Source organism: Microcaecilia unicolor, unplaced genomic scaffold (assembly GCF_901765095.1).
Source record: "Microcaecilia unicolor unplaced genomic scaffold, aMicUni1.1, whole genome shotgun sequence".
In the NCBI taxonomy this organism is placed as follows: domain Eukaryota; kingdom Metazoa; phylum Chordata; class Amphibia; order Gymnophiona; family Siphonopidae; genus Microcaecilia; species Microcaecilia unicolor.
Window position 1 is genome coordinate 14,264 of NW_021963013.1, and position 144,179 is coordinate 158,442.

Genomic DNA, 144,179 nt, shown 5'->3' on the forward strand with positions numbered 1-144,179 from the left:
GGGGCGCCCAAGTTTTCCTGAGGATGTCCTCGCAGGACGTCCCTGCGAAGGGGCAGGGAAACCTGTATTATCGAAAGAAGATGGACGTCCATCTTTCATTTCGATAATACGGTCGGGGATGCCCAAATCTCAACATTTAGGTTGACATTAGAGATGGTCATCCTTAGAAATGGTCGTCCCCGGTTTTCGGCGATAATGGAAACCGAGAACGCCCATCTCAGAAACAACCAAAGCCAAGCTATTTGGTCATGGAACGATCCAGCATTCATAGTGCACTGGTCCCCCTCACATTACAGGACACCAACCGGGCACCCTAGGGGGAACTGCAGTGGACTTCATAAATTGCTCTCAGGTTCATAGCTCCCTTACGTTGGGTGCTGAGCCCCCCAAAACCCACTCCCCACAGTTGTACAACACTACCATAGCCCTAAAGGGTGAAGGGGGCACCTACTTGTACATGTGGGTACAGTGGGTTTCTGATGGGTTTTGAAGGGCTCACATTTACCACCACAAGTGTAACAGGTAGGGGGGGTGGACTGGGTCCGCCTGCCTGAAGTGCACTGCACCCACTAAAACTGCTCTAGGGACCTGCATACTGCTATCATGGAGCTGGGTATGACATTTGAGGATGGCATAGACTGGCAAAAAATATTTTTAAAGTTTTTTTTTAGGGTGGGAGGGACTTAGTGACCACTGGGGGAGTAAGGGGAGGTCATCCCTGATTCCCTCCGGTGGTCATCTGGTCAGTTCGGGCACCTTTTTGAGGCTTGGTCGCAAGAAAAAACGGACCAAGTAAAGTCGGCCAAGTGCTCGTCAGGGACGCCCTTCTTTTTTCCATTATCGGCCGAGGATGCCCATGTGTTAAGCACGCCCCAGTCCCACCTTCGCTATGCTTCCGACACGCCCCCGTGAACCTTGGTCGTCCCCGCAACGGAAAGCAATTGAGGACGCCCAAAATCGACTTTTGATTATGCCGATTTGGGCAACCCTAGGAGAAGGATGACCATCTTCCAATTTGTGTCGAAAGATGGGCGCCCTTCTCTTTCGAAATACTGTGCCAAATTGTCAAGTTAAATAGTAAATCATCTGGACTGGATGGTATATACCCCAGGGTTCTGAAATAACTCAAAAATAAAATTTCTGATCTGCTGTTAGTGATCTGTAGTCTGTCATTCAAACTGTCCGTGGTACCTGAAGATTGGAGAGTGGCCAATTTAACGCTGATTTTTAAAAAGGGTTCTAGGGGTGCTCTGGGAAATTACAGACCAGTAAGTCTGACATCAGTGTTGGATAAAATAGTGGAAACTATCATAATGAATAAGACAAACATGGTTTAATGGGACATAGCAAACATGGATTCAGCCAAGGGAAGTCTTGCCTCACCCATTTGCTTCATTTCTTTGAAGGCATGAATAAACGTGGATAAAGGTGAGCCGGTTGATGTAGCATATCTAGATTTTTAGAAAGCTTTTGACAAAGTTCCTCATGAGAGACTCCTGATAAAATTAAAAAGCCATTGGATATAAAGCTATGTTCTCTTCAGGATTAGGAACTGGTTAATGGATAAAAAACAGAGGGTAGGGTTAAATGGCCATTTTTCTCAGTAGAGGAGTGTGAATAGTGGAGTGCCCCAGGGATCTGTCCTGGGACCAGTACTATTTAACATATTTATAAATGATCTAGAAATGGGAATGATGAGTGATGTTATTAAATTTGCAGATGACACAAAATTATTCAACGTTTTTAAAATTCATGCAGACTGTGAAAAATTGCAGGAGGAACATAGGAAGTTGGAAAACTGGGCATCCATATGGCAGATGAAATTTAATGTGGACAAATGCAAAGTGATGCACATTGGGAAAAATAATTCAAATCATAGTTACCTGATGTTAGTTCTACCTTAGGAATCAGTACTGAAGAAAAAGATCTAGGCATAGGAGCCAACTTTTCAAAATTATTGGGGGTGCTAAGCCCAATGGAAATAACCCCTCCCTGGATACATACAAGGAATTTTCTCAATATTGGGGGTGCTCAAGCACCCACAGCACCCACAGAGTCGGCTCCATTGGATCTAGGTATCATCATAGACAATACACTGAAATCTTCTGCCCAGTGTGCGATGGCAGCCAAAAAAAGCAAACAGAATTCTAGGAATTATTAGGAAAGGATAGAAAATAAGATAAAGAATATTATAAAGCTTTTGAATCACTCCATGGTGTAACCTCACCATGAATATTGTGTGCAATTCTGGTACCTCAAAAAGATGTAGCAGAATTAGAAAAGATTCAAAGAAGGGTGAACAAAATTATTAAGGTGATGGAACTCCTCTTTTAATATGAGGAAAGGAGGAAGAGGTTAGGGTTCTTCAGCTCAGAGAAGAGACAGCTGAGGGGGGCATATTTTAGAGGTCTACAAAATCCTGAGTGGTGTAGAACAGTAAACCTGAATCAATATTTTTACTCTTTCAAAAAGTACAAAGTCTAGGGGACACACAATGAAATTAAATGAATAGTAGGAAATATCTTTTCACTCAGCAATTAGCTAAGCTCTGGTACTCATTGCTGGAGGATGTGGTAACAGCAGTTAGTGTATTTAAAAAAGGTTTGGATAAGTTCCTGGAGGAAAAGTCCATACTCTGCTATTGAGATAGACATGAGGAAGTCACTACTTGCCCTGGGATTGGTAGTATGGAATCTTCCTAATAGTTGGGATTCTGCCAGGTACCTATGACCTGTATTGGCCACTGTTGAAAGGATTCTGGGCTAGATGGATCATCGGTCTGATCCAGTATGACTATGGCTATTCTTATGTTCTTATGTAAGATTCTTAGGGCGGGGCTTCCCTACGTAGAGTGTATGACGCGATCAGGTTTAAATTTCCTGTTGGCGTCTTTCCACCGGCGCCATCTTGCCAGTGCATGCATTAAAGTTTCGTGGACTGTTTTATGATGTTGAGAAGTCCGTGCTAAGATTTATTTGAGTGCCCTTCCTGAAGCAGCCTGTAGAGTGGCGAAACAAGGTGCATTTGTTGAAGGGAGACAAGGGATGGTGTTAATTTTTCCGGATTAAAACAGACTACAATGGAGGAATCCAACTACACGATCTTCAACCCTGATATACATCATTACTAACCCAGTTGGAAGGACTATAAGAGAAGATAAGTGACTGTTAGTTGTTTGAAAGACATTTGTTTGAAAGACTCTCACTTCAAAATGGGGGTTAGTTTTCAATAGGATTGATTTAGGCTTGAATGTGAAGTGTTAGTTTGGGATTTCTTAAGATATACCGGGTTTATTACCGGTTTTTGGGTTTTGAGAAGAGGTGTTTCATTTTGTTAATTTCTAAAAATAGAGGGAGAGAAGAGCAAGGAGAGTTTTTGTACCATTCGTTTTTCTCATGTATATAAGAGTTCTTGCGATTGAAGTTTTTCTCTCTTTTTTCTCTTCTCTTTATTGGAACAAGTGATAGTATTCTACTCCTGAAGAAAATAGTGGAAGGTGCAATTTTTTTGCTGAGTATTCCCTATTAGGAGGTTTGAGGTTCCTAGTTGATTTATTCAAAATGATTATGGTTATGTAACCTTGGAAATTACAAGGTGAGACACCCATAAAACCTATATTTCAAACTTTTTAGAGATTTAGAATTTGAATTGAGATAGTTTGAAATTCCCAGGTTTAAATCTAGAGTGTTTTCTTATGTAAAATATGCAAGTAGATACTTTGGGGTTTATTTTTATAAAGTATTTTTCACATGTATTTATAACATTACAAATATGTGCAGTGTTAGGAGATCACGCACTTGTGTGTAGCTTGGGTGTACACGTGTTTGGAGATGTAGTTTGGGCAGAACATGGGAAGAGATACAATTGATACATGGTGTTTATAAAATACTTGTATGCATGTACATTTACACCAGCCCCCAAGCTGATATAAATGTACATGGTTTTATCACAGCTGCGCTTTCTGCAACATTTCTATAGCAAATTTATAAAATAGGCTAAAATGGGAGCCTGTTTGATGTCCCAGCCTAAAAGAGTAATTTTATAAGGAGTCACCTAGAGGACAATTCTATAAAAGACACTAAAAGTTAGGCCCAAAAATCTGTGTGCTAAAATAGTATTCTATAATGACTTGTGGTCACTCAGATTCTTTTATAGCTTAGTGTGTAAGTCAGCATCTGCTCAACAACATTTCAGAGTCCTTTTATTAAGCCGCGCTAAAAAAATGGCTTGTGGTAGTTGTAGCGCGTGGTTTTCCTGCACGCTGAGGCCACTTTTAGTGAGGCAGTAAAATGGCCGACTTTTTTCCCCTTACCGGCCATTCGATAATTTCCTAATTAGCACGACAGCCCTTTTCCGCCATCTGTTTTGTAGGTGCTAAGGGCTCCGAAGCTAATCCGGTATTAATCATTTGGTGCACGGCAATGCCCCCATGCTAAGCGATTGGTGAGTGTCGATTGGTGAACTACCACAGGATGCCTCAGTGCGTCCCACAGCAGTGTTTTTTGGTGTATGTTAGGCACACGCTAGTGTCTACCGCCGCTTAGTAAAAGGGTCCCTAAACACTATCACTTACCTCTTGTAAAAGGCAGGTGTAAATATTAGTGCCTACATGCTGGCACTTATATGCACAACTTACAGTATTATGTAAGCATTGCATGTTAATGTGAAACCCACCCATACCCCGCCCACATGGACGTCCCCTTGAAGTTATGCGCTAAAGCACTTAGGCGCTAACTTATAGAATAGAGCGAAAGTGCAGTTATGCACCTAACTGCCGTTTACCCCCCGTTTTGGTGCTTAACTTCCAATTGATTGGCAAAAGTTACATGCCGAATTGGAACCTATCTTGTGGTACACTACATACAATTAGGAGGCTAGACTATATGAAACAGGTGAAAATGTGAGCTTAGGTATTTGCAGGCTATTGGGCTATTTAGGAGCAGGTAGAAATGTCAGCTTTGCTATTTGCAGGCTATTGGGTTAGTTTGGAACAGGTACAAATGTCAGCTTAGGTATTTGCAGGATATTGGGGCTAGTTCTGCTGTCTATTGTATAAAGGCACAGAGCATCTATGGTGTCTTTATACATAGGTGAAAAATAGGCACCCTTGTGGACTTCCCAAACAGGAAATTCAGACCTGAATGAGTAACATGAGAAACTAAACCCAATGCGCAAGAAAATCTTTAGAGGATGCAGCCTCTAGTTCTTGGCACATGCTATGTTTATTTTGTAAAGCAGAAGTACTTTTGCATAATTATAGTGATAAGCAGTCATCCTCTGAGGTAATGCAAGCTACTATAATGGTTCATACAGCCTCACTCTAATTTGCTAGACGTAGCCAAGCCAAAAAGTGCAAGAATCATATTTTAAAAACGAACTGATGGTTATCTGTTAAGACTCTGATTAACTCTCTGATCAGTGCTTAAATGTAATTTTTCTGGTGTCTTTTTCTTAAACAGACATCTTTTTATGTCTCTACTGCTGCACTGAGTTAGTGCCACCTCATGCGTATCCCATCCTGAAGCTTCCATCTTCTTCTCAATGTTGAATCTGGCTTGAGTAGTGAGCCGTAGACAGTACTGATGTGTTTATCAGTCTGTTTACTCAAGGTAAATCTCCTTGAGCTAATCTTTCTTCTGGAAAACGATAAAAGCCAAAATAAATGTAATAAAACAAATGTAACATGACTGGGGATCACTGCAGAGTAATAGCAAAATCAGAGAATATATAAATTGTATTTAAGTAAATGTCAAAAGCAAGTAAATGTCAGGAAAAGGCAAATATTGCAGTGACAATTATTTTTCAAGAAAAGAGGAGAGGGATAGAAAAAGAAATAGATCTGGCTAGTGCAGATAAAATTTATGATTCACAATTGGTGCTATAAGAACTTAGGTCTGTACCGAATATTTTGATTCGATTCGATTCCATCCTGAATAGTGCCCTAAATACATTATTCATATTCGGCCGATAGTGATTTAAATTTGAATACAAGTAATCCTGGACTCTACTGTGCTAAATCCTACTGAAATAAACACTTGATCTCTGATTTCACATTGCTTCTTTTATTTGTTATAAGAACATAAGCATTGCCATACTGGGACCAACTGAAGGTCCATCAAGCCTAGTATCCTATTTCCACAGTGTCCAGTCCAGGTCACAAGTACCTGGCAAGATCCCAGAACAGTAAAAACAGACTTTATGCTGCTTATCCTAGAAATAAGCAGTGGATTTTCCCAAGTCCATCTTAATAATAGTTTATGGACTTTTCTTTTAGGGAACTAGCTAAACCTTTTTTAAACCCTGCTAAGCTAACTATTTTTACCACATTCTGTGGCAACAAATTCTAGAGTTTAATTATATGTTGTGTGAAGAAATATTTTTTCTGGTTTGTTTTAAATTTGCTATTTAGTAGCTTCATTGTATGCCACCTAGTTCTAGTATGTTTGGAAAGAATAAACAAGCGATTCACATCTACCCATTCCACTCCACTCAGTATTCAAGTTTCAAGTAAGTTTATTTAAAGATTTGCTATTTCGCCCATCAAACAGGTACCTGAGCAGCTTATAGAGAGAACAGAGAAGTGAAAGAAAGATGGACAACGACAGAGAAGAAGCGGGTAGGGGAGAACTACAATAATAATAGAAAATGAAGGGTGAAAACATACAAGGAGAGCTGTGTAATCCAGGTCCAATGTGTGGGGACCCCGCTAAGGATAAGCATCAGTGAACAGATGGGTTTTAAGATCTGTTTTAAAGAGTTGAAGGGAGAAGTGGAACCTGAAACGACTGGGTAGTGCTTTCCAAAGTTCAGGGCCCTGAATGGAGAAGATAGCATGCCTGGCAGTCTCATGAACTATGTCACGGAATGAAGGAACAAAGAGTTGGTTCTGTTGAAGGGAACACAATGATTGGGTATTTTATAGACCTCTTTGATATCTCCCTTCAGCCATGTGTTTTCAAAACTGAGGATCCCTAGCCACTTTAGCCTTTCCTCATGGGGAAGTCATCCCATCCATTTTATCATTTTTGTCACCCTTCTACCTTTTCTAATTCCGCTCTATCTTGTAAGAGATGCGGTGACCAGAATTGCACACAGTATTTGAGGTGCAGTCGCAACATACAGCAATACAATGGCCTTAACTTTCTCATTTTTGTTTTCCATTCCTTTCCTAATAATTCCTAACCTATTTGATTTTTTTACCCACCACTGCACACTGAGCAGAGGGTTTCAAAGTATTATGAACAATGACACCTAGATCCTTTTTCTGGGCGGTGGCTCCTAATGTGGAACCTTGCATTGCATCGCTGTAGATAAAGCTGACTACCCATTATTCATGTTCGGTATTTGTATTCAGCCAAATAATATTTTTCATTATTCGTATTCGGCCAAATAGTAAAATATGCTATTTGGTACAGCTCTAATAAGAACATAAGATAAGCCAGGCTGAGTCAGACCAAAATCCATTGAGCACAGCATCCAACCTGGACAGTGGCCAGTTTGAGTCAGAAGGTACTTCGTAGATCCTCCAAATAGATTTATTTTTTTCACAGCTTTCTTTAGTCCACCTGGTTAATAATTTTTTATGGACTTTTCCTCCAGGAACTTGTTCAAACCACTTTTGAATACTGCTATGTTCTATTCACATCATTTATATTCCGCCTTTAACCACAGCTGCAAAGCGGATTACACTGAGTCACTTCTAATATAAAGTTCAATCAGCATATTATAAATGTGAAAAAACATTCAAAACTCAATACAAAGAAAACAAATGGGTTTTTAAAGCTTTGCGAAACTGTAAATATGGAGTGATCTGTCTAATATGATTGGAACACTTTTCCAAATTTTAGCACTTTGGTACACAAAAGAGCATTCCCGAACGGATTTTAACTTAATATTTTTCATTGAAGGAAAATCCAAAGTTAATTTAGAACTACTTCTCAAAGATAATCATGCAGGTGGAATAGATAGAAGCTGAGTCGCATTCTTCAATCCCAAACATGCTACCTTAAAATGCACACACTACTGCATTTTCAACCAGTGTAGCTTAAATTACAATGGAGAAGCCTCCTGAAATTCATCCAACTTAAAAATCAGTTTAGCAGCTGTATTTTATAAAAACTGCATTTTTAAAAACTGCATTTTTTCCTTTGCATTCACATTAATAGCGCAATACAAGATATTACAATAAAGATAGGGTGTTAAAACTGCCTGCGCAATAACCCGAAAATTTCCAGGACTCAGGAATGATTTTATAGCTCTTAATTTACATAAATTAAAAAAGAATTTCATACTAATTTATTGATAAGTTCAAAAGACAGTCCAGAATCTAAAATCACCGCTAAAGCTTTAGATCTGTCCTCAAACTGAAGAATTTCCCCAGACAACGTGGAGGGGCGTAATCGAACGGGGTGCCCAAGTTTTCCTGAGGACGTCCTCGCAGGACTTCCCGGCGAAGGGGCGGGGAAACCCGTATTATCGAAACAAGATGGGCGTCCATCATTTTTCGTTTCGATAATACGGTCAGGGTCGCCCAAATCTCCACATTTAGGTCGACCTTAGATATGGTCGTCCTCGGTTTTCAGCAATAATGGAAACCGAGGACGCCCATCTCAGAAACGACCAAAATCAAGCCCTTTGGTCGTGGGAGGAGCCAGCATTCATAGTGCGCTGGTCCCCCTCACTTGCCAGGACACCAACCAGGCACCCTAGGGGGCACTGCAGTGGACTTCAGAAATTGCTCAGGTGCATAGCTCCCTTACCTTGTGTGATGTTAACTGAAGCAAACTTCTGTATGTCCCCAAACCAAAGTAATTTAGTTTTCTGCTTATTTAATTTAAGGAAATTAGACCTTGTCCAATTCTCCACTATATCTCCAAGAAGAGTCTCATATAGAGTTTTATGTTCAGGACATAACACAAATATGTCATCTACATAGGTAAGTGAAAAAATATCCAAACCAGCCAAATATTTACTCAGAGGACTCATGAAAACATTAAAAAGTTGTGGAAACAGGAGAGAACCCTGTTAAACCCCACAAAATGATAACCAACTCTTTGATTCTTCTCCATTTTTAATTACGCTATACATAAAATTTTTCAAAAAGGCAGTCAATAGAAATAGAATAAAATAAAACATAGAAAAGAAAATAAGATGATACCTTTTTTATTGGACTAACTTAATACATTTTTTGATTAGCTTTCGAAGGTAGCCTTCTTCGTCAGATCAGAAATAAGCAAATTTTGATAAGTAACAGCATATATAAGTGAAACATCAAAGTATTTCAGTGACAGTCTGAAAGGATGAGGGAGGGGTGGACTACGTGAGAAACAGAAAGGGCTGAGAGGATGATGGACAGGGAGATATGCATGGTGATCAGAGGGTGACAAGCAGTGAAATTTCATGGTTTATAATGGGCTAGAAAACCCAGATCTTTGTTAAGTCCTGTCTGGTGGGTGTCAAAATATTTAATCATTTTGACTTCAAAGGTCTTGCGTTCCTGTATTGTTTTATATATTCCCATCCCCACCAGTGCTGGCCTTCTGACAGCCACCCAATTTAAAACACAAGCTAGTGAGAAGCAAACTCTCAACTAAGACCCATAAAGAAGAGAATGGCACACATCCTTGCAATATATCCAGCTGCAAACTATGCCAAAACATTTCACAAGACCCCACAGTCATTCACAAAGGAAAAAATAGTCAACATAAAGGAATCCTTCACATGTTCATCTTCCAATGTAGTATATGTCATCCAGTGTAAAAAATGTGATGAAGGGTGCTATATTGCAGAAGCAAGCCAGATGCTGAAGAAAAGATTTAGATGCAGATTCACTAACTCCACGGAAAGAGCCCTTCCCTTACCGATCCCTTAGCGACTCGGTAAAAAACGGGCATGCATGAAGGAAATCGCATACAAATGAGCTGCTCACTGTTAGCTCATTTGCACGCGATTTCCTTCCTAAGGAGGGGAAGCCGGTTGGCCAGCTGAGCATGCGCAGAGCAGCCAAGCGTTATGCTGGCTGCTCTGCGCATGCCAAAGATGGCTTCATACATGCAGACAAGCTGCATGTATAATAGCTGTCAATAAATTGCTGGGCATTTTGTGCAGCAGAGGGAGAAAGCGGGAGAGAGAATCGGGGATTGGGACATGCGAGGATGCCCAAATCAAAACTATTTGGATGTCCCTTTCGATCAACAAAAAAGGACGTCCCTGACGAGCACTTGGATGTTTTTTCTTCAGATTTTGTGATGGGCGTCCTTCTCTTGGATGCGTTTTTCTTACGACTAAGGTGCCCGAAATGACCACTGCCAGAGAGAATTAGGAAACGGGACGTGCGAGGACGTCCAACTCAAAACTATTTGGATGTCCCTTTCGATTCTGCCCCTTCAGGTCTCTCGTCCAAATAGTTTTGATTTGGACATCCTCGCATGACCTGATCCCTGAGTCTCTCCAGCGGTGGTCATTTCAGGCACCTTAGTCGTATGAAAAATGCGTCCAAATGAAGGACGCCCATCACAAAATCTGAAGAAAAAAACGTCTAAGTGCTCGTCAGGGATGTCCTTTTTTTTTGAGTGAAGGACGTCCAAGTGTTAGGCACTTGAAAGGACGTCCCTGACGAGCACTTGGACGTTTTTGTTTCTTCCGATTTTTGCGATGGGCGTCCTTCTCTGCATGGGTCCCGCTCACAGCAGCCCCAACGAGAGGTGCAGACCTCCCGTTAGATTTTCCACAGTGCATGGGGTCGGAAAACGGCTGTGCATGTGCCTTGCATGCACATTATAATACTAATTAGCTCATTTGCATTCCGTTTTCGTTAGCTGCTACTGTGACAGGAAAATGGCTCGGAGAACCCTTTTGTGCATGTCTTGTTTTAGTACTTGTTTGCTAGAATGGCTAGAACTGGTTTAAAAGTTGCTGGCTCGTTAAGTTTAGTGCATCCGGCCCTTAATTTACATAGACATCACATGAAAAATGCCAGTTCCAACCAGGATGTTACCTCTGTGGGACAGCACTTTACAAAACCAGAACACTGTACTAATGATTTTATGGTGAGAATACTTAAGGGAAACTTTAAAACAATACAGGAATGCAAGACCTTTGAAGTCAAAATGATTAAATATTTTGACACCCACCAGGCAGGACTTAACAAAGATCTGGATTTTCTAGCCCATTATAAACCATGCAATTTCACTGCTTTGTCACCCTCTGATCACCATGCATACCTCCCTGTCCCTTATCCTCTCAGCCCTCTCTGTTTCTCACCTAGTCCACCCCTCCTTCATCCTTTCAGACTGTCACTGAAATACTTTGATGTTTCACTTATATATGCTGTTACTTATCAAAATTTGCTTATTTCTGATCTGACGAAGAAGGGCCACCTTCGAAAGCTAATCAAAAAAATGTATTGTTAGTCCAATAAAAAAGGTATCATCTTATTTTCTTTTCTCTGTTTTATTTTATTCTATTTCTATTGACTGCTTTTAGAAGTGGACTAACACGGCTACCACATCTCTCTACTCAAAAAGGCAGCAAACCAGTCAAATAACCTGCCTGCAATACCCATCTCACTCAACCGATAAAGCAGCACAGAATGATCGACGGTGTCAAAGGCCACTGAAATATCAAACTGTAATAAAATAACAATCTTTCTTGCCGCTAATAGTTTCCTTACCTCTGTTCTACAGGATGGTTGAAACCCATGTTGAAACCAAGTAGATGACTGAAGATAATCAGAAAATTGTGAATTAACCATATACTCCAAAAGTTTAACAACCAGGGGATGCCAGCTACTGGCCTGTAATTATCTTCTATTGTTAAGTTCCATTCTTTGGAAATGGAGTCAATGCAATTTTAGCTATTTCTGTTGGATAAGATCCTTCTTCTAATATATTTATTTATTTATTAGGATTTATTTACCGCCTTTTTGAAGGAATTCACTCAAGGCGGTGTACAGTAAGAATAGATCAAACATGAGCAATAGGCACAGCAGTAAAAATATTCAAGTTACAATACAAAATATGGCATTGTATACTACTACTTGCAATGACAACACAATACGTAATAGAACATTATAATTTGTAGTGAAGGGTAAGGCAAAGTTGTAACATATAGATGAGTAAGAAAGTAGGAAGAATTAGAAAGTAAAGTGACTGATTTGAAGAAAGTTGCACATAAGGTCAGAGAGATGGTTAGATATCTTCTCAGCTAGGGTAGAAGTGGATAAACATGTCCCGCTGCAGTATGTGCAGCCCGAGTCAATCCTTGTGTGTGTGAGTGAGACTAACAAGTTAGTTACTTCTTACAGCATTACTTATATAGCTATACTTATATAGTTACTTATATAGCATTAACAAAGGCAGTAAGTCAACAAATGATTTCAAATGGTATTTCCTTGAGGTAAAATGAAGAACAGACATCCCAAACCAACCCTTTTGTGCCAAATTTTAAGCACTTGTGACACTAACCCCCCCCCCCCCCCCCCATTTACTAATCTGCTCACTAATGCCGACACAGCCCATTCACTTTGAATAAACTGTCGGCATTGCCAAGCAGCTTAGTAATCATGGGGGTAAGTCTTTAGATACAGAAGAAAAATGTTCACATAATCTATCAGCCTGCATATAATCAGGGTGAATTACACATTGCAACCTAATATAATCTTCTGACATCAAATTAAATGAGCTTCTAATCTTATTCACTTTAGATTGAAAAAATAAAGCTAATTTGTCCGCTGAAGGTTGTAACAGAGTTGGTAAAACCAAAATCTTATCTGTCTCAGTTAATGTCCAATAAATTTTAACAACAATCTAGTGGAGTTCTCTGCATTGCAAACTTGCTGATCATAATAATGCAATTTTGCTTCTCTAATAGCCAAGTTATATTATCTAAGCTGTTCTTTCCAGACCAAGTAAGAGCCATTATCCTTATGTTTCCTCCAATATCTTTCCAGGGATCTACAGGAGCATTTTAATAACATTAAAGATTCTGTAAACTGTGGATTATGTATCCGCATCTGTTTCTTTGTTTATAGAGGTGCCAAACATGGTAAAACAGAAGAATTCCATACCCGTATCATTGGTTGAGGACTAAAGTTATCAAACTCTAATTTAGACAGAACTTCTTGCCAGAAAATATTGGCAGGTGGATACTTGCAGCACATACATTCCTGTATAGATGGCTGATGATTAACATATGCCTTTGGGACCTTCAAATAAAAAATCAGTAACAAATGGTCAGACCAAATAATGGGTTCCCATGAAGTATTATCTACAAATGGTTCTTGATCATTTTCAGAGGAATAGGCAATAAAATCCAGCATATGACCTCGTTATGGGTTGGGCAAATTGGACCAGGTATTACATCTAAAGAAGACAATTGCAAAAATTGAACAGTAGATGTATTTGATGCATCATCTAACTGTAAGTTTAGATCTCCTAAAATGACACAATCACTAAACTTCATGCTATACTGACCAATTCACAGATCTTGGACTGGACCAAATTCCAAATACTAGGGGGTTGGTATAGCAAAAGAAAGCCTAGAGAGCCCTTATAATGATTATCTATTACACTCTAAATTCTCCTCCACAGATTTTTCCACTAATTTAAAATGATAAAAGTCCTTATATATCATAGCCCCCACTCCTTTTATCCTGTCTATGTGAATATATAGCTTTATATCCTGATGGATATATATATTTAATAGAAGTAGGGAGGCTGAATCAGAAATCCGAGTTTTGGTTATAAATACCAGGCCCACCTTAGAATCTCTTTTTTTTTATTTATCATTTTACTTAATTACATTCACATTTATCACATAAATGTAAGGAAATACAGAAATTAATATAAAAAGGAAAACATTTTCTCTCAACAATATATATTTACATAATTGTCCACAATTGGAAGATCCAAGATCAGGAAAACAATCTTAAAGAAAATAAGAAAAACTCAAAATGGTTAATCTTACACTTCACATTTTCTGAGGGAGGAAGGTTAATCGGTTATTGCAGTGGTAACTGAAGGAAGTTGCTGCAGAGCATTCTTCATCTGTTTCCACAAACTCTTATAATTTCTTAGGTTCAAACAAATAAGTAATAAGGAAATAAACCACTTACAAGGGAATTGCGCTAGGAAGGTCCCACCTAGGGCAATGATTCCTGGCTTAAAAGCCAAGACTTCACATCTCCCAGTCTGCGATTCCCTTGATATGTCAAGAAATATATGCATCTTTGAACCCAAAAAACTATCAACCATGTATCGGAAATACAATTTCAAAACATTGTTCCTATCTAAATCAAAGATGAAAGTCACTAATAATATAACTCTATTTATAACTTCTGAATTTTCCAAAATGTCGGTTAAACTTGCATCTCTTTTCTCTGATAAAGAAGATTCATATCAGGATTTCTACCTGTTGCCCTGGATGTCTAAGTTTCAGAAAGCTTTATTTTGTGCACTGCTCCATTGGAGAGATTAGAAGTTGCGCCCTTGATCCCCAGTGATTGCTGTATTCTTGAATTGGAAACTGGCAATTGGACTCTGTAAGAGCTTAGGTGCAATAAATGTTTCTGGGTTGATATTCAAAGCCAGTTAACTGGGCAAGAGAGCCTTTGGCCCAGTTATTTATTTATTTATTTATTAGGCTTTATTTACCGCCATTTTGAAGGAATTCACTCAAGGCGGTGTACAGTAAGTATGGCATAGTATACTACTTACTGTACAATGTCAACACAATACGTAATAGAACCTTTCAATTGATAGTGAAGGGTAACGGAAAGGTGGAACATATAGATGGGTAAGAAAGTAGGAAGAATTAGAAAGTAAGAGTTAGAAATGCCAGTTAACTAGCATTGAAGGGGCCCTGAAGCAATATTCAGAGGCACCTATCCAGATAGTGCCATTGAATATCCCCTCTAATCATTAAAACCAAAACTTGCTATTGTGTGAGTGGACTGGGACAGAGTTGGGGCAAAGTTGGTACTTAACTGGACAAGTGCCAATATTAATTAAATTAACGTCCAAATAGGACGACATAAATAGCAGTCTATCTTTTGGCCTGTTTAATTTAACCAGTTATGGGCTGAATATTGGCATTTATCTGGTAGACTGACAGCTGTCCACACATACCTGGATATTTAATGTTGGTACCTGGACATGGCCTGGCATTGAATATCTGGACATAATTTCAGCAGCGTCAGTCAGAGTTTAAAAAACCGCTAATCACCACTGGCTGAATAATGGATAAAATAAATGTTCAGAACATTAATGTTTATGGGTCTTTTGTAGACCATTTATATTTTAGACATTTATGTTCTAAAATGGATGCTTCTGCCACACATAACCAGCACATACAAGTGTATTTCACCATGGACATTGGCAGATCCTATTCTAAAATACTTGCAGAACTTTACGCATCTCAACCTGATGTCTTAATTCCAATTTGTATGTCTTTTCTAAAATGCTGTTCCACATCAACAGGCTCACCATTATTCATTTTGGGGAGGGGGAGGGGAATTCATCAAGGTGCGGTAAAAGTTTGCTTTTTACTGCACCTTGATGTCCTGCAGAATTCAGCAACTTGCGGGATCCTGGTACTACAGGTTGCTGAATCCCACCTTAAAAAGCACAATAAAAGCACAATAAAATAACCCTAGCTCCCAGGCCTTCAGGGTCCCCATAGAAATCTGACCCCTAGTGGTAATTGTGCAATTCTGAGAGCAATGCTGGATGGGGCAGGAGTGATTGGGCACGGCTCCTGCCTGAACACCCCTTGGATCCCCCTGGACAACCACTCCAAAGACCCCCCAGACCCCTCCAATGGACCACCAATGCTGTGCAATATAGCCCCTGTGGAGCATAGAGACAGGGGGGTCTTGTTCAGGGGGGGGTCCGTTGCCAGAGGGGAGGGTCTTTATTGGGAAGGGGGTTTGCTGGAAGGGAGGAGGGACCCAGTCCTGTAGGCTTAATGCTCACAGTCAGTAAAATAATCCCATCAAAAACTGGGGTTATTTACTATGCTTTTTAGCATATTTAGCATCTCATTACTCCCTAACCCGCAGCCACCTAAATTTGACCGCGGTATTTTAAGTCAAGCAGCATTGGGGACAAATAATTCATGTAAAGAGCAAAATAACATAAGTTATTGCCCTAATGCTGCTTGACGAATCCCCGCCCCTAATTTGTTTACACCTTCAAAAGAAAAAAAAATCTATTAAATTACTAAGTCAAGACCTACTTTTGCTTTAAGTGGTACAGTGGGGGAAATAAGTATTTGATCCCTTGCTGATTTTGTAAGTTTGCCCACTGACAAAGACATGAGCAGCCCATAATTGAAGGGTAGGTTATTGGTAACAGTGAGAGATAGCACATCACAAATTAAATCCGGAAAATCACATTGTGGAAAGTATATGAATTTATTTGCATTCTGCAGAGGGAAATAAGTATTTGATCCCCCACCAACCAGTAAGAGATCTGGCCCCTACAGACCAGGTAGATGCTCCAAATCAACTCGTTACCTGCATGACAGACAGCTGTCGGCAATGGTCACCTGTATGAAAGACACCTGTCCACAGACTCAGTGAATCAGTCAGACTCTAACCTCTACAAAATGGCCAAGAGCAAGGAGCTGTCTAAGGATGTCAGGGACAAGATCATACACCTGCACAAGGCTGGAATGGGCTACAAAACCATCAGTAAGACGCTGGGCGAGAAGGAGACAACTGTTGGTGCCATAGTAAGAAAATGGAAGAAGTACAAAATGACTGTCAATCGACAAAGATCTGGGGCTCCACGCAAAATCTCACCTCGTGGGGTATCCTTGATCATGAGGAAGGTTAGAAATCAGCCTACAACTACAAGGGGGGAACTTGTCAATGATCTCAAGGCAGCTGGGACCACTGTCACCACGAAAACCATTGGTAACACATTACGACATAATGGATTGCAATCCTGCAGTGCCCGCAAGGTCCCCCTGCTCCGGAAGGCACATGTGACGGCCCGTCTGAAGTTTGCCAGTGAACACCTGGATGATGCCGAGAGTGATTGGGAGAAGGTGCTGTGGTCAGATGAGACAAAAATTGAGCTCTTTGGCATGAACTCAACTCGCCGTGTTTGGAGGAAGAGAAATGCTGCCTATGACCCAAAGAACACCGTCCCCACTGTCAAGCATGGAGGTGGAAATGTTATGTTTTGGGGGTGTTTCTCTGCTAAGGGCACAGGACTACTTCACCGCATCAATGGGAGAATGGATGGGGCCATGTACCGTACAATTCTGAGTGACAACCTCCTTCCCTCCGCCAGGGCCTTAAAAATGGGTCATGGCTGGGTCTTCCAGCACGACAATGACCCAAAACATACAGCCAAGGCAACAAAGGAGTGGCTCAGGAAGAAGCACATTAGGGTCATGGAGTGGCCTAGCCAGTCACCAGACCTTAATCCCATTGAAAACTTATGGAGGGAGCTGAAGCTGCGAGTTGCCAAGCGACAGCCCAGAACTCTTAATGATTTAGAGATGATCTGCAAAGAGGAGTGGACCAAAATTCCTCCTGACATGTGTGCAAACCTCATCATCAACTACAGAAGACGTCTGACCGCTGTGCTTGCCAACAAGGGTTTTGCCACCAAGTATTAGGTCTTGTTTGCCAGAGGGATCAAATACTTATTTCCCTCTGCAGAATGCAAATAAATTCATATACTTTCCACAATGTGATTTTCCGGATTTAATTTGTGATGTGCTATCTCTCACTGTTACCAATAACCTACCCTTCAATTATGGGCTGCTCATGTCTTTGTCAGTGGGCAAACTTACAAAATCAGCAAGGGATCAAATACTTATTTCCCCCACTGTATGTATTTATACGGCCAGTAGTGTTGATTTTTAATATAGTGTCAACCATTTTGCCTGGTACTGACATTAAGCTTACCAGTCTATAGATCTGGAATCACTCCTGCAGCCCTTTTTAAAAAAATAGTGCTACATTGACTACCATCCAATCCACAGGTATTGTGCTGATTTTGAATGGCAGGTTACAGATTTCTAATAACAGGTTACAATTTAATGTCTGAGCTCTTTCAGGAGTCTGGCGTGAACACCATCCAGTCGTTATAATGTGTTACTCTTTAGTTTGTCATTTTGATCTATTATACCTTATAGACTTACAGTGACGTGCTTTAGTTGCTCTGAATCATCACCATCAAAGGATGTTTCTGGTGTGAGTATGACCCCAGCATTATACTTAGTAAAGAAAGAGGCAAATAAATCATGTATTTTTACTCCTTGGGTGCTCCTTTTAGCCCTTGGCCATCCTGCGATCCAGCTGACATCCTCATGTTTTTTGCTTTGGATGTACCTGCCTATACAGCAAGCTTCATTTCAAAGTCTCTCTTGGCCTGCCTTGCTACTTTCTTGCATCTAACTTGCCATCCCTGTCTTCTTAATTAAGATCTGCTTTCCATTTTCTGAAAGATGCCTTTTAGGCTTTCACCGCCTCCTCCACCTTACCATTAAATTATGTTGGCAGTTTTTGGGCCTTCTTTCAACCTTTTTTAATGCATGCAATATTATTTTATCTTGGATTCTAGAATGGAACATGCTTTAGGCAATTTCTTGACCCTGGCAACTGTTCAGTTTAGATTTTTTTCTGATTAATTTCCTCATTTTTCATAGTCTCCTTTCTTGCTACAACTGTATTATTTTTAGTGCCTTCCAGTGATGACAGATTTGATTGCATTATGTCTACTATTGCCTGACAGCCTCACTCATCATTTTGCACTATGGCCTGTGTACCAGTAAGGACTTCATCTAAAGTAGTTTCCCCTCTGACCAGTTCCTGAACCAGCTGCTTCATGAAGCAGTCATTCATGGCATCTAGAAAAGTTTACCTCCCTAGTATGCCTTGATGAGATATTTACTCAATTAGGAGTCCTTTTACAAAGGTGTGGGAGGGCCTATGCATACAGCACACGTCAAATCAGCACTACCACCCGGCTAGCATGTGAGCCGGGTGGTAATTCTGAATTTGGGACGTGGCAAATCCTGCAGTAGAAGATAATTTTCTATTTTCTATGGCCTCTTACCTGGTGGTAAACAGCAGTTGGCATACGCTGTATGTTTACCATGCAGGTAGCGCATGAGATTGAGATCTTACCACTTGGTCAGTGGGTGGCAGTAAGGTCTCAGACAGAATATGGACACACACTGGTTTCAATTTTAGCGCACGTCCTATTAGGATATTCCTACATCTGAATTTTTTCAGTATTTCTTGACCATACCTTACTGAGTAAATGAGTTTCCTGAGTAACTCTTGGCTTTCCCCTGGGTTATAATTTTAAAGCTGCTCTGTTTCCTTTTTACATATTGATGCCAGCAGCTTGGCTCCACCCTAATTAAGGTGAAGTCCTCAATTCCCTCCACTTCTTCCGAAGTTCTTCTGCATCTCAATTCACTTTGTAGTAGATCCCTACCCAGAGTTTTTGCTTGGTATGTGCACTGACTTTCTGGCCTGCAGGGCCAAACAGGGTCCTCTTTTGTTTGAGGATCTCCTTCATCATTATATTCACCTCAGCAGGTGAGAAATTGGATTTTGTCAGCAGGCTTTTTTCCTGGAAGCCATTATGCAGATGTTAGGGCAGCATAGACTTGTGGGCTTCTAAAATGGAGTGCTACATGTAAAAATAGATCTTTTACAGATGTGGAAAAGGAAGCTCATTGGACGCCAGCTTTTTATAGTTATTCTCTTATAAAATTGATGTTGGTTTTGCACATTTAGCTGATTTAAATGTGGATCAGCCTATTTTAATACCCCAAAACAAAAAACAATAGCAATCACCCATGGTCAAACTCAAAATACAATAACAATGAGAATGAGAAAATGCTGCTATGCAACAAGTGCAAAAAGTGGAGAAAAAAGAGAAACCTCAGCAGAAACGTGAGTTGAAACCAACCACACGTCAAAAAAACCCATCATAGGACCCTCTAAAAAAACTCCACCCAAAACACATCATTACTGCAAAAAAAAAAAAAAGTGGCATATTAATGGAAAACCAAAAAAGCGTATTGCAACATTCTCAACATCCCAAATTAGAAGAACAATTCCATAGCAGTGCCTCTCACAAAAAATATTTGTACTTATTCAATCAGGGGCGCAGTAGTCTATCTTCTCAAATATGAAGGCATTCCAGAATGCACCCCTCTTCAAATACAAATGCGACCAACCATCAGGCTTATTTTCGAAAGGGATCGCCGCGATCTTCCGACACAAATCTCCTGATCCCGGCCAAATCAGTATTATCGAAAGCCGATTTTGGCCGGCTTCAACTGCTGTTTCGTCGCGGCGCCGGCCAACCTTCAAGGGGGCGTGTTGGTAGGGTAGCGAAGGCGGGACAGGGGGCGGGGCGGGGGTGTGGGTACAAGATGGCCGGCTTCACCTTATAATGGAAAAAAAGAGGCCGGCTCGAATTTCGCTGGCCAGACTTGGTCCATTTATTTTTAGGACCAAGTTTGGAAAAAGTGCCCCAACTGAACAGATGACCACCGGAGGGAAGCGGGGATCACCTCCCCTTACTCCACCAGTGGTCACCAACCCCCTTCCACCCAAAAAAAAATAAATTAAACTTTTTTTGCCAGCCTGTATGCCAGCCTGAAATGTCATACCCAGCTCCTTGACAGCAGTATGCAGGTCCCTGTAGCAGTTTTTAGTGGGTGCAGTGCACTTCAGGCAGGTGGACCCAGGCCCATCCCCTCCTACCTGTTCCACTTATGAGGTTAATGTAGAGCCCTCCAAAACCCCCCCAAACCCACTGTACCCACATGTAGGTGCCCCCCTTCACCCCTTAGGGCTATGGTAATGGTGTAGAGTTGTGGCGAGTGGGTTTTGGGGGGGATTTGGGGGGCTCAGCACACAAGGTAAGGGTGCTATGCACCTGGAAGCTATTTTTAAAAAATGTTTTTAAGTGCCCCCTAGGGTGCCCGGTTGGTGTCCTGGCATGTGAGGGGGACAGTGCACTACAAATGCTGGCTCCTCCCACGGCCAAATGCCTTGCATTTCGCCGGGTTTGAGATGGCTGGGCCCGGTTTCCATTATGGCTGAAAAACGAAGCCGGCCCTCTCATATAAACCCGACGATCCTTCTCTAAACCTGGCGAGTGATTTGGCTGGCGCCAAGCGTATTTCGAAAATATGCTTGGCTCCGCCCGCTTATGGCGCCGGCCCCGAAGATGGCCGGCCATCGATTTGGCCGGCGCCGTTCGATTATGCCCCTCCATGCATCCCAACAGGTGTTCCCTGTTTCACAAATTGCTGCTTCAGGGGGAGATGCTCTCCACTGTGGCTTAAAAATTTAAAGGTGGCGCTGGGTCAGTGAAAAACGCCAAGGATTAATACTCATGCAATTCTGTAACGCCACCCATTGGAGGAAACCCACCAATAGGGGAAATCTAAAATAATACCGACTATTCTATCTTAGCTTTCAAACCAGCTGGCTCTACTGTGTTAAAGGCGTAAATCCACCATTGTTCTTCTTGGATTAGCATTCTCTTAAAATTGCCCCAACAATCTAAATGTTGGACTTAATTTAATACCATACATTTTAAATCAGAAAAAGAGTGGCCTTTAGATATGCAATGTAGAACCAAAGGTGCCGACATCTTGTGAGTAGCTAAACAGGATCTATATCTGAGCAGATTGCTACAGCTATAAATCCACGTTTGGTCTACTTAAATCCTATTCTTGCTTTGCTTCTACAGATATTTTGTTCTCTTTTGCTTGGAATAAGAACCTTGGTGATCGCTTAAGTTGTAGTGATGTATGGTATACTAAATATTGTTTACCCTGTGATTTAGACAACGGGGTCCATTGTAAGTGCGGTCATTGTTTATTGTGTTTTGTTATGATGGAAACGACATTTGTTTGAGGATCTTTGTTCTGGTAAACAGCGCTGCCCTATATAGCAAACTACATGTCAATCTACAGGAGTCATCAGATGCCCTTGTCAGCTACTCTATATAGGTCAGACATCACGATCATTGTCTGTTCGGCTTGTGGAACAGAGTAGAATAGGTAGTTATAAAACACAAAATATCAGATCACTGCTTATTGTTCTTGCATGCCAATCGAGCTTCCCTAGGATTATAAAATGCTTACTTGGTCGCCTATTTAATGATGGGTGCAGGATAACCTCTCTCTCAATAAACTTAAATTGTAAAGATTCTGCTTTGCTTCTAGTTTTAATTAATTGATGATAATGCTATGTTGTAATTCCTGGTTTGTCTAGTCTCTTTGTATGTAACCCTCATAGAACTGTGTGTATTTTGGGCTATAAAAATAAAATGTTAGGCTATGTTATTCTTCATTGCTTCTGCAAATATGTCTATATCGCAAAAACTGGGCATAAGGGATACCCATTTTCATATCTTCCTATATGTTGGTAGCCTTTATTGGGTGCCACATCTTCAACTAATCTGTCAGCTTCCAGGCTTCACTGGGGATTATGCCAACGTCACACTCAGTTCCAGTAAAGTTGCTTATCTTTAAATGTTTCAGTATGCAGATGGAAGCCATAAGAACTTGGTTGAGGGTTGGAGAGCTGCTATATGAAAGTGAAACTCAAATTGCTCTATCCAGGAAAGATGAAAGTCAACTTTGGACAATAAGAGCAATACCTTTGAGAATCCTGGAGGACTACAAGGATGCATTGATTTTTCTTTCAGAAATCAAAAATGGAGATGCAGCAACTCATATGTGCTATAGGATACCAACAGGGAGTACAGGGAGTAATTGTAGCTAGGAGATAACATAATATTGATTTTTGATTTGCCCTGTTATTATAATCAGGAACAAGAGTTTGGATTTAAGTGAGATTCTTGATTAGAAGTGAACTAACTGCAGAAAATCTTTGAGCAGCTGGGAGACTTAGAAAGAATTAGCAAGACAATTTACAAAGGTTGTATAATTTGAGAGATTCAGGTCTCTAGGCAGATTTGTTATTGAGGGCTGTGAAATGTGAAATCTGACTCTGCACAAGAGTACTATGAACAGGACCGCCGAGAGCCAGAGCCGGGCCCGGGACAAGGCCGCCCCTGCCCCCCCCCCCCACCCGAGGTCATCGTCGCCACCGGGCCCCCCCACCCGAGGTCGCTGGGCCCCCCCTCCACCCGCTACCAGGCCCTGAACTAACCTTAAACGCCTCCTTCCTATCCTTTCACCACCTTCGCGGCAAGCAGCAGCAGGGCAGACTTCTCCTTCCTTCCGGACACGGAAGGAAGGAGTGGCCTGCCCTGCTGCTGCTTGCCGCGAAGGTGGTGAAAGGAAAGGAAGGAGGCGTTTAAGGTTAGTTAGTTCGGGAGCGACGGAGGGCGGGCCTGACTGCGGTGGCTCTGAGCCCCCTCCGGAGGCCCGGGCCCAGGGACTTTTGTCCCCCCTGTCCCCCCCTCTCGGCGGCCCTGACTATGAAAACAAAAGGGAATCTTTTAGTGCCTTGGTAGAGTGAAAGCTCTTCCACAGAGTTCCTGTGAAATGTAAAGGGCATTTATGTCTATCCCTTAAATGTTTAATTTTAGTGACCAAAAAGGGAACTGTTGTAGAGGCTAGTTTTTGGAGGTGGAGGAAATTTACAGGTTGGGGGACAATTGTAAGGAGGTAGTTTTTGTGATGGGGCAGTTTGCAGTATAGAGGGCAGGGAGGAGTAGTTTTGGGAGTGAAGCAGTTTGCAATGTGATGGGCAGTTATGGGAAGGTATTTTTTGGGCGTGGGACAGTTAGTGGGATGGTGGGCAGCTGCTACGGGTAGATTTTAGAGATGGGGCAGTTTGTGGGATGATGCAGCATTGGTGGCGGTATTTTACTTGGGTGGGTGTTGCTTCATAGAGGTAAAGTTGCAAGGAATAGTTTGTAGGGCTTTGGTCAAGTTTCAGGGGTAGTTTTTAGGGGTGGGGCAGTTTGCAAGGTGATATGGCAGTTGCAGAGGGATATTTTTTGGGGGGTCGGACAGCTTGTAGGGCGCTGGGGCAGTTGGAATGGGTGATGCTTTGGGATAAAGCAATTTGCAAGGGGTGGGTAAAACTGTGTGGAGGTAATTTAGGGAAGAAGGGCAGTTAATGTGGTAGGTTTGGAGGGAGGGCAGTTTTTGGCATGAAGCAGTTTGTAGGGGTGGCACAGTAGTTGTGGGGTGGTAGTTTTTAGGGGTGGGGTAGTTTGTAAGGTGGCCGGCAATTGTGGAGGACAGTTTTAGGGTGTGGGAAAAGTTTGAGCACAGAGTATTTTGGGGGTTGTGGATAGTTTGGGAGGTTGGGAGAGTAGAGAATAGGGAGAAGCAGTTTGAAAGGATGAATTCCCTAACTCAATGGTTCCCTGGTCCTGGAGGCACCCTAGCCAGTCAGATTTTAAGGACAATGAATATTCATGAGAGAAATTTGCATGCAGTGGAGGCACTGGCAGTACATGCAAATTTCTCTCATGGGTATTCATTGTGAATATCCTGAAAATCTGGGTTTGGGAACCACTGCCTAACTGCTGTGTTTCACCCTAGTTTCTAAGGGGACAAGTTATTAAGCTGTGTTAGGGCTTTAAGTCATGTTATTTGCCCCTTAATGCGTTTATAGGGCCCAAACACAGCCTGCCAAAATTTGCCATGGTGATATTTAAGTTACATAGTAATGAGATGCAAAATATGCAAATATGCCATTTTGTGGAAGGTTAGCACAGAGTGGAAGGAAGACGTTGTAAGAACTGCCGGAAGTTCAATGTCTTCAAAAAATATATTTTATTCTGCAAGGTCTTTCTTGCATCAAAATACCAAGCAAAGAACCTAATAATGCCTCCACGCCATAGCCCTTGTAAAATATTTGATGCTGTGAATCAAAGATGCCATGAATGTCCACAAAGTCCTGTAATTGGGGAAAGCACAACACATTCCAACAAGTGAGTAAATTGTTGGAATGTGTTGTTCTTAGGACCCTGTGGACTTTCATGGCTTCTTGATATTGATATGGGAGGATAGAAACTCAGATCGGACATATCCAAAGTGGATTTCTTTAGAACTGGACAAATGCTGGCTCTTTTTATTGGTCTTGTAACTATACCAGTGCTAAACAACATTTGAACAGTATGTTGTTAACTTGATTCACTTTGTGTTGGCAGCATTTTCAATCAACTTGTTGGACACGGATCCAACACTGATGTAGCAGTATGCAATTTATGAACAAATTGTACAGATACTGTTACTAGCGATCTCATCAAAGAATTGGAGTGTCTATACTACCCTCAGGTACTATTTTTTGGGAACAAATCAGTGACTTATGCATGTTTTAAATTTTGTTCTCAAATAATGTACTAATACGTCAGATTCTAAAATACAAATACTCTTCAATTCTATTGGATCAGTTGTTAATTGATGAATATCCTACATTGGGCGTGGGAGCAAGCTCCGGCCATTAACAGCTGACGCGGGATGCTGTGGGACACATAAATCGCTACACCTAGCAACTAACATCTGACTGTGTGGCTTCTCTACATACTTTTCTGCAGTGCCAATATCATCTGCTTCAGTAGTCATAAGTTTCCCAGTTAATCTGCATCTTGAGCATGGGGGCACTTTACACCCTTTGCTATCCTGCATTGGGCTTGGGATAAAGCTCCACCCATTAACAGCTGACGCAGGATACTGTGGGACATTCAGATCACTGCACCTAGTGGTGCACTGCCGCACAGTGCTGCATCTAAGGAACGAGCCAAAGATGCGCACCTTAGCATGCACCTTTGTGTAGCGATGGAAGTTGTTGTAAGATCTTGCTAAGTTGGTAGAAAGTACAGTTTGTATAATTGAAATGAAAATACTTTTATTGTTGGGTGGTATCAATGATAACGTGGATTTTGGGGGTTGGGGTTTACCTGTATCGTATTTCAAGCTGTATCTACCCAAAACTGAAAATAGACAGTCAGCTGGTTTTCTTTTAGATTGTTCATTGCATATGCCAAAGTCTATAGAAGTCTTGATTAGAAATATAAAACAGCATTTGTATAGACAGAGATCAGACCACTCTAGTAGAGGAGGGTATAGAAGGTGTTAAGAAGGTTCCCTTGCAGCACATGTAAAGCTCTGAACCTGTTCCCATAACTGTCCTCTATGTGAATTCTTGTTTCCTGAGCAACAAAGCTGAATTAATTAAAGATTGGATAGTCGAGGCTCAACCTGGATTTGTCTGTTTCACTGAAAAATGGTTACTCCTAGATAATGATCCTGTTTGAATGATTTATGCCCTGTGGGATATAAGTATTTATCTTTAACTCAGCAGGGGAGAAGAGGAGGTGGGATTAGTAGATTTCTTTAATATTAATTTGGAAGAAACTTTTATTTCTTCATCTCTAGAGATCTTATGTTACATGCCAGAGATGGTTGTTATGATTTTGTAGGAAAACATGTTTTAAACTCACCCTGTAATCTATTATTGGGGATGTTAACTTACATTTAGAGTTATTGAATAATATAAATGTTATTGAATTGAGGATATTTTTAGATACTTTGGATTTTAAATTACCTATGCCTCAATCTACCCATGAGAAAGGGCAGCATTTAGACCTAATGGGCTAGTCTTATGTTTCTTTTGGCAAAATTATTTTTTCCACACCAAGCTGGAATCAGATAATTTGGTTGGATCACTTTCTAGCTTAATTTACTGTCACTTGGTCACTATCTCCACAGAGAAATAAGAATAACTCTGGGTCTAGCCCTGCAAAAAGATCATATAGGCAAAAGATTGATCAGACCTAATGTTGGAAAGCCATTGCGTCTCAAATCCCAATATCAGAGAGAGAACAGCTTGCTTAGATGAAAGATTGGATCAATTACTGTTTAGCAGTGTTAGGTAAAATAGCTCCAGTTTATGAAAAGAAAATACAGCAGCCAGATAATAAATGGTACACAGCAGATTTAATAAAATTAAAACATAGCTGTAGGTTGCTAGAATGAAAATTGAGGAGAGATAAATCAAATTTAAATAAGCTTAATTGGAGGGAGGTAATAAACATCTAAAAAAAGCCATTGTTTATGCTAAGAAGGAGTACTATTCTATGATTATAGCCAGAAATATCTCCAATGTGAGTAAATTGTTTCAAACAGTAGATAGGCTGATTGATATTTCACATGCTTGTAAGACATCTAGATAATTGCTACCTAAAGCTAACCAGTTAGCTTGCTATTTTCAAACAAAAAATTAAGATTCTTTTTGAGTCATTACATGTCCAAAATGAGAAGATTAACAGATCTCAGTATGTTTATCTGATGGACGAGGGTTGGCTGTCACAGTCAGGATTTCATATGGATCATAGTACTGAGATTATTTCTGGTTACTCTTTTAAACTACATTAGACATCTTTTGAGCACAGACCAAAAAGCCTTGGTTATGCAACTAAATCTTTCTAGTGTATTTGATCTGGTTGATCATGAGGTTTTGCTTGAAATTCTTCACCGGTAAAGTTCTTTCATGGTTTAAGGGATTTTTAGCCTTTAGATCCTATCGAGTTAAGATGCAGGGAGTTTTATCTGAAATTTGGTCTGTACCTTCAGGTGTACCTAAGGGCTTCCCTTTATCACCAGTGTTATTTAATGTACTTATGACCTCTCTGGGTAAACATCTAGAAAAAGAAGTCTACACTAGTTATATATATGTGGATTACATAACTATAGTTTTTCCTGTCCTTTCTGATCTAAAAGATACGTATGATACTATTTCTCACAGTTTTTAAACTGTTGCAAATTGGATGGCCTCTCATTATCTTAAATTAAATAGAGAAAAAACAAAATTTTTGTTTTTGGGGGCAAGACAGAATCGAATCATAGATTTTAATCTTATGATTGATGGAGAATTATATTTATTAGATCGTTCTATCAAAGTTTTTGGAATTATACTGGATGATAAACTATCCATGGACCATCAAGTTAACTTAGTTGTGAAGAATTACTTTTACATCATGAGAAAGTTAAGAAGTATTCAGAAATATCTCCTAGAAGATCTATTTGGATTGGTGGTTCAATCATTAAATCTTAGCAGATTAGATTATTGTAATATTATGTAATTGGGTTCACCAAAATGTATATTGACAAAAATTCAAACTATCCAAAATGTGGCTATGTGTCTGACTTTTTCTCTCAAAAAATCAGACTGAAGTACACCCTATTTTATTAAGTTACACTGGCTTCCTATTGAAGCCAGAGTGTTTTTTTAAATTAGGTTGCTTATTATTCAAGATTATATGGTTTGATACCCCAATACATGATCTTTCTCATTTGCTATTCAAAATTTCAACTATTTTGCAGTAATCACAATTTATCTTTGTTTTCTTTTCCTAGTCCTCGTGAGATTTTATCAAAGAAATTGTTTACTGGTTTATTTGCATACCATGCAAATGGTTGGTGGAATTCTACTGTTTTAAAATAAGGCACATTTTTAGCTATGACACTTTTAAGAAAGAATTAAAAACATTTTTGATTAGGAAATATGTGATTGCAAACTAATACTTTGCAGAATTTTATTAATAATTTTGTTTATACCTATTTTATTATTGTTACATCCTAGATCCATTTTGATCTAGTATTCTTTGTTGAAATCCGCTATGATCTATTTGATTGGTATTAGTGTGCTATAAATGAACTAACTGTAACTATATGGCTGACTCAAAGAACTATGCAACCTTTGAGCAAAATATTGTCTTTTACTTTTTTCTAATAACAACTAACAAACAGCGAGTGTTGAATGACAATTGTGAAACAAATTCCTACTCAATGAGAAACAGAGGAGGAGAGGACCTCAGACCAGCGCCACCTTTTTAATCAATAGAATGATATTCATGTGGCCATAATCATATAATCACTGGCCCTCTACCAACCTCCGCCCTCAATATTAATTTGTATGCTGCTACTCTATGACGGTGCTGCCTATCGCCCCCGTCTTAACATATATTAACCACCACAGCTACTTAGCTCATAGCTGCTCCAACCAGGGGCTCCCCGACGGTCCCGTTTCGCCACTAGGGCTTTGTCAAGGGAAAAGCTCCTTGCAGCATCAAACTGTGGTAAGTATCTAGAAAGCAAACATACAACAAACATTCAATATCTTACATGTCTCACAAAAATCTACAAACACCTTAAGGATTGAATCAGCCACTCAAATAATATTTACCGGACAAGCTAGTGAAGCCGCCGAAAAGGTATGTGCCAAAATTACCCACAAACCCCTGGGCATTTAAACCCTACTGGGGGGGGGGGGGAACAGCTGATTAGACGTGATTAGACGTCACGTCCGGCACATACCGATCTTTTTTTTAAAAACTGGTGGAAAATCTGGCATGCCGGAAATTGCTATGCTACTTTAATCATCTATATTTCAAACGAGACAGCAATTCTGTGAAAGCCCAACAGAAAATAAAGTGGTAGAAAAGTATGTAAAACCACAATCACATTCGCATATGCTCATACAATAAACAGTTCAACCAACCACGCATCCTCGCAGATTGAATGTTAACCCCACAGCTACCAATTGGTAAAGGGGAATAAAAAACTAACCCTTCCCTCCCAACTATATAAGGACAGAGACTACACAGGCATAATGTTGTGCTCAAAAAGTATATATCCCTGTCTCAAAAAATACATACCAATCGATCTTGGCATTTAAACCAACAGGTTCTACTGCATGTAACTGAAAGATCCATTTTTGTTCCAACTGTAACAGTCGTCTATCAATATCCCCCCTTCGAATTTTAGGGGCAACTCGATCGATCACTTGCACCAAAAATTCTTCAAAGGTGTGTGAAGCTGATAAACAATGAGAGACCAAAGGAGCGCCAGGGTGGGAATGGATTACGCTATGTCTGTGTTCGTTCATCCTAATGTTGACAGGTCTGATGGTTTTGCCCACATATATTTTAGCACAGGGGCATTGTAAGACATATACGACATGAGTAGATCTACAATCAGTATGGCTCTTAAGATGGTATTTCTTGTGGTTCACCGGGTTAATGAACTCATTCCCCTCCACAGTGATCTTACATGTCCTACACCGGCCACATTTGTAATGGCCGGCATTCTCTAAAAAGGATGGATCCGCACTGATCAAAGGTAGTTCAGATGGACTAAGTAGTTCTCTAATATTACGTCCTCTAGAAAAAGCAATGAGTAGTTCTTGTTCTTGAAACAAACGATGCGAACGCAACACATCCCAGTGGGAATGCAGGGTGCGTGCTAAATGTTCACTGCCAACCGTGTGTCTCATCACACAAACTGTCTTGTTGGCATCTGATGTTTTGTTTCTGGGCACAAAGAGGAGATCTCGGTTGATGTATCTTGCTCTCCTGTAGGCTGATTTCAACACCCGCAGGGGATATCCTCTTTCTAACAACTCATCAAAGAGAACTTTAGAATGTTCTTTAAAGTCATCAATAGACGAGCAAATGCGGTGGAACCTCAAAAATTGAGAATAAGGTAGGCTACGCCGTAAAGCTGCGGGATGACAACTGGTATATTTACTTTTTTCTACCATTCTATGAGACATGTGCATTACAGATCGATACCCTTCTTTGTCTGTCACCATCAATGTATTTTGCCATTTCCTTTCTGCCCTATGAAGGGCTGTCTTCTGCTATTGTAACTCCTTGGAATATCAAAGTATAGAATGAACCCTTTGATAAGATTACACAGGGGCCTGTCCTCAGGCGCCTCCCATCTCTGCAGTAAACAGGAAGTTGCATTAGAGTAGGCAGAACGCGCCTGAGAAAAGGCTCAGATGCTGGCAGAAGGCTGACTATGTGAATCTCCGGTACCGGAGGGAGAATGCTACAGGGCAGTGAAAATGACCACGCGGATGGGAAATAGCGGGCGAAAGATGTAAGACTTGGGGGGGGGGGGTAAAGAAGGGAGAAAGGTTCACTTCCACTCCCATCTATTAAACCTCCTTGGGCAGCTCTATCTAGTCCATTGTAAACAAGGAATCCACTTTGGTTAATCTGTTTCCACTCCCCCGCGCAGCTGTTATTGCCTTCACTCAGAACAAAGCAAGCAAACTTATGAGCTGCTGCATCCACGTTGTCATTTTTTATTGTTGGTCTATCTGTAACAAGCCTAAAGCTGTTTCAGTTGCATAGGCAGTGCCTTAAAAGCTGGAGGAGAAAAGAAATATCACTAAAATAGCTTCACAAATTATTGTAGCCGGTAGAAACCGAAATTATAAACTCTGTTGGTTGTGCACATTTTTCTTCACTGTTTTATACAGTACAGATGTTCAGATTTCAGTGAGAATATCCTATTTCCTGATGGTTTCATCTTAACTGTTGTTGTAATCTGCCTTGGGAAGCCTGGTGTTATAAAGGTGATAGAATATATTGAAATTAAATGGAAGTAGAATTACACTCTCCTTTCATTGGGGCACATGGAATCACATCTTCACCTGTTTTGTAGAAGTTTACCTTTTAGATACACAAATGGATTATTCTATTTTTGAACACGTTTCTGCTGCTGGACAAATTATAGCTGCAAGACGCAGTTGTCTGAAGCCAGCCAAAGTGGACAAAATGATTTTTCTTAATAAAAACTGGAAGATGTAAAACTTGACCAGACTTCACTTTTCATATGATGTAACACAGCATGGTGTGCTCATATTAAAGTTTGCCTTTGTTCAATTGCTGCTGCCTGTTTTTTTTTAACCCTTTGTGTTATAATATTAGCATGTGGGCCTCACTATTTCAATCTAGTTAAATCAAATCAAATTGAATCGAAAAACCAATTTTTTTGAAAAAATCGAATTGTATTGAATCGAAAAATTTTTGACTGAATCGGACAGCACTGTGGTGAAGAGGTTCTGGAAGGATAGCTGGTGTAACTCATGGCTGCTGAACAATGCAGAGGGGAGGGGGCCCCCATGCAGGACAGTCCCAGGCTGAAAGGCCTAGCACACTTGGAGCTGAGAAACACCATGAAGGGGAAGTTTCCTCCACCCGAGCCCCAAGCATGAAACAAGGAGAACCAGGACAGCTCAGGCCTGTGGACGAAAGAAAGACCAGAGCCCAGCGGCACTTGCTGAGGAGCCAGCTCATCCTGACAGTAAGTCCTGGCCATAACATTCCTAAGCTGGGTGAAGAACAGGGGGCAGGAAAGCAGTTCCAGGGCCCTGGTTCCAGAGCAGGGTTCTCTGCATCCAGTATCAGAGGAGAGGTGCAGGAAGATAGCAACAGAGAGTCTGAGGAGGATGTTAGTGAGGAAGAAGAGGAGGAAGAGTCAGGCCTGGCAGAAAGAAGAGGCCCAGCAAATGACTCCTGAAGAGGTCATTAGACTGGTGAAATAGGAGTACAGAGGAAGCGGGTGAAGCTAGCAAAAACTATGTGTAACTTGGCTTCCACTGGACCACGGGACAAGTACGTTAAGGGAATTGAAGCACTCCAAAAGCGGCTTACAGCAAAGCAAAGACAGCTGCAAGAATTAAAGAACAGCAGAGCTAACCCCCTCCATGAGGTTTTCCTGAACAGGGAACGCATGCAGCAGACCCAGACGCAGTCCCAGATCCAGCAGGAAGCAGAACCCAGAGACACACACAGGACACCACGGTTACAGAGACCCCAGAGATTATGCTGGAAGGGACAGAAGGGGAAGAAAAACAGCAGCAGGCATAAGGAGGAAAAGACAAGACTGACACAGATAATTCCCAGTTATCACCAGCATTTTATTTCTCACAAGATTCCCAAGAGCCAGGTGCTCCATCCACTTACCAACCTAGTGGAACAGGGGCTCCTAGTCGAGTTGTGGCAGGCACTGCAGATAAGGAGGGGCTCCAGCACTGCATGCAGCAAGAGAACCTGGCAAGTTTGGAACACAAAAGAGCAATGAAACTGAAAAAAAATTCAAAAACGTCCATTATACTTAGAGAGCTGGCAGGGCATTGCTGAAACCACAGAGAAGAGCTTAGGTTTGCTGGGAGAGACAGAGAGGAAAGGCAGCCTGGAGAATCAGAACAGTGAATGCTGAAGCTGGAGCAGAATCACCAGACACCTCACAAACACAGCAGCTACCAGGCACAATGGGAGGAAAGGCAGAGCAAAAACAAAGGGATTTGCAGATGGAGACAGAGACTGAAGAGGATGGGAAAGTACAGGAATGGAGAAGTGGAGTACTGTCTACAAGAGATGGAAGTAGCTGAGAGCAAATATGGTGGACAGAGGGTGGGAACATCGAGGGAACACCACAGTCACTCATGGACAGAATTGATAGGGCAGACCTCTGAGTGAGGCTGTCCAAGAGCTGTAGTCCAGTCACAATCAGGAGTGCTGATGACATCATGGGGGAAGCCCGGTGACAGGCAGGGGCTCCCAATAGATTCAGCCTCTTAGAAAGAAGAAGAAAGAGCAGAAGGAAACTTCCAAAAAACCCAAGCCCATCAGAGCAGGAGTCTGAGAAAGGAGAGAGAGAATTGTGGAGATTGTCAGCTGCATCAGGAGACAGAGCCAAGACCCAGACTGAGTAAGACCAGGGGCATAGTTACGTGGGGCCACGGGGGCCTGGGCCCTCGTAGATTTGGCCCTGGACCCCCATGCTGACAACCCTCTCGACCCCCCCTCCCGCTGTCAACCCGCCGTCTGCTACCTTTACTCGCGGGGGACCCCAATCCCCGCAAGCCGAGGTCCTCTTCCTTCGTTCTGTTTCTGAGTCTGACGTCCTGCACGTATAACGTGCAGGACGTCAGATTCACAGAAACAGAACGAAGCCCTGGAGATCGCAAGGCTTCATTCTGTTTCTGTGAGTCTGACGTCCTGCACATACAACGTGCGGGACGTCAGAAACAGAACAAAGGAAGAAGAGGACCTTGGCTGGCGTGGGTTGGGGTCCCCCCCCAGCAAAGGTAGGCGATGGCGGGAGGGGGGGTTGAGAGGGTCGCCGGCTGGGGGAGGGGTCAAAGTTGTTGTTGGTGGTGGCGGGGGGGGGGGGGGGGTCGGCAATGGGGGGGGGGGCTAAAATTTGCCCTCTCACCTCGGGCTCTGGACCCCCCTCCCGCCGAAGTCTGGCTATGCCCCTGAGTAAGACAGTGCCAGATACAGAGAAAGTGCAAGGAGGAGAGTGTCAGATGCACCAGGAAATGGAGCCAAGACCCAGACTGAGTAAGACAGTGCATGGAGGAGAGTGTTATTTGCACCAGGAGGCGGAGCCAAGACCCAGACTAAGACAGTGCCAGATATAAAGTGCAGGGAGGAGAGTGTCAGTTGCACCAGGAGGCAGAGCCAAGACCCAGACTGAGTAAGACAGTGCTAGATATAGAGAAAGTGCATGGTGAAGAGTGTCAGATACACCTGGAGGCGGATCCCAGACCTGGTCTAAGTGGAACAGCGTCAGGTATGGAGAAAGTGCATGGTGGAGAGCGTCAGGTACAACAGGAGGCGGATCCCAGACCTGGTCTGAGTGGGACAGCGGCAGAGCAAGGGGATTTCAGCAACCGGCAGATGACTGGAAGCAAGACATTGCAGAGAGGGAATATACAGAAACAGCACAAGTGAACTGAACATAGTGGGGTTAGTGGACATGGGGAAGGAGGGAGGGGAAGAGCAGGGTGAGAGGGGGAGAGAGGGAAGGAAGGAAGGAAGGGGATGTTGGGGGAGTGGGGGAGGGGAGTACGCTGTTATCAGCCCCTTTATCCTTTGTTCGGTAGTATGGGGAGAAGGTGTGGAGACAGGGGAGGCAGGAGTCGGACAAGGGGAAATCCATTTTCTGGCCCATTGCGGGGTCCCAGGAGCGATGTTACCCCAAAACGTCGAAACGTTGTCCAGCTGTGTTGGGTGGGCACAGGGGTAGCTCCACCTAGGGAGGTTGTATTAAGAATGGTATTCTCCCTGGGCTTTATCCCTGAAGATCTGTAGTCATCTACCCTGTGAGAATCCCTGAATATGATATTAGTTTCTTAACAGGTCGAGGATTGGACCTGTTTTGGGAAAAGTACACAGAGGTGCAGCATCAGGGTAGATGGGTGGATTTTAAGGTGATCCCCATCAGTAGATAGGACGCAGTCCAGATTACTATATTGGTACGTAATGAGTCTCTCACGGCTGCAGACCTGTCCTACTGGTTGGGACAGTATGCTGAAACTAGGACTCCGTTAAGCAAAATACCAGACCCAAGCCACGGGGGCGGGGGTGGGGGGGGGTGGAGTGCCCTTGCAAAATGAAAACAGACAGGCTATGAGGGGCATAATCGAACGAAAACGTCTATCTCTATGGGCGTTTATCTCCGAGAATGGGTCCATGAAGGGGCGGACCGAACCGTATTTTCGCAAAAAATAGACGTCCATGTTTTATTCGACAATTTGTGAGCTGGGTGTTTTTGTTTTTCAGTGATAATGGAAAATGAAAGCGCCCAGCTCAAAAACGAATAAATCCAAGGCATTTGTTCGTGGGAGGGGCCAGGATTCGTTGTGCACTGGTCCCCCTCACATGCCAGGACACCAACCGGGCACCCTAGGGGGCACTTTTACAAAAACAAAAAAAAAGGTAAAAGAGCTCCCAGGTGCATAGCACCCTTCCCTTGTGTGTTGAGCCCCCCAAATCCCCCTCAAAACCCACTGCCCACAAGTCTACACCATTACTATAGCCCTAAGGGGTGAAGGGGGGCACCTACATGTGGGTACAGTGGGTTTGGGGGGGGTTGGACGACTAAGCATTAAGCAGCACAATTGTAACAGGTAGGGGGGGGATGGGCCTGGGTCCACCTGCCTGAAGTCCACTGCACCCCCTAACAACAGCTCCAGGGACCTGCATACTGCTGCCAGGGAGGTGGGTATGACATTTGAGGGTGAAAATAAAAAGTTGTGAAACGTCATTTTTTTGTGGTGGGAGGGGGTTAGTGACCACTGGGGGAGTCAGGGGAGGTCATCCCCGATTCCCTCTGGGGGTAATCTGGTCATTTAGGGCACTTTTTGGGGCCTTATTCGTGAAAAAACAGGGTCCAGGAAAAGTGCCCTAAATTCTAGCTACAAACGCATACTTTTTTTCCATTATCGGCGAAAGGTGCCCATCTCTGTTCGGGTGATAACCATGCCCCAGTCCCGCCTTCACCACGCCTCCGGCACGCCCCCGTCAACTTTGTACGCTTCCGTGATGGAGTGCAGTTGAAAACATCCAAGTTCGGCTTTCAATTATACCGCGTTATTCGTTTTTGTGAGATAAACGTCCATCTCCCGATTTAGGTCGGAACTTGGGCGTTTTTCTCGTTCGATTATAAGCAGGTATGTCACCCAACACATACCTTCAGCCACATACATTGGAAGGGATCAAATTAAGTGATTTTATGTAGGACAACCCAGACAGTGCTACAGGTGCAGATCTTTCCATCACTTAAGCATGTCTTGCACAGTTTTAAAGTGCTCTCGATGTGGCAGTACAGATCATGACACTAGCGACTGCACTACCATACGCTGTAATCTGTGTGGGGATTTGGGGCACCCTTTTAGCAAATGCCTGCAAGCAGAATGCCTGCTTGTGCCCATTCCTCCCCCCCTCTTCTCTCCCTCTACAATCAGGTAGAGGGAGAGAGGAGGGGGGAGGAATGGGCACAAGCAGAAGCTACAGGGAGACAAGGACAGAAGCAGGACTTGCTAAAGGGACTAGTGTAGAAATCAAATACTGCTATCCATACAGAGGCAGGTACTAAGGGAAAGGGAAAGGGGGAGAAGAGGGCATCAAGACTGGATCAAATTCAAAGAAGGGGCCTGAGTGAAAGGATGGAAGAGGGAAGTGGGAGGAGGGGGTAGAAGAAGGGGAAACATGGACCCTGGTAGGGAAACATGGAGGGAAGGGGGGTCGGAGAAAGGAGGGGAGGGGTATAGCTCGAGCAGGGAGAACAGAGATTCTGGAGAGCCGGAGTAATCGATATGCACTGTTGCAGGTGTCAGGGGAAGGAGAGGGTGATCTCGAGGTGAATCCACCCTAAAGGGAGGTTTTGGAGGAGAAGAGGAGGGAGAGAAGGGGTGAGAGGAATGAATCATCTAGAAGACTTAACAGGGAGGAGCTAGCATTGTCACCCCCAAGTCTAGCATCACACCCTGCTAGTTTAATGAAGGGCCTCATGCAGGAAATAGAGGAGGGTAAGGAAGGGGTGAACGGGGAAAGTGCTGGTTCAGAGGAAACCAAGAAAAAGAAGGGTAGAAAGAAAGCCTGGGAAGATGACTCAGAGTGAGAGGATTTGGAATTGGAAGAAATTATAGAGGATCCTGAAGAAATGATGGGGGCAGGAATATCTGTGAAGAGGAATTGTGGTGAAGAGGTAAGGAGTGGTAAGAAATTTAAGAAATAAACCATGGCTGCCTTGTCCTTAATCTTTGCTACTCTGAATGTAGCCAGCATAAAGGCAGAGAGAACTAGATTTGTCGCCTTTAGCAATTTGACCCAGCACAAAGCAGACTGCATCCTGTTGCAGGAGACTCATGTGGATTTTTTGCAGCTCCTGCACTGGGCCAAGAGAGATTGGAAAGGGGGCCCTCGTTCTGGTCTCTGGCTAAAGAGAGATGTGCAGGGGTGGCAATTCTTTTTGCCACCCAAGAGGTGGAGGTTACGACGGAAATAGAGGTGGAGATGGGGAGGTATGTCATATTAGATGTTTTAATCAGAGGGGTAGCAGTGCGAATCATGAACTTTTATGGGCCCAGATTAGATGGGAACGCAAGTAGCTGCTGCTCCAGGTGAAACTGTATTTATATACAAGCAAATTGGTGGTATTCGGAGGAGATTTTAATATGGTCTTACAGCAAGCGGATAGAAAGGGGTCCAAGCATATGGTGGGTTATGACAGCCTCCTGCTGGCAGCAGTCGTAAAACAGGCAAGGCTGGAGGTGGCAGGAGGGAAGGGGTTACTTTTAGAAGGGGAGACATGGAGAGCAGTATTGACTGGCTCTTTGTAGGTGGGTTGGCTAGGGTTCAGAGGCAGCCCAATAGATGAATAGAATATTCAGATCACGTCTTAGTTTCCACAGTCTTAACAATATACGAAGGGGTGCAGAAAGGCCCAGGATTTTGGAAACTGAGTGCAAAGTTATTAGAAGTAGAGCAGAACAGGTAAGTCTTTGAGGGCTTTTTAGCAGACCAAGAAATACTATGGGAGGTGATGGATGACAAGGGAGCCCGGTGGGACATAGTAAAGGGGCGTGTCAAGGCCCTTTTCCGGTCCCTAGCCAGGAACCAGAGTCAAGGATTACAGGCACGGTGCTGTCGGCTTCGCAAGCAGTTGGACCACGTGGTCTCCAACCAACTGGAGAAATAGAAGCTTTGCAGGCACAGGTGAGGATGTTGCAATATCGATACGCTTCTTTGCTTCTGGAAAGGGAATATGGGCATCGGTATTCACCAGACCCTTTCCAGAATTGCAAGGTAGCAGTAGGACACAAGGTCATCTATGCTATGAGAGATGAAGCAGGCCAGCGATTGACGGACCAATGTTCAATCGAGGCCAGGATCATTCGGTTTTACACCCAATTGTGGGGGAAAGAGAGCTTGGATTCCAACTTCATGCTATCGTATGTGCAGAGTGCCCCAGGCAAGGAAATAGTTTTGGATCCTCACTAAAAGATCCTTTTACTAAGTTGTACCGAAAAATGGCGTGTGCTGGTGTAGACGCATGTATTGGACTTGCGCAGGTCCATTTGTCAGCTCAAAAAAGGCCTCTTTTTTTTTGTCTGAAAATGGATGTGCGGCAAAAGAAAAATTGGTGCATGTCCATTTTGAGCCTGAAACCTTACCATTACCATTGACCTAGCAGTAAAGTCTCACACATTAACTGGGCGGTAATGGTCTATGCGAGTACAGTGCTGATTACCGCCCGGTTAACGGCGCATGTGGAAACCTTCCGGCGCACTTAGTGAGTGCGCATAAAAAATGAAATTACCGCCAAGACCATGCGGTAGCCGGGCGGTAGTTCAAAATCGACATGCGTAGGACGCATGTAGGCGCCTACGCAGGTTAGTAAAAGGGCCTCTAAGGGGTCTTTTTACCAAATGGCTGTAAAAGGGGCTCTGCTGTGGTGGTGACACGTAGGTGTCGAGGCCCCCCTTTGCCACTGCTGGTAAAAGGCTTTTTTCTTTTAAAGAAGGAAATGGCCAGGTGGTAATTTAGTCTATGTAATGGGGTGAGTTACCTTGGTTGATCGGTTGAGAGTCAAAAATTAATTAGGTACTCAAAAAATCAATTACTTCAAGCAAGTATTCTTATCTTAAAGAGGAAAAAAGGCCTTGAGAAACCCCGTGACAACTCATAAAGTCAAACTGGGGTTGGACTTCCTCATCATCGGCCCAAAAAAAACTCTAAGTGCAGACTTTATTGGCTAAAGAATATTAAACCAAAACTTAGCTCAAGGACGAGTCAGTCTCCGTGCTCCCTTGTTGGTTAAGACAGTGATCAACGGCGGCCAGCATTTTGAATTCACAGTTTCTTCTTCAGGATCACCGGACAAATTTCCGCTCGATCCTTACGGCCTCATTTACATAGGAGTGACTACATTTACATTGGCATGCGTGTTGTCCCCACCATTAATGCTCTCTGAACATTCTGCGTACTCTAAAACATGGATCTGGCGCCTAACTTTACGTGGGTAAGTCCCAATTAAATCTAATTAGTGTCAATAATTGCTTGTTAAAAAGCTAATTATTGGCACTAATTGGCTCATTCTATTAAATTGTGCACACAGATTGGGAACGTTTCTAAATTTGCACATGCAATTTTTGGCGAGCTTTATAGAATCAGTGGGTTAGTGTTAGATCTTTGTTTTTAGATGTAGGAGAAGGAAGTATGGTCTTTCAAAAAGACACCAAAATTACAGTAAATGTTTGAGTGTTTTGAGGTCTTTTCCTCGTTTTTTTGAAAAATAAGTACTTTTGTACTGTATGGTTTTGTATCATTTACTGGACTCTTCATTATTTTGTTTGTTTATCATAGTCATCAATGACATAACTGTTGCTGAAGCTCTGTCCTCATCCCCCTTGCTTTAAAAAAAACCCAACATAGGCAAAATTCAGAGTCACTGTGTAACTTCTGTATTTTTCATCCTACTTTGTTCTATTCTTGTATACATAGTGGTTAAAACTTCTGTTTTTTCATCCTACTTTGTTCTATTCTTGTATACATAGTGGTTAAAACTTATTTCCCTTCTGAGCTAAGTGTTTGAAGAAAGACAGGCAAACAGCATCTTTGTCTTTGTTCATCTTACAATGGAGCATGGGACGTGTTGTCCATAGGACTGGGTAAACTGCACAGTCCAGACTCTCCATCCTCTCTAACTGCTATGTCCTCTAAAATCTTGAAGATGGGCACTGCCACTCTTATCATGCTCCCTGATGTCAGATTTCCACATGGTAGTCAAGTGGCTTGTGACAGGCCCAGACCAGGAATATCTGCCTCCTCTGTGACTGGCCCAGGCAGAAAGCCACAAACATTGAGGTAGGCTCTGGGCTGGAAAAAGCAATTGATAGTCGAGGTCCAAGGGAGGAGAGCTGCTGCTACTGCTGTGCTTGTCACCGCCATCCTAGAGAAAAAGAAATGGTAGGAGAAAGTGGTGGAGGGAAGATGAGAAAAATAAATATAAAAATAAAAGGAAGAGCATGAAAGCTAAAGAAATTAAACACACACACACACACACGCAATCAATCAAGCAAGGTACATCGGGGCTAGGGTGTGAAGGTTTCTCTGGCACCTAAAATATTTTGGGTGACACTCAAGGTTCCCTTCCCCACCCCCCAATAAGCCTGCTTTAATTAGATTTCCATAAAATCCCAACCTTCACTGAAATATGTTTGTCACCTCTGTTCTATAATTAAAAGCTTATTAATCATTTTCACTCTAGTTTAATACTTTTATAATGCAATAGGTACCTTAGGTTTCATAAGGAAACTGTCATGGTTAAGGTTCTTTGTAGTAAATTTTATATGTTTTATTAAACAAAAGTATACGCTTTAAACACAGAAGTATGTTGCCCACTCTTAATTGGTTATTATTCTGTTTTCTTCCCTGTTGGTTTTCTCAAGTCACTTGGTGACTTGGTTGGTGACCTTTGAGTTCCATTCTCTTTGTAACATCAGCTACTCGGTAATAACGTCATTATATAATTTTATGTAAAAGCGATCTAATTCAGAACTTTGATTTCATAATTTATTCCTCATTTTAGGTACTCAGAGGACTATTACATTCAGACTGTGATGAAAGTACAGAACTGCACATGGAAAAGACAACCAGAGGAATGCCGGAAGTTCAGGTAATGTCCCTGTGCTAATCAAGAATGTACAATGACATGGACTATGATGATGTATAAAGATTGCAAGAAGGTAAAGAATAAAGGGTCTTGGATTTGATATACCAACTATCTACGGTACAACCAAAGCAGTTTACATTTTCTTATTATGCAGGTACTTTCTCTGTCCTTAGTGAGCTCACAATCTAGGAGGTCCTTTTACTAAGCTGCGGCAAAAACTGTGCATAGCGCACCCTTGCACGGGTTTTTCCCATACACTAAGGCCATTTTTATCACAGCAGTAAAATGGCTGATTTTACCTTTTTTGTATTAATGGCCATGTGCTAATGCTGCCATTAGAATGCAGTCATTTAAAATAATTACCGCGCTCACACTGTTCTTTCCATGGTTAAGGTTCTTTGCATTAACCATACCTGACTGGTAAGGGGTAATCCTGCAGTAATGTGGGCACGCTAACTGATTAGTGCCCCCCCCCCCCTGACCCCCCTGACATGCCTGTGCCACAAAAAATGACAGAAAATGTTTATCACCCGGATTAACGTGCTCTAATTCAGCAGAGCGTGTCCTGGAATATGCCAGTTTAAGCTGTGTTAGGCACTTCTTAGCAACGAATAAAGTTTATTAAAAGGACCTCTAAATTTTTGTACCCACTGGCTCTCATTTTCAAAAAAGAAAAATGTCTCAAAAGTGGTACAAAGTGCCAGATGGACATTTTTTTCACCAAAATGTCTAAATTGCAATTTTCAAAAAGGCAGAATTGGGACTTTTTTTTCGCTGAGTTCATTCAAATACAACGGGACGTGTTTGAGGTGTGTGTGGCAGGATTTGGGCAATACTTGAGTGGGCTTACAATCTGGACGTTTTTTCTGCGATAATGGAACAGAAAAATGTCCAGAGCAGAAGACAAGTACATCTTTATCTAGACGTGTTTCAGTCACAACTAAGTCAGAAAAAGGTGCCCTAACTCACCAGGTGACCACTGGAGGGATGATGGCATGACTCCTCCTTAATCCCCCAGTGGTCACTGACCCCTTCCCATCCCCAAAAGATGTGACAGTGACAATAGATACAAGGCTGCATGACAGCGCCAGATATTTTGGCCATTCCTAAGAAAGCAGCAAGCAAGTGGATGGAGTAGCCTAGTGGTCAGTGTAGTGGACAATGAACAATAGGACCAAGGTTCAATTCCCACTATAATGCACCCCAGAGCCTCCCTACAGCTCCCAGAGGACAGGTAAACTTTATATATGTGTATATATATATATATATATATATTTTTTTTAATATATATATATATATATATATATATATATATATATATATATATATATATATATATATATATATATATATATATATATATATATATATATATATATATTCATACTGGTTACAATAAGACCATATTTCCTAATTGATCTTTGGAATTTTTATCAACTTTTCACAACTAAAGATCTGTGCTTTCCAATGTTTTTTTTGAAATCTGTGTTTGTTTCTACCACTTTCATTGGGGTTCTGTGAATAAGTATTTTCTGATGCTTTTCTGCGTTTGCCTTCCTTGGGTTCTATATCTGGCCCGCTGAGCAAAAAGATACCAAAAATGGGGCAATAAAAGTTTGGAGGGGCAACTTTCATGTGTGGAAGTTTTATGTACTGCTAGTAAAAAAGGCCCGTTTCTGACACAAATGAAACGGGCGCTAGCAAGGTTTTCCTCGGAGTGTGTATGTTTGGGAGCGTGTGTGTGAGAGAGAGAGTGAAAGAGTGTGTGTGTGTGTGAGAGAGAGAGAGTGAGTCTGGGTGTGAGTGTGTCTTTCAGAGTGAGTGTGTGAGAATGAGAGTGTGTGCAAGTGCGTATGTGAGACACAGTGTGAGAGAGAGTGTGTGTGTGTGCGAGAGAGTGTGAGTTTTATTATAGTAGATATATAATTAAAGAATATCTACCCCAAAAAATTGTAATGCACCCAAGATCAGGAAGAAAAAGGATTACATCACATCCTTCAGGGCTGCCAAGGACTCATGTCAAGAGCTTCCTCCTTGACACACACAGAAAAAAAGAGGAACAATCCGGAAATCAAAAACTATTAAAGGCAAAATGAAGAAAAATGATAGCTGCAGACAGATCACTGCACGTTCCCCAACCCTTAATTAAAAACATAGCACTCAGCTGACCTTAGGGAGCTCTATAGGCGCTCTGAGTCAGAATATAAGAGACACACCCTCTCCGAGCAGCCCCCGGCTTACAGCCCACGCCAACGGGGCTAAGCAGGATTGCCTACACAACCACCACCCCGTGCTTTACCGGGCCCAGCACCTCCGCCTTCTCTAAACCACCAGCACTCCCTACCACCCCTCATTTCCTCCCTACCTGCACATAGTTGTTCTCACAATAGTCAGCGACACGGCTCAAGTTTTTGTGGCTTTCTATGAGCGCCCCCTTGCCGGCGGGGATTTTCTCCTCTAGCAGCATTTGCAGTTCGGCTGACTCCAGCGATCTTCAGCGTTGCTTGCTAGCCTGTGCAGGGCGGGGTTCTGTGCGTCTGACATCCTGGACGTGCAGGACGTCAGACGCACAGAAGCCCTGCCTGCACAGGCTAGCAACGCCGAAGTTCGCTGGAGTGAGACTCAGCAGACAACACAGGACTTCTGCTGGCGGGGTTTCGGGTCCCCCAACGGCAAAGCAATGCGACGGTGGGTGGCTTGGGGGGGGGTGTTTTGGTGGGGGAGGTGTTGGGGGGAGTTGTTGCACCTCCTGCATTCTGTGGGCGGGGCTTCTTTTCAACTGCTGCTTTGGTGGGTGGCTTGGGGGGGGTTTGGAGGTGGTTTCCCTCCAGATTTTGTCCGCGGGTGGATTGGGAGGTTGGTAGGCTGCGTTTCCTAGGCAGGGGGAGGAGTAGGGAAACACGCGCCGCGTGTTTCCCTACTCCTCCACCTGCTTGATTGCGATCCCCATTCCCTTCCTTTTGTTTACTGTTCTGAAGACATGTTCCAAAATTTGCATGCACTGTTATAGAATATGCTCCTTTGCACCTAAATCTACGTGCTGGCATTTACGCCACATTTTCCTTGGTGTAATTGAATGTGCATAGTTCTAGGTGCTGGGATATTAACTAAGTGTATTCTATATACCATGCCTAAATCTAGGCGCTGCTTATGGAGTACGCTTAGGCGGAAATTTATTTCACGTGGATTTTTCAGGCACCATATATAGAATCTGGCCCTAAGTCCTTATGCCCAAAGTTGGATGTGGGAATCTACACTAAGCGCTGTTCTGTAAAGGTTGCATGGTGCTAAGTGACCTTTATAGAATTTGCGCTTAGCGTAGGTCTTCCCAGTGCCTAACTTTAGGTGCCATTTATAGAATTTCCTCTATAATGTGTAAACTGAGGTGGAACATATAGACAGATATTCATTATCCATTTTAGAATATAGTGGTTAAGTTGATCACAAGGGTGTAAACAGTGGGATCTTGTGACACCTCTTCTCCACTGAATGTACTGGCTTGCATTGGAGGACCATCTAAATTTTGAGATGCTATGTTTCATATATAGGGTCTGTTATATAGGTATTCTAGTTATTTAGCCAGAATAATACTACCCTATGATCCTTTTTTACTTTGTGATCTTCCAAAAAGGGACTGTTCAAACTTCATTTTCTTACTGTATTAAGTATCATTTTATTAGAAAATAGGACTGTAGGGGATCCAAGATGGCTGCAGCACTCTAAGTTCACCTAGGCACTTTCAGTTTTTCCTCCTATCTTTTTGCCATGATGGTTAAAAAGAAGGGCAAGGTGAGGGTTTTTCCCTCAGAGCCCCCTACCTTGATGCCTCAATTAACTATGAACCATTTTGTGTAGCATCTTGGCAGAGAAGGAATTAGCTCCATATCAGACCCACATGAAGGAACACTGGAGACGGGTGGCGTGTTTGAGATTGAGTACAGGGAGGGGGCTGAAACAAAGATAGATGGCTGTGGGTAAAGGGAGGGGGACATGTACATGGAGGGGAGGGAAGAGGAAAAGGGAAAAGGGGGAAATGCAGCACTTGGATAGCAGGGGATGGAAAGAAGAGGGGAACATGCTGCTCATGGATGGGAGGGAAAGGAAAGGGTGACATGTTTATGGATATTTGCTTTTTTTGTAAATGTACATCTTTTCTAATTTTGTATTTAGCACAGTACAGAAGAAAATGCATTTATGTTACTTTTACCAGTATTTTCACTGCTTATACATAAGCACACGTGCATAGCTCATAAAGTAGACTTTTTAGGTTCAGGATGGAATTTTTTTGAATCAAAAGGAAGACACTCTGGTGATGTCCAGAACATTCACATATACTTTCTTGTCTACAATCTGCAAGTGATCCATAGGGCTAAATACGGATTCTTTACTTGTTTTTTTTTTAATGTTAAATTGTTGTGTTTTAGTTCTTTGCTGATTTCTTGGCTTTCATCGTTTTTTCTTTTGCAGGTTAGAACTATCCTCTTGTTGCAATGCTGTTCGCAATTTCATTGTTTCGCAAAATAATACCTTGCTGGGAAGCAATATGAGCTATGAAGTGGACAGCAAAAGAAATATTTTAATCGCAGAGAACATATTCAGGATGCTACCTCAGGTAAAAGCAAATCATTTCCCCTGCAGTATGTGATGTATGTAGCCTACTTGCTACTGCGGGTACTTGGAGCTTTCACACTCCCTTCTTTTTTTTTTTTTTTTGTGAATTGACATATGGCTTGTCTAAGTACATAAGTATTGCCACTCTGGGACAAACCAAAGGTCCATCAAGCCCAGCATCCTGTTTCCAACAGTGGCCAATCCAGGTCACAAATACCTGGCAAGATCCCAGAAAAGCTCAATACATTTTATGATGCTTATTGCAGAAATAAGCAGTGGATTTTCCCAAGTCAATTTAATAATGGTCTATGGACTTTTCCTGTAGGAAGTCGTCCAGACACTTTTTAAACCCCACTAAGCTAACAACCTTTACCCCATTCTCTGGCAACGAATTCCAGAGTTTAATTACATGCTGAGTGAAGAAAAATGTTCTCCGATTCATATTAAATTTACTACTTTGTGGCTTCATCACATGCCCCCCTAGTATTTTTGGAAAGAATAAACAAACAGCTCACGTCTACCCATTCCACTCCACTCATTATTTTATAGACTTCTATCATATCTCACTTCAGCCGTCTCTTCTCCAAGCTGAAGAGCCCTAGATGCTTCAGCCTTTCCTCATAGGGAAATCGTCCCATCCCCTTTATAATTTTTGTCGCTCTTCTCTGTACCTTTTCTAATTACATCGCAAAAACAGTCCAGTACTTCAGCTCCATTTCTCCCTTTGCTCGGGTAAAGAAATGTTTGAAATGAGTTTCAGGTCTATGCACACAGGTTTACATATCCAGCTTTCTAGGAACTTTTTTATAACTCAACTGTTGTTCTGTTCCCTTTGTGTTTTGTTCATGTGTCTTCTGGAATGTCCTTGTGTCTTGTTCTTTGGCTCTGGTTCCTGGTAGAAGCCTCAGAAGGTAAACTGTCCTTATACTGTTGCTGCAGAATGCTCTTTGAGCACAGTCAAACTACTGAACAGTTCAGATCAAGTTATCTTCTAATGTTAAATTAGTTAATTTTTAAACTGATTTCTGTCATTGAATGCAAGCTACAATATACTCAAGGGGCTTCATTCACCCACATTTACAACTTAGAGAATTTTCCTGCATAATTATTCAACATCTTCCTGTATAAAAATAATCAGATTGTTGTATAAATTTTTAAAAAATGTGATTCAGAAGCCTGTGAAGTGTTGGGTAAAACTCCTTTACATCACAGTTTGGACTGACTACGGCTTGGAATGGTGTAATATATTATTATTACTTTCATTCTAATGTTCAGCACTCTAGCGATTCCTTTTCAGATTGGGAAGGGGCATTTTTGATAAAACACCTAAGTCCGATTTTGGGTGTTTTACTAGAAACGTCCAAAAACTGAGTGGTGAACGTAGCCATTTTAGAACCTGAAAAAGTTTCTCTTTTTGTTTCGAAAATTGCCCTTTTCTTAGGCATTTTCCGGCTGATATTCAAAACCAATTAACTGGTCAGGAACAGCATCTGGCCACTTAAATGGTAATTAGCTGGCTAACCGGTGATATTCAGTGGGAGATAGCTGGCTATCTCCTACTGAATATCACCAGTTAGTGCTTGGCGGAGAGCCAGTGATATCGTGTGATATAACTGGCTATCTGCACATTTTCAATACATCGCCGGTTAAATTTTGCAGCCAGACAGCAGGTCTATTTTTGGCTGCTCTGAACTTAGCCAGCCAGCGCTGATTAGCGACTTGGCCGGCTATGTTCTAAGCGGCCAAAGATAAACTGGATATTCAGTGCCAGACACCGGAAATGGCCTGGCATTTGAATATTCAGGCTCAGTGCGGACTGCAGGAGGCAGCCCGGCTACCTCCCGCAGTCTGAATATCAGTCCCTATGTGCTCAGTGCGTTTTTCTTTTGGGACCATTTTGGAAAATAAAATGTTCAAGAGAAAAACACCCATAAACTAGCTATTGGGATGTCTAGGGGCCATCATTCCTAATAGACTGGTCACATAGACATCCCAGCAGAACAGTAGGGCAGCCTAGGGGGCATTGCAGTGGACTTCATATAAAAGGTCCCAGGTACACATCTCACTATAACCCCCTTATATTGTATGGTAAGCCCTCCAGGAGCAGAAAATTACCTACTGTACCTCACTGAACACCACTACAGTAGCTCTCAAGCTTCCAGATGTCACCTATATGTAAGTACACAAGGTATTTAGTGTATTTAGGAAGACTCACATGTTCCAGCACAAGTTTACCAGTTACAGTAGGATATGGGCCTGGGTCTCATTCTCTACAGTCCACTGCACTGACCACTAGGCTACTCCTGGGATCCACTTGCTGCTCTAATATGGATAATACAAACAAAAAGCATGATGAGTCTTCAGGGTGGGAAGCATCAATAAATTTATTGAAAGACCTGACACGAACCGTGTTTCGGTAGATGCCTGCATCACAGGTCGCAAATATAACCGAACAACACTTCAAGTCCTTGTTTCTGACAAGTTTTTTTTAAAAGGAAAGTACTCTATTCAAAAACTTTTGGTTGTATCTGGTGAACTGCGGTAGGATTACTGTAACTGAGTTTATATTGCTCTTTGGTTATCGAAGAAGCTGTTTTTACTTTGGATTTGTGTTTTGGATTCCCTCTGGCTGTCTCTAATAGGACTGGCCATCATATATGAAGCTGTCACAGATCCTGATATATACTGTCACTGTCACATCTTAGGGGGTTGGGAGGGGGGTCAATGACCACTGGGGGAGTAAGAAGGGTTATGCCTTAATCCCTTCAGTGGTCATTTGGTCATTTAGGGCACCTTTTGGTCACTTAGTTGTGAGTTAAACAGGTCTAGTCAATAACTTCTTAATTTTGGCCCTAGACATTTTCATTTTGTTCCATTATTGCAGAAAAATGTCTATCTTTTGGGGCTACCCAGGTCCAACTCAAAACACACCCCATCACATCCCCTTGAAATTTGGACAAACTGTGGAGCAAAACATCTAAAATTGAGGCGTCAAAAATCATTTTTGAGAGAAAAACATCCTTCTGCCACCTTATGACGCTTTTTTGGATGTTTTAGTTTGTTTGTTTTGAGAATGAGCCCCTTAGTCTTTCTCATGACATTTTGAATTGGGCTGAGAAAACCCATTAAATATGCTTATCATGATTTCACAACAAAGAAGAGCAAATTCCTCACTACGCTTCCATCACCACATAGTTTTGTCCAAATGTGTTCATGTGAGGTTCTAGTATGTGTGGATGTGCAGAACCAAAGCAATCTTTCACTTCCTACCTCAAACAGCTTTTCAAAAAACAGAATACCCTGCTGGATTCCTGGCAATAAGCCTTGCCAGACAGAAATAATTACATTGTGAATGATACACACAGGAATAGAGCTAATAATGCAATTAGATTAACACTAACAGTGTAACTATAATAAAGCACATGATAACTCTTTGGAGTGCACTTATTCTAACACACATATCCCATACATTTATTTATTTATTTGCAGTATTTGTATCCCCCATTTTCCCACACACTAGCAGGCTCAATGTGGTCGATGTTAAACAAATACAAGTCAGAAATAGGGTAAGGGAAGGTAGAGGTAGATCGGAATTATAAATGACAAAGGAAATAAGAAATAACTGTCTTTTAAATCAGTGCAAGGTTAAAGCAGCTAAGCAGATGCAGAAGGGTAGGCCTTACAAAACAAATAGGTCTTTAAAGTTCGCCGGAATTCTAGATGGTCATGTATCGTTTTCACTCTTTTTGGTAATGAATTCCACATTTGAGTACTTAATTAAGTAGGTGAAATTGGACGCGTAGGATGATTTATATTTAAGACCAATGCAATTAGGATAATGAAGATTCATATAGGTACGAGATGATGTGATACTATTCCTGGCTGGAAGATCAATCAGGGCAATCATATAACCAGGGGCTGCACCATAGAGTATCTTGTGGACCAGAGTACAAAGTTTGAAGGTAATGTGGGCCATGATAGGGAGCCAGTGCAGTTTCAGTCGAAGAGGTGTAGCACTATCATATTTTGGTATTTACAATGTATCATGCCTAACATTTACTCCATAGGAGCCAGCTGTGTAGGCACCCCATATATTGAATAAGCTTCTTCATTTTGTCTAAGGAGGGCTAATTTGTATCAAGACACTATTTTGTTTTACGTTATTTTTTATATACGTTCTTATGAATTGTTGTGAAATCTAAACTGAGTCATCTCTTAGACATATTATATTTTTTAAAAATGAAACTGTGCGTGCCATCAATACTACTATTTTTTTTTTTTTTTACTTTAAATTTTTATTAAGTCTTTTGAAATATCTTTAAACACTTGTAACAATAAGACCATACAGTATATATCCACTTATGTTTCCATTTCTTCTCAAAGTCTCAACATCTTGACTGTCCAGTTAACTTATATAACTTACATTGACACATCTTGTTAATTGCTCACATCTCAAAATACAATACCCTCCAACCTTGTTCCTCTCTATATTGTCCCCAATTTTACTTTCCGCCTGTCTGTCACAGGTGGTGGTGGGATCAATCACGCCCCCCATCTTTTCTCTATCCCTCCCAACCCCCCTCCCTCTCCGTCAACCCTGAAAAACTATTTAACTTTCTATCACATCCCTTCAAATATTTATGGGATGTCACAGTGCAGATTAGATGGACTTTGCGATGGCAATAAGTTTCTTTTCTGTGTCGATACTCAGAGAATCACATCACTCAAGAATTCAACTTTTATGTTTTTTTTTTTTCCTTCCCTTCTCTTTCCCCCCCCCCCCCCCCCCCCCCCAGAGACCCATCTAAGGATGCATTGGTCACTTCTCTTAGGTTGTACTGTTTTTTTTTTGTTTTTATTTATACTTCAAGTTCTTATTTTATTTTACAACCTTTGAAAACCCTTTGAAACATTTGTGTAAACAGTCCAACGAGTATTCACCTCATATGGATCCATTTCTTTACATCTTCCTACTATATTGGCTATCTCGCTAGTTTTTTTTTTTTTTTTAATTTTATAATCACTTTAACACCTCTTACTATTTTCACTCCATTCTTTTATTACCATTCCTCCCATCCATTTTCCACTCTATACTATTTCCATCCTTATTTTTGCACCTTAACTAACACGAGGTGAAACCCACTTTACCCCCCTATCTACCCCCCCCCCCCCCCCCCCCCCCCCCCCCCCCCCCCCCCGTCAGTCCATTTGTCCTGTGTCAATCCCTCCCCCCCTTCCTACCTATCCCCTCTCCCTGGAATGTGTCCTCGTCCCCTTATAATCCCTCAATCATTTGTTGCAGTCTTGCCCATCCCCTTTTTCTTCGAAGCTCACCCTCCCTTCTGTATACTGTTAAGAGTTCCATATGCCACAAAAGTCTCACTTTGATCTTCCAATCCTCTATTTTCGGGGGGTCTACTGATTTCCAGCAGCGCGCGAGGAGGCACTTAGCCGCTGCCAGTCCCCACCGCATCAATTTACTCTCCTCCCACTCTTCTCGCTCATTATACATTCCTAATAAGCATTGTCGCGGCCCACACACCAAGGATATTCCCATCGTGCGGGCCAGCGCTCTCATTACCGCCTCCCAAAACGGTACCACCCTCCCACATGTCCACCACACATGTAGAAATGTGCCTTTCTGGCTTTTGCATCTCCAACACATGTCCGATGCTCCTGTATACATCTTGTTTAGCCTCTCTGGGGTATAGTACCATCTTGTAAGAACCTTGTATGCGTTCTCCTGTATTAGCGCACAAACCGAGGCTTTTTGTACTTCCCCACATATATTTTCCCATTCCCTCTCTGTAAATTGGTATTTCAGATCCCTCTCCCAAGCTTCCTGAAATGGGTGTTTTTTATCTTCAGCCCCTTGGAGAAATCTGTATATAACCGATATGGGTTTTGGGACTCTCCCCAGTACTATCCACAGATTCTCTAAACTTTCCTTATCCCTGGGGTGTCCCTTCTTCCACCCCTCTTTATCCATAAAGTGTTTTAATTGCATATATGCAAATCTCTCTGCCTCAGGGATCCTATATCGGGCTATCACCTCTTCAAAACTCATCATTCCACTCCCATGCAGAACGTCCCTAAATTTCACCACTCCCTTCTGCTCCCATCTTGCAAATGCTGCATTTTCCCTGCCCGCCCCAAACTTGGGTTCCCACCTTATAGATGCCATAGACGATACTCCTTCCGTCCACCCCCACCATTTCCTTATTCTCCCCCACAATTCTAATAGGTGCAATAGATATGGACTCTTATCTCCCTGCTGCCCTTTCCCTATAGAATCCGTTGTCCACAGTAGTGATCTCAGGCTTCTTTGTGGCCAGTATGACTGTTCCACCTGTACCGCCGGTTTCTTTATCCCCCTTTCCCAATCTAAGATCATCCTCATTTGACCTCCCCAGTAATACCACTCCAGATTTGGGACTGCTCTCCCTCCCCTCCCCACTTCACCCCATAAAATTCTCTGCGCCAGTCGCGGTTTCTTATTTTCCCATATAAATTTCATTAAGGAACTTTGCAATCTCCTAAGAAATGGCTTCGGTACTGCTACAGGCAGCGCTTGAAATAAGAACAATATGCGCGGGAGCACATTCATTTTAATCACCGCCATTCTCCCACACCAGGAGAGCCTTTTATTTTTCCATCTCAACAAATCATTCCTAATCTGCTCCTGCAAACGGCCGTAATTAAGTTGAAATACTCTATTTAAGTTCCCTGGTATCTGTATCCCCAAATATCTAAGTTTATGTGGTGTCCATTTAAATTCGTACCTCTCCCTCACCATTGATTCTTCCTCTTTATGCAGTGATATTCCCATGATCTCGCTTTTTTCCATGTTTATTTTCAACCCAGCATATCTACCATACTCTTCAAAGATCCCTTGAATCACCGATAGCTTCTCCCCCGGGTCCTTCACATACAATAACATATCGTCCGCAAATAACGCTATACGGTGTTCTCTCTCTCCTCTCCTCATCCCTTTCAGCTCCGGATGCACTCGTATCTTTTCTGCTAACGGCTCTATGTATAAGGCAAACAGAAGTGGGGACAGCGGGCACCCTTGTCTAGTCCCCCTTCTTATTGGGAAAAAGGCAGAATACCCCCCATTGATATTCAAACTGGCTCTCGGGCTCCTATATAAAGCTTCAATCCATAAACTAAAGTTTCCTCCCAGCCCCATCCTATCCAGCACCTCCCTCAAAAACCCCCAGTTTACCCTATCAAACGCCTTTTCCGCGTCCATTGATAATATTGCCATTCCCCCTTCCATTTTTTGAGCTTCCCATAACAAATGCAGCGTCCTCCTAATATTATCCCCCACTTGCCTCCCTGGGATAAATCCCGCTTGATCCATATGGATCAGTTTCGGTAACAATCTATTCAGCCTATTTGCTAACACTTTAGCAATAATTTTAGCATCTACATTTATTAGGGATATGGGTCTGTAGGACCCGCACCTAGTCTGGTCCTTTCCCGGTTTGGGTATGACCACTACTCCCGCCTCCATCATGGAACCTGGAAGCTCCTCGCCCTCTAGAACTCCATTTCCCACCCTCATTAGCATAGGGCTTACCAGGCTCTCAAAATATTTATAAAATCGGGCCGTATAGCCATCTAGCCCTGGGGCCTTTCCATTGGGAAGGTTTTTAATAACCCTCTGTATTTCTCCTAGTCCTATAGGCTCCCCCATCCTTTTACTCTCCTCCTCGCTTAATTTACGCAGGGGGACCTGATTTAAGTACCGAGCTATATCCTCCCGCTGTTCCCCTTCCGGTGCAGTATACAGTTCCTTATAGTACTTTAAGAATTCTTCTTCAATGTCCTTATCGGTATACCGCCACCCTCCCTTCTCATCTTTTATTTTCTGTATTGTTGACTTGCCCCTCCTAGCCCTCAAACATCTGGCCAGCATTGCACTTGATTTGTTAGCAAATTCAAAGTACTGCTGGCGCATGCGCGTTCTCATATATTCAATCTCCTCCATCTGTGCCCGGTCCATCTCCCCCCTGATCTTTTTAAGTTCAGCCCATACCTTTGCGGAGGGATTTCTCTGGTGGGTCTTTTCTAATTTATTCATTCTCCTTCTTAACAACATCATCGCCTGCCCCCTCTCTCTTTTCTTCCTCGCCCCCCATTTGATCAGTACTCCCCTCACCACTACCTTCATTGCATCCCACAAGGTCCCATCCTTCACTTCCCCTGTATCATTGATTTTCCAATATTCCTGCATAGTGGCCTGCACCTCCTCCCTCACCTGCTCCTCCCCCAAAAGAGATTCATTCAATTTCCAGATCGTGTTTCTCTTCCCGTAGCCCCATCCCTGCAAACTAAGCCATATAGGCGCATGATCAGAGATGTGTATAGATTCTATTTCTGCCTCTGTTATCATCTGTACCCCGTTGCGGTGCACCCACAACCCGTCTATTCTTGTATAGGAGTTAGCTGCATGGGAGTAAAAGGTGTATCCCCGCTGTATGCCATGTGTCAACCTCCAACTATCCACCAATTCCAACTGTCGCAAGAATCTCTGAAGTGCCTTTCTTCCCGAGCTTGATTGATATCCTCCACCCCCCGAGTGGTCCAGCCGTGCATCTGGGGCTATATTGAGATCCCCTCCCATTATCACCTGTCCCCTTATGAATCCTTGGATCTCGTCCCACAGATTCTGGAAAAACTCTCCATGTCCCGTGTTGGGGGCGTAGATGTTGATCAAAGTTATCTCCCTTCCCTGTATCCGACCCCTTAAGGCCACACATCTCCCTGTTGTATCTTTAAATTCCTTTTCTGTTGTTATCCCGCTTGTCTGTCCTATCAATATGGCCACTCCCCCCACCCTCCTCCCCCCTGTAGCTTGGTGCGTCACTACCTCTTTATACCTTTTTCCTCTGAGCAGATAGCAATCCCTGGGTCTCAAGTGAGTCTCCTGTAGCATCACCACCTCCCATCGCAACCTGTTTAGTTCCTTCATTACCCTTGCTCTTTTCCCTGGGTTATTGAGCCCATTGACATTCCAGGATCCTAACCTCATTCCTTTCCCCATCCCCCCCCTCCCTCCAAAAATACCCCCCTGGTTCCCCTGTCTTCCCTCCCCTCCTTCCCCTGATTCCCTCCCTCCCTCCCTTTCCTTTCCTTTCTCCGGACCTTTCTTCGTCCGACAATTAGAAAGATCGCTCCGTTCTTACCCCCCGGGCCCCCATACCACCCCCCTCTCTTTTAACTAAATGATTACATATCTCGCCTCCCCCCCCCCCCCCCCGAGACATCCCACCCCCAAACGTTTACCCCACACATAGATCATATCATGCATCTCCAGTCTGTCTTCTCTCATTGTCCCTTATAGTTTCAGGAGGCGCCTTTGTCAGATTTCTTCCCTCTGTTGGTCACCATCTGCCATGCCGAATCTGCTCTTGGCTCCTCATTCTCCGGCAGCTGTTTCTCCCGAGCTGGTAATCCCTTACATCCCAACATTCTCAGCGTCTCCCATGCTTCTGTAGGTGTCTTCACTTTTCGTGACTTTCCCTCAACTGTAATCCAAATTGCAAAGGGGAAGAGCCAGCGATATCTAATCCCATTAGTTCTCATGTAACTAGTCACTTCTCCCATTGCTCTTCGACGCTGCAGCGTTATTCCTGCCAAGTCCTGGTATATTCCTATTTTGTAATTTTTCCAATTAATCACCTTCTGTTGCCTGGCCCTTGTCAAAATCCTTTCTTTGATAGGAAAATCCAAAAAACAGGCTATAATATCTCTCGGGGCTGTTCCTCGTTGAGGGCCCGCACTACGGTGTACTCTTTGTAAACTAATGGTCTTCTGCCCTGCTTCACCCTCCGGATTTAAAACGTATTGACACAGTTCCTGGATCACCGCCTCACAATTGCTGAAAATGTCCAGTTCTGGTATTCCTTTAAACCGCAGGTTATTTCGGCGGGACCTATTTTCCAGGTCCTCCACCTGATCTTTTAACTGCTGGATCTCTAATGCTGATTTCTGGGACTCTACATGTTTCCTCCGAGCTTCAACCTGTACTGTTTCCATCTTCTCCTCTATTTCTTCCACCCGAATCCCCATGTCTTTAATCTCCGTCCTGATCTCTCTGAGTGTTCCCTGGATGTCCTTTCGGTATCCTTCCAGGTCTGCCTTCAGCTCCTTGAACCATGCCACCACATCAGCTTTGGTGATTTCTTCAGAGTTTTCCCCCGTCTCTCTATGGATGTCATCTTCGGAATCCGAGGGGATCGAAACCATTTTTTCTGCGTCCTTTACAGGTCCTGCTACCTCCTGCTTCGCCTTCCCCGCCTGATCTGCTCCGTATCTGAATTTATCCAAACTCTTTTTTGGTGGCATTCTTTATGTCTCTTTCAGCCAGGCGTACGTTATTAAAAACAATCTCTGTACTGCTGGCTGTGCTCCTTGTGTTTCTTATCGCCCCTTGCGTGATAGGAACCTTTATACACCTCCGGTGTCACCTTGAATATTGTCCCCTCAGGTAGTGGATGCTGATTCAATTGTAGTGCTTGACGCTCTGTATTCTTCCCCCCACACCAGCTCTCTGGAACCGCTTAATACTCTCCTGTTATCTAGAATCCAAAGTTAGTATCTCTACTTAAAACAGTAGCTCAACCGGTGTGTGTGTGTGTGGGGGGGGGGGGGGGGGGGAGGGGGCTCTTCCCCCGGCAGCTTTAATTCCACTTTTCACTCCCGCTCTCCCTCTCCCCCAGTGCCCTGTGGGTCAGAACATCTCTCTCTCCCCCTCTCCTCCTGCTCTCTTGCTCCACAGCTCGATCCCTTCTCCTTCTATTTTCTGCAGGGTTCCCCCGCTGCCGCTTTGGGCCTGCTGTACTATGACGGGGGGGGGGGGAGGGGCAGCTTACTTGGGGATCTTACTCCCTTTCTCTCCCGCTTTCACAGCTCTTGCCTTCACCCTACATTAGGGCCACCGCAGGAATTCGCTATTGCTGCTCTCCGCCTACCTCCTTCTCATTGCTCTCTTCCTGAGCGGCTCATCGCGGCAGCGGCCGCCATCTTGAGGATCTCCACGATGCGGTCACTCTTTCCTCTCTCTCTGCTCCGTCGGCGCTTTTTAAATATTGCCGTTCGCCGCCTCGAGTTCCCGCTGATTTCCACCTATGTTTTCCTCTTTGGGTGGTGGTCCCGCTTCCGCGGACCTGGGGGCCTCGATCGGGGGTCTCACGGAGCTCGGCTCACGGCGGCCATGTTGTTTTTCGGCTCCACCGGAAGTCATCAATACTACTATTTGACATTTTAAATATTATATCATTTTTTGATTCATTTTTGTATATGTGTTTTTAATTCTAAGTGTATATGTTTTACATTTAATACTATATAACATATTACATATTTGCATTTTTATTTAATTTCTATATGGTTCTTTTGATTACAATTGTGTGTGGTTTATATTGATATTATTATTATTTTTATTTTCATATTTTTATTGTTATTCCAAATTCATTGTTGTTTTTATTTTTAATTGTATATTGTTTTTAAATCTTATGCTTTTAGACCCCTGAAGAAGGCTTGCAGCCGAAACACGGACCGTGTAGGGTCCCAATAAACTTTGTTTGGAGCTCTTCTGTGTTTAGGCTGGTCACTTGGACTTGGTTCTTTTCCACCCTGTGTTTGTTTTGATCACAAAGGCATGCTAGGAAGACTGGGCTCTCTCACACAGCCCACAGGGGCAGAGAGGGAGGGCTGGCCCTATCTCAGAGATAATAGCCAATAGGGAAATCTCACAAGGAGTCAATCACATGAACTGCAAACTATATGAAAAACAGTCCTAATAAACAATGCAATCTATTACACAAACAATGCAATTAAATACAAATAATACTCAAAGTAAATATACTGCCTCCATGAATATGGGGGAAGACACTCCCCGCCTGGTATCGGTAGATACCACTATTTATCTTCTCAAAACTATAAACATTAAGCACACAAAAATCCAATTATTCTGGAGATTAAACTTGGCAACTTCTTGCTTGTCTCCAAATCACTGTTGCTGTGGTGACGTCTCTCTTATAGTCTCACAAGAGCTAAAACGAGAGATAGGCAACAAAACAACAAAGCACAAAAGAGACAGAAAAGCTTTTGAGTCTCTGGAGTGGACAACGGTCCACAGTCTCCTCATCTCTTCTTGGTGTAGATCACAGGCTCAGTGATGGAACTGCTGAAGACGTTCCTTGTCTTCCATGGAATTCTTGTAGCAAAGTTCCCAGGTGGTGCCAAGTTGTCACTGATAATCTGTAGTTCTGTATCTTTGATAGCTCTTTAGTGATAATTGTCTATTCTTTCATCATCTGGTTGATGAAGTGAAGATGCAATTTCTCTGTGACAGGCACTACTGAGTGCTGCAGGGATGTAAGTGCATGGGATATGCAGTTGTTCTAAAGTCTTTAGAGAATATTTCAATTTCTCCCATTCTTGTCGCATTTCTGGTGGTAATGGAACATTCCACTCATCAGTACTTTGGGAAGCTCTCTCAGTAGGGATCTTCATTGAATGGTTACTGGAGCCACAAACCCCAGTGGATCATGCAGACTATTTACTGTAGACAAGACACATCTACATGTATATGTCGCGTGCACGAGGACCTTGGCACACTGTCCGGCTTCTTCCCCAGAAGCACTGGTTTTGTGAGTCCTTGGGCCACTACCGTGGAGCGGCAGTGGCAGGCAAGATCACCTACAAGGTAGAGAAGAGACAAGACTGGACCGGAACTCCGGACTGGAGTTCTACACCGGAATACTCGGAACTGGAACGCACCGGACGGGTGCGCACTGGAGTGGGGCCCGCTGGACTGGACACACTGGAGTGGCCCCACTGGACAGGAACATACAGGAGTGAAACCCGCTGGACTGGAACACACTGGAGCGGAACCCGCGGAACTGGAACACCCTGGACCTAGGCTTCACCTACACTTGACTGCCTTCCCCCTCGGGTTGAGCCCTCAGGTTCTGGCAGCCGGTAGGACTTACAGGAACAGCAGGAATAAAGGTCCAGGGGTGCCCCCTGGCACCTAGGCGAAGGCAAGGCAGAGAAAGTCTGGGTTCCGGCAGCAGGCAGATTCAAAGCAATGGTCAGGACAAGGAACAAGACTACAGCTGGAGCCTCAGTGCCAAGGAGTACTGGCAACAGATAGAACAAGGGCAGAAGCTCCAGAAGCAAAAGAAACACACACAGAAAACCAGCAGGCTAAACACAAGAAGACTAGTCAACGGTACAAGCTAGTAGGAAAGCTATGCCCAAGCAAACCAGTCATACACACGAAACATACATAAAGCAAAACACAGGAAAGCTGTACACAGGCAGACAATGCAAAGCTGTGCCCAAGCTAACAAGTCATGCACTGGAAACATACACAGAGCAAACTCAGAAGACCTGTAAAGCTATACACCAGCTAACAACAAAGCTGTGCCCAAGCTAACAAGTCATGCACTGGAAACATACACAGGGCAAACTCAGGAGACTAGTAAAGCTGAACACCAGCTAACAACAAAGCTGTGCCCAAGCTAACAAGTCAAACACAGAGAACTAGCAGAGCTAAACACAGGCTACAAACCAGACGGTGCTAAGCTGGCTAATCTAACACTAGGAACAAACACAGAGAACTAGCAGAGCTAAGCACAGGCAACAAGCCAGACGGTGCCTAAGCTAGCTAGTCAAACAAAGAAACTCACACAGAGCAAATACAGAAGGGCTGGAAACCCACAAGCGATAAACACAGAAGGGCAGAAACCCACAGGCGATAAACACAGAAGGGCTGAAACCCCACAGAAGGGTAGGAGACCCACAGAGTAAAAGACAAGGAAAGCAAATGGTGCTAACAGCACCCTAACCTCGGGACCTAAGGCACTGCGGAGGAAATGGCAATGCAAAGGCCAGGACTGTAGTTTCCAAATGACTAATAAAGCCCAACACCAGAGCCACAGGTGCAGCAATCACCTTGCAACCAAACAGAGGCTTGACACTCAGAGCAGGCATCCCATAGAAAGTGACAGCGGAAGCCATCTTGGATACTGGCAGAGACGAAGAGGCGGCAGCCATCTTGGAAGAGGCAAAGCCCACACAGGTGAGGTTCAGTAGTGCAATCAGCACACAGAGCCAGAGAGAAACTAAGACAGAGACAGACACAGAGACAAGCAAAAGCCAGCACAGCCACTGACTCCCAGAAACAGGGTAAGTAAGAGGGTGGTCACGGCCACAGACGTGACAGTACCCCCTCCTCAAGACCCCCCTCTCGGTCTCCCTGAGGAGGCCAGGTTTCCAGGGGTAACTGTGGTGAAACCTGCTGATCGGTTTCAACCCCCAGACATGGATCACTGGACTGGAAGTCACAAAGAAATTCAAAACTGGCAGACAGGAGCGGAACTTGTCAACAGGAGGCTCCTTCCAATCACCGCTGGGCCAACTCAGGAACCTGGATGCATCAAGAGGAGCCATGTTCAAAAAGAACCCTTCTCTGAGGGAACCCAGACTGAACTCAGGAAGCAAACCGGGACTGGGACCCGGACTAGAGTCAAAAAGCAAACCGGGCCTGGGACCCAGGCGGGCGTCAGAAGCTTGACTGGAACTGGAACTCAGAGCAGGCTCAGCATCTTGGCTGGAAGTGGAACTAGGAACGGACTCAGCATCTTGGCTGGAACTGGAGCTCGGAGCAGGGTCAGCATCTTGGCCGGAACTGGAACTTGGAACAGACTCAGCATCTTGGCTGGAACTGGAGCTCGGAGCAGGGTCAGCATCTTGGCTGGAACTGGAACTTGGAACAGACTCAGCATCTTGGCTGGAACTGGAGCTAGGAGCAGGGTCAGCATCTTGGCTGGAACTGGAACTTGGAGCAGGGTCAGCATCTTGGCCGGAACTGGAACTTGGAGCAGGGTCAGCATCTTGGCTAGAACTGGAACTTGGAAAAGATTCAGCTGCAGGGCTGGACACACCCCTCTGGCCGGACTGGGACGTCTCTCTAGCATTAGCTTTAGGCGGCGTCCGCCGAGCAGGTTTCAAGAGGAGACGGCCCTGGTATCCCCAGAGCATGCTAGCAGGCTGAAATGCAGAAAATGGGTTTCTCCGGGCCCCAAGCCGTTGAACACACCTTCTCTCAGCTATTGCTTCGGAGGTCTTCTCCCAGGCTGAATCAAAACAAGGTCTATCACAGTCCTCTTGGAACGTCATCTCATCTTCAAGAGCAGACTCAATATCTTGGCTGACCTCTGCACTCGATGCAGATTCAGCATCTTGACTGGAACTGGAGCTAGGAGCAGGGTCAGCATCTGGGCTAGAACTAGAACTTGGAACAGAAGTTGAACCGGGACTGGGACCCGGACTGGAATCAGAGTCTTGACTGGAACAAAAATTCTGAACAGGAGTTGAACCGGGACTGGAACCCGGACTGGAATCAGAAGCTTGACTGGCAGGGCCCCTCAAACTGGACTCAGGAGCTTGGCTGGGAGCGCCCCGCGAACTGGACTTTAACTGAGGCTCGGTCTGAAGCACCATTCGAACTGGCCTTAGGAGCTTGATAGGAGGTGCCCTCTGGACTGGAAGCGGCGGTGCCACCTGAACCACCCTGTGGACTGGCATCGGAGGCTTGGTTAGAAGCCCCCCTCGAACTGGACTCAGTGGCTTGACTGGACGGGTCACTTGAACAAGAACCGGAGACTTGACCCGAAGCGCCACTTGCACAGGAATCTGAGGCTCCATCGAAGGCTTCCCTCGGACTGGACTCGGAGACTTCAAAGGGCGTGCCACTTGAACTAGGACTGGAGGCTCGACCTGGAGCGCCACTTGCATAGGAATCTGAGGCTCCATCAGAAGCACCCCACGGACTGGACTCAGAGGTTTCAGAGGGCGTGCCAGTTGAACGAGGACTGGAGGCTCGACCTGGAGCACCACTTGAACAGGAATCCGAGGCTCCATCGAAAGCCTCCCTCGGACTGGACTCGGAGCCTTAAGTGGCATCGTTACTTGGACTGCAATTGGAGGTTCAGTATGAAGCATCCCCTGGACTGGACTCAGTGACTTAGGAGGCAGCGCTACTTGAACTGGGGTCAGGGGCTTGGTAGGAAGTACCCCTTGGACCGGCTTAGGAGCTTGGCTGGACTTGACATCCCGAACAGGAGCTGAACTGCGAGGGGTACCCCGATTGTTCTGTACCACCCGCTGGGAAGCCCCGAGCATGGGCCTTCCACAGCGTATTCGTTCAGCCTCCGCTTCTGGAGTATCCCGCAGGGCTGGCTCCTCGAGGAGTCTGTAGCGGTATTCATAAAGCTGAGTCAACGGATCAATATCCGAAACTGGGCTATGGCGGACCCTACACCTCTGGAGACGCTTTCGCTCAGCTGCCGCTTCCAAAGTATCTCTCAGGGTTGGATCAGACAAAAGTTTCTTCCGGTAGTCGCGGAGGGTCAAAAAACGATTCACAGAAAAAATTGGGTTGATATAGGGATCGGACCACAAATTAAGGACTACCTCCGGATGGTTCGTGAGGAACTCGAACATGGACGGTAGTCCCCGCTGGGCAGATGATCTTGCCGGACTCATGGCCTTTGCATTCTGTCGCGTGCACGAGGACCTTGGCACACTGTCCGGCTTCTTCCCCAGAAGCACTGGTTTTGTGAGTCCTTGGGCCACTACCGTGGAGCGGCAGTGGCAGGCAAGATCACCTACAAGGTAGAGAAGAGACAAGACTGGACCGGAACTCCGGACTGGAGTTCTACACCGGAATACTCGGAACTGGAACGCACCGGACGGGTGCGCACTGGAGTGGGGCCCGCTGGACTGGACACACTGGAGTGGCCCCACTGGACAGGAACATACAGGAGTGAAACCCGCTGGACTGGAACACACTGGAGCGGAACCCGCGGAACTGGAACACCCTGGACCTAGGCTTCACCTACACTTGACTGCCTTCCCCCTCGGGTTGAGCCCTCAGGTTCTGGCAGCCGGTAGGACTTACAGGAACAGCAGGAATAAAGGTCCAGGGGTGCCCCCTGGCACCTAGGCGAAGGCAAGGCAGAGAAAGTCTGGGTTCCGGCAGCAGGCAGATTCAAAGCAATGGTCAGGACAAGGAACAAGACTACAGCTGGAGCCTCAGTGCCAAGGAGTACTGGCAACAGATAGAACAAGGGCAGAAGCTCCAGAAGCAAAAGAAACACACACAGAAAACCAGCAGGCTAAACACAAGAAGACTAGTCAACGGTACAAGCTAGTAGGAAAGCTATGCCCAAGCAAACCAGTCATACACACGAAACATACATAAAGCAAAACACAGGAAAGCTGTACACAGGCAGACAATGCAAAGCTGTGCCCAAGCTAACAAGTCATGCACTGGAAACATACACAGAGCAAACTCAGAAGACCTGTAAAGCTATACACCAGCTAACAACAAAGCTGTGCCCAAGCTAACAAGTCATGCACTGGAAACATACACAGGGCAAACTCAGGAGACTAGTAAAGCTGAACACCAGCTAACAACAAAGCTGTGCCCAAGCTAACAAGTCAAACACAGAGAACTAGCAGAGCTAAACACAGGCTACAAACCAGACGGTGCTAAGCTGGCTAATCTAACACTAGGAACAAACACAGAGAACTAGCAGAGCTAAGCACAGGCAACAAGCCAGACGGTGCCTAAGCTAGCTAGTCAAACAAAGAAACTCACACAGAGCAAATACAGAAGGGCTGGAAACCCACAAGCGATAAACACAGAAGGGCAGAAACCCACAGGCGATAAACACAGAAGGGCTGAAACCCCACAGAAGGGTAGGAGACCCACAGAGTAAAAGACAAGGAAAGCAAATGGTGCTAACAGCACCCTAACCTCGGGACCTAAGGCACTGCGGAGGAAATGGCAATGCAAAGGCCAGGACTGTAGTTTCCAAATGACTAATAAAGCCCAACACCAGAGCCACAGGTGCAGCAATCACCTTGCAACCAAACAGAGGCTTGACACTCAGAGCAGGCATCCCATAGAAAGTGACAGCGGAAGCCATCTTGGATACTGGCAGAGACGAAGAGGCGGCAGCCATCTTGGAAGAGGCAAAGCCCACACAGGTGAGGTTCAGTAGTGCAATCAGCACACAGAGCCAGAGAGAAACTAAGACAGAGACAGACACAGAGACAAGCAAAAGCCAGCACAGCCACTGACTCCCAGAAACAGGGTAAGTAAGAGGGTGGTCACGGCCACAGACGTGACAGTATATGACTTCTCTTGGGTGGAGACTTGAAAGGTGAGAATGTCTCTCTATAGATCCCAGAGTAATCCAAGGCTTCTCTGAAGCGAAGGGTGCCTGCCCTGCTCTGTCTTCCCCTCACATCCAGCACGCTCCTTTTAATGAAACTGAGCGTGCTCAATTTCACTAAAAGGGTGGCAGACCAAAATGTGCCCCCCTACCTCGGGCTGTGGCCCCCTCCCACCGTGAGGTCTGGCTACACCCCTGGATAGGGTCCTTTCTGAAGCGAATCAAAACCCCTAATAGGCTGTTGGTCATATCAGGCCCAGAAAGCAGCACATTGTTGAGTGAGATTCCATGAAATTGAGCACCAGAATCAAACTGGCCTGGTTTCATTGGCTGATACACCCCAAAGGTAGGTAAGTACTAACATTCTTCATTATTTTTTAACAGTGGAGCTGGCTCTGCATGGCCATTATCCAGCATGTTTTGCATAAACATTATAAAGTGATGTTAGGATGGTTAGTACAAGGCTTGACAAGGTGGTGCGCCCATTTTCCAAGACGCACATTTTGTAGACATCCACATTAGGTCTCCTCAGTCTTTTAAGGCAGATGTCACCTACTATCACCCATCCCAGGGCGCGTTCGTAGGCATATGGGGCATCAAGTGGACCTGCACATGACCCACAAACTCTGATCATTGTTGGTGCACTTCTTCCCAACAAGAGTAAGATCTTGGCATTTGGGTCCAAAGGCTGCAGATACTCAGCTAGAGGTTGCAGGTGACAGTGGTGTTGCGCGACCTCTGGTGTGGGAATTTCTTCTCAGCTGTCAGGTATCTGATTACATTCAATAAGAGTTGGTAGATGGGTCTTGTTGTTACCATCCATCACTTCTATCACATATCCATTTGCTCTTCTCCCAGTCCTCTTTGTCATCTTTGTACAGGTCTTGAGGTTGTAGGGATAGTGAGCTCCTTGGATGTCAAATAGGTCAAAGAACTCCTTGCCATGGACTTGTTACTCTGTTCATCTACGATGACATACATCCTTACTGCCTTTTCTGGTTGCTCTTTTGGATATACCTTAGCTACACATATCTTGGTGCATGACCGCCCACTACGGCCTTTTCTGCACACTTATGTACAGTTTGGAGTAACGTTTGGTGGTGACGCTTGCTCTACCTCCTTCTCCCTGCATTGGCTTGAGTCTGAGCCAGTGCTAGTGCATCCATTTGCATGTAAGCGTGTGGATCACTCAGGGTGCTTCTTTCAGGCAAGTGAGACTCTGGTGTAGAGGAACATGTTTGCTCAGAATCTGATGACTCTTCTGAGTCAGACTGTGACTGTGTGCTTTTTGAGCCATAGTATGGGCCTTCACATATTCTGCTGTTTGATGGGCAAAATCATCGTCGATGATGTGACTGAGATGACTCTCCCTGCCATCCTGCTTTGTGGCTTCTTCAATTGCATTTACTTGAGTGTTGAGGACAGCTGCTTTTTTTCTCCTGCTGAAGCAGCTTCAAGGCGATGTCTAACTCTGTCTTCTTGCATTCAGAATTGTCAGCAATGGCGTTGGCAGCAGTAGTAGCAGCAGCATTAGCCTCAGCAGTGACAGCGCAGCATTAGCCTCAGCAGTGGCAGCAGCAGCATTAGCCTCAGCAGTGGCAGCAGCAGCCTTAGCAGTGAACTTTCAGCTTTGTCCATGTTTTTATACTTACCCAGATGTTCTCACCCCACTATCAAACTCGAGGCATTTCCTCCATCTTTCTAAAGTGTAAGACCCTTGCTTTGGAATGAACCATCTCTACCGATGCCCTAATACTGAATTACACCATTTGGTGATCACTGGAAGTTAGACGATCACCCACCTCAACATATGAAACATTCTTTTCATTCATAACCACCAGGTCTAGTATCACTCACTCCCAAGTGGATTCCATTCAGTGGCACAGCCAGGAATTTTTCTTATAGGGGGTAGACTCCACCTTAACCAGGATGAAACCCAAGCTAACATTTAAAAAGGAAATAGAGCAGCTATTAAATTTAAATGGGAGGGGGGGGGGGGGGAGAAGCCGACAGTTGCCTAGGAGTGCATGGTTTGGTTTGGACTATCCTTGAAGGATACTATTGAAACAGAACATTTAGGGAATCCAAATAGAGTGGTTTCAATAATGGTGAAAGAAAGCCAGAGGTATTTAAGGGGAGAACTGAGTAAAGGTTGCAAATTATACTCAAACAGACAGATGAAGAAAGCTTTACAGAAATTAGGAAAGTTGGCAAATTGGACAACAGTATAATAATGGGTGATTTCAATTACCCCAATATTGATTGGATAAATGTTACAGTAGAGAATGCTAGGGAGGTAAAATTCCTGGATGTAATAAATGACTGCTTCTTGGAGCCACTGGTCCAAGAACCAACAAGAGGGGAAGCTATTTTAGATCTAGTCCTTAGTGAAATGCAGAGCATAGTATAAGAAGTAACAGTATTAGGTCCGCTGGGAAACAGTGATTATAACCTGAACAAATTTGAGCTGATAGCTGAAGTCACTAATCAAATCTACTGTAACAGCATTTAATTCTCGAAAGGGCGACTACGATAGATTGAGGAAAATTATTAAAAAGAAGCTAAAAAGATAGGACACAAAGGTTAGGACTTTAAATTAGTCATGGACGTTGTTTAAAAATACCATCGTGGAAGCCAGGACCAGATGTTTTCCATGTATTAACAGAAGTGGAAAGGAGAGCAAATGACAGCCAGCATGGTTAAAAGATGAAGTGAAAAAGACTATTAGATCCAAAAGAACATCCTTCAAAGAGTGGAAAAGGATCCGAATGAAGAAAATATAAAGCAACATAAGCACTGTCAAGCTAGATGCAAAGCATTGATATAGAAGGCTAAAAAAGAATATGAAGACAAACTTGCAACAAAGGCAAAAACTCATAGTAACAACTTTTTTAGGTACATCAAAAGCAGAAAGCTTGTGAGGGAATCCATGGAACCATTAGATTATGAAGAAGAAAAGGGGGGCACTCAGGGAGGACAAGACCATAGTAGAGAGACTGAATGAGTTCTTTGCTTTGGTCTTTATATGAGAAGGTGTAAGAGATCTACCTTACCAGAAATGATTTTCAAGGGTGGTGATTTGGAGGAACTGAAAGAAATCTTTGTGACCATGGAAGACTTACTCAGCCAAATCAACAAGTTAGTGATAAATCTCCTGGACCAGATGGCATACACCCCTGGGTACTGAAAGAACTCAAATGTAAAATTGCTGATCTACTGTTAGTCATCTGTAACCTGTTGTTAAAATCATCTGTAGTACCTGAAGATTGGAGGGTGGGCAATGTAACGCTGATTTTTTAAAAAGGGTTCCAGGGGTGATCCAGGATATTATGGACTAGTAAGCATGACTTCGATGCCGAGCAAAATAGTGGAAACTATACTAAAGAATAAAATTATGGAGCACATAGACAAACATGGTTTAATGGGACAGAGTCAGCATGGATTCAGCCAAGATATGTGTTGCCTCACCAGTTTGCTTCATTTATTTGAAGGTGTGAATAAACATGTGGATAAAGGTGAGCTGGTTGAGGTAGTATATCTGGATTTTCAGAAAGCTTTTGACCAAGTTCCTCATGAGAGACTTCTGAAAAAACTAAAAAGTCAAGGGATAGGAGGCAATGTCATTTCTGGATTAGGAATTGGTTATTGGACAGAAAACAGAGGATAGAGTTAAATGACTATTTTCTCAATGGAGGAGGATGTATAGTGGACAGCCACAGGGATCTGCACTGGGACCAGTGCTATTTAACATATTTATAAATGATCTGGAAATGAGAATGACATGTGTGGTGATTAAATTTGCAGATGACACAAAACTTTTGAAAGCTGTCAAAACACATGCGGACTGTGAAAATTTGTAGGAAGACCTTAGAAAACTGGAAGACTGGACATCCAACTGGTAGATGAAATGTAATATGGACAAATGCAAAGTGATGCACATTGAGAAGAATAATCCAAATTATAGTTACCTGATGCTAGGATCCACCTTAGGAGTCAGCACCCAAGATAAAAATTTAGGTGTCATCATAGACAATACGCTGAAATCTTTTGCCCAGTGTGAAGTGGCAGCCAAAAAAGCAAGCAGGATGCTAGGAATTATTGGGAAAGGGATAGTAAATAAGACCAAGAATACTTTAATGCCTCTGTATTGCTTCATTGTGGGACCTCACGTTGAGTTCAATTCTGGTTGCCATATCTCAAATGAGGTTAGGGCTCTTCAGAGTGGAAAAGAGATGACTGGGTGGAGATATGATTGATGTCTACAAAATCCTGAGTGGTGTAGAACGAGTAGAAGTGAATCAATGTTTCACTCTTTCAAAAAGCAGAAAGACCAGGGGACACTCAATGAAATTACATGGAAATACTTTTAAAACAAATAGGAGGAAATATTTTTTCATTCAAAGAATAAACTCTGGATCTCGTTGCCAAAAGATGTGGTAATAGCGATTAGCATAGCTGGGTTTAAAAAAGATTCAGACTAGTTCCTGGAGGAAACGTCCATAGTCTACTATCGAGATATACATGGGGGAAGCCACTGCTTGCCCTGGGATTAGTAGTATGGCATGTTGCTTCTGCCAAATACTTGTGACCCAGATTGGCCACTGTTGAAAGCAGGATACTGGGGTAGATGGATCATTGGTCTGACCCTCTATGGATACTCTTATGTTCTTTATATTCTTTTGTACTCTTTGCCTATAGAATTGGATGTAAGCATACTTTTTTGTGGCACCTAAAATGAGGTGTCAATTTATAGAATTGCCACCATAGTAATCAATACATGTTCACATACAAATTAATTATTATTATTATTTGTTACATTTGTATCCCACATTTTCCCACCTTTTGCAGGCTCAATGTGGCTTACATATAACCGTTAACGGCGTTAGCCGATTACGGTCTGAACAAATACATGGTATGAGTGAATACAAAGTGATATTGTGGTAGAATGAGGTACATGTAAGGTAGGTACAGTTGGGGGGAACTTAGAGAGGAAAAGGGGGAAGAAGAGTCAGGTAATATTCGTTACGGTCTTTGGTTACATTGTGTCGCAAGTGTCCAGGTATTTTTATGTTGGGTCAGTGGGGTATGCTCTTCTGAACAGGTCTGTCTTTGGTGCTTTCCGAAAATTTAGGTGGTCGAGCGTAGTTTTTACTGCTTTTGGCAATGCGTTCCATAGTTGTGCGCTTAGGTAGGAAAAGCTGGTTGCATAGGTGGATTTGTATTTGAGTCCTTTGCTGCTTGGGTAATGGAGGTTTAGGTATGATCATGCAGATTTTGTGGTGTTTCTGGTTGGCAGGTCGATGAGGTCTGTCATGCATCCCGGTGACTCGCCGTAAATAATTTTATGAACAGTCGTGCAGATTAAGAAAAAAATACGTTCTTTGATTGGTAGCCAGTGCAGTTTTTCTCTGAGTGGTTTGCACATGAAGTTTATGAAGTTCTAACTTGCAATAAAAATGTTTTATTAAGAATGTGTGAAATGAACTGAACCCCCCTCCAAAAAAATCCTTAAAATAAAAAAATCACATGAACTCAAAATTGTTCCTTGTGCAGATCCCTAAGATTATAGAGAACACTGCCCTGATTGATCATGTTACACTAACCAAGTCCAAGTGATTTCTCAGATCTCTGACTGAACAACTTTTGGGCCTTACTTTTGGAATTTATTTGTGTATAGGCCCTGTCTGAATCATTTTAAGCTGTTAACTGAATTTAGTTTGGACCTTGCTGCTTTCATACCCTTGGACTCAGAGCCAGAACCATCTTTTTCTGCACCTGGGCCAGATATTCAGGATTTACACCCCCCTCCCCCGCTTCTCTTTTTTTCAATTTGAGCTTGTTCTACTTGTGAATGTGGAGGAAGGGTGCAGTGGAGCAACTAGTCTCCTCAGGACTTCCCAGGACCAGATGATCTATGAAGGTGGGGACAGGGAAGCCAGCATACCAGTGGCTTTTTTGAATGCACTGAGGGATGTGTAGTGTTGGGGGAGATGCAACAACTTTTTCCTGCAGTGACTTAAATGTACCCCATTTTGAATGCATGAACCAAATCACTGCTCACACACGGATAGGGAGATATTTTGCAATGAGCTACGGATTACTGCCATGATTTTAACTTGGCAGTAATTTGCACTCTCATAGAATACCTACATCTCACGAGTAATTTTTTGTGGAAAGCCTGATTTAGAACCCAGCACGCAACTTTCTGCATCAACCCATCTGTGTTTATTAGAGCTCAACTATTACTATAGCACTGACCTGCATGGCTAGAAGCAACAACCAAAAAAAAAAAAAACCTCCCCTACTCTCTTTATGTAGCTGCTCTACATTATACGCAAACTCAAAGGGTTACAGAAAATTATTTCTTTCATGCCTTTGTGCTCTAGAAAATGCACATAAGATAAGGGACATTAATTTAGTGACACTGACAATAATTTGTAGCTCCAGTCTGCCTACTGTCTCACAGCTAGCGGGTATTATCTTCAGTGTCCTCTTTTCCTTTGTGTGCAAAGCAAATAAGAAAATGTGCTGCAAAAGCCATACAAAGAGGCCTGCATGTCCTTGTACAGTAGGGACAGACAGTATACAAAGGATATATTACCATACCAGTCCTTTCTATTGCCTTCTAGTCAACCTTCATTTTCTTTACAGCTAGTACTCATGTCACAGACTTCACCTTTCTTTTCTCCCTGAGCAATTGTAACATAGACATAGTAGATGACGGCAGAAAAAGACCTTCACGGTCCACCCAGTCTGCCCAACAAGACAACTCATATGTGCTACTTTTTGTGCATACCCTAGTTTGATTTGTACCTGTGCTCTTCAGGGCACAGACTGTATAAGTCTGCCCAGCACTATCCCCGCCTCAGAACCACCAGCCCCGCCTCCCAACCACTGGCTCTGGCACAGACCGTATAAGTTTGCCCAGCACTATCCCCACCTCACAACCACCAGCCCCGCCTCCCAACCACCGGCTCTGGCACAGACCGTATAAGTCTGCCCAGCACTATCCCCGCCTCCCAACCACCAGCCCCGCCTCCCACCACCGGCTCTGGCACAGACCGTGTAAGTCTGCCCAGCACTATCCCTGCCTCCCACCACCGGCTCTGGCACAGACCATATAAGTCTGCTCAGCACTATCCCTGCCTCCCACCACTGGCTCTGGCACAGACCGTATAAGTCTGCCCAGCACTATCCCTGCCTCCCAACCACCAGTCCCGCCTCCCACCACCGGCTCTGGCACAGACCGTATAAGTCTGCCCAGCACTATCCCCGCCTCCCAACCACCAGCCCCGCCTCCCGATCTCGACTAAGCTCCTAAGGATCCATTCCTTCTGCACAGGATTCCTTTATGCTTATCCCACGCATGTTTGAATTCCGTTACCTTTTTCATTTCCACCACCTCCCGCGGGATGGCATTCCAAGCATCCACTACTCTCTCCGTGAAAAAATACTTCCTGACATTTTTCTTGAGTCTGCCCCCCTTCAATCTCATTTCATGTCCTCTCGTTCTACCGCCTTCTCATCTCCGGAAAAGGTTCGTTTGCGGATTAATACCTTTCAAATATTTGAACGTTTGTATCAAATATTTGAAAGGTATTAATCCGCAATTGAGATGTGCTTTAGAGATGGGAGTCTGAAGAAGTACACTCTGCCTTTGGGAGAAGGAACATAGAGTAAAGCTTCCACTGGACTCTCTTTGCCGCGCAGCAATCCGGATCTACCACCGGCCTGACGTGGGTGTCGGTGGTAGTTCTGACCCCAGCGTGCGCCATTTCTGGTGCTAGCAGAAATATTGAAAAAATATTTCCACAGGGGGTTACCCAGTGGTAATTGGGCAGCGTCGCACACTGCCCAGTTACTACTGGGTTAGCGCAGGAGCCCTTACTGCCACCTCAATGGGTAGCGGTAAGTGCTCCCCCCTGAAATGGCCATTTTGTTTTTAGCTATTTTCACCCGCTGCGGTAAAAGGGGCTCTAGTGTATGGCAAAAATGGCTACCACCACTAGCGCAGGGCCCCTTTTACCGCAGCTTAGTAAAAGGGCACCCAAAATATTTTCCTGTTGCTAAGCTCTACATATCCTTTTGATCACACTTACAGTTCTGCTTTCTTTTTTTATACTACTGTGCTTTGTGTTCAGAATAAACTGTGAATGTGTTTTGCAATACTGTATCCTTTCCAGAAATCTTGTTTTATCTATTTGTGTGGTGTTTCTATGTATCAGTAACATACATTCCACTTTAGTTTCATATATATCATAAGGATAGACAGCCATAAAATGTTTGTTTTATGTCAATTCCTGTGTCATTTCCAGGAATTTTCATTTTATTTGTTTTTGTGTGGCCATTTTGCTTTTTTTTTTTTCCCCAGATGCTGATAATAGTGTGCACTCTTTGGCAGTGGTGTAGCTACATGGGGGCCTGGGCCCCCCACAAATTTCCTCTGAGCCCCTGGTTTTGCTGGTGGGGGTCCCCAACCCCTGGCAGCTGAAGTGTTGTCCGGTGCCATTCTCCGGCGCTGCCACATTGCCTGCCCTGCTCTATCTTCCCCTCACGTCGGGCATGCTCCTTTTAGTGAAACTGAGCATGCTCAATATCACTGAAAGGAGCATGCAGGACATGAGGGGAAGACAGAGCAGGGCAGGCAATGCAGTGGCGCTGGAGACTGACACTGAACAACGCTTAAGCTAGCAGGGGTTGGGGACCCCCACCAGCCAAGGTATTTGCTGTGACAGTGGGGGGGGGGGGGGGAGCAGCAGGGCGGAGCGGCGGGGACCTCGGGCTCTGGCCGCCTCCCACTACGAGGTCTGGCTGCGCCCCTGCTCGTTGGAAATAGTGTGCACTGTTGGAAAGAGATCACACTGTTTCAGAAAGAGGGCACACTCTTTTCCCAATAGGGTGTAAACACATGCATAAGTTTGCACATGGGCAATAGTTGACACACATGCGGTTGTTCCACTATTGGGGCAGTGTGCGCCCTCTTTTGACACTCTATGCACTATTATTTACAAACGACAAAACACGAAATGTGTTATTTCTTCGCATTTTTGTTTGGTAAAGATATGCAATGACAAAGATATGTTGTGGACATTCCTATGTGGTTGCAAACGACAGCCCATCCCTAATATTCCACATGTAGTTTCCTGACCTGACATGGATCAGTATTGCAGTGCCCCAGTTACGTTTAGGCATGATGGGCACTGGCTGATATTCAGACCAGTGCCCAGTTAACTTGGGCCCAGATACTCAAAACGCCTGCGCTGTTCAGAACAGCGCCAGAAAATACTGCTGGATCAGCGTAACAAAGGAACCCCCTAACGCTCAACACTAATGAGATGCAAATTTAGGCACGCTCATAGCATTGAGCGTTAGGGACTTTTGCAGGAGGATTGTGCCTGGGCATGCGTTCAAGAGCTATGTTTTAAGCACAGCTCTTGAGTACATGCCCAGAACGCCGGAGGGAAGGAGGAGGAGGAGGAGGAGGAAGAAGTGTGTCCTGTTATGGAAGAGGATGGGAAGGAGAGTGGCCAAGGGAGGAAAGGGGAAGATAGAAGGGAAGACAGTGTCAGAGGGACAAAAGCCAGTCTCTTCCCCCTACCCCTGAAAAACCCTCTGTGCCTTTTCTCTGGCCTGGCCGACAGTTCTGTTATCCCAAGAGAGAAAATGCAGCTTTACCTTGATACAGCACTCCTTTGGCTAACTGCTTTCCCTGCTCAAAGTCCAGCATTCAGGTCACCCTCCAGCTATGGCCCAGTTCCTACCCTTCCTGGTCTCCCCATTCCTCTCCATGGCCAGCACAACGCTAACACCAACTCTGAGCTGATGTAGGGTTGATGGCGGAAAGAGTGCCCTTGTTTGGTGCACTGTCCGATGAGCATTGGGGAAGAATAGGGAATCAGCCCATCTGCATGTATTTGCATACTCATTGCACTGGGAGCCGGTGAGTTCGTTGGTTCACACGCTCGGCGGCTCTCAGCATTCAGCACTAGCAAACGTGGATGCTAGTCCGGCATTAATGGCCTCTAGTGCCTGCATTTGCTTCTGAGTATTGGGGTCTTGGTGCATAAAGTTAGGACTGCAGTATTGCAAGGGTGCAGCCAGGTGGCTGATTTTGTGTGGGCCTGAGCTCAAGGTGGATGGGCCTGGAATTTGTTCCACCCCCAACGCCCGGCCCCGCTCCACTCTCTGCTCTCCACCCCTTCCCCACCTGCAAACACAAAATATTAAATACCTGAACTGGAGGGGATCCCCAAACTCTGACCAGCTGAAGATTCCCTCTTCCTTGGGCAGCCAGCGCTGTTCCAACAACAGCTAGCAGCACTTGCCTCAAGCTGATGCTGCCACCAGCACACCACACATCCTCTGTGCTTGCACATGTGCAAAGTGGTAGGAGCTTACTTATTTCCCAGTACGCTGCTGGGGGGGGTGCCGGGCGCCTGTTGGCTGAGTCCACTCGTTCCCTGCTGCTCCCTCTGCCCCGGAACAGGAAGTAACCTGTTCCGCGCAGAGGGAGCAGCAGGGAGGGAACGAGCGGACTCAGCCAACAGGCGCCCGGCACCCCCCCCAGCAGCGTGCACCCGGGGCGGACCGCCCCTACCACCCCCCCTTGATACGCCACTGAAGCCAGCACTTAAACAAGCAGGAGTGCCTGAGGATTGCTCCTGCCCACTCACTAGCTGCTAGGGAAACCCTCAGTAAGTCCTTAGGAGGTCTTTGGGTTGGTAGTGTCTTGCAGGGGCTGTTCTTATGGTCCATAGATGTCTTTAGGGGCATGTGGGGGTCTTTGCTAGGGGAGGGTTTCATATGGCACTTACCATACCTCCGACTTCCTTAAGGTATCCCCGGAAGCATCGAGTCATGAGTTAGCAGCCTAATGCTCCCTGGGATAAAAAAAAGTTGCCAACTCAAAACTGGAAGTATTTTCCTCATTAATAACACAGCTTGCAAAGCATGCTACTCAATTTTTCATAATACGGTATTTGACATACATTATTTTGCAGCAAGAGTTGTGGTAAATTAACGTGTGTTAAGGACAAACAGCACAGCATTTTGCCTTTTAATGCATGGTAAATAGGCACCAACGTTTATGCACTGGATATGCTTGTAAATGTTTGACTGCATAAAGTTCTGTGGTTGTCAAGATGAGCTGGGTCTATTAAAAGGGGCTATCCTTGAAAAAGCTATTAGTGAAACATGTGCCATGTTAGATGAGAAGTTCCCCTGGGCCAACAAATTAAGAAGACACACAACTGCAGATGAGTGCAGCGGGTTGCAGATCTGGGGAACTGGGTTCATTTCCTGCTGCAGCAGTGGGTTGAGATACTACTACTACTTATCATTTCTAAAGCGCTACTAGACATACGCAGCACTGTACACTTGAACATGAAGAGACAGTCAGAATTGGAAATACACAGAGCTCCACAGACCATCTGTGATAAATAATTAAAAATTTAACTAAAAACAATGGAAACAAACTGCTGGAGTGGCTATTCTGTACGGGTACGCTGTTCTGTAGATAAATCTCTCTCATCCGTCCCCTTCTCCTCTACTGCTAATTCTAGACTCCGTTCCTTTTGTCTTGCTGCACCTCACGCCTTGGAATAGACTTCCCGAACCTGTGCGTCTAGCCCCGTCTTTGGCCGTTTTCAAGTCCAAACTTAAAGCCCACCTCCAGAGGCGTACCAAGGGGGGGGGGGGGCGGTGGGGGCAGTCCGTCCCGGGTGCACGCCGCTGGGGGGTGCCGCAGCGCGCGCCTGTGGGCTCCGACCGCTAACTTCACTCGTTCGCTGCAGCTCCCTCTGCTCCGGAACAGGTTACTTCCTGTTCCGGGGCAGAGGGAGCTGCAGCGAACGAGCGAAGTTAGCGAAGTCGGAGCCCACAGGTGCGCGCCGCAGCACCCCCCCCCCTCCAGCGGCGTGCACCTGGGGGGTGTCATTTCACCGGGGGGGGGGGGGGGGCGCATCGGTGATCCGGTCCGGGTGCCATCCAGGCTGGGAATGCCACTGCCCACCTCTTTACAGCTGGTTTTGACTCCTAACACTACTCACTTGCCCTGTCCTTATCCTTACCTATTTATTCCCTTACCCTTATTTGTTCTGTCTGTTTACCTGTCTTATCTAGATTGTAAGCTCTTTGAGCAGGGACTTTCTTTTTTGTGTATGGTGTACAGCGCTGCGTATGCCTTGTAGCGCTATAGAAATGATAAATAGTAGTAGTAGTAATATTTGTGAAATACAGTATGTAAAATGGCCAAAACTCTGGTTAATGACATTTTCACAGTATACTTCCCATGGTCTCGCAGGCTGCAAAAAAATTCAATGGCGGGCTTCAGATTGCCCACCCCTGCTCTAGAGCTAGTCTAGTCTGTAAACACCTCACTGGTCTCCAGACAGAAATGCTAAACAAATAAATAACAAAATTTTTCTTTCTATTTTTTTCTCTGTCAGGCCCAGCCCTTCTCGGGGTATCCTTTCAAGCACTGTGCTGTAGTTGGAAATGGAGGGAACTTGAAAAACAGCAGCTGTGGAGATGAAATAAATGAGTCAGAGTTTGTATTCAGGTAATCTTGGTTATATCATCTTGTGTGCTTTAAAGATTGCTTTAAATAAACACTGAACCCAGTCATGCAGTCACCCAACGCACTGATCTGCATGATATTAAAGTAACAGCAGGTGCTAATTGAAAATGTTTTCACAAACTGGATAACAATATTTATATAAATGAGAGGAAAAGAAGCCCCTAAAAAGGGACAAATTTTAAAGTGCCCAGTCAGCTTCCAGTAATTTACAGCCATGGACCTGCAAGCTTATTTTCAAAGGGAAGTTGTCCATAGGCTTTTACATTTAAAGTTCAGGCTGTTGGTCACTTTGGGGCCTATAAAGTGGCAACTAACATTTACACACCGATTACATGTGTAAATATTTAGAATCATGGCACTTTTTTGAGACTTGGTCCTAAAAATAAATGGACCAAGTCAAGCCGGCGAAATGCTCCTCAGAGCCGGCCTTCTTTTTTCCATTATCAGCTGAAGCCGGCCATGTCTTACAATGCCCCCATCCCGCCTCCCATACCCTTCCGAAATGCCCCCTTTAGCTTTGGCCGGCTCTGTGACGGAAAGCAGTTGGAGCCGGCCAAAATCGGCTTTCCATTATACCGATTTGGCCGGCTTCAGGAGATGGCCGGCCATCTCCCGATTTGTGTCGGAAGATGGCCGGCGATCTCTTTCGAAAATAAGGTGGATAGTAACCTCATTCCTAAAGTTGCTCATAATGAGTACCAGTACCTTTTTTCCTACAAGAAAGTACTGCAGTTATCTAAGAAATGCTGAGCACTTCATTTAGCTCCCTAAGGGCTCCTTTCACTAAGGTGTGCTAATGGATTTAGTGTGTGCTAACAATTAGAGAAGCCCATTTTATTCCTATCTGTTCCCTTTAAGCTGAGCAGAAATCCTCCAGCTACAGTTCTGCCAGTGGGGGGTGCTGTTTCACTATCACACTTTCAATAGTGAGGGACAGGCAAGCTCTGCAGGACTCCAGGGAACCTGCCTTTCCCTCGCCATTGAAAACACAATATTGAAGCACCACCTCCCACTGTCAGCAATGCAGATAGAGGACCCCTGCTCAGCTTAGCAGGAACAGTGTTTAGTTTGTACTAATTTGTAGCATGCACTAAATCCATTAGCACACCTTAGTAAAAAGAGCCCTCATTTTAGTCAAATTTAGGTTCCTAAGTTTTCAAATGAAACTCTAACGCCTTACTTTTGACTTGCAGTTCATTTGCCTATTTGTAGGTGCCTCAGTTCTGGATTTACTATGGTTTTTCTACCATTCTGTATCTATGGGAGTAAACGCTTAGCAAATGAGGCCCAAAGGAAGCAATACTATAAGTGGGTGTATTGTGGTGAGAGTTTATTGTGTAACGTCATCTGAGCACCCAGATTCTTATAGAATACTGGTGTAACGCCTTACAATCAGACACTCACAGAGTTACACCAGCCTTAGGCCAGGTGTAACTGCAGAGGCCTAATTTCAGCAAAGTGATGAGTAACGTACTGTAGTCTGTAAGTTGTGCATGTAAATGGCAGCCCCGTGAATATAAACATTATGCCACTTACACACTGCCTCACAGAATAGCACTCAGTCAGTTTGCCACCACTTGCGAGTTTATGTGTACACTTATCCACAAACGTGCCAGTATTCTGTACCTTTACACACACAAGTGGCACGTAAATGTGAGCACCCAGTTACAAAATTGCCCTTTAACCCCCAAATCCTATAAATGGTGCTGAAAATTGCACACACAGATTTGGACATGTGCCCAATTTGCATGCGTGACTTAATTGAGCAACAAAGCAATTAGCACCAATAATTGGGTACTCACAATCAATTATTGGTGCTAACTGGCAACAGTTTGGATTTATAAACAAATCTTGCTAGGGCTGTTCTATAAAGATGTGCATTAATGTGCAACTGAAAAGGGGGCATGGCCTTGGGGGGGGGGGCATGTAGACTTACACCAGGTTTCAGTTGGTGTAAATCTTTGCACATTTAATATTTCGCCAAAGGCCTACACATAGGCACCTAAGTGGTTTACAAGGTAAAAAGAGAGAAACAAACAAGACAACAAAACAGATCAAAACACATGATAAAAAAACTAACAAAAAGGAGTCAGGTAGGAGGAAAAGCAGTTGGAGAACAGTAGGGTTTTACGGGCTTGCTTAACAGCTTAGAGAGAGGGCTGGTTCCTAATATGAAGGGCAGGTCATTCCAGAGCTTTGGACGAACATATCGGAAAGCAGAGTCACAGGAGGTAGGGAGATGGAGTTGAGTGAGCGATGGTAAGACCAGATTATTATCAGCAGAGTGGAGACATTGGAGGGGGGCTTAGGGAATGAGGAGATTGTAGAGATAGGCTGGAGCAGAGGGAGACCTTGACTTGTAAACCAGAATTTTTGAATTTAATGTGTTCAGAGACAGACAAACAGTGTTGAGAGAAAAAATGGGGAATGACATGGTCAAAACGGTGAGAGTTGTGGAGCACTGTTTATAGAATAGCGCTGAGTGCATTTTATTTTGCGCCCAAAGTTGGGCGCCATCTACTGAATCTAGTCCTAAATGCCTAGCGCCAAAAATCAGTAGTAATAGTCAACATCTGAGGCACCGCTGGGAGTGGAGAAGCGGCCTGGCCCTGAGATTGCCTTGCAACTGTTGGAAAGACCAGTAAAGGTAACATTGGAGTCTCAATGGTCAGCAGTGGAGTCCCTGCATAAGGTTTGTCTTACTTTCGTAACCAATACAAGGTCAAATGCCTCAATGATAGAATCTCTTCAATCTCGACTTTCTCTTCAGGAATCAAGTATTAAAAATTATGAAAAATCTTTAACTCAAGTTAAGGAGGTGGAATGCAGACTATTACAGAATGCTGATGTGGTTCACCGTAAATCAGAGAACTTGGAAAATGGAGCTAGATCATTGAACTTGAGAATACTACATTTTCCTTTTGTTAAATATAGCTCCTTGAGGGATTTATTTCATAAGTTTCTAAAAGAAGTTCTTCAATACCCTGAAAATGGGTTTCCCCCATTACAAAAGCTTTATTATTTACCATCTTCATCAGTTCAGGTAGCTAAAAAATCATCCCGCACATTCCTTAACCTTCACTTCCCCAACTGTAAAAGTCTAAAATACAAACTAACGCATGCATCAACCTTTTCATACCTGAGCACACAATTCTGGAACGCGCTGCCACGCAACTTAAAAATGATTTATGAACTAACTAACTTCCGCAAACTACTGAAGACCCATCTCTTTAACAAGGTATACCACAAAGATCAACAAATGTGAACTCCTCCACATACATCCAGAATTGTCTCATAATATCTGCTTGTTATACTACTATCATGTGTTTTCATTATAATGTTACCCAAGATCCTTCTGTAATAGTAAATGTCTATTTTCTTATATATTTCCACTATTCATGATGTATTGTAAGCCACATTGAGCCTGCAAAGAGGTGGGAAAATGTGGGATACAAATGCAATAAATAAATAAAAATAAATAAATAAAGCAAAAGATCAAGTGGGGGCGAACTTGTCTTCTGATAGTTTGGACGTCTCAGCGCTTTTGGAGAAATCACAGGATAAGGTAGAATATCGGACCATCTTGTTGGTTTCTTTTGTATTTCTTCAAGATAAAGAGGCTTTGATAAGACTGTATCTGAGGCAATCAGTCCCACTTCTTTTCATGGAAGAAAATATTCAGATATTTCCGGCTGTTTCACGACAGACACAAGAAAGAAGAAAAAGATTTCTGTCTATGAGACAAGAAACCTTGACTTTGGGTGCTAAATTTCAATTAAGGTTCCCATGTAAATGTGTTCTTCAGATAGATAATACGACATTTCATTTCTTTGAACCTTTGCAAGAATTTCTAAAAATGACACATAGAGACTTTTGGACTTATAGGAAATATAATGCAGTTCTATGATCTTCTCTGCGCCTTTTTCTTTCTTTTTTTCTTTATCTATCTTTGTTAATTTTCCTTTTTATCTCTTAAGGAATAGTGTCTCAGTTCACCCTCTTACTGTGGACTACTACCTATAAATGTTATTGTAGATCAGGGATTTCCCTGGATAATTACTTCCTTGTAAATTATGGCGTATTGCTTGATAAAGTTCGCTTTGGAATTATGTAAAAATAATTTTTTTATAAATACAAAATTTAAAAAATAAATGCTAGCCTTTGCCACGCTCATTGATCCCCATGCTGGGGCCCTCTGATCATCCAACAATAGCAAATGCGGGAGCTAGTCTGGTGCTGATGGCCTCTACCACCCGCATTTGCTTCCAATCATCGGCCCCTCAGTTCATTTAAAGGAACACCAAACTAAAATGCCATCACATACCATGAGCTTTAAATGAATGCATAATCCTAGATTTTTTTTTTCTCATGAAATTTACAGGTCTAGCCTAAAACTGGGAAAATAGAAAATAAAAACAAAACATATAACAGAATCAACCTTATACTGAAATCAAGAATTATGCCTTCTTCCTGTAGACTCTTACGTAATGTCACATTAACTCTGGACTAGTACTATGTAGTGATGGCAGAGCTAACCTTAGTATGATGCATTCGCTCAGACAGTTCAGCCCCCGTACCATCCTCCTTGACATATTGAAGAAAAAGGCCCTGAATTTAAGGAGCACGGGGGTAGAGGGGAGTGAGGAGGGGGGGGGGGGGGAGAAATCACCTTCTGCCCTAGCTCAGATATTTCTGGGTACACACCACTTCAGGTCCTTCCCCAACAGCTTTACCGAGGAATGGGAAGGGATCTTAGACTTTAGGGGCTGAAGCTGCTTCCAAGTTGTGCTGGCAGCACCAGTCTTAAACCAACTTTGTAAAACATGTTATACAATCAAAAGAAAATTGAAGTTCCTATTCCTTGGTAAAGCTGCTGGGGAAGGACCTGAAGTGGTCTGTACCCAGAAATATCTGAGCTGGGGCAGAAGGTGATTTCTCCCACCCCACCCCCATCCCCTTGCTCCTTAAATTCAGGGACCTTTTTCTTCAATGTCTCAAGGAGGAGATATTAAATTTTTTTAGAAAAAGGACTCATACACATTTCTCTCAAGTTCTCTATATGATTGTTTCAATTTACCCAGCTGTAAATGGCAATTATAGCAATGCTCTTCCTTTGCTACTTTGAAAGCTTTCCTGCTTGGAAAATGTCAGCTAATCACCCACTCCAGCGGTTTTCTGCATATTTGTTTGAGAAGAAATAAATTATAGTGAGCATTTGAAATCCTTTTTTGGTTAACAGGTGTTGCTATAAATCCAGAACAGCCAATGTCCGTTATAATAGAAAATGAATTTTTGTCATGATTGTTCACCATAAAGAAAGGCAAGGGAATAAATGTAGTAGCAGAAGCAGCAATCCCTGCAATGTGAGTATTTCCCATGAGATAATGGCCTCTGGCTATAGTCTGACTAAATCTCTAATGTTAGGTCAGCCTCTCAGTGGATACTCAGAAGCCATAGGGATTGTTGCCATTAGAAAAACAAGTCTGAAAATATCATCATTTTCCTAATTAAAAGTTACTTCTAAAGTGTTTAGGTCCAGATGCTCTTGGTAACCAGCTATTGTTGATATTTATAACATGGATTACCAAAGGTAGTACACTTAGCTCAAGCTGGTACTATGGCATCTTTTGTATTTTGTTTTGTACTGATAACTGGATCATTATTTTACGAATGTTCCCATTAAATAGAGATATCTAAATTATTTGTTAACTCTTCCTTTCATAATTTATTTCCACTAAATTTAAATTTTCATCATAAATGCTAATATTTTTCTTTTCTTGGTGCCTCCTTCCTGTTATGTACCTAAACACAATTTTCAGTTTTAATGTAGAAGGAAAGGGGTAACTTCACACTAGGAGAGTCTGAGAAGTGAACCAGCAGACAAATTTAAAATACACCCTAGAGATATACGGGACAAAGACATCAGAATGAGGGGAGCCACAGGTGCCATGGCACCCCCAAAGTTTTCCTTCCCTCCCTTCTCCCAGTTTGGCCATGCCTGGTCCAGCTGATTTTACTGCTGTTCTGTCTGCTTCCACTCCCCATAAACTGGCACCTCTCCTTCTTTCTTTCACTCCCACACCTCCTACCCGCGAACTGGCATCTCGCCCCATCTCTCAATCTCCTCCCATACCCTGTCACCTCCCCGGTGTACCTTTAAAACTTTTCTGCATCCTTCTAGGCAGTGGTGCACTAGAACTGGCTCGCATCGGCTTGTAAGAGCTGGTTGTTAAATTTTGCTCATTTTTGCGAGCTGGTTGTTGAATGAAGCCTGGTAGCCACACAAATATCTGGGGGGGGGGGGGGGGTCCTCCTCCCCTAGCTGACAGCATCATCCTCTGTCCCTCCTCACCTGCCCGCATGTCCAGCATATCTCTCTCAACCTCCCAGCTCATATCTTCTCTCAGGTCCATCCCCCTCACCACCGTCTGTCAAACATCACTACTCTTCCAGCAGTGTTAGTGGTAACACGCTTCCTGGCCAACCTGGAGCCTTTTCTCTGTCAGATCCCGCCCACACATAAGCAGGAAGTTGGCATCAGCGGGGCGGGACACAGCAGAGAAAAGGCTCCGGGTTGGCCAGGCAGCGTGTTACCGCTAGAGCTCCTGGAAGAGTAGTGAGGTTTGAAGGATGACGGTTGAGGGGAATGAATCATCTGAGGTGGGAAGCAGAGGGGCCCTTTTACAGAGTGGTGGTAAGTCCAAAGCAGACTTATCGCACTCTAAACTGAACTACTTCCAGGGGAACGTGGCTGGAAGCAGTAGTCCTGGGTTGAGCGCGTGTCATTTCTGGCGCTCCTAGGAAATTCATTTTTGTATAGCATGGCGCTAACCTGGCAGTAATCGTCTATCACCGTGTGCTGCCTGGTTACTGCTGAGTTACCATGGGAGGCCTTACCGCCACCTCAGTTATCTTTCCTCATGGCCATTTGGGGGGGGTGGTATAAAGGGCCCTGGTGTGTGGGAAAAATGGTCCCCACCGCTACCGCAGGGCCCTTTTTCCTGCAGCTTAGTAAAAGGATATCTGAGAGAGGTATGCTGGACAGATGGGGGGGTGGGGGAGACAATGTTGCTGTGTTAGCTCTAGTGTCTTGTCCACAAGGAGGGTGAGCCCTTAGGTCCCGCAAGGCCCAGAAGGACCTCAAACGACAGCCGTGCAACCCCAAGTCTTCACCCACGGCGGACCGCCGTTCACCAAGGGTTGAGCCCCCAGCTGCAGGCGGTCAACGGGACTTCAGGAACCGCGGGGTTGACGGACTGACCTGGCTGGAACCGGGAGAGAAGCGGGCAGGTGGAAAAGAAATGTCCACAAACTGGCAGCAGATCAGGGCAGACAGCAACTGCGAAGTCGGAGTCAGGCAAGAGGTCAAGGCAGGCGGCTAGTAGAGGGGTCAAAGTCAGGCTAGAGGCTTAGGCAGGCAGCTAGGCAGGGATAACCAGGAAACAGTCCAAAATCTAGAAACAGCAACACCAGGGAAACGACGAAACACAGGAACCACGGAGACTGGCCTCGGGAACAGAACCTAAAGCAAGTGCTAGCTCAGTTCCCCTTCCTTAAATACAGTACAACATCAGCCGCCCCGCCCCCGTAGGTATAGCCGACCAATCCGGCCCTGGGTATCGGCAGAGCCCCTCTGATGGCTCTGTCCGATTTCCCAGGCGGGACCACCACTTGGCCTCCCAATCCGGCACCTCAGAGGCGGAGCTCCGGGCCCTCCCGCCCAGGAGGGAAGAAGACGCCAACCATCGCGCCTCGGCGCCGCCTCCTTCGGCGGCGTGAACATAGCCCCCACAGCCGGCGACCCGAGAGAGACCGGCCGGCCCGCAAGCGCTGACCTCCGGCCTCGGTCCCGGCTGGAACGGCCATCACTGCGGCGGCCCCCGGCTCCCCGCCGAGGCCTCCGGGCCGCTACCCCTCGCCGCAGAGGACGCTGGCTCCCGCCCCACGCGGCGGAGGAAGCATGGTAGGAGCGCGGGACGCGACATCTAGGCAAGAAGATTTGATTGAGAACAGGTGACGGCATGAAGTCTAAAAGTTTTAGGTTAATCTGTGTTTCCCCTTCCCCAGGCAGCTGACATCGCTGTAAACTGAAAACAAAGCATGCAAACCTTATATTTTCAAATATGCCGGCTTGTGCAGCATATGGATATACACAGAGGAAGTATAATAATGTAATAACTTTTCATAGGTACAGTAGTAATTTGTTATAAATGTCATTTGGAAGGGCTGGTTATAGGGACACCCTAGTACTGTTATATTCGTGCAGAAACTTTTTTTTTCCTGGTAAAGGGCCACTAAAAACAGACATCATATTATGAGAATCAGGTGCTCAACATTCAGAGTTTCTATTTATTTATTTATTTACTTACTTAATTTTTACATCTATATCCCAAGTTTAACATGAATTAGGTTGAAACCTGGGAGAATTTAAAATTTTTTATTTTTTCCTGTGCCTAAATCAAAAGAGAAAGCTGGTTTGTAGGGAACTTGCTTCTTTGTTTTGTTGTAATGCAGTGGTATTTTATTAAAGAAATGCACTTAATATTGTTTATTACTGCTATTTAAAAGAGAGGGATTGAATAATGAGGGCAGAGCTACCTTTATGCAGAAGTTGAGTCAATCTAAAGGTGCCAGCATTTTCCAGTTCTGTAGTATATATTTATTTCTTCTTCAAGTCTGTTTGGATATAAAAGGCATGATTTTTTATTAAATTGTTTTGTTTTTTTTGGAGGGGGGGGGTAATCTTTGTCTCCCGGCTGTATGTTTGTATATAGATGAGTCCTAGGAATGGCTAAAGGAAAATAGCAGTAGAACAGTTGGAGCTGAATAACATTTATGTTCATACCAAGTTAATTATTTTCAGTGGAGAGGTGTGGTAGCCATGTTAGTCCACTTTTAAAGGTAATCAATAGAAATAAAACAAAATAAAACATGGAAAAGAAAATAAGATGATACATTTTTTATTGGGCATAACTTAATACATTTCTTGATTAGCTTTCAAAGGTTGCCCTTCTTCGTCAGATCGGAAATAAGCAAGTGTTGGTAGATGACAGTATATATAAGTGAAACATCAAAGCATTTCAGTGACAGTCAAACAGAATGGGGGTGGATAGGTGAGAGACCTATCCACCTATCTCACCTATCCACATCTGTTGTGTTATTTTGTTGAGTGGAAACAGTCGAGTGGGCTTATAGGAAGGGAGGGGAGTATGGGAGGGGAAGGGTTCTTGTGGTTGCATATGGAATTCACATTAAATAATATTGTATATTTTAATATTATTTGTAAATTGGTTGCTACATTAAACCTTTGTACCAACAAAATGTATAATAACGTTACATACATATATATCACATTTTTTGGGGGGGAGAGCCTTTTGTTAAACATTTACCAGCACACCACTGTCTCTAGGTCTCCAATAGTGAGCATTGATTCAGATGCACAGCTATTACCCACCTCAGCGCTTTTCCTCTGCCCTGGTTCCACCTATGCCAATACAGGAAGTTGCATCAAAGGGAAGATGCAGAGGCAGGAAGAAGGCAGTGTGTTTGAATCGCTGCTCACTTCCAGCAACCCTGAGAAGTTAAAAAAATTTTAAACGTGCACCAGGGAGGGGACAGGGGATGAGAGGAAGTTGAGAGACAAGGCAAGATGCTGACTTATGGGTGGGAGCAGAAGAAAGAGGGAGAGGTTGCTGATTTACAGGCAGGAGGAAGAGATTCTGGACCTTGGGCAGAGGGGAGGGAGAGAGACATGCCTGAAAATGGGAGAGAAGGAGAGGGATGTTGAACCCCAGGGGGAGGAGGGAGGACAACAGGGAAAAGAGAGAAATAGATATTGGATCAGGAGGGAGGAAGAAGGACAGCAGGGGCTAGGGAGATGCCAGATCATGGGACTAGGGGGTGGAATAGAGAATGAGAGATGCTGGGCCATAGAGAGAAGGTAAACTCTGAGCAGGGAACAGAGAAGAAATAGAGATAAAGGAAGGGAAGAGACAGGGGGATTCTGAACATGAAGTTAAACAGAGCAGGAAGAGGCTGACTGTGGGGGGAAAAGGGGAAAAGAGTTGAGGGAGATGTTGACTATTAGGGAAAGAAGGGAAGAGAGGGGGTGATGCTGACAATGGAGGGAAGGGGAGAGAGTGGGAAGATACTGGCTGTTGGGGGAAAGGATAAGAAATGAAGAAGGGGAGATGCTGACTATGGGGGGAAGGGAAAGAAGGGGAGAGAGAGAGGGGGAGATGCTGATTGGGGGAGAGAAGGAGAAGGAGTAGACAGAGGGTGGAAATGCTAACTATCGGGAGAGAGAGAAGGAGAGATAGGACATACTGGGCTACCTAGATGGCGGGAAGAAGAAGAAGGAGATATGCTGGACATGATGAGACCATGTGAGAGAGGCCATGGAGGTTGTGCCCATTTTGTTTAATATATTTGTGAGAGATATTGCTGAAGGGTTGGAAGGAAAGGTTTGCCTTTTTGCTGGATGACACGAAGATAGCCAATAGAGTGGATACCCTGGAGGGAGTAGAAACTGATGAGAAGGGATCTCCAAACGTTAGAAGAATGGTCGAGGGTCTGGCAGTTAAACTTTAATAAGCTGATAATAGTACTGGGTTTTGAGAAGATATCAGTTTCCAATTAGGTAAACATAAGATTTTTCTTAGAGAAACCAGAAATTACGATATAAATTACAAAACTAAAGTGTATAAAGCTATTTTTGCAAACACAAGAAATGTGAAAACAAAATATAATTATTAATTGTGCTCAGTGTTTTTGGTGCATTACAGTGACCCAAGGGCTCAAAATGAGTAAAAACACCATTCCACCATACCATCATTGCACTACCTGCCTCCACTCCTACATGATATGATGTTTACAACAGAAATTAAACAGTCTTAAAAAGAGCTCCTTAGCTTTGTATCATCTTAGGAGGAAAATCTTTGCTGTAGCGGGAGTTCGGTGTCAATATGCAGGTACTAGTATGAGCTCCGGGTCTGTGTAAAGCTTTTATATGCCAAAGTCCCAATGTGACCACATAAACTCAACAATTAACGTTCAATGTCCATGGTTCCCATTAATTGAACGTTAATTGTTGAGTTTATGTGGTCGCATTGGGACTTTGGCATATAATCTTCCGGTACCATGCTTGATTTTATAGATAAATTACATATTACCAACAATAGTTCCACAAGTTCATTTTTCAATTCTATCAGTTCTCTGAGATGAATCCAGTCCAGGAGATTTGCTGCTCTTCAATTTGTCAAATTGCGCCATTACATCCTTCCAAGTTTATAGAGATTTCATTGAGTTTCTTTGACTCGTCAGTTTTGAATACCATTTCTGGCACCGGTATCTCTCAAAAATCTTCCTCTGTGAAGACCGAAGCAAAGAATTCATTTAATCTCTCTGCTATGGCTTTGTCTTTCATGAGTGCCCCTTTTACCCCTCGATCATCTAACAGTCCAACCAATTCTTTTACTAGTTTCTTGCTTTTAGTATACCTAAACAAATTTTTACCATGTGTTTTTGTCTCCAATGCAATCTTATTTTTCAAAGTCCCTCTTTGCCTTCCTTATCAGCTGCTTTGCATTTGACTTGCAATTCCTTATGCTGTTTCTTATTTTCAGTCGGATCCTTCTTCCATTTTCTGAAGGATTTTCTCACAGCTCTAATGCCTTCCTTCACCTCACTTTTTAACCATGCCGGCTGTCATTTGGTCTTCCTTCTTCCTTTTTTAATACACAGAATATATTTGGCCTGTGCTTCGAGGATGGTATTTTTGAACAGCATCCATGCCTGATGTACATTTTTAACCTTTTGCAGCTGCTCCTCTAAGTTTTATTTTTTTCACCAAAATGGAAGATGAAATTTTAATGTGGACAAATGCAAAGTGATACACATTGAGAAGAATAATCCAAATCATAGGTACTTGATGCTAGGGTCCACCTTAGGAGTCAGTGTGAAAGAGGACTGTGTTTCTCAGTTTCAACAGACTTAAATATCCGTCAACATAGTAATAAAGGGGAAATATGATAAAATCTAACCAAATAGTCATCATACAAATAAAAATAGAAATTTTAATATGGTATACTAAAAGAAAACAATCATTGATTAATGTTGCCTTTTCAGTTTATGTCATTTGTTCCCCTTTATTTATCCTAATTGTATTTTATACTGATGATATATTTACAGTTGTACTCACAATTTGTATTTTCTAGTTGTTGCTGTTTTTCTTCAACCTTTGTGGTGTTCTGTCTCTCTTTTGGTTTACGTTACTTCCAGTACAATCTCCAGCATTCTTACTTCCAGTTTAGATTCTAGTCTTTCCCGTAAGATCAAAGAAACTGTCAAAAGGGTAGTAGCATCCACTATCTCATAGCTTTCATCCTGCTTTGTCTCTTCACTTAATTATGAACTATCAGAAGTAATTATAAATATAATTTACAGACAAGTGAAAGAGACCACAGCTTTAAAGGTAGAAGGTAATTATCTGCATAATGGTAAGAATACAAGAGCCTCTTGATTGTACTGTAACATTCATGGTAGTTGTTAAACTTCCAGTTATCGAAGAGATATTGAGGACTGGAGCCTTAAAGGACTTTATATATTAAACGTACAATTTTGACTGTGTACCAGGCTCCCAATAAAGCTACAATCTGTGACACCTGACCTAGAATAGTCCCTGCAATAATTGCCATATCAAATATATTACCTTTACCCAAAAGTAAACTAGGTGGGGGATTATACAGCGGGGGAAATATCTGGTATTTGTGAGTGAAGGTTTATTGTACTGTAGGCAACTAGAGATTAGCTCTGAGCTAGAGACCCCAAAAGAGCATGAGGTCAAAAATACGAGGGGATAGCTAACAGGGCCATAGCAAGCTATAACTAGGCCTCATGCGACTTGCCCACCCATCCTTTCTTGTGCTGCTAACCCCCCCCCCCCCCCCCCCATGATATATCAGACTTTCAGTTATGAGTTTTATATTTTATTCAAATAGTATTTCCAACTTCACATAGGCCTATTAGCTAATATAACCATGTAAAACACTGGTAGGTAGCAGCCTTCAAAGAATATAAGTTACACGTGTCCTCTGAATACAACCATCTAGCCCCTGTTTAATTTTGTGAAATGTAACCTCTCGATCCATAAAAGTAAAACTAATGATACGTTCACCAACCAAATCAGTAAGGAACAGGAGCACAAATACAATAATTTGATTATTTCAAAGATACTTTTCTCGCTTTCTGCACAGCAAAATCATGAATTACACTGTTATAATTGAGAATGCCAACTATTTCATGCTCAATGGTCAAAATTGTGAAGTTGAATAAACGTTCTTGGCCCATTGAAGACCTGAGATAATTCTTTATAAGCTTCATCTTGCCAGAACTCCGTTCACAAGAAGCAGTGGTGACTGGAATTGTAAGAAAAATTCTAACAGCGATCTCTAAGTTGGAATATACGTCTTTTAAGGAATGAATGTGGATAAAGTTGCAAAAAGGTCCATTTGCCTAAAATTTGAAATGATTTCAGAATCATACTTCCAAGCTAGATTAGCTGCACAAGATTTTGCTTCTTCCACTGAGAAGGCTGGAAGATAGTTTCCAGTGATTTCCAGTGAGAAATTCAAAGTCAGAAGAAATCCCAGCAAATGTTTAAAAATGTCACTGCATTTGATTTACAAGGTTGTCATAAACCATGTTGCATTCTCTTTCAAAATTATTTTCTGGTGTAAACAGATCACCATCCCATTCACTTAGACATATCCGCTTTGCTTTATGTCCCCTCTTGGCTGCAAAAAAAGATTCATTGCCAATTTTTTTCAGCTGCAATCTTCGATGCATGGATTATTTCTGTGATCCTTTTGTCATGCATGTACCCTTGCAACTGCTTTAAAGCTCTACCAACAGATATGTTCTTTGAGGGAAACAACAATTTTCTCTGTCAATCACCATAAGAACCTGAGACCACAGCAGGGGCCTGGCCAGAACCAACACTTGGGGGGGGGGGGCAGAGTTAACATGGGGGGGCACTAGGCATATAGGCTTGACTAGTACTTGTGTTACTCTTAAATAATGCCTTAGAGGGCACTCGATAACGGATTTCTAAGTAAAAAGTCTGTCCTGCATCTACATAAACAATTTGCACACTTATGTAAACTTTGGAAACACTGCCATTTTTAAATGAAGTTGCATTATCTCATAACTTAAACACCATTATAGTAGACTTGCGTCTGGTCAACCTCTCAACACACATCACAGTATCCTGGAAAATAATTACTGCAGTGGCACATATTTATTTATTTATTAATTAGGATTTATTTACCGCCTTTTTGAAGGAGTTCACTCAAGGTGGTGTATAGTAAGAATAGATCAAACATGAGCAGCAGGCAATTAGAGCAGAAAAAATATTTGAACAACAATACAAAGTATGGCATGGTATACTTCTTAGCAACTACTGCTCTATTTATCCTTCTACTAGGGTCCCTTGGTTTTGTGTCGGTCTATTGCTATATGTTCCAAGGGAAGTTGAGTGTTGTTTCCCCTGGAGTGGTTTTTTGTTTTCGTTTTCTTTTTTTTTTTTTTTTAGTGTTTTCGTTTTCTATACTAAATTAATAACTGGACCTCAATGCTTCCACTCCTGGATTGTCACCTTCAAGGTGCATCATAGCCTTGCATTATCAAAAGGATTCCAGGATAAATTGTGGAGCTAGTCCTATCATTGGTCCTATATTTTCTAATTTTAATTTTACCACCAGTGCAGACACCAATGTAAAAAACTCCTAATGAGAAAAACCATTTGTGTCTCACTGTTGGTTTCTTTCAAACATACACGCCCTGTGAAAACACACTGCTTAAACTATTAGAAACCTTCATTTTTCTGTAAGTTTTCTTCTATGCTTCCCCCACACCTTATGTTTCATCATTTAAGGCACTTCTGCTGCCTATTCTCAAACCCGCACTTATCTTATGTAGTGTGTTCTCCAGCCGGCTGGTGCAGTTGAGTCTCCTCTCTCTGACTTCCTCCGCTGTAACTTCCTTCCCCCGTTATAGGTGTAGACAGCTATTGACAGACTTTCCGTGCCTTAAATTATTCCATTCTTTTCTCTTTGTGGATATAAGAAGCTATTATTCATCTGACAAGAACGTCTTGTTTCGCAAATAATTTCGCTGCTTCAGGAAAACCTGTATCCTGTAACCTGTATCCTGTAAAAAAGTAAAAGAAGGATACAGGTTTTCCTGAAGCAGGGGGCATTTTTAAGGAGGAGCTGGGGGTTATGCAGGTTCCGGGACTTGCATAACTAAGCAAATTAATTTAGGACAGCTCACAAGCTGTCCTAACTTCACCCGCTTCCCAATGTGGGCCCCAGCACTAAATATCAGCTGGGACCCACATGACTACATTTTACCTTTAAAGCCCCCCCCCCAATCCCCTTCCTACTCCCCTCCCTCCTGCTTCCTCTCCCTAGCCTGTGGTAATCAAAATACCTTCCTCTCCCCCCTGAACACCCCCCCCCCCAAGGTCTAGGTAGGCCCCCCCAGGTCTACCTGATGTCCTTGGTGGTCTGTGGGGATCATTGAGGGGAAAGGCAAAGGTGCATCAAGCTCAGAAATTAGCCAGGGATTCTAGAGAAGTAGACTTTTACCCCAAAATGGCTCATTGCAAGTCTGTGTGTGAAGCAATTCCAACTTCTGAAGCATAGACACTTTGGATAGAGTGAACATAGAAGTTAGGGAATTTCTCCTCAAACTGTCTCCCCGGTCACACAGTATTCCCCCCCCCCCCCAAACGTGCACATAACCCACATTCACACAGATATATACCCACAACACCACACACACACATATCCACGTACAACACACACAGATATAGGCTACAACGTGTCTTTATAAAATAGGCTTAAAATTGTTGCTTACTTGGCTTCCATTCTAATCACCAGTTATAAAATTACTCCCTCTAAGTAGAAGGACATTTTCAGTCTAGAGACTTTACCCAGGTAACATTTTGCACACACTGCTATCAATATCATACTCTCTTGTGGCAAAGTAAAAAAGATTTTATTGCCCAACTTATCGCTAGCGCAGCTTCCAAACCCTGTGCTTTATTTCATCTTATTGAATCAATTGCCTCTTCAGGCTCCTCCCTGCCCTCCTATGACCCCACCATTCTTTCTCCAACTACCTTGGGATCTTTCTGGAATCAAAAAATTCAAACTTTATGCTCTTCTTTCAACATCTCTTCCTTACAGAGTCCCACTTTCATAAGAACATAGGAGGACCCATACTGGGTCAGACCATTGGTCTATCTAGCCCAGTATCCTGTTTCTAATAGTGGCCAAGCCAGGTCATAATACATGGAAGAAATCCAAATCGTGGCAACACTCCATGCTACCAATCCCAAGGCAAGCAGTTACTTCCCCATGTCTGTCTCAATAGCATACTATGGACTTTTCCTCCAGGAACTTGTCCAAACCTTTTTTTACACCCAGATACACTAACTGCCGTTCCTACATAATCTAACAAAGAGTTCCAGAGCTTAACTATTCATTGAGTGAAAAAATATTTCCTCCTATTTGTTTGAAAAGTATTTCCATGTAACTTTCTTGAGTGTCCCCTAGTCTTTGTACTTTTGGAACGAGTAAAAAATTGATTTACTTCTACGCATTCAACACCATTCAGGATGTTGTAGACTTCAATCATACCTCCCCTCATCCATCTCTTTTCCAAGCTGAAGAACCCTAACCTCTTTAGACTTTCCTCATATGAGAAGCGTTCAGTCCCCTTTATCATTTTGGTCGCTCTTCTTTGAACCTTTTTTAATTCCACTATATCTTTTTTGAGATACGACGACCAGAACTGAATGCAGTACTCAAAGTGAGGTTGCACCATGGAGCAATATAGAGGCATTATAGCATTTTCATTCTTATTCACCAACCCTTTCCTAATAATTCCTAGTATCCTGTTTGCTTTTTTGGTCACCGCCGCACATTGAGCAGAAGACTTCAGCGTATTATCTACAATGACACCTAGATCTTTTTCTTGGTTGCAGACTCCCAAGGTGGACCCTAGCATCACGTAACCCTCCTCTTCCTCCAACTCCCCTCCCTCAACACCACCCTTTGTTGTTCCTTCATCCACTTGGCCTGCTTTCACAGTACCCACTCTGACTTCAGTCAAACATGCAATTACCAATACTAATCCTTCAGGCTCTTATTTTGATCTCTGGCTAGCATTTCTCTTTAAACGTGCTTCACCTCAAATTCTTCCTCTTCTTCTCTCACTGATTCAGCTTAGTTTATCTTCCAGCCATGTCCCCACATCCTGGAAACATGCTTTAGTTACCCCTCTCTTAAATAAACCAACCAACCCTGCTATCATCCAATTTCAAACCTCCCATTTCTCCTACTGGAAAAGGTCGTTCATCATCACTTAACAGATTTTTTTGATTCCTCCCTTGTCCTTTATCCTTACCAGGCTGGTTTCTATAAGCATCATAGCACAGAGACTCTTCTTACAGCTCTTTATGATTCTATTAGAACTTCTCTTGACCAGCATTTTTCAGTTGCTATTGGACTTATCTTCTGCTTTTGACTTGGGTGATCATCCACTGCTTCTGTGCCATATTCACTCTACTGGTATCTGTGACATTGTTCTTCAGTGGTTCCGTAGTTATCTGTCTGACCGTTTATTCCAAATTGCACATCAGCAGACCTTTACTCTTACTTTCCCTGTTGATTCTGGTGTTCCTCAAGGCTCTATTCTTGCTCCAACTCTTTTCAATATCTTTCTTGCACCACTTCTCACTATTATCCAGTCAAATCCCTGCTTTCCCTTCTGTTATGCTGACGATATCCAAATTCTCTATCATGTTCCTCCCTCACGAACAGATTTAACTGAACTTACATTGAAACCACAAATGAATGCTGTTGTAAAAACTTCTTTCTTTTCACTTTACTGAATATGTTCTGTGTGCTCGCTTTTTTTCCACGTCATCAATACATGCCCTTCTATTGTCTCTTGTCATTACACATCTAGACTATTGTAACTTGCTTTATTCTGGCCTACCACTTCACTCTCTAAAGCATCTTCAATTGTTGCAATCCACTGCTGTCCGCCTTCTCTATTTTGCAAAACCTTTTCATCATATCATCCCCTTCCTTTATAAAAAAAACATTGGCTTCCTCTTTCAGCATATATTCAGCTTAAAATTTTAATTTTGGTATTTAAATCCTGATTTCCAACCTCTCCGGATTATTTCTCCCGTCATGTATTGTACTGTTTTGGGATATTACCAGGTACTTGTGACCTGGATTGGCCACTGTTGGAAACAAGATGCTGGGCTTGATGGACCTTTGGTCTGTCCTAGTATGGCAATATTTATGTACTTATCTCATTTCTTACACCCCCACACGTTCACTCCGTTCTTCAAATTCTGGTCTGTTCCAACTCCCACCACCCTCTGTTATCAGACTCACCTCCACATGAGTATCAGCTCTTAGTTACGTTGGATCCAAATTATGGAATGGTCTCCCTGCTTCTCTTCATTCAGAAACTTCACATAAACAATTTAAATCCTCATTAAAAACTCACCTTTTCTCTTTAGCATACCAAACTTGTTATTAACTCCTTCTTCACCTTTCATTTCATCAGCAACTTGATTGTTTTATTATAAACAAACTGCTTTGAAGTCAGTCTTGGCATATAGCAATATATCAAGCAATGTAAATAAATAAATAACTATTTAATTGCCTGGGCAAATTCCATTGAAAACTGCCTCCACTCTGTATATCCTTTCAGAGGTACCATATAAAGCTAAATATCTCTTTCAAAGGCACACACACACTCAGAGGGGTTGGAAAGAATTCCGTGAGACTTGCTCCGCATGCTTTCCTCATGTTTAATGTTAATCATTCATCAAGTATAATATGACTGATGTAACTACGCAGCAAAATATACAAGCTAAGTAGACACATATCTGCCCAATATTCAAAACCATTTAACTAACTAGGAACATTTCCTGGCCAGTTAAATGGCACTTAACTGGCTATCCAACGATATTCAGCAGGAAATTTCTGGTTATCTCCTGCTGTATATTGCCAGTTAGCGCTTAGTGGATAACCGGTTATATCATGCGATGTAACAGGTTATCTGCTAATATTCAGTGCATTGCCAGCTAAGTTTGGTGGACAAATTTGCCCGCCAAAATAGCAGGCCTATCTTTGGCCAGTTTCAACTTAACCAGCCAGCACTGAATATCAGCTTGGTCAGTTAAGTTGAAACTGGCCAAAAAAACACCCGGATATTCAATGCTAGTCACCGGAAATGTCCCGGCATTGAATATCCAGGCTCAGTGCCGAACGCAGGAGTCAGTCTGGCTAACTCCTGCAGGCACATATCTCTTATTATTTGTCTAACTGGTCATAACACATTCTAGTTACCATCCTCAACTACTACACACTAATCACTGGTATTGTCAGTATACGCATATGAAAGAGTAGTCTAAAGCTTCTTTCTTTAATTTAAATTATTAATATGATTATTTGCTGGAGTAGAAGGCAAGGGCAGCTTGCTGAGAGTTTTTAATTCCCTGTTTCTGAATTTCAGGTGCAACCTCCCACCTATCCTGGGAAATATTACTAAAGATGTTGGGAACAAAACAAACCTTGTGACTGTTAATCCAAGCATCATAGCCCTAAAGTGAGTATTAAAGGTGATTATACCTATTGAATAATGTTATTTGCATTGTTTCATAGTGTCGTTTATAAGCAGCTTTTAAAATTAAAGGTATCTTTATTATACATCTGCTTCTTAAACTTCAGAGCAGTTGCATTATTTGGGAAGAATTTCTGAGGCATCTGGGTATATTCTAAGAAACTGTTTACTTGAAATGCAAATGAAAAGTTTGATATAGTCCTATGGTGTTGCCACAGTGGTCACTAAAAAAGAGCAAGGAGTCCACAAAAAATACAGTCCAGAATACAAATTTTAATTTACTAGACCCAGTAACAAAAGAGAGGGTATTACAGCATGCAAGTATACAACACAGACAAATAAAGCCGTCCTTTATTGTGAAAAAGACCCGACATGGGCCGTGTTTCGGCGCACAAGCGCCTGCCTCAGGGTTCTAACATAAAAACACATAGAAATACAGTTATAAATACAATTATGAATTCAGATCACATATAAATAAACATTCATGCCATAATGTAATTAATGGTTGGATTATAAAAGCAATATAAAATATAATAACATAAATAAGATAATATAATAAATGGTTGAATTAAAATAATAAGATAAAATGCAGAAATGAAATGAATGAGGAACAGAATTAAGTCAGTGATGATCAGGGAAAAGTTAAAAATAGTATGTACAATCATGTGCTCTTTTAAAAAACTTTATCTGCAAAAACATCAAATTAGTTTTAAATGATATAATATGGTGACCTTTTGTAATCTAACACACTTTCTCTGTGACCTAATGTGCAAAAGCATCAATAAGATGACTTGTTGTAATAGCATGGTCATAGTATCATGAGTGTTAAAAAGTTATCATGTATTAAAATGCAAGAAAAAGAATGACTTACCAGGGTATGTCTTCACAATGTATGAGCAGAAGTTCTAAATGAATTGCCTAATTTAGAACAGAGAAGTGTATATGAATGGCCATCAAATGATAAAAAGATATTATCCTCCATTTGTTATGAGCAGTGAGTTCTAGTTTTAAAACAGCTGATGTTTCCCTAAACCCCGCCCCATATCGTCAGGGACATGTACAAAGATACTCTGTGAACTGAAAAAGTCCCGAGGTAAAATTAAACAGCGTTTTGAAAAACGAACGGATGGAACCTATGAAAAAGTCATATGACTATATGAGCCACCGTTAATGATTAACTTTAAAGATCTATGTGCAGTGGATACCCCATAAGCCTAAGAAGTCCCGACGTGGAGTAAGACAGCGTTAAAGAAACGAGCAGATGGACCCTGTAACATTAAATTATATGTGAAAGAATCCATGGACTATGTAATAATGAGTGGAGCGGAACAGGTGGATGTGAAGCGTCTGTTCACGCTTTCCAGAAATACTACTACTACTACTACTACTATTTAGCATTTCTATAGCGCTACAAGGCATACGCAGCGCTGCACAAACATACTAGGACTAGGGGGCATGCGATGAACTACAGTGTAGTAAATTTAAAACAAATAGGAGAAAATGTTTCTTCACCCAACGCGTAATTAAACTCTGGAATTTGTTGCCGGAGAATGTAGTGAAGGCGGTTAGCTTGGCAGAGTTTAAAAAAGGGTTAGACGGTTTCCTAAAGGACAAGTCCATAAACCGCTACTAAATGGACTTGGGAAAAATTCACAATTCTGGGAATAACATGTATAGAATGTTTGTACGTTTGGGAAGCTTGCCAGGTGCCCTTGGCCTGGATTGGACGCTGTCGTGGACGGGATGCTGGGCGTGATGGACCCTTGGTCTTTTCCCAGTGTGGCATTGCTTATGTACTTAACCACCATGAGTTATAAACCATAATGATCTGTAAATATCTCCTGTAGTTAATAAAGCTAATGAAATAAACCTGCTTGAGCTTATACATAACCATCGGCTCCTCGAAGTTTGAAGGATTAAACTAACAACTTAGGGATCCAAATAAAACTTACCAGCTACCGCTGGACGTACATTCAATCACGCTGAACGCTGGCTAGCTTCAAAACTGCCAAAAAGTGAGGCAAGCACGGTGAGGTTCTTATGTTTGTGAAGGGGATGGGAAAAAGATAACGTCATAGTTCCTCCAGGGTACCTAAAGGCTGCCAAATTAAAATTAAGTGTTGATAGGAAAAAATAAATGTGTATGGAAGAAATTGAATGTATTTGAGTGAAATGTGTATGTTTAAAAGACCCCTAAATTGGCATCCCTGAATTAGAAAGGCTATAACTGTTTGCTAACCCTATAAGGTAGCATGAAGAGGGCACATTTATGAAGGTTTTTTGGATGCAAAATGCTGTTTTACATGAATAAAAAGCTTTTTATAAAATTAGATCAAGCCTAAAAGTATGCATAATGCAGCCCAAACACACTTGTAGAGTTGGTGTGATCAGGGGAAGTATTTTGACAGAGAATGGGCAGGGTATTGATTTACAAGCATATGTATGTAATTTACCCTCCCAACATTTACTTCTTCTTCCAAGCAGGTGTAAAATGTCCATGCACACTTTCTGCTAGATTTTGTGATGTATTCCTTCACAATTAACCTAGGCACCCCTTTGTAACATTACCATCTACATATCCACATTGCAACTCTACTCCTTTCACTAGACAAAATGTGAAATTCATCACATATATCTTTTTGGCAGATATGGCAAACTGAAGGAAAATAAAATATCGTTTCTGGAGAACATCACAAGCTATGGTGAGGCTTTCCTTTTGTTGCCAGCCTTCTCTTACAGAACCAACACTGCTCTTTCCTTCAAAGTATACCACACTCTAAGAGAGTTCCATGCAAAGCAGAAGGCAATATTCTTCCATCCCAAGTACCTGAAAAGCCTTGCCCAGTTCTGGAGAGCCAAAGGAGTGAGGGCGTATCGCCTGTCTTCTGGATTTATGATTACCAGCGCAGCCATAGAGCTATGTGAGAATGTGCGCTTGTATGGATTCTGGCCTTTCTCGAAATCCATTCAAGGGAAACCAATCAGCCATCACTACTATGATAACCAGCTGCCAAAACCTGGTTTCCATGCAATGCCCAAAGAATTTTACCAGGTTCTTCAACTGCACAGCAAAGGCATACTAAAGTTACAGTTTGGTGAATGTGAAAAGAGATGAAAAGGGTAGGCTTCTGGTTCTCAAGTGCAATTTTGCTCAAAGAAGCTTGAACAATTCAGGGAACTGTTAAAATACTAGAAAGCTGCTGTTGCTGTGACCTACATACACCAAAAGGTACCTCAGAGATGACTGTTTTAGACACTGGAGATTCACATGTCTTGGTGTGGAAGAAGATTGTTATATTGCGTTTCTGTCTATTTATATGTATTTCTGCATCTAATTTATAAAGAATCATGAAAAATGTTGCCTAATTACAGGAAGGTAGAATAAGTGCTTTATCTAGTGACTGAGTTCTTAAAAATCTGTGATGTCTTTTTCTGGGCCAGCTTAAATATTATACTTAGGGTTCAATCATTAGGTTATCGTAAGGAAAAAAGCAGCAACAGGCTGAACTTAGATTTACTGATTTCAAGACTGGTGCTGCAGCACTGGATTTTGCTAGTGATGCGTATTTGTTAATGCACCTTATAACACTTAGGGCTTCTTTTACAAAGCCGCGCTAGTGATTCCTGCGCGGTAAATGAGAGGAAGCCCATTCAATTCCTATGGGCTTCTTCGCATTTGCTGCATGGGAATCACTAGCACGACTTAGTAAAAGAAGCCATTAATATATTCTGTCAAATTAATGCCCATTAAGTTATGAATAAATGTATGTTAAATTGATTAACGCAACTTAAAAAGTTCTAGGGCACATTAAAAAATTGTGCTAAAATGAATAGTGAAACAAAAAAAATATCAAAAATGGAGGAAAAGTCCCAAAATTATGGGACAAAATGAAAATCTTTCCAGTGTGCATGTGTAGATTCTGCCTACCAAAGTCATTTTTATTTTTTAATCTCAGACACATACGACAGACCTAATCTAATCTTGGTATTTCTATTCCGCTTTACCGAGAGAGGCTCCAGGCAGATTCCATCAAGAAGAAAAGAACCAATGAGGCAATCCCTTATTGAAACAAAAACATTTCCATAGTAATTATAAAAGAAATTATAGATTTTCATTCTGCAACATCAAACACCTGTTAAGAAGAAAGTAAAAAGAAAACCTTTCATTGCTCTCCTATAAGCCTTATAACAAATTATATTACGAATATGGTACAGTAATTCATTCCAAAATGCTGGGCTCCTGCCCACCAAAGTTCTTTGCCTAGTAATTAATTTTTGACAGATTGACAGATGTGATAGACACATGTAAATATCTATCAGGCAAGTGGCATTTTCTCTAGAATGAGAAACATCATAAATTGAAGTTAGGATGACCCCCCCAAAGGAATGTACTTCTTCAATGAGCAGGAGGTGAACAGGTGGACCAGACTCCCACTGAAAATTGTAAGAGTCAAAACAGTGGCAGAATTTAAGCATGCTAGGTTCAGAGGTCAGCAGACCAGGAAGCTATTAATGGAAAGACTGAGCAATCAAATGGGGTTATTATCTGATGCTGTGCTCAAAGTTCCTATGACATGGTTCTAGATCAGATACACTGAGCTGTTTATTTATTTGATAGAATTTAATATACAGCTCTTTAATTTAATATCAGAGCAGTTTACAATCAAGTATAATAAAATGGAGAAAAAAATCAATCTCAAACATTTAACACAACAGACCACAAAAGGGTGGTGGGATGCAATTCCCGCACTGCAATGATGACGAAGCCTATTCAAAGTGAATGGGCTTTGTCGGCATTGCTGCGCCGAGAATCGCTAGTGCGATTTAGGAAAAGAGGCCACCGGTAAAGCTTGCATTCTTATTAGAAAAACATAAGCAGAAAGACTTAAGGGTCTTGCCTCCCCAAATTGAAAGGCTTCCGATTAAAAATTCATGTCTTCACCTCCATGTTGAATTTTTTATATGATCTTTCCTGTTGGACACTGAGTGGAAGAGCATTCGAGAATGATGGAGCCAGACAGCTAAATGTGGTGTTTCACAAAGTATTCAGCCTCAATCTGGATACTGTTGGAATCATTAAGAGATTTGCCTATGAAAACCTTAGATTACGGGCTGGACAGTGTGGAATTAGAGCAGAGTGTAGATACACTGGAATTACAGTATAGTAAGCAACATATGCTAAGATCTAGATTTAATCTGCATTAAATTTACATTGTGAGCCCTACAGGGACAGGGAAATACCTACTCTAGCTGAATGTAACTCACCTTAGCCTACAACTGAAAAAGGCATAAATGGTTTTACAGATGTTAACACCTGTACTAGTATTACCAAGCATTGGTAAATAGATTCCTTAATATATGTATCCATGGTGGTGCACTCATAGTTTATCTGTTCACCAGTATAAACCTGAGAGCTCTGTATGCTGAATTTAACCTTTAGAAAGTGACTTAAATGCACCTAGCTAGTGTATGGTGTATGTGTGTATAAAGAAATGTTCTTATAATTACATTGTAAATGTTATTGCAAAGCTGTAATAATGAAAAGTCTTGTGGTTGGTAAAATAGGAATCTGAATATCCCTGACATTTGTTTAGAGCAAAGAGATAGCAGCAAGAATAGGTGTGGGTCAATTCTTGCATTGCAACAGTCATATTTAGAGAGGGGCTGGGTCTAGATGCCTCCTGACGCTTTCCTGTTTTCGGAATGAAATACATATTTTTTACAATGTAGAAAACAAACCATGTATAAACAGCAAGATTAGAGCCATTGGGGTCCTTTTACTAAGGTGCGCTGAAAAATGGCTTGTGGTAGTGTAAGCGCAGGTTTTGGGCGTACGCAGAATCATTTTTCAGTGAACCTGTAAAAAAATGCCTTTTTAAAACTTTTGCCGAAAATGGACGTGTGGCAAAATCAAAATTGCCGCAAATCCATTTTGGGCCCGTGACCCGCACCACCAGCCACTGACCTAGCGGTAAAGTCTCACATGGTAACTGGGCGGTCATAACCTACACATGCCAAATGCCACGGTGCAAGTCCGTTACGCACGGCCGACAATAAAAATTGTTTTTCGGCTGTGCGCCAAAAATGAATTTACTCTAAGAGCCACGCGGTAGCTGGGCAGTAACTCCATTTTGGCGCGCGTTGGGTGCACGTAGAGCCTTACACAGCTAAGTAAAAGGGCCCCTTTGTGCTTTATCCAAATCAGTTTCTTGGGTCACAGTTGCCAATCTTGATCCAAAAACCAAGTTTGTGCTAGAAAATATTAGGCTCCTTTTCCTGAGCTGTGCATACTGCAGGTTAAAAAGCACTACCGAGGGGTGCGCTCGGGTGTCCCACAGTAATTTTGGGATCAGCGCGTGCTACTCATGCGCTAAAAATTAAACTTACTTTTTAGCTGTGGGAGCATGTTTGGGGGGTGGAGAATAGGTGCAGCTATGCACATCATTGAGCGCATATGCGCTGCCACATGGTAACTGATAAGTACAGGATTAACGTCTAAGCCCTAAATAGGTGGCAGTAAGGGCTCACACACTAATAGCCACATGCTAATGGGGAAGTTTAGTGCTGCAGGTATAAAGGCCGCTTTTTCTATTTTTACAAAAATGGCCACGTGCCAAAGTGGCCTCAGTACATGGGAAAGACCCGTATTAGTGCTACCGCAGGCCCCTTTTTAGTACTGCTTGGCAAAAGTGCCCCAGTCTGCTCAACCCCACAGTTTTGAATTGAGGTCTCTGCAATCCCAGATTTGGCACAGCCTCTTAACAAAGATATTGAAACCAAATCAGTAGGGTTGACCCTTCACAGAGTGGAGGAATAATCCTATGGTAGAAAAACAGGCTGAAAACTAGAGAAGCTCAGGGCTCAAATCCCACTGACACAACTTGTGATCTTGGGCAAGTCAGTTAACCCTTCATCACTCAGGTATACATTTAGGAGTCCTTTAATAGTGTTTAAGTGCCTAACTGCAGCTATTCAGTGGGAGATAACTGGATATCTGCCGCTGAATTTCCACAGTCGCTAACTGACTATATCATGGAACATAGCCTGTTAGGCATGGATATTTAGCACCAAACCGGCTATGTTGAGTGCTCAGAATAGGCCATTTAAATATCAAGGCTTATCTTTCACCACTAAAAAGTTAACTGGTTAGTGCTGAATATCGGCATAGCCGGTTAACTTTTTAGCAGCAGCCAAAATAAACCTGGATATTCAATACTGGTCACAGCCCAGCATTGAATATCCAATATCAGGCCCTAAGTTTATAGAATAGGTGCATAGATCAGTTATATGTGTAATTCCTAATTATTTCCAATTAGTACTTGTTAAGGCCACTTATTGATAGTTACTGCCAATTAGTTTTCAAGCACAAAAAACCCCATTCTATAATGACACATCCAATTGCATTTATTTGGATTTTTGCTTCACACCTTTTTCAGTAGTAGTTCAAGGTGAGTTACATTCAGGTACGCTGAGCATTTCTCTGTCTCTGGAGGACTCACTATCTAATTTTGTACTTGCAGCAATGGAGAGCTAAGTGACTTGCCCAAGATCACAAGAAGCAGCAGTGAGATTTGAACCAGCCAGCTCTAGCTGTCAAGATCAGTGTTCTAACCACTAGGCCACTCCTTCGGGTACCACTTATAGAATCAGAAGACAAATGCAGAAATTTATATTGGGAGTAAGGAAGGAGCACCTCGCAGTTGACACAAATGTTGTTGCCAAACATTAAATACTTATGTAGCAGATAATGCATAACAATTAAGTATACCTCAAGAGGTGTAGCTAACTGAATTCCAGGTTAGAAGCCATGATAGCAACCACAGCCCTACAGTACTGGCATGGCTGCCTTCCCCAGCATGCTGGGAATGCCTTCAAAGTTTACAGAACTGGCACTCCACCCTATTTATCCTCTTTCACCATTTCCTACTCACCTTGCCGGGTCCTTCACTCTTTAAATGATCACCGGTTAGTTCTTCCCAGTCCAAAGTATGCCACCCTCGAATCCACTAGACATCGTACCTTCTTCTTTGCTGCACCAGCTCTGTGGAACTCTCTACCCCTTTCCAGGGCTGCCAAGAGGGGGGGCAGGGGGGACAGAATTCCCCGTGCCTGGGCCTCCAAGGGGGACCCGGCGCCGGGGTCTCTCTCCTCCTACTCCCAGGCCACCGGTGCTGCAGGCCCTGGTCACACCTGCCTACCCTCGGCTCCATCGACAGCCCCCCTCCGTCACCGAGCCCCCTGCATTCAAATCGGCAGCGCCTCACCTCCGTGTGAAAGCAGCAGATCACCTCCCTTCGGGTCTTCCCTTATTGTGTCCCACCTTTGTCTGATGTAACTTCCTGTTTCCGCGAGGGCGGGGCACAGTGTGGGAGGGCCCGAAGGGAGGCAATCTGCCACTTTCACATGGAGGTGAGGCGCTGCCGATTTGAATGCAGGGGGCCCGGTGGCGGACGGAAGGGGGCTGTCGACGGGGATGGGTGTGGGTGGGTGGAGACTGAGGACTGCGGCACCAGCGGCCTGAGAGCAGAAGAGGGAGGTGAGAGTGGTAGCGATGGGGGTAGGGGGTGGCGGCCTTGCCCCAGGCCCGGCTCAGTCTCTCGGTGACCCTGGCCCTTTCCATTCGATCCGAGCTTTCACTGCAGAAATTTAAATCCCTGGTTAAAGCCTGGTCCTTTTTTTTCATTTGATTAGGCATAAACCCGTCCCTAATTCCTTCTTTCTTACCTCCTAGGAGCTTGTCTACTCTCTCTCAACTGTTGTGTGCTTGCTTGAATTACGCTTTTCTAGCTAATATTGTAGTTCTCATTCCTCTCTATGATTATATGTTTCCTTGAGTTTTTAATTATTGGAACACTGCTTTGAACTGCTAGTTAGCAAAGGCAGTATAGAAAGTCTGAATAAATAAAATTAAAAACAAACAAACAGTTAACTACTGAGATTTTGCAGCTACCAGGGGTTAGCTTTAACTGTTAACATATTCCAACTGAAAAAAAATGTAACGTGGTTTAAGAAATAGGCCCCTAATAGCTAGAGTTACTAATGCGTTCTACCATTTTAAGCACAAAGTAGTGCTGTTAACGGTTGTTATTTGTAACCAGGGGGTCCTTTTACTAAACTGTGTTATACACCAATGTGAAGCAAACTCATCTTAAAATATCATACCACGGAACGCACTCAGGCATCCTGCGGTAAATGCTAAATCAGTGCGCGCTAACCTCACACTAAATTTTTATTGTTTTTGAAGGGGGGCATGACAAAGAACAGAGAAGGGCATTCCTGCACTGATCAGTTTGGGCAGCTACATTAGCATGTGCTAACTGGTTATCGTAGGAATGCCACGAGAGCCCCTACCACCTACAAAATGGGTGGCAGTAAGTGCTTACATGGTAAAATTTCTCAATGACCGCATGCTAATGGTAACATTAGTGCGTGGCCATTAATACAAAAAAGCCATTTTTATAGCCGCAGTAAAAATGGTCTTAGCATGTGGGGGAGAACCCACATAAGGGCATGGTAAGGCCACAGCTTAATAGAATACAAACATTAACTACGTAGCGCGCACTGAGTAGCACATGTTGGTAACTCTAGCTGTAAATTTCTTGTAAATAGTTTTGCTGTACTGCCGTATTTATTTGGACATTTTTCAAACTGCCGCTTGAATAAACTACTTTCTCAGGAACTTCGGAGATACTTGACATTTATACTATATTTTCATGCAAACTTATTTTATTTATAAAATGTTTTTTGACAAAAGATGTCTATTTTTGTTAACTTTGAACAATATAGAAAATGCTGCATTATGTTTCTGAATTATGATAGTAATATTATTGAAAAAACTTATGTCAACTTTTTTATTTTACTTTATTTTTACAACTGGCCTTGTGTTCTTGTTCCATGTGGTGTTAATGTGTCAAGCATGAAAAAATAAAAAAAAATAAAATTATATCTATTTTAACTGTGACTTGATAGGTTTTAATGGTGGATTGCTTTTTGATTTGTTTTTTAGCAGGGTGTTCAGTTCTCCTATTCTGGCTGTGGTCAGTCCACTGGCACCTCCAAGGGCACTAATCTGAGCTTCACTTCTATGGATGGGGATCCAGCTAGTTGCAGACTCCACAGTCACAAAGGGTTCTTGCCTTCTCTCTCAAGTACAAAAATAAAAATAGCCCTCTGAGCCTCTTAATATTGTTGCAACTGTTCACTTTTCTGTCAAGAAACCATACAGAGCAAATACATAAACAGCAATTTCCTCCCTTTGCTGCTGTTTTCCAAATTGGCCTCAAACACAGCCTGCTCTTGAGGAAGATAGTTCCTTTCCACAGGAGGCAGTCCAATATACAAATGTTTATCCAAGAAAAGTTTCCACAGGTATACTCTTATCTCATCCAGTTCATTGATATTTTGCTGCCCTTTAACCACTATATAGTTCATATAAGAAAGACAAAAAGAGAAAAAATATGGTACCGTTTTGTCTACAACAGCCTTCCTTTCCAGACCTCTAGTTTAGATGCATAAGTCTCTAATCCACAACATTCATTGAACATTATTAATTTTGGGGGGGGAGGGTTGCCGGGTTTTTGAAGCCTGGATTGGCCGCTGTCGGAGACAGGATGCTGGGCTTGATGGACCCTTGGTCTTTCCCGGTATGGCAGTGCTTATGTACTTATATGAGTTTCTTAACTAGAGTTTAGCCCTCAATCTTTAGCAAAAAAAAATCCCTCCCAACTTTTGTTAAAAACCTAGCAGCACTACTCTGAAACAGTGCCTGCACAAGTTGGGCAGTTTCAACCCCGTCTTTCCTTTCTTCATTAAATATGAGAAGAGAACATGCCTAGGAGGCCTCACCACCTGCTGCTACATGCACTGCACACTGTTGCAAAACTTCCCAATAGGCCTCCTTCATATAGGAATAACAGAATGTTCTTCTGTAATTTGTTCCAAGAGCTCCATGTCTTCATCTCTCCTGTTTCCTCGGAGCAGTCCTCCAGCAGGTTCTACTTCTGTAGCCTCCCAAGGATCCTTCGCATGCAACCAGGTGGCGAAAGAAAAGCTCTCTCCTCCTTCTTGCCTACTGGGTTCTAATTTAAACTGTGCTCCGAGGGAAACTCACTTGCCACACCCTCAGCATCCCTCCCCCAGGCAACTGTTGACTCAGTGGGCCTCTGGGATTGGTTTCCATATTCCCTGGGCCTGAGGACCTGATGCCTGTTCCCACCTCTAGCACTAGAGATAGAACTGTCATCTTTAAAAATATCTAAGTCTTGTGCTGCTCCCACCTGCTGCTTCTCCAGTCTCATGGCTCTGCTACAGTATCATCATGTCACCGATAGGGTTGGGTTCCACGGAATTAACACCTGCAACCTCACCTCCACCACACACATGCACATAATCCCAGTCTCAGCCATGAAGATATGAAGGGGCTATACTCAACTCATATCTCAGATTCTGCATATGAAGGGCAATTCAGTAACTGGGTGCCCGCATTTATGTGCCACTTGTGCACATAATGGTGGCATAGCCTGGGCCATTGGCCTGGGTCCCCAACTTTGGGCTCAAGCTCCCTTCAAAATTGTGGCACTGGATGCATGGCTGGCAGGGATGCCCAAGCCCCGCCTGCCAAACAGATTCTCTGCCAGAGCAGTGCCTGTACCGCTGAAGCAGCGAGGAAATCAGCAGGATGCTATTGCTCCAGCTGACGCTGCCGACACTTTTGTGCATGCTGAGTTTATACAATGGACTAAGCATATGCAGAAATGCTGGCGTCGGAAGCTGGAGCACCCTGCTGGCTTCCTTGCTGCTTCAGCAGTTATACAGGCATGCGCTGGCAGAGAATCTCTTCAGGGCCTGAATATCCCTGCCAGCAAAGATATGATTGAGGGGTGGGGGAGAACTGACAGGAAATACTTCCTCTTGGGACCTCCCCCCACAAATTGAGTTCTGGCTACACCCCTGGTGCGTAAGTGTACAGAATACCTGTACTTTAGCAGATAAACGTACCATTAAACCCATAAATGGTAGCTAGGGGGTGTTCACAGAGGTAGAGCACAGAAAGGTCATGAGCAGTGCTTCCTCTTGTTCACATGTCATCCTGTGATAAGTGCCAATCTAGCATGCACTAATCTATGCGCTTAAAAAATGTTTTCTTTTGTTGGAGGGGGGGTGTCAGGGGTGTTGCTGCGTTAATCAATTAGCGCAGCTACATTACCACTTTCTAACTGGTTAGTGCAGAGTACAGACTGAGCACACAAATAAGAAAGGACCTACAATTTTCAATAGAAAGATACAAGATGTAAAGACAACTGCAAATGTAGACTGAAGGCAGCAGGGAAAGTCAGGAAATGGGGAAGAAAGGAGGGAGCAACATAAGAGAGGTACTGAACCCAGACTAAATCAAGAGAGTGCATCAAGCGTCTGGGAAAAAAGCCAGGTTTTGATAAGGGATTTGAATTTTGGGAGTGAAAATTCACTGCAAATTATGAGAGGAAGATTGTTTCATAGAGCCTGTGTCGTACAGATAAATGCATACTTCCTGGTCTGTAGCTGATGGGCACTGGCCAATCTAGGGCTAGGTAGGACTAATCTGTGGTCACTCAATAAGCGAAGGATAGGTGAAGGGGTGTAGGGAATGGTTAAAGTGGTCAGGTAAGTAGGGGTGCCAAAGCATGGAGCTTTAAAAGTTAAAAGAAGAATCAAAAGCTGACTGGTAATTAATGATGACTGTGTGAGCTCTTACTGCCTACAAAATGGGTGGCGGTAAATGCTCATGTACTAGTTTCTTTTCATGGTTATGCGCTAATAGCAACATCAGCACAAGGCCAGTAATACAAAAAATGGAAAATTGACCATTTTACTGCTATGGCTAAGGCTGCTTTTTGCCACACCTTAGCAAAAGGATCTCTTAGATCTTAACTAGAAAGAACAAAGAGGCAAAAGGGTTCTTTGGGAAAGGGTGAATTACTCTTTTTATGTGCTGTATTGTTTATGCACTATTTTCATAATAATAAATAAATAAAATCATATTGTTGCAATATTCATACACCAATTTATTATTGTAGAACAGCTGTGGGTATCGATTTATTCGGTTAGGTGCCGATATTCAGCACCTAACCAGATAAGTTTAGTGCTCAAATAGAATCACATAAATAGCTGTCCTATCTTTAACCACTAAAAAGTTAACCGATTTGGCGCTGAATAACGACATAACTGGTTAACTTGTAGCAGTTAAAACCCCCCCACAGATATTCAATGCCAGTCACTGGAAACAAGCCCGGCATTGAATATCCAGGCTTAATGTTGGTGGTGGACAGCAAACATCACTGCTGGTCACCGGTCTATAATTTCCCGGATAACCCGGGGGCCTGTGCTAGTGCCATTTATCGACAAGAAATGGCCATGAGGTAAATGAATAGGGTTACCATATTTTGTCCTCTGAAAAAGAGGACACATGCCACACCCCTGTCCACCCATACCACGCCCCCTACCCCGCCCACACCACATCCCTTTCAGATCCTCATCCCACCCCCTGTCACATATTCCCCTCCCCTCCCCCGGGTCACATATTCCCTCCCTTGCCCCCCCTCACCTCCCCTCCCCCTTGTCACATATTCCCTTCCCTTCCCCTTACTATCTACTGCCCTGGTGGTCTAGTGACCTCTTCGGGGCAGGAAAGAACCCCCTCTTTCCTGCCTGGAGCGCTGCCTTCCCTTGCCCAGCATCCTTCTCAGTCTCGGCTGGGGATTCAAAATGGCCACCGAGAGTTGAAGCGGCCTCATGAGACTTCAACTCTCGGCGGCCATTTTGAATCCCCAGCTGAGACTGAGAAGGATGAAGGGCAAGGCAGCACTCTGGGCAGGAAAGAGGGGGCTCTTTCCTGCCCCGAAGAGGTCACTAGACTACCAGGGCAGATAGTAAGTAAGGAACGGGGAGGGGAAACCCACGGCGCTGCTCGTCCACCCGCCCATTTGTCCAGCAATCTGGACAAACAGGTGGGTGGGGCAAAACCCGCTGGACGCCCCGGACATGCCCTCAAAAAGAGGACATGTCTGGGGAAATCCGGACGAATGGTAACCCTATAAATGAACCACTTACCACGGGCCGTTTTGGGGGCGGGGGCACTTACCACCACCCATTGAGGTGGCGGTAAGGGCTCCTGTGCTAACCTGGCTGTAACCAGGTGGCACCAAGCACCGGCGCTACAAAGATAGAAAATATTTTTGTAGCGTACCAGAAATGTCACATGCTGGGAGTAGGAACTACTGCCAGATTCCTGCGGTAGCCCGGCAGTAATTCCATATTGGCATGTGGCAAGCCCATTGCTGCGTGCCAACCCTTTTGTAAAAGGACTCTTCAATGTAGGGATTTTATTTATTTACACCATTTATATCCTGCATGATCTACTATCCTCAACAGGGTACAAAAATAACATACACAATAACAATAAATCAAACATCACAATGCAATTAAAACTAAATAAAAAGACCATTAGGTAAAACCACCACTTCAGTTCATGTCAACATCAAAGGCTTTTAAAATAAAATATTTTCAAATTCTTAATGAAAGCTTGCAGATTACACTTCAGATGCGAAGAGAGAGGTAATGTATTCCATAGTTTAGGGCCATTCGTATAAAAGATCAAGGACCTGTAATCTGACTTGTTTAGTTTTACCAGTACGTGAGTTGATGTTTTAGAGCCTTCTTCAGAATGGTGCTGCTGATCCCTAGCAACAGTCTTGCAGTACTACCGCTGTAGGGATAAAGAGGGGTTCAAGCTGCCATATAAGGACTTTTTTTCTTTTTATGTGGCAGCTTGAACCTCTAGAGATACATAGGCAATAAACACAATACAATCGTAAGCTTCCAGGCACGTACAGCACTCGAGGAGACCATGAGGGGCATAATCTAAAGGGGCGCCCAAGTTTTCCTGAGGACGTCCTCGCAGGACATCCTGGTGAAGGGGCGGTGAAACCCGTATTATCAAAACAAGATGGACGTCCATCTTTTATTTCGATAATACGCTTGGGGACGCCCAAATCGCGAAATTTAGGTCGACCTTAGAGATGGTCGTCCTTAGAGATGGTTGTCCCTGATTTTCGGCGATAATGGAAATTGAGGACGCCCATCTCAGAAACGACCAAATCCAAGCCATTTGGTCATAGAAGGAGCCAGCATTCGTAGTGCACTGGTCCCCCTGACATGCCAGGACACCATCCGGGCACCCTAGGGGGCACTGCAGTGGACTTCAGAAATTGCTCCCAGGTACATAGCTCCCTTACCTTATGTGCTGAGCCCCCACCCCACCCCCCAAAACCCACTCCCCACAACTGTACACCACTACCATAGCCCTAAAGGGTGAAGGGGGAAACCTACATGTGGGTACAGTGGGTTTTGAAGGGCTCACATTTACCACCACAAGTGTAACAGGTAGGGGGGTATGGGCCTGAGTCCGCCTGCCTCCCACTAAAACTGCTCCAGGGACCTGCATATTGCTGTCATGGAGCTCAGTATGACATTTGAGGCTGGCATAGAGGCTGGCAAAAAATATTTTTAAAGTTTTTTTTAGGGTGGGAGGGGGTTAGTGACCACTGAGGGAGTAAGAGAAGGTCATCCCCGATTCCCTCCGGTGGTCATCTGGTCAGTTCAGGCACCTTTTTCAAGCTTGGTTGTAACAAAAAATGGACCAAGAAAAGTCGCCCAAGTGCTCTTCATGGACGCCCTTCTTTTTTCCATTATCGGTCGAGAACGCCTTTGCTACGCTTCTGACATGCCCCCGTGAACTTTGGTCATCCCCGCGACGGAAAGCAGTTGAGGACGCCCAAAATCGGCTTTTGATATGCCGATTTGGGCAATCCTGGGAGAAGAACGCCCATTTCCCAATTTGTGTCGAAAGATGGGCACCCTTCTCTTTCGAAAATAAGCCTACATGTGAACTAAAAGCTTTTAGTTCATGTGGTCTCCTCAAGAGTTGTGCGTACCTGGAAGCTTACCATGATTGTATTGTGCTGATATAACAAGACGGATTCTCACATCTAGTTATGACTGCACTGCACAAAGGTTGGTGGACTGTTGATGCAGGTGTCATCGCCGAAACAAGACTCTTTATAATAAAGCATATCATCGTTTTATCCACTTGGATTCATCATTTGCACCTCATGCCTTCTTTTTTCTTGTGCTACCGTTGTGAGGTTCTTGCTTGCTCCTCCTGACTTGTTCCTGAGCTTGAACCCCTTAGCACCATTTTGAAGAAGGAGCCATTAGGGCAAGAATGAGCAGGGATCATCTTGCCCCCTTCGTCCCCAGGACCCCTGGGATTACATGGGTGAGCTGGCTGGCTAGAAGGTAGCTGATGTGAGAGAGCACTGAGGCGGGGGGGGGGGGGGGGGGGGGGGCGCCAAAGCAAAACTTGGCTCAGGATGCCACAGTCCTTTGAGATGGCCCTGCCTGTTTCTGTGTGTCTGTCTTGTACTGTGGCAAAATGTTTGAAATGTGGGGAGGAGGATTTTGGAATGGGACAGTGGACAACGTTCTGCAACTCTAAGTTTCATATGGAAAACAATTGGTTCTTTTTCTAGAAGCTCAGTTGTCTGAAAATTCTAGCTCAATGTTCTGGGTTTATTAAATCTCACCATAAACATGAGATAACATTTTCTTTCTGCATGTTCAATTTGGTGTTATAGACAGACATCCGCTTTAAAAACTTCTCTTTAAAAAGGACCTAGAGGAGAATCTTTTAATTTTCTTGTTTTATTTTCTGAATCCTATTTGGAGTCTGCATTTAATAAAAGGGTAAGAAAACTCCTTTACTGCTGAACTGATGCCTTCTCTTGTACTACTGCTTTGGGATATGTCATAGACCACAAGTAAGCAATAATGAAGGGAATAATTTGTTATGGTTCCATGGGTTCTTTATGCCACTCTTGGAGTGTTGATGCTGCTTTAGCAGATGCCTGCCAGCAAGTTTTCAGCAAGTTCAATTAAAAATATATGGCAAATCCTATTGCTGGAGTGCAAAATTGCTTTTCCTGTTGACTTTAATGGACCTGAACGAAATAAATGATTTGGAGTCCAAAGCGGATGACTGAACTGAAAATTTTTACCATGAACAGCTGTCGTCAACAGCATTGGGAATATACTGGGATCTTGCCAGATATTTGTGACATGGATTAGCCACTTTTGGAAACAGGATGCTGGACTTGATGGACCACCTGTACAAAGTTATATGCAGACGTGCTAATTGACAAAGGGGCTCATTTTCAAAAGAGAAAAACATCCAAAAAGTGTCATAAAGCACCAGTATTTTCAAAACCTGTTTTGCATAAGTCTATTTATGCATTTTGTCTGTAGTGCATCCAAATCACAAGGGGGGGGGGGGTGTCAGGGGCGTTTCGAAGGGGGCCTTAGGGTGTGCCTAACACTTGGATATTTTACAGCCGTAATGGAACAAAACCAAAACGTCTAGGGCGAAAACGTCAATGTTTTGGTCTAGACCTGTTTTTCTAACAAATAAGACACAAAAAGGTGACCTAAATGAACCGATGGCCACTGGAGGGATTCAGTGATGATGCTCCCTTACTCCCTCAGTGGTCACTGACCCCCTCCCACCCTCAAAAATGTGAATAAAAATAGTACCAGCTCCTATGACAGCCTCAAATGTTATAGCCAGGTCCTTTAGAGCAGCATGTAGGTCCCTGGAGTAGTCTAGTGGTGGGTGTAGTGCACTGTGGACAGATGGACTCAGACCCATACCTCCCCCTACTTGTTACAATTGTGGTGGAAACTGTGAGCCCTTCAAAACTCACTAGAAATCCACTGTACCCATATATAGATGCCTCCTTCACCCTTAAGGGCTATTGTAGTAGTGTACAGTTGGGGGTAGTGGATTTTGGGTAGGTTTTGGAGGGCTCAGCAGACAAGATAAGGGAGCAACGATGAGATGTGTACCTGGGAGCATTTATATGAAGTCTACAGCAGTGCCCCCTAGGATGTCCCATTGCCTCTTGGGATGTCTAGGGGACCAGTCTGCTAAAAATGCTGATTCCTCCTACATCCCAATCATTCTGTTTCTGAGTCTGACGTCCTGCACGTACAACGTGCAGCAACGTCAGACTCAGAAGAAACTTTCGGCGCCAGCTTTGCAGACTGCAGTGGAAGAAATGAAAGGACCTTGGCTTGGCTGGCGGGGGGTTGGGGTCCCCCCCAGCTGAAGGAATTCTTTTAAAGGCAGCCAGCAGCGGCAGGAGGAAGAGGACCTCGGCTGGCGGGGGTTGGGGTCCCCCGCCAGCGAAGGTAGGCGACGGCAACGGCGGGGGGAGGTTGGCAATGGCAGCGGCTAGGGGGAGGGGGATCGGCAATGGCGGCAGCAGCGGGGGGGGGCTATAATGTTATAATGTGCCCCCTCACTCTGGTCCTGGCCCCCCTACCGCCGCAGTTCAGATATGCCCCTGCCCGATTCTGTGCTCATTTAAACCATTGTGCATACATGAATCCACATACTATTAGGAAACGAGTGCGCAATCCTTCCACAAATATCCTGGGAAACAACACAAAATGAAAATGTTCTGGCTGCCCATCCCTAATGTAATGGGATCTTGGTGCCCAGATGCCATTATAGAGATATTATTCAGCATGCTGCATCAAGTGCCTAATTTGTGGTGTTCAGTTATAGAAATACCTCCATAATGCACAGCAAAACAACTCACTTTAAATGTGCAAAAGTGAACACTCATTTCCCTGCCCATAACCACAGTTCTTTTTGCCTGCGTGCATTAGAAGTTAAGCGCAGTGTGTTACAGAATATGCTTAGCGAGTTATGCACGTAAATTTTAATTATTACCAATTAGTGCTCATTATTGCTTGTTAAGTGCTGTTATCAAAGCTAATTAGCTTGTTAAGCCATTTACGTTACACACATTGTATAGAATATGCCTGGATTTTGGCACAGATCTCTAGGCACGATATATAGAATCTGGGGGTAAGGGCCAGATTCTATAAATGACACCAAAAATTTGGAGCGCAATGCTATTCTATAAAAGGCACTTTGGGATGAGCACTCTTTTTAGAATAGTGTTGTGCACCGAATTTGGTGCTCAACTTTGGGTGTCAAATTTAGCACTCGACTTTGGGCATGAGGATTTATGCCAGCTGAAACCTGGCATGATTCCTGGCAAGCAAATGTTGCTTCAATTTAGACATCAAGTTTTATAGAATGAAAGGGTATGAGCATAATTTGGGAGGGTGAGGGAGAGCAATGCCCCAACTTGTATACCACACTGGCAATATGGACACATGCTGGTTCAAGATGGAGAACTTCAAGGATGACCTTTCTAGCAGGCAACCCAGACAGGTCCTCTCAGAGAGACTGCCAGAGTCCCATTTCTTGTTCTCCAAGTCACATGCTGCACAGCTTCAGGCGTTTTTGCTATAATTGGTGGAAGAAGGCTCCACTTTATGCTGTTTGGGTGAGAGTGAAGACAGGAGTTCATGCTGTGCAAGTCCCTTGTGGAGCTAGGTGCTAGACTCATGTGTAGTGCCTGGACTCCTGGGGAGGACTGAGATCCTGGTGTTCCATCCTTCCTCGGATAGCAGAGTTCTCACCATCCCCCCACCCCCCTATGCCTCCAGGAAAATGGTGCTTGTGCTACCTCATTATCTCAGTGCATGAAGTGTGCAGAGTTTGTAGTGCCTTGACACCTGGTTATGGCAGAGAGAGGAGTGAGCAGTCACCACAAGGTAAGTACAAGGAGAACACTGACTAGGCTCCAGCCTCTACTAACAGTTCTGCTCATGAGCTAGTGCCAGAAACTTGGGCAGAACCTCAGGTCATCAGAGGCAAAAGAGCAACATCATTGGAAGATGTTTACCTGGGGGGGAAGAGGGGCGGTTCAAAAATTGATGAGATGAGTAAGAGGGAAAGGAATGGGAAGTGAGAGAGGCAGCAACAGAGGACAGATGGGGAGGCCAAGAAGACGGAGGGAAAGAGGACTGGAGGGAGAAAGTGTATCCATGGAGTTATTCTAGTTTTCATTTATTATTTTTATTTTTTTACCCTTTTCCTTTTGTTTTTCATTAGCCTACATATACTCTTTCATTCTCTTCTTCCTCATCTCCAGCTGTTACAAACACCCCTTCCTTCTTCCCTCCCCACATTTTCTTTCCACTCACTTACCTGTCCTCACTTCCCCAAATCCCCCCAGTCCTTAAACTCTTTCCCTCATCTCTTCTTCCTTACCACCCTCTCTCTTCTCCATAATCCCCTCAATCCTTCCCTCATCTCTTCTTCCATAACTTCCTCTTTCCTTCCAAGGGAGGGAGGTAAGGAAGAGGAGATGAGGTGAAGAATGGAGGGGATTATGGAGAAGTGAGGACAGATGTATAAGTGGGGAGGTAAGAAGGAAAAGGTTTTTGTAAGAGGAGGAGGAAAGGAAGAGGAGAAGAGAAGAATGTAGGTAGGATAAAGAAAAATACCAAGAAAAAGGGCACCCCCCCAAACCCAGAATAACATAAGCAAAAGAAAGATAACAGGGTGGAAAAATCTAGAGTAAATGCTGCGAGACTAAAATGAATAACATACATCAACTTAGAAATTAGATGGGAGTGAAAATGTGGGGAAAAAAGAATGAAAAAGGAAATGCTAAAGAATTAAAATAATTCTCAAAAAACCCCCATAAACCCCCTGTTTACTAAGCCTTGTGGGAATGGGCTGTGTAAGGAAGAAAGACATTACACGATGTGATACCTGCAAGTGAGCCTTCTCCAGAGTAGCCCCCACACTCTATGCACTCCCTGAAAGACTCCGCTTAACACAAGACTGTCTTTACACCAGGAAGCAGGTTACAGCTTGAGTTTTCAACCAGGCCTTTCATGGAAGAAGTAACTAACTTGTTTGTTTGTCTCTCTCTCACACACACACACACAAGGAGTTACACGGGTTGCACATACTGCAACAGGACATGTTTATCCACTCCTACCCTAGCTGAGATAATATTTAATCACCTCTCTGACCTCATGAGCAACTTTCTTTAAATTAGTCCCCTTTTTTTTTCTAACTCCTCTTACTCTCTTACATATTTATATGTTCTATCTTTGCTTATACCCTACGCTGTCTATTAAAATGTTTTATTACATATTGTGTTGACATTATAATGTAGCATACAATGCCATACTTGCATTGTTATTTGAATAATTTTACTGCTAATTGTCTATTGCTTATGTTTGACTTATTCTTGCTGTACACCGCCTTGAAGGGTCCTTTTACAAAAGCATGCTGAAAAATGGCCTGCAGTAGTTTAGGAGCGGGTTTTGGGCGCGCACAGAATCATTTTTCAGTGCACCTGTAAAAAAGGCGTTTTTTTCTGCTGAAAATGGATTTGCAGCAAAATGAAAATTGCAGCGCGTCCATTTTGGGTTTGAGGCCTTACTGCCAGCCATTGAACTAGCAGTAAAGACTCATGCGGTAATCGGGCGGTAATGACCTACGCACACCAAATGCCACTTGGCATGCATCCACACGCCCGAAAATAAAAAATATTTTTCAGATGCACATATCAGACGTGTGCCAAAAATGAAATTACCACAAGAGCCATGTGGTAACTCCATTTTGGCATGCATTGGGCGCATGTAGATGCTTACGCGACTTAGTAAAAGGACCCCTGAGTGAATTCAGTCAAAAAGGCAGTAAATAAATCCTAATAAATAAATAAATAAATAAATAAATAAATATAGCAATAGATTAAGAAATACATTGTCACACTGCTTCTGGGTCATGCAGAGCAACCTGTTTGGTGGTTTCCTGACTCCATGTCATAAAGAATAAGCTAATTCAATCCTGGTGTAGACCTGTACCCTGTATCGGATTACAGTTCTGAATGTGCTTTACAGTTTCCTCAGGAAATCCAAACTAGCATGCCTGATATGTGTTATTATTATTATTATTAGATGACATTTATATCCCACACTTTCCATCAGTTCAGATAGGCTTACATAATTAAAAAACTAGGCAAACCCCAGAAACATTATGAGCCAATGAAACATGCAGCCAAAAAATAAATAATAATTTACACTCAAATATTTTCTAAATAAGAAAGTCTTCAACGGTCTATAAAATGCAGCATAATTAGGTTGAGCTCTGATTTCTACAGGTAGCTCGTTCCAGTTACTAGCTGCCTGATATGCAAATGAAGTAGATAGAGGAAAACCAGGATTGTATGAGCCTGTTCCCTATTACACACATTAAACAATCAAGAAATGTCAGAATGATGACAAAGCTAAGGTATTGTATGCATGAAAACTCTTGAGTAAGCTACGTTCCAAGAGATGGGAGCTACTGACTTTGAAACTGTCTTCAAACAACTGTATCCTTGAGATGGTTGCTGTAGGACTGTTGTTCAGTGTGCTGGCATTTGGGCCTGGATTCTATATAAGGCGCGGTGAATAGCGTGTGTTAAATTGTGCGTGCAGCCAATTTAGGTGGGTCTTTTAATAAGCGCTAATAATCAGCATGCGCTAAATGCTAGAGATGCCCATATAAACCTATGTGCGTCAAACACTACCATGGCTTAGTACAAGACTCCCTATTTGCGCTACTCAATTGATTATCAAGCCAATCAGTGATGATAATAGGCCGATAACAACCAACTGCCATCACTAATTGGCAATAATTGGAATTTACACACGCTTCCTTTTAGCATATTCTAAAAAGAGGCATGCATAAATTCCAATGTGTGTAGCTGAAAAGGGGGAGCGTCCATGGGAGGAGAGTGGGAATGTCAGGGGAGTTACTTGAATTTATGTGCGCTGTTCTAGAAGTTGGGGGAACATACATTTAGGTGTGGGTATTTACAGCAGGTTTTCAGTGCCATAAATGCCCGTGCCTAAATGTGCTATTCTATACACCATGCCTAACTTCAGGCATATTATATGGAATAGCGCTAGGCATGTTAATCAGATGTGTCTAGATATTAGATGCCATTTATAGAATCTGGCCCTTGGAGGATAATTCTATGCAGGGATGCCTATTTTAGGGGTCCTTTAACTAAACTAAAAACTCACCTGTTTCAAAAGGCATACCCTTCTGACCCAACATAAATGCATGAACCTAGCGACACCATAACACTACAGTTCATAATGATCACCAAACAACTCCACCTGCTCTTGATTTCCTTCATGTGGTCCCACCACATGAACCTTATGTGGTTCCTCCACATGAATCTTTTCCTACCATAACTTAACCTCATAACTGTAATTGTTTACTTCGGAGTCAACCAACACCTCTCTGGCACCATGTAAGCCACATTAAGCCTGCAAATAGGTGGGAAAATGTGGGGTACAAATGTAACCTGCAGAAATAGCGGGTGATAATTATAGATTGTGAGATAAATTGTTCAATAATGGAGGGGAAGAAGACCTCAGACCCGTGACAATTTTTTGATCAATAAGATCACACCAATATGGTCACTTCTGTGTAATCACTGGTCTTTCTACCAACCTCCTCCCTAGATGTACAATTCGTGCGCTTTAACATGTATAAATATTCTGTATCAAAATCAGAAAATAAACCACAGCTACTTAGCTTCTAGTTGCTTGCTTAAGGGCCTCCCCAACGGTCCCGTTTCGCCACCAGGGGCTTCATCAGGGAGAGAGAACCCCTCATCAAACTGTGGAAAAACCTAAGAACAAGCACAAAACAACATCCATTCATTCATATATCTCACAAACTTATATCTCAAGATCCCAAGAAAGCAGTGTACACAATGTAAACAATCCCACTATTCCGTGTGTCTGACCCAACGAGTTGTTAACACCGCCCAAGAAAACAGTGAAGGCAATATACAATGATGTAAACAGTCCTGCAATTCCATGTGTCTTACCCAACAAACAGGTACTATCACCCCCCAAAAAATGATATAAACAGTATAAACAGTCCCGTACTTCCGTATGTCTTACCCAGCAAACTGTTAATGCTGCCAAAAAAATGCGCCACACTTTCCCACAATCCTGTGGGCATTTAAACCTCTCTGTGGTGGATCTGCCGAACACAGCTAATAACAGAAAACGTCACATTCGGTGAAAGGCAAAATCGGATCGTGCAAACGAGACGTTAAAATACCCGAAGCAGGCAATATACACCTATATTATTCAATTCCTTTGTAAGTATCTTAAAAAGGACTCTATACATTCATAAGATGAATTCTTTTCTTTTTTTCTTTTTTCTAAAACACATGTTGCACAAGAGCACAAACACAAACACAATCGGACAATCAAATGCAATCACCCACTGGTAAGAACTTGGTTATGGGCAGGGAAATGAGTGTTTTGTGGGCGTTCTCAAATTTGCTTGCGCTGTTGTAGAGCATGGCCCAATCTGCGTAAATCTACATTTGGTGTAAATGGATGTGTGTAGTTTTAGGTGCTGGAGTATCAACTAAGCATATTCTATATATCACACCTAAATCTTATGGAATGCACTTAGGCAAAAATGATTTCCACACTGATTTTCCAGGCACCATTTATAGAATCTCCCCCTATCTGGATAGTTAAGGCTGCAATTTTTCTGTCCTTACTTTATCCAGATACTGGTCTGAATATCACCACTTTCCAGCTAACTCACCGCTCCATCCAGACATCATCCTGGCACTATCTGGATGCCAAGGCAGCATATAAGGATAATTCAGTGTCACTATCCACATACTGCTGCTGTATATCCTCCAATAGTGGCTAAGAGAAATATCCAGATAATGGCAGAAGTTATTAGCACATTTTCCTTTGAATATTGACCTGATTTGATTTAAGGTTATGTTTCACTGTATTTTCCTTATAAACCTAGTTTTTCCCTATATTTTAAGTGTCCATGAACAAAGACGGACCAACGTGCATATTCATGGGTAATTTCAACATGTATTTTATGACCTTTTCTAGACTGTTCTAAACTATCCTGTTCCATTAGAGAGCTGTGCCGGGATCATGAGCACCATTAATGAGCCCAAAGAAGTGGATTTAATGAGTCATTAGACAAAGGGAAGAATAATTTGCTGGTACATGCTAACCAAAAAAGTAAGATGGAAACTTCATTTTTTAAATAGTTACTTTTAATTCCAGGAGATTGTTATTATCGGGGGAGCATTTCAATACAGACAGCGTTCAACTTAGCCATGCTGAAACGGCAATTACAAAACTGTAAACCTGTCAAATGTATCACCCTGCAGCTAAAAGCAAGATATTCTTTAAAGCAATCCTAGATCTGTCAAAAGGGTTTATTAGCAAGAGTTCAGGTGTTGCTGTAAATAGGTTTTGTTTGGTACATAATATATTAATTTTAGAGACTATTATTCTGGCAGCTTAGTTTTCTGTTTATTTTTGATGTGCAACAGATTTATGCCTTTAACAAATTAATGTTTTGCACACATTTATCTGGTGGTATTTTGTTCTCACATGTTTTGGTACAGTATACAGGAAAACACAGTCTTGTAGGAGGTTTATTGCTTGGGCATGCTTTTTTCTTCAGGTGTTTTACACTGTATTGATCATCGTCATCAGCAACCATGGACTCAGCGCCTGTAGGTATCCGATACCTTCTTGTCTATTTCTTTCCATTGATTTCTGTCTAGTGCAGCACAGCTTAATTCTTAAAGGGCTGCTCTACACCATTCTACAATGTCATCTTCTCATTCTCTGTGAGGTCATTCACATCTGTTGAGCCATCCATCTTTCCAAATACCAATGCTGTCGCTGTTCATTCTGCAGATGTTGATGGAAAATGTGTTCATGAGTGTAAAGAACACCAGAGTGTATGCTATGAGTCCTATTTGTCAGTGTACACAATTGAATACACACATCTGTCGGGCCAATTCACTAAACTTCATGCTAAATGTTTTTGTTTTTTAGCATGAAAGTGCTAAACCTTTTAACGATACCACTAAAATTGCGTTTAATCTGTGATTCTTACAGAGGCTAGGTTTATTTTAGCCAGTATGTGCTGGTACAGAGCACTGGCACTTTTTCTGCTACCAGTCAAAAATGTCCTGTGATTTCCTAGACTCATTTCCCCTCATCCCCTATCCCCCCCCCCCCCCCCCCCAACTATGATCAATGGATGAACGGACTGACTTCCTTATTCCTCATTTATTGGTACTTCCTGTCCCTCTCTGTCCCACACCCTCCTCTGGTCTGTCTGTCCCTCACCCTCTCCTCCCAGTAATCAGGCTAAATCCACTCTCTTTACCCAGAAGCCTAGTATCGGCACCTGTTGGAGAGAAAAGTGCTGATATTGGGCCCTTGGGTATATGGGATTCAGCCTTCCTGCTGGAAGAAGGGTAGGCTCACTTTAATATTCCCTTATCTCCTGTTTGTCCTGTTTGTCCTAATTAGATTGTAAGCTCTGTCAAGCAGGGACTGTCTCTTCATGTTCAAGTATACAGCGCTGCGTACGTCTAGTAGCGCTATAGAAATGATAAGTAGTAGTAAGTAGTAGTGGTAAGTTTGGGGACAAAGTAGTGTAAGAGGTTTGGGAGTTGAGGAGATAAGGCTGCTGAGCACTGTTTCCAGTAAACTGAGCAGGAGTTGTAGGATCCGGACGTCACGTTGGCCCGGAGGATTTTCTAGCAAAATCTAAAAAGTCTCTTCAAATGCATTCCGTCGCGCGAGCGATCACACCACGCATGCGTGCACACGTCTTCCCGCTCGCCGTGTGGACACGCTCCTCAGTTGAATCCAAAAGATGAAAAGGAATACAACTCCAAAGAGGAAGTGGGAGGGTTGTGAGAATATGCAGCCTGCTGTCCTCGGAGAACACCTGCTACAGGTAACTACCCTTTCTCCGAGGACAAGCAGGCTGATATTCTCACATGTGGGGTATCCCTAGCCCCAGACTCACTCAAAACAATAAACAATGGTCAATTGGACCTCGCAACGGTGAGGACATAACCAAGATTGACCTGAAACAAGAAACATCTAACTCTACACCATTTTTATAGCACTTATGGGTGAAGGGGAGCACCTAGATGTGGGTACAGTAGGTTTTGGGGCAGTTTGGAGGGCTCCCATTTACCAGCACAAATGTAACAGGTAGGGGGGATGGGCCTGGGTCCACCTGCCTGGAGTCCACTGCACCCACTAACAACTGCTCCAGAGACCTGCATACTGCTGTGATGGAGCTGGGTATGACATTTGAGGCTGGCATACAGGCTGGCAAAAAAAAGTTTTTAAAGTTCTTTTTTTTGGTGGGAGGGGGTTAGTGACCACTGGGGAGTCAGGGGGGTGATCCCTGATTCCCTCCGGTGGTCATCTGGGCAGTTGGGGGCACTTTTGGGGGACTTGTTCGTGGAAAAAAGGGTCCAAAAAAGTGGCCCAAATTCTCGCTACTACCACCCTTCTTTTTTCCATTATCGGCCGAGGGCGCCCATCTCTCCTCGGCCAATAAACACGTCACAGTCCTGCCTTCACCACGCCTCTGACACGCCCCCGTCAACTTTGTTCATTCCCGCGACAGACTGCAGTTGGAGGCGCCCAAAATCGGCTTTCGATTATACCGATTTGGGTGCCCATGAGAGAAGGGCGCCCATCTCCCGATTTGGGTCGAAATATAGGCGTCCTTCTCTTTAAAAAGTAAGCCAGATAGTTAGCTCCGTATGTTTCCGCTCCATTTTTCATTTTTAAGATGAAGCTTGGTATGCTCATATATACTGTTTTTTTCTATCTTTGATGGATCACTTTTTTATCTTTACACTAGTAAAAAGGGCCCGTTTCTGAAAGAAATGAAACGGGCGCTAGCAAGGTTTTCCTCAGAGTGTGTATGTTTGAGAGAGTGTGTGTGTGAGAGAGAGTGAATATGCGAGTGTGTGTGTGTGTGTGTGTGACAGAGAGAGAGTGAGACTGGGTGCAAGTGTGTCTGTGAGAGAGAGAGTGTGCCAGGGGTGCCCCCTCCCTCCCAGTTCCAGGGTCCCCCCTCCCTCCCTCCCTCCCTCCCAGTTCCAGGGTCGTTCCCCCCTCCCTCCCTCCCAGTTCCAGGGTCGTCCCCCCTCTCTCCCTGCCTCCGAGTTCCATGTTCCCCCCACCTCCCTCCCTCCCTCCCTCCGAGTTTCAGGGTCCCCGTCCCTCCAAGTTTCAGGGTCCCCCCTCCCTCCCAGTTCCAGGGTCATCGTCCCTCCCTTCCTCCCTCCCTTCCAGTTCCAGGCCCCCTCCTTACGAAGTTTAAAAGTCATCTTGACTTACCTCGTTGAGGTTACGGCGGCCGCCAGCAGCAGCGGTAAAAGGCGTGCAGGCTCGGCCCTTCTCTTTCTCTCAGCTGTGGTCCCGCCCTCATTTCCTGTTTCCTGGGAGCATCACCAGATGGAGCTTGTGGGAAGTGCCATCAAGAAGGGGCCACGTTGGCTCATATGTTTTGGACCTGCTCAAGAGTAGCCTGGTTTTGGAGAAGCATACTAAGGCAAGTAACAGAGCTCTGGTCTCGAAGATGGAACTATGATCCACAGCTGCTTTTTGGACATCCAAGGCTAAGCAAGCCCAGGCCGAAAGGACTTACAGACTTTGTAAAAAGAGCTACAGTGATAGCAAAAAAAGCAATTTTACAGGAGTGGCTGGGGAATAAACCACCATCACTGCAATACTGGCGAACTCAAATGCTCATGCTTTTACGTACAGAACATTTGGAAGTGTGGAACCAGCCTCAGCTGAGGAAACAATTTGAATGCAGATGGGCACCCTTTTGGGACACTTTGACCCCAACAGCCTGGAGCCAGATACTGAACCTATAACCCTAGATGCTGCTGCTGCTCACGCTGCCTCTGCTTGTTATTGGACATAGAAGGGGAGGGAGGGGAGGGTTTGGGGGAGGAAGGGGGATAAGGAATGGGGAGGGGTAGGGGAGTTGTCTAGGGGGGAATAAAAAGATAAAATACAAATATGATGGTATGTCAACAGTAATTGTGGAAACAATTATGCAATGTGAAATGTTACAGCTGATTGTGTGAACTTTAATAAAAATGATTGAAACATATATATATATTTTGAGTTCTTCTGAGCGAGATGTTGTTATATCTGTTTCTGCATTATATATGAAGGTTGTTTTTTTCTTTTATGTTTTTAATGGCTCCCTGTCTGTTACGTGTGTTTTTAAATCCAATCCCATTGTTTATATGGAATACAATGCTTAGGTATTTGCGGATGATGCTAAGATCTGTAACAGAGTGGACACCCCGGAGGGAGTGAAAAACATGAAAAAGGATCTGAACAAGCTAGAACAATGGTCTAAGGTCTGGCAATTAAAATTCAATGCCAAAAAACGCAAAGTGATGCACTTAGGGAATAGAAATCCACAGGAGATGTATGTGTTAGGTGGCGAGAGTCTGATAGGTACAGACGGGGAGAGGGATTTTGGGGTGATAGTATCTGAGGATTTGAAGGCGACGAAACAGTGTGACAAGGCGGTGGCTGTATCTAGAAGGTTGTTGGGCTGTATAGAGAGAGGTGTGACCAGCAGAAGAAAGGGAGTGTTGACGCCCCTGTATAAGTCGTTGGTGAGGCCCCATCTGGAGTATTGTGTTCAGTTTTGGAGGCCGTATCTTGCTAAGGATGTAAAAAGAATCGAAACGGTGCAAAGAAAAGCTACAAGAATGGTATGGGATTTGTGTAACAAGACGTATGAGGAGAGACTTGCTGACCTGAACATGTATACCCTGGAGGAAAGGAGAAACAGGGGTGATATGATACAGACGTTCAAATATTTGAAAGGTATTAATCCGCAAACGAACCTTTTCCGGAGATACGAAGGCGGTAGAACAAGAGGACATGAAATGAGATTGAAGGGGGGTAGACTCAAGAAAAATGTCAGGAAGTATTTCTGCACGGAGAGAGTGGTGGATGCTTGGAATGCCCTCCCGCGGGAGGTGGTGGAGATGAAAACGGTAACGGAATTCAAACATGCGTGGGATAAACATAAAGAAATCCTGTTCAAAAGGAATGGATCCTCAGGAGCTTAACCGAGATTGGATAGCAGAGCCAGTAGTGGGAGGCGGGGCTGGAGGTTGGGAGGTGGGGATAGTGCGGGGCAGACTTATACGGTCAGTGCCAGAGCTGGTGGTGGGAGGCGGGACTGGAGGTTGGGAGGCAGGGATAGTGCTGGGCAGACTTATACGGTCAGTGCCAGAGCTGGTGGTGGGAGGCGGGGATAGTGCTGGGCAGACTTATACGGTCTGTCAGAGCCGGTGGTTGGGAGGCGGGGCTGGTGGTTGGGAGGCGGGGCTGGTGGTTGGGAGGCGGGGCTGGTGGTTGGGAGGCGGGGATAGTACTGGGCAGACTTATACGGTCTGTGCCCTGAAGAGCATAGGTACAAATCAAAGTAGGGTATACACAAAAGTAGCACACATGAGTTGTCTTGTTGGGCAGACTGGATGGACCGTGCAGGTCTTTTTCTGCCGTCATCTACTATGTTACTATGCTTTAGGTGCATTCTTTTTATGGAGCCTCAATATACTTTACTGTAAAAGATATATTAATTACAATTTGGATGTAGTTTTTCTATTTGGCTTTAGATGATTTTGCCATACATGATATATATGGGGTTTTTATTTTATATGCACTTATATTTGCATTTTGGGCTGACGTTTGGGCTCATTTTCGAAAGAGAAGGGTGCCCATCTTTCAACACAAATCGGGAGATGGGCGTCCTTCTCCCAGGGCCGCCCAAATCGGCATAGTCGAAAGCCGATTTTGGGCACCCTCAACTGCTTTCCGTTGCGGGGACGACCAAAGTTCCCAGGGGCGTGTTGGAAGTGCAGCGAAGGCGGGACTTGGGCGTGCTTAACACATGGGTGTCCTCGGCCGATAATGGAAAAAAGAAGGGCGTCCCTGACGAACACTTGGCCGACTTTATTTGGTCCTTTTTTTTTTACGACCAAGCCTCAAAAATGTGCCCTAAATGACCAGATGACCACCGGAGGGAATCAGGGATGACCTCCCCCTACTCCCTCAGTGGTCACTAACCCCCTCCCACCCTAAAAAAAAATTTTTTTAAATATTTTTCCAGCCTCTATGCCAGCCTCAAATATCATACCCAGCACCATGACAGCAGTATGCAGGTCCCTGGAGCAGTTTTAGTGGATACTGCAGTGCACTTCAGGCAGGCGGACCCAGGCCCACCCCCCCCCCCCCACCTGTTAAACTTGTGGTGGTAAATGTGAGCCCTCAAAAACCCACCAGAAACCCACTGTACCCACATCTAGGTGCCCCCTTCATCCCTAAGGGCTATGGTAGTGGTGTACAGTTGTGGGGAGTGGGGTTTGGGGGGAGTTTGGGGGGCTCAGCACATAAGGTAAGGGAGCAATGCACCTGGGAGCTTTTTGTGAAGTCCACTGCAGTGCCCCCTAGCGTGCCCGGTTGGTGTCCTGGCATGTGAGGAGGACCAGTGCACTATGAATGCTGGCTCCTCCCATGACCAAAGGGCTTGGATTTGGTTGTTTCTGAGATGGACGTCCTCAGTTTCCATTATCGCCGAAAATCGTGGATGACCATCTCTAAGGTCGACCTAAATGTGGAGATTTGGGCGTCCCCAACCATATTATCGAAACAAAAGATGGTCGCCCATCTTGTTTTGATAATACGGATTTCCCTGCCCCTTCACGGGGATGTCCTGCGAGGACGCCCTTAGGAAAACTTGGGCGCCCCGTTCGATGATGCCCCTCTTTGTCTTTATTAAGTATACATCCTATTTATTTCTTTTTAACTATGGTTTATAATGTGAGATTTGTTTACTTTCTGGTATGTATTTATATTATTTTAATTTTTGAGTCTTGGCTTTCTGAACAGACTTCATGTTTTTCAAATTGTGTCAATTTTTTGTTCTCTCTGTATATGTATCCTTTTTTGAACAGATTATGATAGTTATGTGGTGTCAAGTAGTATTTTTTAGATGTTTCATTTATTATGCTATTTTGTATTATTATCTAAATTATATTTATTTATTTGTTACATTTGTATCCCACATTTTCTCACCTATTTGCAGGCTCAATGTGGCTTACATAGTACCGTAGAGGCGATCGACAATAATACAGAGTGAGGTTGTGGTAAAGTAAAGTTCATATGTGAGAGACACATTGGGGGATCGTAAGGAGGAAGAGTTAAGTTATGTCCAGTATGAGCTTTGGTTTTGTTGTGCTGCTGGGTTAAGGCATTTAAATTGGATCGTTGGTGTATGCCTTTTTGAACAAGGTAGTTTTTAGTAGTTTCCGGAAGTTCAGGTGGTCATATGTTGTTCTCACGGCATTCGGTATTGCGTTCCATAGCTGGATGCATACATAGGTTGATTTGTATTTGAGACCTTTGCAGCTTGGGTGATGGAGATTTAGGTTGGGTTCGTGTTGATCTTAATGTGTTTCTGGTTGGTAGGTCTATGAGGTCTGTCATGTATCCTAGGGCTTCTTCGTAGATGATTTTATGAACCAGGGTGCAGATTTTGAACGCAATACGTTCTTTGATTGGGAGCCAGTGCAGTTTTTCTCATAGGGGTTTGGTGCTTTCGAATCTCGTTTTTCCAAATATAAGCCTGGCTGCTGTGTTTTGATTAGTTTGGAGTTTCTTTATGATTTGTTCTTTGCATCCCGCATAGATTCAGTTTATATCTATATTTATATTTTTTTTAATGTTTGAATGTTATTTGTCTTATTTATAGACTCCTGAGGAAGGCCTTGCGGCTGAAACACAACTCAAATCTTGTTAAATCCTGATTCTGCCAGTCAATACAGTTGATCGGTACACCGAGAATTACTGTTTATTGTCATTCAACACCTTCCCTATGTCTGGGGTTTTTTGTTTTTGCGGAGGACAGTTCTTCTATGTTTTCCTGTACATTGATAACATACACACATTCATCGCAACTCCATCCCTCCTACATGTAAACTAAACCCCTGGGAGTACTTATAAGTGGCATGCAGGTACAAATATACCATCATGGCATGTGTGCTCGTATGTACATTTACGGCCACGGGATCTTATAAAAGCCCTTTTCCACACTGGAACACATGAGGAAAAACCATTATAAAATTCCCCCATATTGTATAACACTGGCATAGACAAGGGGCCCAGAATTACTAGGAGTATTTAAATTTGAGTTTTCATTGGAACATAGTAACATAGTAGATGACGGCAGAAAAAGACCTGCACGGTCCATCTAGTCTGCCCAACAATTTAAACTCATACGTGCTACTTTATGTGTTTACCTGACCTTGATTTGTTTCTGCCATTTTCAGGGCACAAACCGTAGAAGTCATGGACAGATCTGCGCAGCAAGACTGTAGGATTTGAGGTCCAGTACCCCCATCCCCCTAGTTCCTTATGTATCAGTAATACAGCCTGAGATTCAAGGTCTCCAAACCCTCCAAAAAAATTGGGATACTGATGTCTGCCAATGTTGCTGAGGGACAGGAATAGGCAAGGCCTGAAACAAAATATAGGCTTCTGGGGAGTATATTAATCTTCTGTATGGAAATTCTTCCCAGCCATGAGTAAGTACCTCTATTCCATTCCCTGGAATAGTCTCAATAATGGGGTGTAATAAACCTGAAATAAATTGTACAGTTTAGAAGTAACCTTGATCCCTAGGTACTTAAGATGATTGGAGACCCATTTGAAGAGAAAATTAGCCTTAGTTTGCTCTAATTCAGAGGGGCCTAAGGAGATGTTAAGAGCATCAGTCTAATCTATACTAGCCTTAAAGCCTGATACCACTCCATAGACCTTCATCTGTTGTAAAATGACTGGTACGGACAAAGTTGTGAAAGCAAAAGTATCACACTGCCTGCAAATGAGATTTTGTGAAAATTGGGGCCTATAGGGACCTCTGATATCAGATCATCCCTTATGCGTTGTGTAAATAGTTCCATAGCTAAAGCGGATAATAAAGGGTAAAGAGGGCAACCCTGCCTAGTACCTCTCTCCAAATCAAAGCTGGGTGTATAACTCACAAGTCTTAGGATTAGTGTATAAAGCATTCAACCAAGTGCAGAAGCCCTCACCCACCCTGAGCTCTCTCAATACTCTGAACATAAAGGGTCAATGCACACGGTCAAATGCCTTTTCAGACTCAATTGCCAATCAAATTGCTGGAATTCTGTGCTTCTACACCACCCAGTTAATATGAAAAGCGCATTTATTATTATTAAAAGTTGGTCTCCCTGTCACAAAACTTTCATGATCAGGATTTATCACAGTAAGCAGCCATGGAGCTAAATGATTGGCTAAAATTTTCAAGACCACATTTAAACAGAGATATGGGCTTATATGACCCATTAACCATGCTGTCTCTTACCCAACTTGTAAAGCATGGTATACCAGCTGTGAGTGTCTTGTTGGTATCATAGCCCCTGCACTCAGGGAATTATAGAGTCTGGCTAAAATGGGGGCCATTTTCATAACATATGTTTTATAAAAAGAGCTAGTAAAAAAGGCCCGTTTCTGACACAAATGAAATGGGCGCTAGCAAGGTTTTCCTCGGAGTATGTATGTTTGAGAGAAAGTGTGTGTGAGAGATGGAGTGTCTGTGTGTGAGACTGTATGTGTGTGACAGAGATAGAGGTGTGTGAAAGATTACAAGAGGACCTCGTGAGACTGGGGGATTGGGCGTCCAAATGGCAGATGAAGTTCAACGTTGACAAGTGCAAAGTGATGCACGTGGGAAGGAGGAACCCGAATTACGGCTATGTCATGCAAGGTTCCGCTTTAGGAGTTACGGACCGAGAAAGGGATCTGGGAGTCATCGTGGATAGAACGTTGAAATCTTCCGCTCAATGTGCTGCGGTGGCTAAGAAGGCGAACAGAATGTTGAGTATTATTAGAAAAGGGATGGAAAACAAGCATGAGGATGTTATAATGCCGTTATATCGCTCCATGGTGTGACTGCACCTGGAGAAGAGGTGTTTTTTATTGTGCCTTGTTTATGTTTATTTAAAGCTTAATATACCACCATATCTGGTGTACAGGTCACAGAAGTTTACGCAATAAAACCAATAAAGAAAACTTTAAAAAAGAATGCCTTCTTTAAAGGCAGTGCTGTCCCTGGCCCCTTTGATATGTCCTTTCCTGCCTTGCAATGATAAGATGATCAGCCTAGCCACCATAACTTTGCAATGTCCTTTTTGAAATGAAGCACTTCTCCATTGATCCTGTTTAGTCTTTTTATAGCTATAGATAATATAACTTTATTGCTGCCTTGGTGAGCATATTTCTAGCCCTCCCTACTTTTTACTGCTTTCTACAACATTGCAGATATTTTAGCTTTGGTTTAGTTCAGTTTTCATTCTGATAATCTGCTGATGAAATCACTTCTAAGCTGGGTACAATATATAACAGATTTTTATGAGCATCCAGTACATTAGAATGTTCTGTTCTGAAAATGAAGAAAAGGTCTGTTTGTTAGACCAATGCTGAAGATTTTTTTTTCATGAAATTACCACCATATTCACTAAGGGGTCCTTTTATTAAGCTTCAGTAAAAGAGGGCCTGCACCAGCATCAGAGCGTGTTTTTGATGTGCGCTGAGGCCCCCTTTTACCGCAATGGGTATAAGGCTGCCTTTTTCTGGAAAACAAATGGCTGAGCAGTAAGTGAACCACTTGCCGCATGGCCATTTTGAGGGGGAGCACTTACCGCCACCCATTGAGGTAGCAGTAAGGGGAACTGGGCAGCATGCAGCAGCATGCTCCTGCGGTAGTCCGGAGGTAGCTCCAAATTGGTGCATGGCAAGCCTGTTGCAGCGTGCCAACCGTTTAGTAAAAGGGCCCTTACAACATTAGGGTGAGTTAAAATGGCATAAAAAGACAATTTCTACTATCAAAATGTCACACGTTATGTAAAATAGAATAGTAATGCTAGAAGAACTGTAGACATTCAAGTGTAGCATGCACACTATGAATGTTTAGCAAATACTAAAAATTAGCAGGCAATGCACTTGCAATTTTGACCGCAGCCTAAACCAGATCTCTGACATTTTAGCAGGTATGTGCTAAACATAACATCTATTCACACTTGCAGTATGCAAGTCATGCTTCAGATGCCATGCAATAAATAATGTAGTATGCTATCCTCTATACAGTATTTAGCACTCTGGCTAAGGCCTAAAGTTTAGCACCTGCCTTGAGTTAAGCATTTGACAGTCCAAAATTACATAAAGGTACTCAATCAATCATTAATGTGTCCAAAAATAAAGGTTTCTTATGAAAAAAGACTTACATTTTTTACATTATTTTGTTGTCCATCAGAATAGCAAGTGAGCTCTGTATCACAAGTGTAAAGTAACACTCGATTACCTCGCTTAAACTCCCCTTTTTTTCAATATTCTTAAAAGAGGTTTTTTTCATAAATTCATTGTCGCATATGCTTAGCAAAAGGCTAAATAAGCTTTAAGCCATTTTAACTCACCCTAATCTTTTAGGGGCCCTTTTACTAAACGGTTGGCACGCTTCGATAACAAAGTAATCAAGTGCTTATCTTTAAAGCTTTAAACTTTTAGGCTAGATATAATCTTCTTACTGACTTGACATCTGCCAATAAAGATTCAAAGCTGCTCTCATATCCATAGGTTCAACATAGCGCTAGTTTCACTATGCATAAATAGCTGCTTCAGGGATTTCATTCTGATGAGCAGAAAGTCTTGTAATCATTCTCTTGTCTTTCACTAGAGCCAGGACTGGAGATTTCCTGATATTCTAAAATACAATATTATTCAAACTCTGCTTTTAAAAAAAAAAAAGCCATGTTTAGATCTTAGCGAGGTTGACAATTATCATCTGATCAAAAACAAAGAGATGAAAAAAATAAAAAATCCCCAAAAGGGATATGTTGAAACTCACAAAACAAGAAACCCACAGGAACCAAAACTCTCAAAAGAACTAAAGCAGTATTATATGAACTTCTAAAAATATATATAAGTAAACACATAAAAAGGTGGGCGCAGTGTACTTGTATCCGACATTTAAAATAGATGTCAATGTCTTAATTGAAGAGATGATCCAAAGGATCATGCAGAGACTTCTTTTAAATATCCAAGCGATTTTAATAAGCATTCAACAATAACTAACTTAGGGGCCCTTCTACAAAGCGGCGGTAAGCCCAACACAGGCTTACCGCACTCTAAAACTGAAGTACCACAGGGGCAACATTTCCAGTGCTCCCCAGAAATTTTTTTTGTCTAATGCGGCGCTAACCCGGCGGTAATCGGGCATTGCCATGTGCTGCCCAGTTACCTCCAGGTTACAGTGGGAGCTCTTACCGCCACCTCAATGGGTGGCAGTAAGTGTTCCCCACTGCATGGTAAGAGTTATCTTACAGCACGGCCTTTTTTTGAGGGGGGGGGGGGCAGCTTTTTACCTGCTGCAGTAAAAAAAGGCCTTGGCATGCAGGAAAAAACGACTTCCGCCACTACCACAGGGCCCTTTTTCCCACAGCTTAGTTAAAGGACCGCTTAGAATTCTTGAAGGGTCCCAATGTAGACCATGTTTCACTAATTGCCTTTTCAGGTAACCCAGTATACAATAGTAGATTCCATAGTACTTATGTAGGGGACATTCAATGAATACATGGAAATACTTTTAAAACAAATAGGAGGAAATATTTTTTCACTCAAAGAATGGTTAAGCTCTGCAACTCATGGCCGGAGGATGTGATAATAGTGGTTAGCATATCTTTACTTTACTATACTGTACCAGGTGCTTATATTCTGCTCACACCTAGAGAGCTTTGGAGCGGATTACAGAGTAAAGAGAATTCAACAAGATTGCATTGGGAAGACAAGTTTCTTAGCAGATTACAGAATGGGTTAGTAGGTAGATAAGTCAGTCTAATACATAGATGCAGTGTAAAGGACTTCAGTTTGACATTAGATGTATTGAAAAGATCATGTTGGGGAACCAGATTTACAAGGAGTTTGATAAGACGTATTTCTTGAATAGAACAGATTTTAAGGCTTTACGTAATTGAGTGTAGCAGTTGATGTTGAGCATTGGTATCGGTAGGGCGATCCAGAATTTGGTGTCTTGGTAAGAGAATAGGCTTGAGAAAAGTCTCTTGAGTCAAAATTCCTGAAGAATGGGAAGGATAATTTTAGAGAGTTTCTTGTCCCGTAGTTCGAGTGCAGAGTTGTGATTAAAGAGAACATGTATTAGGGAGCACAGCCCTGAAAGATTTTAAAGACAAAACAACAGAGTTTAAAGATAATTCTGGCCTCAACCAGTAGCCAGTGTAGCTGGGCATATAGGTGAGAGACTCTGTCAAATTTTTTTCAGATCACAGATTAGTTTTATGGCTGTGTTTTGGGTTGTCTGTTGTTTGTGTATTAAGTTGTTAGGGCAGTTTAAGTAGATTATATTGCAGTAGTCTAGCTTGGTTAGAATTAGAGCCTGTACTATAAGCCTGAAGTGTTCTTGTGTAAAATATTTTCGTATTTGTCTGAGATTTTGCAGTTGGAAGAAGCAAGACTTGACCTGTTCACCTGTGTTCCCCAGGATAAGTTTTGGTCTATTGTAATGCCTAGGATTTTGAGGGAGGGTTCTAGTTTGTAGGGTAAACCATTCACTACGAAGGAACCGTTTTGTTCTATGGGTTTAAAAAAAGGTTTGGACAAGTTCCTGGAGGAAAATTCCCTAGTCTGCTATTGAGACAGCCATGGGGAAGTCATTGCTTGTCCCGGGATCGATAGCATGGAATGTTGCTACTATTTGGGTTTCTGCCAGGTACTTGTGACGTGGATTGGCCACTATTGGAAGCAGGATACTGGGCTAGATGAACCATTGGTCTGACCTAGTATGGCTATACATGTGTTCTTACCTTACTACTGACATTGAAGCGAAAGACAGAGAAGCAATTTGGGAAATACAGCATCAGCATTAAGTGGTAGCTGAAACCAGGAAATAAGTTGAGAAATGGCAATACTGTTGTAGACAAGGCATAAGGGCTCCTAAAAATAGTTGAAGATGTGGGTTCAAAGTGGAAGGAGAGACAAAGGAACGTCGGGTTGTTACATAAAGATGATGTTATGACAAATGTCCCAGAGTGGAAAAACATTATGCACAATAGTAGAAAAGAGCCCAGGGAAGCGAGGTCTGAATGGCAGCTGGCTGAGAGGAGGCTTGCACTGAGAGCAGGAAAACAACGGGTGAGTGAGCTTGAGATGGAGGAAAGATAGAGGCCCTTTTATTAAAAAGCACTAAAATATGGGTTTAGCGCATTTTAACATGGGACTTTCCCGCGCACTAAGGGCTGGCTTCAGTAAATGGTGCCCAAATATGGGCACCGGAAAAAATGTTGTGTCCAGCGCTCTTTATAGAATAGCATTGGTCGCTGAATTCCATGCCCAACAGTTGAAACCAGGTGTAAAGCCTGGCACGCAAGTTAGGTGCACACCTGCAGTATTCTGTAATACTGAGCACAATTTTCCAGAATGCCACTGTCACGTCTGTGGCCGTGACCCCTCTCAGACTCACCTTATTTCCTGTGGTCAGCTTCTGAGCTGGCTTCTGTCTGTTCTTTGTGAGTTAGTTCTGTCTCTGTGTGCTGGCTGCATTGGATTGTCTGTGTGCTGTCACCCGTTCCAGATTTCTGCTCAGTCCGGTCCGGATCTTCCAGACTGCCAGACTTGCTCTTTTTGTTTGAACCTGCACAGCTCCCGTAGTTGCCTGATGATTGCTGCAGCTGAGCCTCAGCTGCTGCTGGGCTTATTAGCCATTCTGAAATCTTTCTGCTTTGCAGTGGCGTTCCTAGGGTGGCTGACACCCGGGGCGGATCGCCGATGCGCCCCCGGGTGCAGCGCCTCCCCCTCCGGCAAAATGACCCCCCCCGGGTGCAGTTTTACCTGCTGGGGGGGGGGGGTGCCGCGCGCCTGCCAGCTTCGCTCGTTCCATGCTCCCTCTGCCCCGGAACAGGAAGTAACCTGTTCCGGGACAGAGGGAGCACGGAACAAACGGAGCCGATGAGCACGTGGCACCCCCCCAGCGGTGTGCGCCCGGGGCGGACCGCACTCACCGCCCCCCCTAGGAACGCCACTGCTGCTTTGCCTTTGCATCGTCTAAGACCCTGAGGTTTGTTGGGGTGTTGGTTGCACTTCTGCTCAGTCTAGTTCCTTGCCTTGCTTCTTGTCTGTTTTAGTTAGTCAGTGGGTAGTTAGATTAGGTTGTTGTTTGTTTGCTAGTCCTGTCTCTGGGTTATAGTTTTGTGTTTAGTCTTTGTCTGTTTGTGTCTTGGTGGCTGCTCTGCAGCTTTCAGTTCTGTGTCTTGTTAGTCAGTGTTTTGTTCCCTGTTTTAGTGGCTGCTTACAGCTTTCAGTCCTGCCCATTAGCTTTCCCTTCCTTGCCCTGCTGCCCCTGTATGTTCCTTTCCCCTCTGACCCTCAGTCCTGGTTCAGCCTAGTGGGTATCCAGTCCTGCCTTGCCTAGTAAGTCCTTGTGGCCACCTGCAGTCAGGGGCTCAACTCCTGGTGAAAGGCGGCCAAGTGCAGGTGAAGTTTAAGTGTGCCTGCTCTGCTTATTCCTGCTTGTTTGCCTCTGCTGCAACTCCAGTCCAGGGTTCCAGTCCTGCTCTGCCTAGTCTCCGGTGTGGGGTGGTTTTGTCTGCCACTGCCGCTCCTCGGCAGTAGCCCAAGGGCTCACAAACCTAGTTCCAGCTTTGAATACTTGACAGCCACTGACCTGCCCATGCCCCTCCATGGAAGGCCCCTTTTCCAGTTGAGCGCAGATACATTTAGGTACTATCCTAAAACTGGGCGCATAAGTGTATTTCCACTTCAACCTGCCATTTCAGCCCTGTTTGGCACCTTGCATCCATTAAAATGCATTTCCATGCTGAAAGCTGGGCATGGAATTAGGACCTGATTCTCTATATGACACCTGAAAAATCCATGTGAGGAAAAAATATGCCTTGTTTTGTCTCTCAGCAGCCCTGCACAGCACTAACTGTACCCAGCATGCCACAGTATCACAGCATTCTTAAAAAGGCAGGGCAGAGGGCATGCACACACATACACACGCACACTGATTCTGTTTGTAGTTGTAAGAGCCACTCCGCTAATAATGTTTGGCATGCTGTGTGCATTCCCAGAAGTGACTAGCTGTGCTGCAGTGTGACAGTGACAGCAGGGCAGAGAAGACACACATATTGCATAAAATCTGGATTACTGTAAGAATATGATGTGCCCTTATAGGTACAACAGACTGGCTTCTTTTAGCTAAATGTTCTCAAGATGGGCAGTGGTGCGCAGCTTTTCAAGGACCTGTTTGCAGTGCCCAAACAGAAGCAGACAGACTTCTTTACTGGTGCTGCTTTACCCCTCTCCCGGTGCCTTGGAGTTTCATGCCATGGTTTCTTTATTGATTTCACGTGTTGCCCCAGAAGCTGTGTTCAAGACTGGCTAATAGTGGTTCCTTTGTGACAGGGAATAGCATAAGTGAACATTTAAACTGCATTCCAATCTGTGATCTTTCCGCCAGTTAAGATAAAAACTATATTCTTGCCACCACATTCTCCTGAGCAACACTTACGGTGATTCTCAGATACTCCTTTGTGCACCCCTCTAACAGACTTATTTCCCCACAAAACTCTGATCCTAACCTATCCCTAATCAGTGCTTCTTTGTCCAATGTTCAGATCATTTTTAGGGTGTTCATATCAATGTTGGTGCTGCTTCACCCCTCTCCTGCTGCTGCTTCAGGGCCATTTTACCAGTGTTGGTACCTCTTTGTCCATCTTACAGAACCTATAGAGGGGCACAGAGCTCTGTGGGACCTTCCTGGCACTTTTGATGTTTTGGGGTGATACTACCTGCCAGTAGCTTTTAAGGAAGTTTGATTTAAGATGCATGAAAAACTCCACTTTTAGAGGGCAACATTGCTCACCCCATTGAACACAAACAAGTGAAATAAATAATCTGAATAATTCAGAATCAAACATTTATCAAATGGGTGACTGATATGATAATGAACAGAACCAATTTTTTCCATGCACATCTCTTCTACTTTGTGTCATGCATGCAAATCTGAATGGTTGCAGGATTACTGTGTCCATCAACATGCTGTGTGAGGTACTGGGTTGGTTAATGGTTGATTTCCCCATATGATTATAGGAAGAAACAAAGTCTATAATGTATCAAAAAATCATTTAGAGGGCAACTGTCAAATAGTCTGCTCAACAGTCTAGACTTTTGCATATGCTTTTTAGTGAGTAATATCTCTTTGGAAAACAACATGGATAGATTTGAAAATACAGTTTGCATTTGCTATTGTCTGACCCTGCCCAAAACATGCCCCTGGAAAGGCCTTCCTTCAATCTAGCTAAAGGCATACATGCTATGGAACTCTGCACATGCTTTTATCCTAACTGAGTGAGAGCAACAACCTTTGTTTCTGCCTAACCAGCACCATGGATAGCACAGTGCTGGATGCAGAAATCAGGCAACCACTCAAACTCATGTGCTTAACAAAGTCATCAACATGGGCTACCATTAAGATGTAGCGCTTTACACCAGAACTAACTAATATTGAACTCTTTCAATCACATTATCATTACTGAACATTATATCTTGTCCTCCTCTCATTTATATGTTTTGAATTATTTTATTTATTTACTTGTAATCTACCTGATTTTCTGATGTACCTTAATTGTAATATTCTGTACTTCTTATTCCATTAATGCTGAATGCCATTGTGACATAATGTAAGCCACATTGAGCCTGCAAATAGGTGGGAAAATGTGGGATACAAATGCAGCAAATAAATAAATAACGGGGGGGAGGAGAGATCCAGCTGTGTTATTTGCCCCTTAACATGACTTAAAGGGCACTAAAGAATCTTGACAAAATTACCATGGTAATATTTAAGTCACCGTGGTTTACAAACATGCAAATACATGTTGTGCATCTTATTACTATGCAAATACCATAATATGACTTGCCAAAAAAATCATGCTAAAATAACCCCAGCTTTTTGCTGGGGTTATTTTACTGTTTGGGAGCAATGGGCCACAAAGCCATGGTCCAGTGTTCTAGGGCTGGAAGAACAGGTTCTCCTTAGCTTATTCCCCCCCCCCCCAGGCCATAAAGTCTCCCTGGCTGAAGTCGCACCCACCCTATCGCTCAAAAAGTCCTCCACTCGCCCCATCCCCCACTTCCCTGACACCTCTCAACCCCCTAAATGGGGTACCTTTGTAATCACTGGTGGTCCAGGGGGCCTTTGGGCAGGAGCAATGCCCATTTGCTTCTGCCCAGTCCTGCACTCTCTGCAAAGTTTTGCCCCTAGTGGTAGTCTTGCACAACTACTGCTAGAGTTATGGTTCTCTAGAAGGTTGAGCAGCAGCAGCCATGACAAAAAAAAAGAGCTAAGAAACAAAAAAGCAAGCTTGGGGCCGCAGCAGCCTTCAAGCATGGGCTGTCGGCGCTGCAGCTGCTCCTCTCTGTCCCCGGAGCAGAGCAGGAAGTCGATGTCAACTTCTTGCTCCTCCGGGGGCAGAGAGAGAGAATAGAGGAGCAGCTGCAGAGCCAACAGCCCATTGAAGGCTGCTGCGGCCCCGCGCCTGCTTTTTTAATGTTTTTTTTGGTCGTGGCCGCTGCTGCTGCTGAAGAGGGGAAGCAGCAGTGGCTTGGAAATTAATACCGGGTGGAAGGGGAAGTTGCCGACGCCGTGTCTCAGCGGGAGACTTTCCCACATTGGCAGGAGACTTGATAGGTCTGCTGTGGGAAGGGGGAAGCACATAGCTGAAGTTTTGCCTAGGGCATCCAATACCCTGGACCAACCCTACCTCCCCTTCCTCAAAGGCATTCATTCTTTGGAAGAGGGCTTTGTATTAATTGTTCACACATTAGTGTTTGCCATAGCTTAGTAATAAAGACCCCTAAGTAATTTACCTTTCCCTTGCTTCTCTGATATGCAGCCTGTGTAACAGAGGCTGATGAGTTCCAATAGCAGTCCCTATAGACCAAGGCTTCAAACAAGATCAGCACTTCAGTTTTAATGGTCTTACATGTGAAAATAAATAGATGGCATTTTGGAAAAGCTTTGCTAATGTTAAACAATACATTGACCAGTCTGTAATTACAATGCAGACATCAAGAAGTCACATAAATAAAAAAGTACAATGTACCTTACCGAGCAGACTGTAGTGCATTGCATTTTAAATTATTTTTTAACACAGGGGATCAAGTGGGAAAATAGTGGCAATTGTTCTGTTGCCTCACTTCAGTTAGCTACATTGAAACCCATCCCCCATGGGTATATAATAATTACAAAATATAGCACCAATCCTGCTCTTCCTGCCCCCCATACCCCAGACAAAGAAAACAACTTTTTAGTAGAAATCTATTTCTATTCAAAAACCTGCACATAGGAATATCTGTGGCAAGTAAAAGTTGAAGCTCTTGAAATATTTTGCCATTTAAAACAGCTAAGGGATTTTGCAGAACTGAGATTTCAGTGTGGTACTATGGAACGGAGCCTGTGAAAAAAAGCCTTTTGTTACTCCCCAGCAGAGTTGTAACCAGTGGTGTGCTGGAGCCGGCTCGCTCCGGCTCACAAGAGCCGCTTGTTAAATTTTGACAGCTCTTGCGAGCCGGTTGTTGTTCGGGGCGAGCCAGCTCCATTGCAGGAGGTAAGCATGGCAGGAGGGCGCCATGCTTACCTCCCCTCCCGCTCCCAAACATGCCCAGCGATTGCCCTTCGCCCCCACCGTGCCCTCTCGCTCCCATCCATCTTTTTTAAATACCTCCTCGCCGTTGAAGCGCCGCATTAAAGCCCTGCTGCTGCTGCCCAAGCTTTTCCTCCGTTTGCTGTAGTTCTTCGCGTGAACTTCGTGCCCTTAGTCCCGCCTTCTGACGTATGACGTCATACGTCAGAAGGCGGGACTAAGGGCACGAAGTTCTCGCGAACTGCAGCAAACAGGGAGGGAAAGCTAGAGACGGGCAGCAGGACTTTAACGCGGCGCTTCAACGGCGAGGAGGTATTTAAAAAAGATGGATGGGAGTGGGAGGGGAGGGAGGAGAATTGCTGGACATGAGATGGGGGCGGGAGGGGAGGGCAGGGGAGGGAGGAAAATAATTGGACATGGATAGGGGAGGGCAGGGGAGGGAGGAAAATCGCTGGACTTGAGATGGGAGCGGGAGGGAAGGGCAGAGGAGGGAGGAGAATCGCTGGACATGGATGGGGGCAGGGGAGGGAGGAGAATTGCTGGACATGGATGGGAGCAGGAGGGAAGGGCAGGGGAGGGAGGAGAATCGCTGGACATGGCTGGGAGCAGGAGGGAAGGGCAGGGGAGGGAGGAGAATCGCTGGACATGGATGGGAGCGGGAGGGCAGGGCAGGGGAGGGAGGAGTATCGCTGGACATGAGATGGGAGCAGGAGGGAAGGGCAGGGGAGGGAGGAGAATCGCTGGACATGAGATGGGAGCGGGAGGGAAGGGCAGGGGAGGGAGGAGAATCGCTGGACATGGATGGGAGCAGGAGGGAAGGGCAGGGGAGGGAGGAGAATCGCTGGACATGGCTGGGAGCAGGAGGGAAGGGCAGGGGAGGGAGGAGAATCGCTGGACATGGATGGGAGCGGGAGGGAAGGGCAGGGGAGGGAGGAGAATCGCTGGACATGGATGGGAGCAGGAGGGAAGGGCAGGGGAGGGAGGAGAATCACTGGACATGGATGGGAGCGGGAGGGAAGGGCAGGGGAGGGAGGAGAATCGCTGGGCATGGATGGATAGAGGGGGGCAGGGGAGAGAAAACAATTGCTGGGCATGGATGGATAGAGGGGGGCAGAGGAGAGAAGACAATTGCTGGGCATGGATGGGTAGGGGGGCAGGGGAGAGAAGAGAATTGCTGGGTATGGATGGATAGAGGAGGACAGGGGAGAGAGGAGAGTTTCAGGACATGGATGGAGGGGAGGGAAGGGAGAGAGAAGAAATGCTGGACATGGAGGGAAGATAGAGGAAGGAGATTAGATGAGGGAAAAGGAAGTGAGGAGGGAAACTGCACATGGATGGAGAAAATAGGCAGAAGCTGGATCCACTGTACAGTCAAGTGTGCAGAGGACCAGAAATGAAGAAGAAAGGAGGAAAGAAAAGAAATAAATGGAAAGGAAGCCCTGGAAACGGAGTCAAGGGAACAGATAGAGAGCAGCAGAATCAGATACTGGGCCAGCATGATCAGAGAAACAAAGTCACCAGACAACAAAGGTAGAAAAAAATAATTTTATTTTCATTATAGTGTTTGGAATATGTCCACTTTGAGAATCAGGTGCTGAACATTAAAACTTTATATTTATTTACTTATTTATGGCATTTTATCCCATATTAAACATGAATTAGATTGGAACCTGGGATCATTTAATTTTTTTTTTCCTGGAGAGAGTAATGCATTGCCCCCCCCCCCCCCTGGCTATAGCCAGCTCTGCAATTTTGGGGGGGGGGGGCGCAGAGGTGGATGGGGGGGGGGCGCCGAGGTGGATTGGGGGGGGGGGGTGCAGTGGTGGCCGGGGGGCGCCGAGGTGGACCGGGGAGAGAGCCTGTTGTTAAAATTTTACCAGCACACCACTGGTTGTAACCCTTGCAGAAGTTACTGGGGAACTGGGAACTTACAATACAGTTTTCTGACAGATTGAGAAAGAGGAAGGAAGGAAAGGTGGTTGAGAAAGATATGCTTCAGCATGTTGCTTTTTGAATGGTCACAGTAGCGACTGGCACTAACCTGATTTCCATATTGCACTTACTGCAAAATGATCACTTCTTCTAGCAAGCAACAATATGAATTGAAGACCATGTTACAAAGCATATTTTTAAGTGTATATTAGCCTCCAGCAGACTTTTTTTCTTGAATGTTTTAAGATTACTGAATTATTTTTAGCATGGCTAGCTCTTTGGTTTAATGATAATTCCTTCATTTCAAACAGACCTCCCCTTAGGTCCAGCTATGCCACTAGGTGGACTAGATGTCTGACTAGGGTGGCAGAATTTGGGGGGGGAGGGGTTGACACAGCTTCAGTGTGTGCAAGTGCCTTCTTCCTGCTGCTGTCATTCCATCCCCACCCTCTCACTTCCTCCTGTGCCAGTTCAAAAGCTTAAAGAAGAGCAAATGCTGCACAGATGCTGTAAGTACAGGTCTACATTCAAGTGCTGCTTTGTTCCACCAACCTCCAAGGCAGACTTCCTGTCAGTGGGGGTCAAGATACTGCAGTGCTTGGGGCCAGCACAAAAGACTATAGGAATGTGATCGTGGTGGCAGACTCTGAAGTGGGAAAGGAAGGGTTGGGAGATGCTGGATGTGGTGTCAGGGTGGGCAAGGGAAGAGGAGATTAGATGCTAGTCAAGTCGGAGGGGGAGGGTTTAGGGGAAGGAAAAATGTTGGCCATTGAGAAGGGGGTAGATAAGGGAAGAGAAGATGCTGGCCATTTCACAAGTCTTATACCTCATCAATACGTATTAATACAGCTTTACATGGAGCTATAAGATGCCACATTTCTATTCTAGAGAAAATGTTGCGCTGAAACTCTGTTTTGTTGGTATTTATTTAACACCAAATCTGAAAAGTCAGGGAAACGTGATTATTTTTGTTTCTTGTCAATTAGGACATATTGGAGACTGGTTAAGGGGGATATCTGTACACACCCCCTTGGGAAGGGAATCTATGATTCTGCATCCCTTTGCCCTGGTATATTTTCTTCAGGCTGCAAGACCCAATGTGAAACAATTTAGACAGAATGAGCCAACTGGACCTTTATATCATTGCTGGAATTAGTTTTGGAAATGTAAAGGTTTTAACCCTTCTGTCACACTTTGATTGCC

The 144,179-nt window shown here is 43.5% G+C and overlaps 1 protein-coding gene across 1 annotated transcript; it reads left to right on the forward strand.

Moving 5' to 3' along the window:
* The first annotated feature begins 31,875 nt into the window (after nucleotides 1–31,875).
* LOC115458735 (alpha-2,8-sialyltransferase 8F-like) lies at nucleotides 31,876–99,994 on the forward strand. Its single transcript, XM_030188561.1, has 7 exons — nucleotides 31,876–32,079; nucleotides 40,303–40,436; nucleotides 41,161–41,247; nucleotides 45,712–45,856; nucleotides 76,565–76,677; nucleotides 96,301–96,393; nucleotides 99,055–99,994. Exons 1-7 carry the CDS (start codon nucleotides 31,876–31,878, stop codon nucleotides 99,521–99,523), a joined length of 1,245 nt encoding a protein of 414 aa, XP_030044421.1. The 3' UTR covers nucleotides 99,524–99,994.
* The last annotated feature ends 44,185 nt before the right edge of the window (nucleotides 99,995–144,179 follow it).

Bases quoted from the DNA above. Each gene is read 5' to 3' on its own strand.
- LOC115458735 (XM_030188561.1), top strand. From the start codon at position 31,876: ATGCAGAGGGGAGGGGGCCCCCATGCAGGACAGTCCCAGGCTGAAAGG. The intron at 32,080-40,302 runs GTAAGTCCTGGC...AAAATCTTGAAG, and splicing joins GGAGCCAGCTCATCCTGACA to ATGGGCACTGCCACTCTTAT. The intron at 96,394-99,054 runs GTGAGTATTAAA...TCTTTTTGGCAG, and splicing joins CCAAGCATCATAGCCCTAAA to ATATGGCAAACTGAAGGAAA.